The following is a 144,179-nucleotide window of genomic DNA, read 5'->3' as shown; positions in this document are numbered from 1 at the left end:
TTAAGACACAGGAAATCATAATTTAAAATTATATAATAAATTCAAAGGAATAATTCCTTTACCACTTTTTTGCAGAGAAATAATTTCTTCAGTCTGTTGGGGGTTGAGAGTGTAGAAGAATCACTGAGCCATATATTTCAAATAATTATTTAATGTTAGTTTTATTATATTATCATATTTGAGACAAATTCCTATGCCATCATGTGTTCTGAACACAATATAAAATGAACCACATATGTTCTTCAACACATGCTGGTTGTCATAACAGGAATATCATTACATCATTACAGTGCAAGTATATGCTGCTTCCATGAGCTTGCAGAGTGCATCTATGAGTTACTGGCAGGGTGCCTTTCTCCCCATGGAGGCCCTATGCTGTGAGTATGTCAGAGGCCAACAGGACACTGGAAGTTCAAGCTTGGACTGGTTGAAAAGTTTATTTGTGCTAATGATTGAAGTGCATCTTTTGCAGTAAACAAGAGAGCAGGGAGAGGGAAGGATTCATATTATATTTGAAACTAATCCTTGGAGCTTGACACATTATCTTACAATATCAACATCCATTTGGTTAAAAAATACTGGAAGTAAACCTCATCAATTTTCAGAATGTAAATAGAGTAATATAGTATGGTTGGTTGTATTTCAATGGTAGAAGCACTAGGAAATGCAGTAAGGAGGAGGTTTGATGTATTTGAAGGTTGTTGAGAGGAGTAACCATCAAAGTAGGATGATATAGGGAAATTTTGTTTATCACTTTCTATTTTCCCATTGTTTTTATCACCTAGACAAAGTTCTAGCAAAAAAAGCATAAGTAATAACAGAGAGGTGGGAACAGAGAAGGTTCTAGTGGTCTAATTCCTTAATTCTGATGGAGTTAGCTGCCAGAGACTTGTTCGGTTTTCAGCCACGCAGCAAAGCAGCTGTGTTGGGAAACCTGGCACTAAATGCATCATGTCATCAGATTTTAGGGCCTGCAGCATTAATCAGGCATTTCAGCCAATGGTAAAGTTTAGGGAGCAGCCAGTTAGGACCTTATCCACAAGTTATGGTCCCAACTGATAAAAATAAGACAACAAATTTTATTTCAACTGTTGTTTCAAGCATTCAAGAAAATATACAATAAAATTATTAAAAAGTATAAAATAGGCATGATTGAAATGTGAATTATAAACAATAAAGATGGTTGCTTATTTTTTGAATTTTTTTCAGTTTATGAGTTTACTCAATTGGGAGTGCATCACTTCTAGGTTATTATACAATTCTTGGTGATAGGTTTACTTATGTGGTGCCACTGCAAAGAAGGTAATAGTGAATGATTTCAGTCTGGAAAATGTCCTCTGACATTCTGTATTTTGACAGAGGGAACTTGAGTTGGTTGCTTGCATTTACTGTCTAATACACATACATACAATGAAATGCATGTTCTTTGGAAGTTTTCTGTAAGTCTTATGTGGGTAAGTACCAATGTATCTGAGATCATGAAAAATTCCACTTCACCTCCATTTCTATTTCTCCAGACTTATCCTCTAGGGGAAAATAACCAAGGAGTAGGAGTGAAGAGAGATGAAAAATTCAATGTCTGTGACTTGAAAAATAAACTACAGATGAATATTTTCTTTAGAAATTCATATGTAATACTTAAACACTATTTTAAAAATCAGGTTATTTTTCTGATAACAATTCCTTCAACAATTCACTTTGCAGACCTTTCATTAATTTATCTAGGAGAAAAAATACATATAAAGCATCCTATTATTATATAAGGCACCATATTTTGAACATAAAAGTTCACACACAGAAACATATGCATATAAAACACATATATACTATGAAATTCTGTATAAGCACATGACACCAAATTGAGTAGCTATCTAAATTGCTGTGTCATTGTTGCCTTGTAATTTAAAAAACTGTAAGATATTTTTATACAGTTTAATGTAATTTGTCTAAATACCATGACTCACAAAGGAACAATATTGGGCCGGCGCCGCGGCTCACTAGGCTAATCCTCCGCCTAGTGGCACCAGCACACCGGGTTCTAGTCCCAGTTGGGGTGCCGGATTCTGTCCCGGTTGCCCCTCTTCCAGGCCAGCCCTCTGCTGTGACCAGGGAGTGCAGTGGAGGATGGCCCAGGTGCTTGGGCCCTGCACCCCATGGGAGACCAGGAAAAGCACCTGGCTCCTGGCTCCAGCCATAGGATCAGCATGGTGTGCCGGCTGCAGCGCGCCGGCCGCAGCGGCCATTGGAGGGTGAACCAAAGGCAAAAGGAAGACCTTTCTCTCTGTCTCTCTCTCTCTCACTGTTCACTTTGCCTGTCAAAAAAAAAAAAAAACAACAAAGGAACAATATTGTATTTATATGGCTTAGTGTGACATAGACATTAATGTCCTATTCACAATTTTATCATAAGCTTTAGTAATATTATGCAAAGAATGTAGAAAAGCAAATCCATTGTATACACTACTCCATGACAACAATTTCATCACTTTAAAATATTTATTTATTTATTTTAAAGATTTCTTTATTTGAAAGGCAAAGTTATAGAGAGGTAAAGGCAGAGAGAGAGAGAGAGAAGGAGGGAGGGAGGTCTTTCATCCAATGGTTCACTCCCTAGATGGCCACGATGGCCAGGTCTGTGCCAATCCAAATCCAGGAATCAGGATTCTCTTCCAGATCTCTCAAATGGGTACAGGGGTACAAGGACTGGGGCCATCTCCCACTGCTTTCCCAGGCCATAGCAGAGAGCTGGTTCAGAAACAGAACAATCAGGACTTGAACTGGTGCCCATATGGGATACCAGCACTGCAGAAGGAGGCTTTACACTCCATGCCCCAGCGCTCTCCCCACAGCACTAAAATCTTATAGTGGAGTCTATCACTGAAAATATAACTGAGCAAATCACTTTGTTAATATTGTTAAGATATATTGGCCATGTTAGCATATTTTAGAAATTATGTTTAATTAAGATGTCACGGCCGGCGCCGCGGCTCACTAGGCTAATCCTCTGCCTAGCGGCGCCGGCACACCGGGTTCTAGTCCCGGTCGGGGTGCCGAATTCTGTCCCGGTTGCCCCTCTTCCAGGCCAGCCCTCTGCTGTGGCCCTGGAGTGCAGTGGAGGATGGCCCAAGTGCTTGGGCCCTGCACCCCATGGGAGACCAGGAAAAAGCACCTGGCTCCTGGCTCCTGCCATCGGATCAGCGCGGTGCGCCGGCTGCAGCGGCGGCCATTGGAGGGTGAACCAACGGCAAAGGAAGACCTTTCTCTCTGTCTCTCTCTCTCTCACTGTCCACTCTGCCTGTCAAAAAAAAAAAAAAGATGTCACAGTGATATGTTGCCAATAGAACAATGTATTTTTTGCTTTCAGATCATTTAGTTGTTCCATTAGCAAGGGCAATAGCAATGATGATACTTCTGGAATCTCAAGGAGAAATTTAAATGGGATTACGGAGGAGAGACATTGCTTGTTATTGTAATATTATCAATATAAAGAGCCTTTCAAATGAAAGGAAAAAAAGTCCATTGCTGGCAGGCTTTGTGGCTCATCAGATTTATCCCCACTAAACATAATTTGGAAAATAGATGTTGAAAGGGTAAGAACCGATTCCCACTGTGGTAAGGCTGCCTGGCATGGCCACAATGGCTGTTGCTCAGGAGAATGGCAGGAGTCAGGGCCAGCACCATGGTGTTAGCATCCCCTATGAATAATGGTTTGAGTTTCAGCTGCTCTACTTCTGATCCAGCTCTCTGAGAATGTACTTAGGAAAACAGCCAAATATGGCCCAATATTAGGGGCCCTTCATCAATGTTGGAGATATGGATGGATTTCCAGGCTTCTGGCTTCATTCTGGTGCAACCCAAGCCATTGCAGCAACTTGGCCAGTAAACCAGTAGATGGAAATGTGTGCTCACTTGTGCTCTCTCTTTCTCCTCTCTCCTGTCCTCTACATCTCCCTCTTCTTTCCACTTACTCTATTTCTCTGATTTTCAAACAAATGAGATATTTTTAAAAAACTTAAAAAATATGTTTCTGACTTCTCCAGTTTTGACTAAATGTAGTAAAAAAAAGAGTGGAGACAGGTTGTTCATATCCATGTTTGACAGAGAAGAGCACTGTCATGGAATTGTAGGGAGTTCACCAGTGTTTGGCAGTACATCATAAATACCTCTGGATGATCAACAACAAGCACCACAAAGAAGCACTTGAGGCTTGGGCTATAGGCTCTCTGACATGTCCCATGACATTCTCAGTTGAATGATTAACCAGACATTGGCAGGGTCAGATAGCATTGTGACTTCATCCAATGCTGCATTGTCCTGAGATGGTTGATGGATATATTCAGACACTGCTATATGGATCAGGATGGTAGGATTCAGGTGTATAATCAGCAGAACCTTCACATGGTCCTGATAATTGTATAACACCAGCCTTCTGTGATTAACCACATAAATATGCAAGAAACACTGAAATGCCAAATATCTTACCTTTAATGAAACAGAACACAATACTAGATTTTATATAGTTAATATCTGAGGACCTGTTAAATATGTGTATAGTTGATTCATGTTTCTGTAGTTCAGCAGTATTATTATAATGCAAATATTGCAGTTGTGATGGTATCATGATGAACACATTGGGTTCGGTAACTCTTTAATTGTGCCATTGTACATATTGCATTGTCAAACTGAAAGATGTGTCAGGAATTATGCTTGGGCAAAATGATCATGTGATTTTCTAAATCTCTCCAGTCCTACAGTAAAAAAATTTTTCAACCAATAGGGGCTTTAAAATTATACAGATGTTCCTGTGTCTTATTTTAAAAGAGGCATATTCATTGGAAAATACAGCAAAAGCAATAAAGCAATATTTACTTACTGAAAAAAATTACTTGAATTCTTCCTAAGACTTACATGGTCATCTAGATTCAAGCAGCTAAAAGACCCAATGTAGTCCACCCCACTGCAAAAAAAAAAAAAAAAAAAAAATCCAGAACACACTTTAATCAAACTATGAAACATAAAGGAAAATGAGAGAATTCCAAATACAGTAACAGACAGTGTCGTGTTTGTCATGTTTAATATAAAGGAAAAGAAGCAAGTTTTTCAATAGAAACCATAGAGGCCAGAAGAGATTGGGGTGATATATTCAATATTTGAAAAGAAACCAAAAACACTGAACCATGAATATTATATCCAGCAAAACTATCCTTTAGAAATGGATGCAAAACAAACTATTTCATAGACATACAATAACAGAGAATTCTACACCACTAGATGAGACTTATAAAAAATTCTGAAGGGAGGCCTATATGAGAAGTAAACGATAAAGACACATAACATTACCAAAATCACCAACAGTGCTGATACCATCAGCAACCAATCAGCTTAATGGCAGGTGGTAGTTCTTTTCAGAACATACTAAACTTGAATGTAAATGGATTCAATTCTCCAGTCAAATACATACTGGTTGGATGAATGGATTAAAATTAAAAAGACCCAACTCTACACTGACTACATGAAACTAACTTCACAAGTAAAGAAACAGATAAACTAAAAGTGAAAGCCTGGAATTTGATAGACCAAGCAAATGGAAACCAAAAGCGAGTGAGAATAGCAATACCCATGTTAAATCAAAATAGCATATTAAATAAAAATAACATATCAAACCAAAAACTTACATTGTCACAAACTATAGAAAGAGACTGAGAAGCACATTTTATACTGATAAAAAGGTTTAAGTCCCAAGAGGGTAACAGTGGGCAACTTCAATGCCACACTGTTATCAATGGAGAGATAAACCAGACAGAAATTCAATAAAGATATATCAGAATTTAACCATACTGAGCAAATGGATCAGTTACAGATGTAGTTACAGAAGTAACTGGGTGTAGTTTCAGCCACCAGCTGCAGCATGCACATTTTTTACATCACTACAGGGAGGATATTTTTGTTTTACTATCAGTTCATATTTTAAGAATCAAATCAAGTCTCACTAAAATTCAAAAGAGTGAAATAATTCCATGTAGCTTCTCAGACCACAAAGGAATAAAACTAGAAATCAATAAGAACAGTAGAATATTTACAAATTAAACAGCATGCTACTGAATGGCCAGAGTCCTTGAATGAATTTAAAAAGAGATAAAATGCTCTTGAAATAAATAGCAATGAAAACACATCATATCAAATCCTGTGGGATGCCGCCAAGACAAAACTAAGAGGAAAGTTTGTAACAATAAGTGCTTACATTAAAGAGTTAGAAATGACTGCAAATAAATGACTGCAGCATGCATCCCTGGAACTTAGTAAAACAAGAAAGAGCCAATAGAGAGGTGAGGTGAGATGTAATAAAAGTCAGAATAGAGATAAATAAGATTGAAACTAGAAAAACACTGTATAAAATATAAAATCAAAATCTGGTTTTTAAAGAAGATAAACTTAATACACAAGTTTTAGATAGATAACCATAATAGAGAAAAATCATAAAATTACAAGTATGGAAAGAGATATTATAGCTGATACCACAGAAGTAAAAGGAAGACATAGAAAACCTAAACAGATCCATAACTGAGACAGAAATTGAAACAGTAATAAAGGCCCTCCCAACAAAGAAAAGCCCAGGACCAGATGGATTCACTCCTGAATTCTACCAGACATTTAAAGAAGAACTGACTCCAATTCTTCTCAAACTATTCAGAACAATCAAAAAAGAGGGAATCCTCCCAAATTCTTTCTGTGCAGCCAGCATCACCTTAATTCCTAAGCCGGAAAAAGATGCAGCATTGAAAGAGAATTACAGACCAATATCCCTGATGAACATAGGTGTAAAAATCCTCAATAAAATTCTGGCCAATAGAATACAACAACACATCTGAAAGATCATCCACCAAACCAAGTGGGATTTATCCCTGATATGCAGGGATGGTTCAATGTTCACAAAATAATCAATGTGATACACCACATTAACAGACTGCAGAAGAAAAACCATATGCTTATCTCAATAGATGCTGAGAAAGCATTTGATAAAATACAACACCCTTTCATGATGAAAACTCTAAGCAAACTGGGTTTGGAAGGAACATTCCTCAATACAAGCAAAGCAATTTAAGAAAAACCCACGGCCAACATCCTATTGAATGGGGAAAAGTTGGAAGAATTTCCACTGAGATCTGGTACCAGAAAAGGATGCCCACTCTCACCACTGCTATTCAATATAGTTCTGGAAGTTCTAGTCAGAGCTATTAGGCAAGAAAAAGAAATTAAAGGTATACAAATTGGGAAGGAAGAGCTCAAACAATCCTTCTTTGCAGATGATATGATTATTTAGGGGATCCCAAGAACTCTACTAAGAGGCTATTGGAACTCATAGAAGAGTTTGGCAAAGTAGCAGGATATAAAATCAATGAACAAAAATCAATAGCCATTGTATACACAAGAAATGCCATGGCTGAGGAAGAACTTCTAAGATCAATCCCATTCACAATAGCTACAAAAACAATCAAATACCTTGGAATAAACTTAACCGAGGACATAAAGATCTCTACGATGATAATTACAAAACCTTAAAGAAAGAAATAGAAGAGGATACCAAGAAATGGAAAAATCTCCCATGCTCATGGATTGGAAGAATCAATATCAACAAAATGTCCATTCTCCCAAAAGCAATTTACAGATTCAATGCAATCCCAATCAAAATACCAAAGACATTCTTCTCAGATCTGGAAAAAATGATGCTGAAATTCACATGGAGACACAGGAGACCTCGAATAGCTAAATCAATTTTGTACAACAAAAACAAAGCCGGAGGCATCACAATACCAAATTTCAGGACATACTGCAGGACAGTTGTTATCAAAACAACATGGTACTGGTACAGAAACAGATGGATAGACCAATGGAACAGAATTGAAACACCAGAAATCAATCCAAACATCTACAGCCAACTTATATTTGATCAAGGTCCAAAACCTATCCCTGGAATAAGGACAGTCTATTCAATAAATGGTGCTGGGAAAATTGGATTTCCATGTACAGAAGCATGAAGCAAGACCCCTACTTTTCACCTTACACAAAAATTCACTCAACATAGATTAAAGAGTTAAATCTATGACCTGACACCATCAAATTATTAGAGAACATCAGAGCAACCCTGCAAGATATCGGCACAGGCAAAGACTTCTTGGAAAAGAACCCAGAAGCACAAGCAGTCAAAGCCTAAATTAACATTTGGATTGCATCAAATTGAGAAGTTTCTGTACTGCAAAAGAAACAGGAAAGTGAAAAGGCAACCGACAGAATGGGAAAAATATTTGCAAACTACCCAACAGATAAAGGGTTAATAACCAGAATCTACAAAGAAATCAAGAAACTCCACAACAACAAAACCAACAACCCACTTAAGAGATGGTCCAAGGACCTCAATAGATATTTTTCAAAAGAGGAAATCCAAATGGCCAACAGGCACATGAAAAAATGTTCAAGATCACTAGCCATCAAGGAAATGCAAATCAAAACCACATTGAGGTTTCACCTGACCCCAGTCAGAATGGCTCACATTCAGAAATCTACCAACAATAGATGTTGGCGAGGATATGGGGAAAAAGGGACACTAACCCACTGTTGGTGGGAATGCAAACTGGTTAAGCCACTATGGAAGTCAAACTGGAGATTCCTCAGAAACCTGAATATAACCCTACCATACAACCCAGCCATCCCACTGCTTAGAATTTACCCAAAGGAAATTAAATTAGCAAACAAACAAGCAGTCTGCATATTAATGTTTATTGCTGCTCAATTCACAATAGCTAAGACCTGGAACCAACCCAAATGCCCCTCAACAGTAGACTGGATAAAGAAATTATGGGACAGGTACTCTATAGAATACTATATATTCAGCAGTCAAAAACAATGAAATCTGGTCATTTGAAACAAAATGGATGAATCTGGAAAACATTATGCTGAGTGAATTAAGCCAATCCCAAAGGGACAAATTTCATATGTTCTTCCTGATCGGCGACAACTAACTGAGCACCAAAGGGGAAACTTGTTGAAGTGAAATGGACACTATGAGAAACAGTGACTTGATCAGCCCTTGTCCAGACTGTTGATGTACAATTTAATACTTTATACCTTTTGGTATTTTGTTGTTGTTCCAGTACTATATGTTGAACTCTGTAATTAACACACAATTATTCTTAGGTGTTTAAATTTTAACTGAAAAGTGATCCCTGTTAAATATAAGAGTGAGAATAACAGACGGGGGAGATGTACAATTTGGGACATGCTCAATAAGACTTGCCCCAAATGGTGGAGTTAGAAATGTGCCAGGGGATTCCAATACAATCTCATCAAGGTGGCATGTACCAATGCCATCTCACTAGTCCAAGTGATCAATTTCAGTTCACAATTGATCACATTGATAGGTCTAAGACTCAAAGCGATCACACAAACAAGACTACTGTCTGCTAATACTAGCTGATAGAATAAAAAAGGGAGAGAATGATCCATCATGGCAAGTGGGATACACAGCAGACTCATAGAATGTCAGATGTCTTAAACAGCACTCTGGCCTCAGAATCAGCACTTAAGGCATTCGGATCTGGCTGAAGAGCCCATGAGAGTATTTTAGGCATGGAAAGCCAAGACACCCTGGCAAAAAAAAAAAGAAGAAGAAGAAGAAGGAGAAGGAGGAGGAGGGGGAAGAGGAGGAGGAGGAGGAGGAGGAGGAGGAGGAGGAGGAGGAGGAGGAGGAGAAGGAGAAGGAGAAGAAGAAGAAGAAGAAGAAGAAGAAGAAGAAGAAGAAGAAGAGGAGGAGGAGGAGGAAGAAGAAGAAGACCACCTAAGTTAAAGATCTCTGTGAGTGAGATCCCAGTGGAAAGAATGGGGCCATCAAAGAAGGAGGTACCTTTCTCTTAAGGGAGGAGAGAACGTCCACTTTGACTATGACCCTGTCTAAATAAGATCGAAGTCGGTGAATGGAAAGGCTTCCATAGCCTTGGCATCATGACTAGAGCCTAGGGAGATTACTGACACCATTAACAAGAGTGTCAAATTGTTAAGTCAACAACAGCAGTCACTGTGTACTTACTCCTCATGTGGGATCTGTCCATAATGTGTTGTCCAATGTGAAGTAATGCTATAACTAGTATTGAAACAGTATTTTACACTTTGTGTTTCTGTGTGAGTGCAAACTGATGAAAACTTTACTTAATACATACTAAATTGATCTTCTGTATATAAAGATAATTGAAAAGGAATGTGAATGGAATGGAAGGAAGGAATGGAATGGAAGAGGGAGCAGGAGATGGGAGGGGTGTGAGTAGGAGTGAAACTATGGGGGGGAAGCAATTGTAATCCATAAACTGTGTTTTGGAAATTTATTTTCATTAAATAAAAGTTAAAAAATAGAGAAAAATCATAAAATTACAAGTATAGAAGCATATATTTTAGCTGATACCACAGAAATAAAAGAATCATAAAATTACTATGAATAAGTGCATGGTAACAAATTTTAAAATATGAAATAAAGTGATATATTCCTAGTTACATATATTATAGCAATGACAGGTTTTTTAAAGCTTTTTAATTTTATTTTTTGGAAGGTAGAATGACAAAGCGAGGTAGAGATAACAAAATGATCATCAGTCTGCTTGTTCATTCCCCAAAGAACCTCAATTGTCAGGGCTGAGATCGTCAAAAGCCATTAGCTTGGGGATCCATCTGAGTGTCCTGCATGGATGGCAGGGGCCCAACTACTTGGTCCATCATTCTCTGCCTTTTCAGGTACATAAGCAGGGAGCTGTGTTGGAAGCAGAATAATGGTGACCTAAACAGGCACTCTCGTATGAAGTGTCAACATCACAAGCAGTAGCTTAGTCTACTGAGCCACATGCTGGCCCTCATAGTTGGTTTCTAACCCAGGGGGTAACATCATTAGGTCTAAATTTTTGAAAATATAAAAGAATATCTGAAAGTCTGAACAAGGTTTTAGGAGGCAGGGTTGAAAGGAACACAGTTCAAAGATTACTGCAGTAATCCTCGGGTACATAGTAGTAACCCGAACTTAGGTAAAGACAAGGGAGAAGCAGAATCAACAAAGACTAGGAATGACACTCTCACTGAGGAAAGTACCCTGGGAATTATATTAACTCCTTGGCTGAGAGTTACCTTATACAACATTTTTATTCAATTTAAATATAAAGGATATTTCTGAGCTAGACAGCACTATGACATATCAGTGCTTGATGTGCAGTGCTAAGCAGTGTATGTGGATATTCTTAGAATTACAGCATATATAAAAATTTATTTTTTAAGTATTTTTTAAAAAATTCCTTTATTTATTTGACAGGTAGATTTACAGTGAGAGAGAGAGAGAGAGAGAGAGAGAGAGAGAGAGAGAGAAAGGTCTTCCTTCCATTGATTCACTCCCCAAATGGCTGCAATGGCCAGATTTGCACTGATCCTAAGCCAGGAGCCAGGTGCTTCCTCCCATTCCCCCATGCAGGTGCAGAGACCCAAGCATTTGGGCCATCCTCCACTGCTATCCCAGGCCACAGCAGGGAGCTGGACTGGAATTGGAGCAACTGGGACTAGAACCCAGTGCCCATATGGTATGCCAGCACCACAGGCAGAGGATTAAACTAGTGTGCCACAGTGCTGGCCCCATAAAAATTTCTTATATTCTTGCACTGGTCTTATGTTTACAATGAATTCCACATTGTTCAATTAGCAATATTGAAGTTTTAGAATAAGGCCACTCAAAATCCTCTCATGTTGTTTCAGGTGACTGAGTGATAGCCTGGCCATCTGTAAAGATTATATTAGTTGTAATTTTAAAAATACTTGTACCATATTCTTAAATGTATAGAAATACTAATTATTTTTATGGGGAAAGTCGTAAGTACTTGTTAATAGAACCTATTGATTGTCAAGTGATGTTTTAATCACACTTTCACACTAAATCCATTTGCAAGACAATTTTTTTCATCTTTCCTTTTATATTTTAAATATGTATTTTTGTTGTTTTGAAAACAAAATACTTGTTTTTTTTTTTTTCCATCTACTTGAAAAGCAGAGCAAGAAAGAGAAAAGAAATAGAAAAATCTTGCTGCTGTTATACTCTCTAAATTACCAGAACTGTCAGGGCTGGACAAACTACAGCCAGGAACAAGGACCCATGAGCTAGAAGCTCCATCTGGGACTCATGTGGGTAGGCAGAAACCCAAATGATCCATCACCTACTGCTTTTCAGGGTGTGCTGGCCGAAAGTTGGATTGGAAGAAAGGTTGCCAGGACACACGTCAGCACTCAATTACTATTGTGGGAATCACAAGTAGTGGCTTACTTCACTGTGCCACACTCACCCCTACCTTACTCTCTTGCAATATATCACTTTGACTTTATAATGTGTTTGTCTAGGGTAGTCAGTTGGCCATCCTTTATAAGGTACAAAATATGTTATGCAAGTCATAGAATTTTGTTATTGTAATTAAAGTGAATTTAACAAATTCATACTGCTTAATAATAATCATTTCATGGGATGTCCTGCAATGAAATTAAATATTTTAAATAGTTTTCAGTACCCATAAAAGCTTGTTTGAATTGAAAATATCTTTAAGGGTAGGCATTTGGCTTAGTGGCTAAGACACCATTTGGTATTCTTGTATCCCATATTGGAGCACCTGGGTTCAAGTCCTGGGTCCACTTGTGTTTTCTGTTTCCTGAATGACAGATTGTGGTCCAAGTACTTGAATCCCTGCCACTGCTGTGGGGGACTCAGATTGAGCTCTTGGGTTCTGACATTGGCCTAGTTCATAACCGGATGTTGCAGGCATTTGGGTAGTGCACAAGTGGGTGGATGATATATTTTGGTCTCTCTTTCTCTGCCTTATGAATAGAAAATGAATTTTAAAATATTAAACTTGGTTTATTTCTATCAAACACAATGAGTAACTTTCTTTTTCCTTTTGCTTTGACAGAAAGCTTAATGTAAATTTGATTATATATTGAGTTAGTATGAGTGGCGTGATTTTCTTTGTCCCTTAATATTATTCATTCGGTTTCCAGTTTAATCCCCATTGTATAATATTATTACCCTTTAAGTTACACAGAAACTATCACTAGGAAAAAATCAAATTACAATTTGCATTACAAACACAGATATTCTATATAAGAGAATATTTTACCCATTTTAATTTTTAACTTTACCCTACCCATTTTAAATTTTATTTTCACGTTTTTAATTTTTAATTTTATTTAAACATTTTAATTTTTGTCTGTTTGTCCCTGAATCTTTACTCAGAAACAAGTCCTGGAGCCTAAGTTGTGGACACTTTAGTCTGAAGCATAAGTTATTTCTCTCCACATGAATTCCCCATAATGCATCAGTGTATAAAATGAAAAGTGTACATTAAAAATAAACTACGGAAACAATCAATTTTGTTAAATCACTTATCACCTGCCAGTGAAGCGTACTATAGAGGGGATTATGATTAACTTGGACACAGACTGAGGTTTAGGCTTTGCTTCTGCTGCTCTGAAAGGTGGCCTGGGTGCTTCTCCCTCTCAGGGGAGGAAGGCCTGTGGGAGCTGGGCGCCCAGTGTTCCTGGTCACAGGAGGGCAGCCTCGGCCACTGTTCCTGAGCAGCGGAGCTGCTGCCCTCAGACTTCCTCACTCACGCTGGCAGCCTTATCCTTGTCGGGAAGAGGTACCTGGGCTGTTATTTTATCCCATTCGCCATCTCTCACCCAGCCGAGGAGCTCAAGAGAAACGCACCCTCTTCAATGGGGAGGTAAGACCTCCTTCACGGCTGATCCTTCTAGCAGCTTTTCCCAGCATGGGAATCCTGAGGCAAGCCCAGGAGAGGAGCAAGCCCTGGCCTCCACGTCACAGCACACAGGCTTCCTCTTCCCACAGTCTTAACTCACAGCGACTGTAGCCAAGCAATGAAGTTAAACGGAAGTGCATGCGCACCTGCAGAGGTCAGTCACTGCACATGCGCACGGAAGAACAGTGGCCACCAATAATCAGTGCCTATGTTGGGTCCTTGCTTCTGAGCGATGGCCCTCCTTGCTTTCAAAATGGGTGGGCCCTAGGTGCCAGCTGGCAACATTTCGAGAAAGATTCAGATCTGGAACTTCAGGAGGTTGAAAGCCTTGTACCTAGTAAATTTCCCTAAATTCTCTGCCTCTTTTTTTTTGTAGTTTTTTTAAATTTTTATTTAATGAATATAAATTTCCAAAGTACAGCTTATGGATTACAATAGCTTTTTCTACCCCCATAACTTCCCTCCCACCTGCAATCCTCCCCTCTCCAACTCCCTCTCCCCTTCCATTCACATTGGTTCATTTTCAATTATCTTTATATACAGAAGATCAATTCAGTATCTATTAAGTAAAGCTCTCAACAGTTTGCACCCACACAGAACATAAAGTGCAAAATACTGTTTGAGTACTAGTCATAGCATTAAAGCACAATGAACAACACATTAAAGACAGAGATCCTACATGAGGAGTAAGTGCACAGTGACTCCTGTTGTTGACCCAACAAATTGACACTCTTGTTTATGGTGTCAGCAATCACCCTAGGCTCTTGTCATGAGTTGCCAAGGCTATGGAAGCCCCCTGAGTTCACCGACTCTGATCATATTTAGACAAGGTCATAGTCAAAGTGGAAGTTCTCTCCTCCCCTCAGAGAAAGGCACCCCCTTCTTCGATGGCCCGTTCTTTCCACTGGGATCTCACAAGCAGAGATCCTTCATCTAGTTTTTGTTTGTACGTTTTGTTTTTGCCAGAGTGTCTTGGCTTCCCATGCCCAAAATACTCCCATGGGCTCCTCAGCCAGATCTGAATGCCTTAAAGGCTGATCACTGAAGTAGACATCCTAGACAGTTTCTTTGCGAACTTAATAGCTGCAGCAAAATTGTGTTTTCATGACTTTAGAAACCGGCCATATGCATTACCAGTTGCAAACTTAGCAACAGAAGTCAGTGCATGTTTGTACTATTTCAATTTATATAATTTTTGTTTATAGGAACAACCAAATAAAAACTACAGTTTTATGTTATAGATCATGTAAAACATAACAAACATAGATATTTAGGAATATAGAATAAATTTAAAAACTCTTCAAGGAAGCTTCAAAAACAGTATTTTAAAAATGACTTATTTGTATTCAGTCAATTTTTTCAAATATGTTGGTCTCTTTTTTGTATTTTAATGCTACTCTGATTAATAAATATTTGTTGATATTTCTGATTAGTTTTTGTGCTCTGAAATTGTACAGACTGTACTGAGAGAAGATCTGTCTTGTACAGTACCCTATGTAATAATGGGAATGGATTTTATTTAATTATCATTTTATTGAACACAACTATTGTGATTGCAGTGTTGATAATATATTATGTAGGAAAATAAAAGAAAAACCTCCTAGCATATATATGTATTTTATATGTGGAAAGGAAAATTTTATAGTACTTTCTGATTTTTTTTTTTTTTGACAGGCAGAGTGGACAGTGAGAGAGAGAGACAGAGAGAAAGGTCTTCCTTTTGCTGTTGGTTCACCCTCCAATGGTCACCGCGGCCGGCGCGCTGCGGCCGGCGCACCGCGCTGATCCGATGGCAGGAGCCAGGAGCCAGGTGCTTTTCCTGGTCTCCCATGGGGTGCAGGGCCCAAGCACTTGGGCCATCCTCCACTGCACTCCCTGGCCACAGCAGAGGGCTGGCCTGGAAGAGGGGCCACCGGGACAGAATCCGGCGCCCCGACCGGGACTAGAACCCGGTGTGCCGGCGCCGCTAGGCGGAGGATTAGCCTAGTGAGCCGCGGCGCCGGCCTACTTTCTGATTTTAAATCTATTTTTTTCTGATCTAGGAAACAAAGTGGATAATCTAATTACTGAATGAAAAAGAAAAGGAATTTTTACCAAAGTCTCAATGCAGAAATGAATAAGCTTAGGATGGTAACAGAGGGTATAAATTATAGTAAGAGTATGTTGGCTTCTCAAATGTTGTAATTTCAGTCTGTAAAAAAGTTTGATTCAAAGCCTGAAGTACATTATAGAGCTCGAAATAGAATGTTTTGGCAGCTGCTCCTTACAACTCTTTCAAAAGTCAGAAAAATAAGTTTAGTTTTCATCTGGAATCATTAAATTTAGAGAAAATTTCTAATATGGGACATCAAGATAAGAAAAATCATTTAGGGAAACTGTTTAAAAAACTGTCCAGTAAGAAAGGTAGGAGGTAGGAAAGAGACATTTCATTACAAAACTTGATATTGAAGACCTACAAATTAGATAAATGTTTCCTGTCAGCATTTAGAAAACAGCAAGCCTATTGAGAATAACACAATGACAGGAACTTTCTTTGAAAAACAGTGAAGATGAAATGAAGCAGATGAATTAAGATTTGTTTAAAATATTCTCTCAAGTGCTTTATAGGTCTCCGTGAAGAAATGGAGTTGAAATGTTTTTAGTGCAATTTTGAATGATGGCATTCTGGGTAAAAAGATACTACAATATTTTCTTGCCAAATATACATCTTTTTGAAAGACCAACCTGCTTTGATAATTAATTAGAAAATTCATTAGAGTTCTCTCAAAGAATAGAAAATACACTAACATTTCATAATGCAATATTTAATCATAATGGTAGAAATAATGTTATAACTAACTTCTATTCAGATAAATGACTATCAAAATGTATGCTAGAATATCATTTTATATACTTAAAATATAGACATATAAAGAGGTATTTACAAAAAATGCAATTCAAATATGAATTAAATAAATTAGTAATTTTATAAATTGTAATATAAATTCTTGTGTTTTGAGTTAAAGATTGATGTTTTATGACTATAAAGGCACACAGTATTTCTGCTTTATTTGTATTGAGACACTGTATAAGACACTGGGATTTCTTAAGTTTATTTGGTGTGAACATTAAATTCAGCTTGGATTTTCATTAAAATTTTAATAATTTTTTAAAAAATGAAGTCACATTTAGTAATGACATCAGATCTGTATATAAGTTTAACAAATGAATAATTACAAAGTAACAAAAGATGAGCTTATTTTGTTTCTCATTATAGTTCTCTGTATTTTCACCTTATCTGAACTGTAAATTCACTTCTTCAGCCCTTCTGCTCACTCCGCTGTGGCATGACATGACTCTGTCTTCATGAGACTGAGCTGGCTCATTCTCATTTCTAGCATAGCTCCTCCTGTCAGCTATGTCATCCCACTACAAGATGGAAACTAGCATGAGAGGGATGGTGGCCTAAACTAATATCTAAAGATAGCTCTGAACCCATGGCCTCCTGAGCCCATAACCTCTGTAAGTATGGACTCTGAAGGGAGGAGAGAACTTCCACTTTGACTATGACCCTGTCTAAATAAGATCGAAGTCGGTGAACTTGAAAGGCTTCCATAACCTTGGCAACTCATGACTAAAGCCTAGGGTGATTACTGATGCCATAAACAAGAGTGTCAAATTGTTAAGTCAACAACAGCAGTCACTGTGTACTTACTTCTCATGTGGGATCTGTCCTTACTGTGTTGTCCAATGTGAAGTAATGCTATAACTAGTACTGAAACAGTATTTTACACTTTGTGTTTCTGTGTGAGTGCAAACTGATGAAATCTTTACTTAATACATACTAAATCGATCTTCTGTATATAAAGATAATTGAAAATGAATCTTGATGTGAATGGAATGGGAGAGGGAGTGGGAGATGGGAGGGGTGTGAGTGGGAGGGAAAATAAAAAAATACACAATTACTCTTAAGTGTTTAATTAATGCTATAACTAGTACTCAAATAGTATTTTACACTTTGTGTTTCTGTGTGGGTGCAAACTGGAAATCTTAATATATGCTAAATTGATCTTCTGTATATAAAGATAATTGAAAATTAATCTTGATGTGAATGGAAGGGGAGAGGGAGTGGGAGAGGGGAATGTTGTGGGTGGGAGGGAAGTTATGGGGGGGGAAGCTACTGTAATCCATAATCTGTACTTTGGAAATTTATGTTCATTAAATAAAAAAATTGTCTGTGACCAAGTTAGCTGAATGGTGACTTTTCACTCTATCACTAAGGTAGTGATGTCACATTTACTTCCTTACCTGATCCCTCTCCTCCAATAGGAAAATTCCAAAATCATCCACTTATTTCCCAGAAAAATTAGCAGGGAGTTGGATTGGAAGTGGAGCAGCTAGGACTTGAATTGGTGCCCATAAGGGATGCCAGAACTGCAGGCTGGGACTGTAACCCACTGTGAAACAGCTCTGGCCCCTAATGATTACTTTTGACTTTTCTATTTTTCATGCTTGCATTAAAATGGTTTGTCGCTCCCCCTCTTCACGGAGGAACGACACAAGACCCTGCGTGTTCTTTTGTCTGCTCGGCCGTTCCCGGGTTTGCTGCTGGTTCTTCCCGGGTTGGCTACTGTCCCTTCCTCCTCCGTGGAAGGGCGGTTCCCCCTGCCACTTTCCCCACTTCCGCGGGGGAGCAGCACACCACCGGCAGGCTCTCTCAGGGGCTGCTCAGGTGTTCCTTCAGATAGATGTTCCTGGTGCATGTTGTCTCTTCTCCTTTATAGTCCTCTTCCACCAATCCCAACTCTGCTACCCACATGCCGAGTACGCTGCTCTCCTCCAATCAGGAGCAGCTCCTGCAGCTTGTCAAGTTGGTGAGAGGCAGCTGTGTAGAAGCTGTTTACTCCTCTCCCAGTGCCATATTGTGGGAGAGCAGATGCATAGAATAAGTCTTAATTCCAGTAACTTAGTCTAGTCCGAATTGCTCCCCACAATGGTTATATTAGTCTACACAAAAGCAGAATATTAAAACAATAACATTCTACCACTACCTGTATTATAGATAAACATGTAGTTAAAATTTCTTTTAAAATTATGTATAAAATGCAAAACCTAAACCACATCCCCATGAATCATTCATTCATTAATTAATTTAAAATTTTAAACTATAGTTTGAATACCTCTTTTCTTTCTCATGCTAATAGTTGCTAATTAATAATTGACTCATATAGACTCATTTCATTTACTCTACAGTTGGATTTATTTTAATTGCAGTATTGTGAGAATGTAGAAAGTTAATATGTAGGTAGCAAGTAGATAATCACTTTGGAAATCTTCAAAATGAACCCCAATAAGATGAAAACCCATTAACCATATGAACAAAATATAATTGGCTAAGCATCTGGACTTCAATATCAGATATACCTATATTCAAATTTTAGTTTTCTTCATAACATCTTGAGTGCTTCCAGGCAATATAATGACACTTTCTAATCTTTATCATCTTCATCAGAAATTCGGATAATGGAAACATATAGAGTGTTAGTGAAAATTCAATGAGATAAGTACCATTTGCCAGCCACAGTGCCTGACACAAATTCATGCCTTATTCATTGAAGATTTTCAGGTGTAATACATTTGAGATTACTTCTGAACTTAATACGGCAGAACAGGAGGTCCAAGATGGCTGAATAGGGATAAGATGTGCTGATTTTGACCACAGGAAGAAAAGATAAAGAAGGTGAAGTAACTGCATTTCCAGGACAGAGTTTAAGAGAAGTTTACAGTAGAAATTCTATAGAAAGTAGGAAGACTCTGGAGCAGCATGGACAGTACAAGTACATAGCAGTGAGTGGGGACACCACAGGGGACTCCCACAGCTGGATCTGGAAGAGAGATCATCTTCTTGGAGTTGGGTGAGCTCCATCTGTGACATCCTGTGTCACCTGTGATATTACCTGAGGGAGAACCATGTGGACAACTTTGATGTTGAGTCAAGCCTGGTGGGACAGTAAGGGACAGTTTTCCCACCTTACTCTGTGACTGAAGAGCACACTGATTTCTCTCTATTCCCCCACAAAGGTGACTGGTGACTAGCAGAAGAAAGTGCCATCTTAATAAGGCAAGTAAAAGCATCTACAGCTCACATGTGCATGACTAGGTTATTTAATTATTTATTTTTGTTTAAGGAATACAACTTTATGAATTTAATATATACGGATTTGGGAACATGATGCTTCTTCTCCCCCTACCTCCCTCCCATCCAAACTCCTGCCTTTCTTTCTCCTCCCTCTACTTTTCCCATAATTATTTTAATGATTTATTTATTTATTTGAAAGTCAGAGTTATATGGAGCGAGAAGGAAAGGTAGAGAGAAAGAGAGAGGTCTTCCATCCACAGGCTCAATCCTCAATTGGCCACAACAACCCGAGCTGAACCAATCACTTCATCCTTAGCCCCTGGAAATCCACAATATATTCTGTGCTTATTATTGACTTTCTTAGATTCCACAAATAAGTGACATTTATTTTCTCTGTGTTATGTTAAACAGCATAAGGTCCACATTCATACTTTGGGATTCATGTTGTGACAAAACATCAGAATTTCTTTTTTAAGGTTGAATTTGATTCCATCTTGTGTATGTGTCTTCTTCTCTCTTTTCATCTGCTGATAGATAATGTGGTTATTTCCATATCTTATACTTGTGAATAAAGTTTACATGAACATGGATGTGCAGGTGTATCCTAGATATAGTGATTTTATTTCTTTTGTATACACATCCATTAGAGGGATTGTTTTGTCATTCATTCCATTTTTAGAGGCACCTCCATAGTGTTTTCCATAGTGGATGTACTAAGTTACATTCCTCCAATTTATGTGTTCCCTTTTCTCTTGTCCAAAACTTATTTTTTTCTTTTTTTTTGATAATATCCATTTTTACATATGTGAGGTGATAACCAGTGTAGTCTTGATGAGCAATGCTGAGCCCCCTCCTTTTTAAAGATTTATCTATTTATTTGAAATACAGTGTTATACAGTGTGAGAAGGAGAGGCAGAGCAAGAGAGAGAGGCAGAGAGAGAGAGAGAGAGATTGAGAGATACTTTCCATCTACTGTTCACTCTCCAGATGGCTACAACAGCCAGAGCTGAGCATTTTTATGTCTACATTCATCAGGAATATTAGTCTATACTTCTCTTTCTCTGTCATATCTTTTTCTGGCTTAGGAATTAAGTTGATGCAGGCTTCATAGAAGGATTTTGGGAGGATTACCACCCTTTCAATTGTTTTGAATAGCTTGCTAAGAATGGGAGTTCGTTCTTTAAATGTCTGGTAGAATTCTGCCATGAAGCCTTCAGGACCTGGGCTTCTCTTTGTTGGAATGGTCTTTATTACTGATTCGATCTCTGTTTTGATAATTAGTCTGTTTAGATGATTTATGTCTTCATGGCTCAATTTAGGTAGGTTGTATATGCCATTTCTCCTAGGTGTCCTATTCTATTAGCATACAGCTCTTTGTAGTATTTCCTGGTGCTTCTTTTTATTTATGTGTTGTTATATATACTTTTTCATCTCTGATTTTGTTGATTTGCATCTTCTTCCTTTTTATTTTTTGTTAGTTGCACCATTGATGTGTTAATTTTATTTTTTCAAAAAAACCAGCTCTTCATTTCATTGATATTTTATATTGTATTTTGGTTTCAATTGTATTTCTTCCTTAATTTTAGTTGTTTCCTTTCTCCTACTAATTTGGGGTTTGGCTTGTTGTTTTTCTTTTTTCTAGGTCATTGAGATGCATTGACAGCTCATCTATTTTGTTACTTTCCAATTGCTTGATGTAGGCACATATCACTATAAATTTCCCTCTTAACACTATTTCTGTTGTATTTCATATATTTTGATATGAGGCATTGTCATCTTGAATCATTTCCAGAAATTTTTTAATTTCTCTTTTTATTTCTTTTATAATCCACTGTTCATTTAGGAGCATTTTAATCATTCTTCATGTGTTTGCATATGTTCTTGACATTCTTGAGTTTTTTTTTCAAGATTCAATCCATTGTGACCAGTGAAGGTGCATGGTATGATTTTGATTTATTTAAACTTGTTGAGACTTGTTTTATGGCCTAGTATATGGGTCTATCCTAAAGAAAGTTCTGTGCACTGCAGAGAAGACTATATATTCTGCAACTCTAGGGTGAAAAGCTCTATAGTTATCAGTTAGGTCCATTTGGTCTATGATGTCAATTAGCTCTGTTGTTTCTTTGTTAATTTTTGTTCTAGTTGATCTGCCTATTGATGAAAGTGGGATACTGAAGTGCCTGTTACTATTGTATTGCGGTCTATATCTTCCTTTAAATCCATTAATAGATTTTTTTAAATAGCCAGGCATCCTGTAATTGGGTACATATACATTAATTATAATCACATCTTGCTGTTGTATTGATGCCTTAATCATTGCATAGTATACTTCTTTGTCTCTTTTAATAGTTTTTTTGTTAAAGTCTATTTTGTCTGATATTAGAATAGCTACACCTGCCTTTTTTCTGTTCACATGAAATATCTTTTTTTTCATCTTTTCAATTGCAGTCTATGTGTATCTTTCTGAGTTGTGTTTCTTTTAATTAGCAAATATATGGGTCTGTTTTTAATCCATTTAGACAGTCAGTATCTTTTAACTGAAGAGTTGAGGTCATTTACATTCAAGGTAATTATTTTTAAAGGTTTATTTTATTTATTTGGAAGACAGAGTTAGAGAGAGAGGTAGATATATAGAGAAAGACAGAAAGGTTTTCCATCTGCTGGTTCTCCCCCTAATGACTGAAATTCCCAGAGATGAGGTTATCCAAAGCCAGGGGCCAGGAGTTTCTTCCAGGTTTCCCATGCAAGTGCAAGGGCCCAAGGACTCAGGCCATTTTCTACTGCTTTCCCAGGCTATTGCAGAGATCTGGATCACAAGTGGAGCAGCTGGGACATGGACTGGCTCCCATATGGAATGCTGGTGTTGCAGGCTGGGGCTTTAACCTGCTGTGCCACACCACAAGCCTCTCAAGGTAACTAAGTAACCACTTGACCATGCCATTTTTCACCAATATTTCTATCAAACACTTTGGGTTTCTTTTGTACTTTAGTGGGGGATTATCTGTCTTCACATTCTGTCATGATGGTGGATTTCATTCTGTATTTCCATATGTGGCAAGTCCCTCAGCATCTTTTGAAAAGCTGGATGTGTGGTGACAAATTCTTTTAATTTCCATTTATTATGGAAGGTCTTTATTTCACTCCTGTGAGTGACCTTGCTGATTGGGTGAGGGTGACTTCAATAATTGCTGGGTGTGCACACACAATCTGGGGCAGACACCATGTCCTGAAGTCCAAAAGTGGTGCTAGCCCTTCCACAACTGACTGCAGGTCACTGTTGCAGGAGGGAAGAGGTAGATACAGAGACACTCTACTTTTTTCCTTTCCTCTTGCATTCTGCGTGAGAAGTTGCCCTGCTGTTCTGAGGGATCCTTGCTAAACTCAAAAAGGCACATATCATGAAGCTTTCCCTCTCACAGTATCAACAATGGTACAGGCCCTGCAGTCTTGTCTCACCTGGTTTGCCAGGGTGGGTAGGTGGGGTGACTAGGGATTTTATCACAGCGATAAATCTACAGTCCCCAATGATTTTAAGTCTGGCCTGCAGGGTTGGCATGGGGTGGAGCTTCAACTTAGTCCCATAAGGCACTCCTCTCCCTTCATTACATCATGGACACTGAGACACAAACTGCAATAGTGAAGCGCTGACAGACAGCTGATTCTGGGAACACCTTAGCTTTCTGCATGGATGACCACACTCATGGAGGCTGAGTAGAATTCTTGTTCCCTGTGAGAGTGGGAGGCCTGTGTTCTATGACTGTGGAAATTCTGTGACTTCATGATAGGGCATGATGTGTAGCTACATCTATGAGCAATCATTGAATCTGGATTAAGAGACTCAGAGCTCCCTGTGTGCTTGGGGTGTGTCATTGAAGAGGGATCTGTGCTCACCGAGGACTGCACAGATCCTTTGTGTGGTTCATATATATGCATGGGAAAGGTATGTACCAACTGTGGGTTCATCTTGGTCATCAGTCACATAAGCAGAGTGAAGGTGAGGCTATCATACCAGCTGAGGGGATCACACCACCCCCTGCTGACAGCAGAGGAATTCTATCAAACCCAACTTGCATTCTCACCCCATGTTCAAGCACTGATCACTGATCGCCCAGCTCCCATGCAGCCCATGTATCTGTATATCCACTGCAGAAGCTGATACTCTACTAAGACACAGATGCATATTTCAATGACAGATGCCACCAGATGGAAAAAAGCGCTCCCACAATGCTTAAATATAAACATAGAAATACAAGATGTGTCAGCAAATAAAGAAATATGACTTCACAAAAGGAATAAAACACTTCAATATTAGAATGTAAAGATGAAGGGAATGTTAAAATGCATGAAAGGAAATTAAAAAAAATGATTGTAAGATTACTCAAAATCAAAGAAAAGCAAATATATGACTTAAAGACATCCATGCATGACATAGTGAACATTGACATAGTGAACATGACATAGTGAATTTCAGAAATGAATGATTCAATAGATGAAATAAAAATACATAGATATCATTAACAGCAGACTTGTTGAGGCAGAACAAAGAATACAGAATATCTGAGCTAGAAGACAAATATTTGGAAGTATCTCAGACCAAGGAAAAAAAGAAGAAAAATAGAAAAACTGAAAATAGTGTTCACAATTTAGGTGATACTATCAATTGACCAAATATATGTGCATTAGGAGTTTCTGAAGATGTGGAAATAGAATAGATTTCTAAGATGTATTTAATTAATAACAGAAATTTTCCATAATTTGCACAAAGCTAGGGACACACAAGTACAGAAAGCACATAAAACTCTGAATAGACAAGATCAGAAAAGATTTTAACCATGATACATCATAGTGAAATGTTTAAAAGTTAAACCTAGGGGCCAGCACCATGGTTCACTTGGTTAATCCTCTAACTGTGGCACTGGCATCTTATATGGGTGCCAGGTTCTAGTCCTGGTTGCTCCTCTTCCAGTCCAGCTCTCTGCTGTGGCTTGGGAAGCCAGTGGAGCATGGCCCAAGTGCTTGGGCCCCTGCACCCACATGGGAGACCTGGAAGAAGCACCTGGCTCCTGGCTTTGGTTTGGCGCAGCACCAGCCATGACAGCCATTTTGGGGGTGAACCCAAAGAAGGAAGACCTTTCTCTCTGTCTCTCTATCTCTCACTGTCTTACTCTGTCAAATGAATTTAAAAAAAAAAGAAAAAAGTAAAATCTAAAGATTCTAAAATATGCATGAGAGAAATGTCAGATTACCTTCAAAGATATCCAATTCCACTGAGGCTAATTTCTCATTAAAAACTCTACAAACTATGAGTGAATGGAAAGAAAAAAAAAACTGTCAGCCTAGCATAGTAGACTCAGAAAACCTTTAATTTATATATAAAGATGAAATAAATGTTCCAAAGGAAACCAAAATTGAAAGAATTTGTCACCATCATCCACTATTTTTTTTTTTATTTTTTTTTTTTGACAGGCAGAGTGGACAGTGAGAGAGAGAGACAGAGAGAAAGGTCTTCCTTTGCCGTTGGTTCACCCTCCAATGGCCGCCACGGCTGGCGCGCTGCGGCCGGCGCACCGCGCTGATCGATGGCAGGAGCCAGGAGCCAGGTGCTTTTCCTGGTCTCCCATGGGGTGCAGGGCCCAAGCACCTGGGCCATCCTCCACTGCACTCCCTGGGCCACAGCAGAGGGCTGGCCTGGAAGAGGGGCAACCGGGACAGAATCCGGCGCCCCAACCGGGACTAGAACCCGGTGTGCCGGCGCCGCTAGGCGGAAGATTAGCCTAGTGAGCCGCGGCGCCGGCCACCATCATCCACTATTACAAATGATACTTACAGGTGTACTACACACAGAGAAAGATAATCATCATTATGAAAGAACGTGAACTCAGAATTTTCTTAGAAAAAGTAAAAAAAGTAATTCCAAAGCAAACAATAAGAAAACTTATGGAAAATGCCAGGTCAGGTCATTATGTATAAATGAAAGCCTAAATTTAAATGGCCTAATTACTCCAATTAAAAGGTGCAGACTGGATGAATGGAAAAAAAAAAAGAAGACTCATCTATTTTCTGCATAAAAATCAAACTTCATCAACAAAGAAAGAAACAGAATGAAAGAATAAGGATGGAAATGATATTCCATTCAATGCGAAGCAAAAACAAGCAGGAATAGCGATCCTAATATCAGAGAAAATAGACATTCTATTATTATGTAATGATTAAGGAATTGACTCAGCAGAAAGATGTGATTTGAGTGAACGTATCAGCACCCAGTGGCAGGTGCCTGGTAATTTAAAATTAATATTAATGGATCTACAGGGAAACATAGACTCCAGTAATAATGGAGGACATTTTAAACAACATGAAAAAACAAAGCTAGGTATATCACAGATTTCTGGACATGCTGTAGGGCAGGCATAATCACAACTTTCTACTATTGGCACAAAAATAGAAAGGTAGGTCAAGGGAATTGAATTGGAGACCCAGAAATTATTTCATGCCATTACAACCAATCTTTGACAATTAACTAAGATGAATATCTGGATAAATGAGATTCTCTTCAATAAATAATATTGGAGAAATTGATTCTACATGTGCAAAATACGAAAAAAAAACTTACACTTTCTACAAAAATCAACTTACAGTGGATAAAGATCTAAATCTACAACCTGATGCCATCAAATTACCTGAGGAAAACAGACAAAGTCTGCAATACATTGGTTTAGGCAGACTTCTTGCACAGGCAAGTAAACCAGAAATAGATATGAAGGCAATAAGTGTCTCCACTATAAGGCAAACACTCATCAAAGTAAAGATGTAACTGACTGAATGGATGAAAACATTTGCAAACCATAAATCTTATAAAAAGATTAATATTCTAGATCCACAAAGAGCTCATGGAACTCAACAACAAAACAAACACTCCAATTAAGAAATGGGCAAGTGACACATACAGGCATTTTTCAAATGATGGAATACAAATGACCATCAGACATGAAAACATGTTCAGGATCTATAGCCATCAGGGAAATGCAAATAAAAACCAAAATCAGGTTTCACCTTGCCCCAGTTAGATTGGCTGTCATACCAAATTCAAAGAAATAATAAATACAGGTGAGGATGTGGAGTAAAAGTTACCCTAATCCATATTTGGTGATAATGTATACCAGTACAACCATTATGGAGACAGTGTGGAGAATCCTCAGAAATATGAAAACACATTTACCACATAACTAAGCCATGCCACTCCTAGGAATTTACCAAATGGAAATGAAACTGACTTATGAAATAATTTTCTGTATTCCCCTATGTTTATTGCAGCTCAACTCAAAATAGTTAGGCTATAAACCCAGATGTCCATCAAATGATGAATAGAACACACACACACACACACACACACACACACACACACACACACACACACAGATTTTGGAAAACTACTCAGCCTTGAAAAATGACGAACCAGATGAACCCTTGTCTTTGTAACAAAATGGATGCAACTGGAAACCATTGTTATTACTGAAATAAGCTAGTCCCCCCAAAAAATAAGCTAGTCCAACCCAAAATGCCATGGTTTCTCTGATTTGTAATAGTTAATGCAGAACACGAATATATATATATATATATATATATATATATATATATATATATATATATATACATAATTATGAATGAAGCTATTTTAGCCCCTGTTTATAATACTGTGGAACTATGGAATTTATATTCTCACATATTGAATATTATTGTTAGTGGCACATTAAACCTGTGATTATAGAGTAGAGTGAAATTATGTATTTGCAAAACTTAAAGAAAGCAAGAAAGGAAGGATAGAAGGGGACTGACGGAGGCAGATAGTGAGCAAGAGCTTTATGGTTATCTTCTTGGATTTGTACCTATGAAATACATGAGATATGTTCTATTATATTCATAAAAATTTGAAAAATAAATGTTTAAATTAAAGTATGTCATGTTTAGTGCTGAAATTTAAAGATGTTTCATTCTGATCCATACAACTGTTATAAGAGGGAGGAATAGTTTAATAGAAGGTCACAAATTAGATAAAATGACAATACATTTGTTGGGAAAAGGACAAGATCACTAACCTAAAACTCCATTTACTGAATTTCTATAGATTAAAATCATGGTTATCTTTGCAAAAATTGAAGATGGCACTGTTTAACACTTATACAGTTACATATAATTCATAATAAATATTTTTGTGCACTTTTTTATTATTGGTATTGAGATCAATTTTTAAAAAAAACTCTCAAAAATATATCAACACACAGTGTGTAGTTCCCCAAAAGGAGCAATGGTTAGGATCCACTGTTGCGGCATAGCAGGTTAAGCTGCAGCCTGCAGTGCCATTTTACTATATGGGTGCTATTTCAAGACCCAGCTGCTCCATTTCAAATCCAGCTCTCTGCTATGGCCTGGGAAAATAGAAGTTGGCCCAAGTGCTTGGGCCCCTGCAATTTCATGAGAGACCTGGAAGAAGCTGCTGGCTCCTGGAGTCAGATCAGCCAAGCTTTGACCATTGCTGTCATTTTGGGGAGTGAACCAGCAGATGGAATACCTCACTCTCTCTCTCTCCCTGCTGTTGCCTCTACTTCTCTGTAACTCTGCCTTTCAAATAAATAAATAAATTTATTTTTTAAGACCAATGGTTAAACACTTGTTACTATGGTTTATTTTTTATGAGTGAAACTATTTTATTATAGCTTTTATGAACAAATTAAATAAATAATAGATTCTATAATTTTAAAATAATAGCCTATTGGAATATTATGAGCTTTAGCTTGGAACATTACATTTTTCTGATTGATGGGAAAGTATCACCAGAGTGTCCCTTAAGATGATTGTTTTATGAATTTTGAAGTAGAGAAGGAGATGTAATGCTATTTGCATCATATATAAAATGCACCAGAAAAGCCTTGTTTTGTACATAATCCTGTTTAATACACCATAACCCAGCAAGGTAGACATTTTTGAATTTTGAAACATAGGTGAATGGTGAGATCAGTAGTTTGCCAAAACAAGGTCCAGATTCAGGCAACAATGAAATGATGCTTTACTTACTCTTTATCTGACCTTACCTAAAGAGGCACAGACGTGAGCATTGCCATATATATATACACACACACACACACACACATACACACACACATATATGTATGTATATATCAGGTATATACATATATATATCAGAATTTCTGTGAATTAAATTAAAATGAGAAATGTCTTTGCAGACTCGATGTTCATGAACACCTGATCTATCACCATAGGAACCCACTTAGTCCATCAGACAGGTGCTGGCAAGTTTGAAATTAGAGAAAAATTTGAGATGTTTTGATTTTAGTGTATAAGAGTTTTGTGCTCAAATAAGCTAATAGCCATTCCAACAGCAGGATGAATTTGGTCCTAGTGTATGATGTTCAGCTTATCTGGTGGAATTTTTAAGGTTTGATGATGATGAGGATGTTTCATCATGGCTTCCTTTGTGACTGTGTTGTGATAATTTACCTTTTCTTTACTTATAGCGATGCTTTCAATCTTGCTTCCTTGGTTACCCAAGAGTAAATGTGTTAAAATATATTTTTCTCTCAAAAAGCAATATGAGCACACTAATTTCAAATTTCTTTATGTTGGGAAGCATACTGTTTCTGCTATACACTAAAGGTACAAATTCTTCCTTTGCTCTGTATCCTCCTTAGAGACTTAGAAACTATATATTTATATATGTGTGTGTGTGTGTATATATATATATATATATATATATATATAACACGTATATAAAACAAAGGTATATATAGAAACAAAGGGGATATATGTATACTTATGTTTGTGGTGACTGTAGTGAACCATCAGTTGAAAGTAGCTGGAAGTATTGGACAAGAACTCGCACAGATTGCTTGTATATGAAGTGCTGGTGTCTTTGGCATTGTTTCTGTAATACGCATACTTTTTATTCACCCTTTTTCATAATTTACAGCTTTTAGGCTATTATTGATGAAGAAAATTAATAACTTGTTTCATATTACTATGCTCTTGGGAATTTTCTTAAAGTTTGGAGGTTGGCTTTTAGATATTCAAGTTGAAGTTACTATGATAGTTCTGGGAATTCCAAGAAGGTATCGATTAACTTGAAGACAGTGAATCTGATAATCATTAGGTGAAGAAAAGAGATGGTGAATGCTTTAAAAATTTTATTGCCTTTAAATTATGCATGTAACCCCTTCACATCAACTATTTAATTTCTTTTTTTTTTTTAGTTTAAAACTCATATTTAATTCAAAGCACCCAGAGTGAAAGAAAAAAAATGGAGATCTTATAGTTCCCAAGTTTCAAAATTAACAGCAAAGCTATAGCAATCAAGAAAGGGTATTACTTTGCAGGATATATATATTTATATTTATATATCATATGTATTTTATAATATATAATTTATATATCATTTACATATATATTATATATTTATATATAATTTATATTGTATATAATAAATAATATGATATATGATATATTGATTATATATTATATAAATGTATAATATGAATTATATAGTTTATATTATTTAAATATTATAAATATATAAATTTACATATACAGAAATACATATAAAATCAATGAGAATATATGTATTTTTCTGTATAAATTGAATAGAATTGAGAATCCTGAAATGAACTGTTTGACGTTACACACATGATCAATTGATTTGGAAAAGGCTGTCAAGACAATAAGATAGGAAGTGGATAGTCATTCCAGCAAATTATGCTGGAACAACTTATTATACATATGCAAAAGTATTCCTCATACCACACACAAATATTTACTCAAAAGGAACTATATATCTAAGTCTAAAGCTAAAATGCAAATGCCTTTTTTTTTACTTTTTTTTAATCTTTTATTTAATGAATATAAATTTCCAAAGTACGACTCATGGGTTACAATGGCTTCCCCCCCCCATACCGTCCCTCCCACCCACAACCCTCCCCTTTCCCACTCCCTCTCCCCTTCCATTCACATCAAGATTCATTTTCGATTATCTTAATATACAGAAGACCAGCTTAGTATACCTTAAGTAAGGATTTCAACAGTTTGCTCCCACACAGAAACATAAAGTGAAAAATAATAGATGATTTTTTTTAAATGATGATGAAATCAGATCAGACCTATTGTCATGTTTAATCCCAGTGAGAGTCAAGTTGGGAATTGATAATTTCTTTTTTTTTTTTTTTTTTTACAGAAGATCAGTTTAGTGTACATTAAGTAAAGATTTCAATTGTTTGCACCCCCATAGAAACACAAAGTGAAATATACTGTTTGAGTACTCGTTATAGCATTAAGCCTCAGTGTACAGCACATTAAGGACAGAGATCCTACATGAGGAGTAAGTGCACAGTGACTCCTGTTGTTGACTTTACAAATTGACACTCCTGTTTGTGGCATCAGTAATATCGCTATGCACCAGTCATGAGTTTCCAAGGCTATGGAAGCCCCTTGAGTTCTCTGACTCTTATCTTGTTTAGACAAGGTCATAGTCAAAGTGGAGGTTCTCTCCTCCCTTCAGAGAAAGGCACCTCCCTCTTTGAAGACCTGTTCTTTCCACTGGGATCTCACTCACAGAGATCTTTTTGCCAGAGTGTCTTGACTTTCCATGCCTGAAATACTCTCATGAGATTTTCAGCCAGATCTGAGTGCCTTTAGGGCTGATTCTGAGGCCAGAGTGCTATTTAGGACATCTGCCATTCTATGAGTCTGCTGAGTATCTCACTTCCCATGTTGGATCACTCTCCCCTTTATTCTATCGGTTAGTGTTAGCAGATACTAGACTTGTTTATGTGCTCCCTTTGACTCTTAGTCCTTTCATTATGATCAATTGTGAACTGAAATTGATCACTTGGACTAGTGAGATGGCATTGGCACATGCCACCTTGATGGGATTGAACTGGAATCCCCTGGTATGTTTCCAACTCTACCAATTGGGGCAAGTCAGCCCGAGCATGCCCCAAATTATACATCTCTTCCCTCTCTTATTCCCACTCTTATGTTTAACAGGGATCACATTTCAGTTAATTTTCAACACTTAAGAATAACTGTGTGATAATTACAGAATTAAACCAGTCATATTAAGTAGAACAGACAAAAAAATACTATGAGGGATAATGTATTAAGTTGTTCATTAACAGTCAGGGCTATGCTGATCAAGTCACCATTTCCCATAGTGTCCATTTCACTTCAATAGGTTTCCTTTTTTGTGTTCAGTCAGTTGTCACTGATCAGGGAGAACATATGGTATTTGTCCCTTTGGGACTGGCTTATTTCACTCAGCATGATGTGTTCCAGATTCCTCCATTTTGTTGCAAATGACTGCATTTCGTTGTTTCTTACTGCAGTATAGTATTCTAAAGAATACATATCCCATAATTTCTTTCTCCAGTCTACCGTTGATGGGCATTTAGGTTGGTTCAAGGTCTTGGCTATTGTGAATTGTGCTGCAATAAACATTAGGGTGCAGACCGCTTTTTTGTTTGTCAATTTAAACTCCTTTGGGTAAATTCCAAGGAGTGGGATGGCTGGGTCGAACGGTAGCGTTATATTCAGGTTTCTGAGGAATCTCCAGACTGATTTCCATAGTGGCTTGACCAGTTTGCATTCCCACCAACAGTGGGTCAGTGTCCCTTTTTCCCCACATCCTCGCCAGCATCTGTTGTTGGTGGATTTCTGAATGTGAGCCATTCTAACCGGGGTGAGGTGAAACCTCATTGTGGTTTTGATTTGCATTTCCCTGATTGCTAGTGATCTTGAACATTTTTTCATGTGCCTGTTGGCCATTTGGATTTCCTCTTTTAAAAAATATCTATTGAGGTCCTTGGCCCATCTCTTAAGTGGGTTGTTGGTTGTGATGTTGTGGAGTTTCTTGATCTCTTTGTAGATTCTGGTTATTAACCCTTTATCTGTTGCATAGTTTGCAAATATTTTTTCCCATTCTGTCGGTTGTCTCTTCACTCTCCTGACTGTTTCTTTTGCAGTACAGAAACTTCTCAATTTGATGCAATCCCAATAGTTGATTTTGGCTTTGACTGCCTGTGCCTCCGGGGTCTTTTCCAGAAATTCTTTGCCTGTGCCAATATCTTGAAGGGTTTCTCCAATGTTCTCTAATAACGTAATGGTGTCAGTACGTAGATTTAGGTCTTTAATCCACGTTGAGTGAATTTTTGTGTAAGGTGTAAAAAAGGGGTCTTGCTTCATGCTTCTGCACATGGAAATCCAGTTTTCCCAGCACCATTTATTGAATAGACTGTCCTTGCTCCAGGAATTAGTTTTAGATCCTTGATCAAATATAAGTTGGCTGTAGATGTTTGGGTTGATTTCTGGTGTTTCAATTCTGTTCCATTGGTCTATCCATCTGTTTCTGTACCAGTACCATGCTGTTTTGATTACAACTGCCCTGTAGTATGTCCTGAAATCTGGTATTGTGATGCCTCCGGCTTTGTTTTTGTTGTACAAGATTGCTTTAGCTATTCGAGGTCTCTTGTGCCTCCATATGAATTTCAGCATCATTTTTTCTAGATCTGAGAAGAAGGTCTTTGGTATCTTGATTGGGATTGCATTGAATCTGTAAATTGCTTTTGGGAGAATGGACATTTTGATGATGTTGATTCTTCCAATCCATGAGCATGGAAGATTTTTCCATTTCTCGGTTTCCTCTTGTATTTCTTTCTTTAAGATTTTGTAATTTTCATCGTAGAGATCTTTAGCGTCCTTGGTTAAGTTTATTCCAAGGTATTTGATTGTTTTTATAGCTATTGTGAATGGGATTGATCTTAGCAGTTCTTCCTCAGCCATGTCATTGTCTGTGTATACAAAGGCTGTTGATTTTTGTGCATTGATTTTATACCCTCTACTTTTCCAAACTCTTTTATGAGTTCCAACAGTCTCTTAGTAGAGTTCTTTGGATCCTCTAAGTACAGAATCATATCGTCTGCAAAGAGGGATAGTTTGACTTCTTCCTTCTTGATTTGTATTCCTTTGATTTCTTTTTTCTTTCTTTCTTTCTTTATTTATTTATTTATTTATTTATTTTTTGACAGGCAGAGTGGACAGTGAGAGAGAGAGACAGAGAGAAAGGTCTTCCTTTGCCGTTGGTTCACCCTCCAATGGCCGCCGCGGCCGGCGTGCTGCGGCCGGCGCACCATGCTGATCCTATGGCAGGAGCCAGGAGCCAGGTGCTTTTCCTGGTCTCCCATGGGGTGCAGGGCCCAAGCACCTGGGCCATCCTCCACTGCACTCCCTGGCCACAGCAGAGGGCTGGCCTGGAAGAGGGGCAACCGGGACAGAATCCGGCGCCCTGACCGGGACTAGAACCCGGTGTGCCGGTGCCGCTAGGCAGAGGATTAGCCTAGTGAGCCGCGGCGCCGGCCTGTATTCCTTTGATTTCTTTTCCTTGTCTGATGCCTCTAGCTAAAACTTCCAGAACTATGTTAAATAGCAGTGGTGAGAGTGGGCATCCCTGCCTGGTGCCAGATTTCAGTGGAAATGCTTCCAACTTTTCCCCATTCAATAGGATGCTGGCTGTGGGTTTTTTATAAATTGCTTTGATTATATTGAGGAATGTTCCTTCTATACCCAATTTGCTTAGAGTTTTCATCATGAAAGGATGTTGAATTTTATCAAATGCTTTCTCTGCATCAATTGAGATAACCATATGGTTTTTCTTCTGCAGTCTGTTAATGTGGTGAATCACATTGATTGATTTGCGAATGTTGAACCATCCCTGCATACCAGGGATGAATCCCACTTGGTCTGGGTGGATGATTTTCCTGATGTGTTGTACTCTATTGGCCAGAATTTTATTGAGGATTTTTGCGTCTATGTTCATCAGGGATATTGGTCTGTAATTTTCTTTCAGTGCTGCATCTTTCTCTCACTTAGGCATTAAGGTGATGCTGGCTTCATAGAAAGAATTTGGGAGGATTCCCTCTTCTTCGATTGTTCTGAATAGTTTGAGAAGAATAGGAGTTAGTTCTTCTTTAAATGTCTGGTAGAATTCAGCAGTGAATCCATCTGGTCCTGGGCTTTTCTTTGTTGGGAGGGCCTTTATTACTGTTTCAATTTCTGTCTCAGCTATGGGTCTATTTAGGTTTTCAATGTCTTCCTGGTTCAATTTAGGTAGATTGCATGTGTTCAGGAATCTATCCATTTCTGATAGGTTTTCCTGTTTGCTGTCATACAGGTCCTTGTAGTAATTTCTGATGATTCTTTTTATTTCTGTGGTGTCTGTTGTTACGTTTCCTTTTTCATCTCTGATTTTATTGATTTGGGTCTTTTCTCTTCTTTTTTTAGTTAGTTGGGCCAATGGGGTGTCAATTTTGTTTATTTTTTCAAAAAACCAGCTCCTCGTTTGGCTAATTTTTTAATTTTTTTTTTTGGATTCAATCCTGTTAATTTCTTCTCTGGTTTTAATTATTTCTCTTCTCCTACTAGATTTGGGTTTGGTTTGCTGCAGTTTTTCTAGGTCCTTGAGGTGCGCTGAAAGCTCATTTATTTGGTGCCTTTCCAATTTCTTGATATAGGCACCTATTGCTATAAATTTGCCTCTCAATACTGCTTTTGCTGTATCCCATAAGTTTTGATATGTTGTATTGTTGTCTTCATTTACTTCCAGAAATTTTTTGATTTCTCTTTTGATTTCTTTTATGACCCAGTGTTCATTCAGGAGCATGTTGTTCAGTCTCCATGTGTTTGCATACTTTCTGGGGTTTCCTGAGTTGCTAATTTCCAGCTTCATTCCTTTATGGTTTGAGAAGCTGCATGGTATGATTCTAATTCTTTTAAATTTGCTGAGACTTGCTTTATGGCCTAGTATGTGATCAATCCTAGAGAAGGTTCCATGCACTGCTGAGAAGAATGTGAAGTCTGTAGATGTAGGGTTGAAAGTTCTGTAGATATCTGTTAGATCCATTTGGGCAATAGTGTCAATTAAATCTGCTGTTTCCTTGTTGATCTTCTGTCCTATTGATCTGTCTATTTCTGAGAGTGGAGTATTGAAGTCCCCCAGTACTATTGTATTGGAATCTAAATCTCCCTTTAAGTGCCTTAACATATCTTTTAAATAGACCGGTGCCCTGTAATTAGGTGCATATACATTTATAATAGTTACATCTTCCTGTTGAATTGAACCCTTAATCATTATATAGTGTCCCTCTTTGTCTCTCTTAACAGTTTTTGTCTTAAAGTTTATTTTGTCTGATATTAATATGGCTACACCTGCTTTTTTTTGGTTTCTGTTGGCATGGAATATCTTTCTCCAACCTTTCACTTTCAGTCTGCATGCCTCTTTGTTAGAGAGATGTGTTTCTTGTGGGCAACAAATAGTTGGGTTGTGTTCTGTGAGCCAGTCAGCCAAACGGTGTCTTTTAACTGAAGAATTCAGACCATTAATGTTCAATGTGACAATTGATACATAGTGACTTTGCCCTGCCATTTTCCCGGAAATATTTTCTAGTATATGCTTTGAGCTTCCCATGCTCTTTTACTGGTAGGTGTTCTTCCTTTCCCTTCTTTCATATTGATGGCCGTGTTTCTGTGTTTCTGAGTGTAGCACATCTTTAAGTATCTTTTGCAGGGCCGGACGAGTGGCCACAAAGTCTTTCAATTTCTGTTTGCTATGAAAGGTCTTTATTTCACCTTCATTCACAAATGAGAGCTTGGCAGGATATAATATTCTGGGCTGGCAATTTTTCTCTCTTAGCACCTGGGCTATGTCTCGCCATTCCCTCCTAGCTTGTAGGGTTTCTGATGAGAAGTCTGCTGTGAGTCTGATTGGAGATCCTCTGAGAGTAATCTGACGTTTCTCTCTTGCACATTTTAGGATCTTTTCTTTATGTTTCACTGTGGAGAGTTTAATTACCACGTGTCGTGGTGAGGATCTCTTTTGGTCATGTTTATTGGGAGTTCTATGAGCTTCCTGTACTAGGATGTCTCTGTCCTTCTCCAAACCTGGAAAGTTCTCTGCTAGTATCTCACTAAAAAGGCCTTCCAATCCTTTCTCTTTGTCCATGCCTTCAGGAACTCCTAGAACTCGAATGTTGGTTTTTTTAATAGTATCCTGTAGATTCCCAACAATATTTTTTAGGTTTCTAATTTCCTCTTCTTTTCTTTGGTTTGACTGTATGTTTTCCTGTGCTCTATCTTCTAAGTCCGATATTCTCTCTTCTGCTTCACCCATTCTGTTTTTAAGGCTTTCTAATGTGTTTGTCATTTGATCTATTGAGCTCTTCATTTCATTTTGATTTCTCTTCACTATCACACTTTCCTGTTCTACTAGTTTATGAGTTTCATTTTGACTCTTCCTTAAAATTTCATTTTCAAGAGAGAGATTTTCAATCTTGTCCATTAAGGATTTCTGTAGTTCAAGGATTTGCTTTTGAAAACTTCTAGATGTTCTTATCATAAATTTTTTGAAATCCGTATCTTGCATTTCTTCTATCTCATCATCTTCATAATCTTGGCTCCTTGATCTTTGATTCCCCGATGTCTAATCTGAGGGCAGTAATGTCTCCCTCACAGGACTTTCGGAGCTCCAGTGGCTACTTAATGTCCAGGCAGGCAATGCGTACATGATGCTTCCTTTGTGGCTATTACTAGGACTGCTGTTTATTCCCAAGACAAGGTCCATACTGGACTCTCAGGCTGGTGGCTTTCTGCTGACATGTGTATGTGAAGAAGTTACTTCCACTCCTTAGGAATTGCAGTATGGCTGTCTGTATTTTGATTTCCCCCTTCCACTACATGTGCACTCTGATTTTTGGAATAATTGCTTACCTTCTTTGTGCCTCATTTACCGAATTTGTATTCTTTAAATTTACACATGAACATGATACATATTTATAAAGAACTATGTGATGTTTGATGTATATATATATATATATATATATATACACACACACACACATATATATAGTCATCTTCAAATCACAGAATGCATGTCCATCTCTTCAAACCATTATCATTTCTTTCTGATAGCTCTTTTTTTTAAAAAAAGTATTTATTTCTTTGAAAGGCAGAGCAAGAGAGAGAGAGAAAGAGAGAGAGAGGTTTTGCTATCTACTGGTTCACTCCCCAAATGGCCACAATGACTGGAGCTATGCAGATAAAGCCAGGAGCCAGAAGTTTCCTTTAAGTCTCCCATGAGGGTGCATGGGCCCGAGCACTTGGGCCATCTTCCACTGTTTTCTCAGGCTATAGCAGAGAGCTGGATCAGAAGGGGAGCAGCTGGGTCTCTGACTGGCACCCATATGGGATGCTGAAATTGCAGGCAGCGGCTTTTCCCATGTACGTCACAGTGCCAGACCCTCTGATAGTTCTTTTGAAATATATAGTCCATCATCCTTGCACCTTACTATACAGTAGGACATATGAATTTATTTCCCATAATTATAACTTTGTCCTAATTTGTAAAATGTGGCCAATAATAGTATGGTGGACACAATGGTTAAGCATAGCAGTTAAGATACCACTTAAGGGGCTGGTGCTGTGGTGTAGCAGGTAAAGCTGCTGCCTGCAGGGCTGGCATCCCATATAGGCACTGGTTCAACATGCTCCAAACTCATCTTGCACCTCCCTACCACAGCCCTGCCATTTCTCCAAAGAGCTCTGATCCCTTTCATGGGAGGAGAGTACTGACAAGCCCAGGGTACTAGATATGCCCTTGCTAGCAGGTGACATTGGTCCTGGACCTTCTAGTGGACAGACCTGTGAAATAATATGTGAGGACACACATATTCCAAAAAAAATTCATGGAAAAATACACACATAGTTTCTCCTTAATAGGAACTTTTCATGAACTTTTAAAAGATTATTTATCTATTTGGTAGGCAGAGATGACAAAGAGATAAGTTCTCACTCACAGATTCACTTCCTCAAAAGCCTGCAATGGCAGGGATGACAGACTGAAATCAAGATCTAGGATCTCAATCCAGGTCCCCCATGTGGGTGGCAGGGACTCAACAACTTGAGCCAGTACCTCTTGCACCACGGTTATGAATTAGCAGAAAGCTAGACTCGGGAGCAGAGTTGGGACTAGAACCCAGGCACTCTGATAAGGGATACAGGTGTCCCATATGGTATCTTTAAAATAAAAAGATTTTAAAGATCATAAAGTAAACAACTGCTTGAAAAATTATTTAAGTATGTCAAATCCTCATAAGAAGCCAACTTTGGGACAGTATGGGCAACATATTGAAAAATGGTAGTAACAGATTATTAACTCATAGGTGTCCATGAGCCCATGCATACATAAATGAATAATTGAACAAGTAAATAAATGAGGGGGTAGGAATATGTTTTCCTTATAGTAAAATTTCAATGAATAAATATAGAAGGAATTATGGAAATAGAAAATCACTAACTGGTTAATACCACAGGCCATAATATTTATGTGTAAGCAAGAATCATCTGTGGATTCTATAAATTAATGGATAAAATTATGATGAAAAGAAATAGATTTTTTGTCTATCAAAGTTTCTCACCACAAGATACTCACTAATTACAGTGGGGGGAAATAGTAACTTTAGGGAAACCTGGCAGACACCACCTGAACCAATTGCTCAGAGTCAACCAGTAATGTGAGATTTGGACACCTGGTCCCCTAACATTCTATACTGAGGATATACAAGTTCTGTGGTATTCTTGCCAAAAATATATCAGACAAGCCCCAACTGCTCGACATTCTACAAAAATCAATGAATTGTAATTATTTAGCATTGAGTAAATGTCCTACAAATGCCCAGGGGCTTAAAGGAAACATTGACAAGGAATTAAGGAAAACATAGGTAAGATATACAGCAAGGAATGTGAACAAAAAGATAATTCTGCAGTGAATGTGGGACTGCAGGGATCTCTTCTATATGTCATTGCATATAAACCCACAGGTGGGATGGCTGGGTTACAAAGAGAGAATCTGGAAGGCTCCAAACACAAAAAATTGATAAGAAAAGCTACCTAGTTAATACTGATGGATTTTATACTTTGCCCCACAAACCTGAACAATTGTTACTTCTTAATAAAAAGTTATAAAATAAATTGATAAAAATATTCTTAAAACATAAAATCATGAAGAAGGAGGCAAAAGGAAATTGAGGAGATTAAGAAATAGCTGAACCAAAAATTACAAAACAAGTTCAGTAACATGCTTGAAGAGGCAAATGAATCAGTGTCTTCTAAGAAAAATGAAGCTTTGTCTTCTGAGTAGAAGACACATAAATGAAAAAAGTAAATGGATCCCAAGACATTTGCAGCACATCATTGATTGTCCTAAAATTGCCGTCATGGGATGCCCACTAGGAGTGAGGATAGGGATACAGAATATTTGGAAAATTATTGCTGAAATATCCAAATATGACAAAATACATTGATTTACAGATGTGAGATCTAGAGTGAACTCAAGAGGATGGGCTGCAAAAGCACACTGAGATATATTCCTTTTCAAATTACTGACAAAATATGAGCAAATAATCTCAAAAGGAATAAGAGGCAAATGATTTTTGATACAAAAATGATCTTTAAAGTGACTAACAGCTGATTTCCTCTGACAAAAATGGCAGTCAGAGGTAAGTGGGAAGGCACATTTAAATCACTGGAAGGAAAATGACTACAACTGTCAGATATGAGTTCTATATCAGACAAAATTAAAACATGGTGAGATAAAATTGAAGTGGTTGTGTTAATAGAACAATCCTATAGTGAGCAAGTGAGTTTGTCAGGCTGAAATGAAGGACACAATGCAGTAACTAAAACTGATATGAATTAATAAAATCACAGATTTTGATAACAAAATAGACAACTATAACAGCCATTACTCATTCCTTTTGGAGGTTAATTATTTTTTATATGTGATTTAAAGGCAGATGCACAAAACAATATTTATAAAGCCATGTTGAAGAGAATACAATGTTAAGACTTTGTATTGTTACATCTCTATTAATAGACACATATTTAGCAATGGAGCCATGGGCTTTTGTACATGGGAGGATTTTTAAATAAATATTTTATTTTTACTTTTTAATGACTTCAGAGTTTACTTCTTGTTATACAAAAGTGATTGAAAAATTTGTGATATTGGAAATAAAAGAAAGTGTATTTTGATGAAAAACTAGGTTTTCATTTTTTATCATATGCATTTCCACAAATCTTTTCAAGATGATTTTGCAAGTCAAGTTACGTAATCAGTTTCATGAGTTTCCACTAATAGTATCTACCTCTTAATAAAATTTTTGTAGTAATCCATATAAGTAGGTTTTATGGGTACTTGGCATGGAAAACAATTGGAATTTTAATATGGGAGAAAATTTTAGCTCAAAGAATGAAGGACTCAAATTTTCTTCTCTTGTAGGATGTAAGATGCAAAATGAATATAACTTTAGTACTGCATAGTCACACTTAGTGTGTGATACAGATAGATTACTTAATCTAAAGGAAGCTGGTGATGCTCCCTTTTGTCTTTGAAATTTATAAAACAGGTCAGATTAACTATATGGCAGTTTTTTATCAATAATTAATTATGATGGACTGCATATATAAATATATGTTAAATAAGTATATTGAACTAATTGTTAAATATATATACATAGTAGTATATATATAATAAGAATGAATATAAAATAAAGTTTTGTTTGAAGTTGCTATGAACAAAAATAATTTGATGAATCTAAAGTGTTAATCACTATAGACAATGTTAGGAAATATTATAAACCATTAGGTATTTATGAGCTTAATAGTTAAAAGCTCCAAATTAGTAACACAAAAATCCTTTAAATAGGAAAAATATATACATTTTCCATTATATTAACAGAGAGAAATCAACAGAGGATTCTTCAGTTTTCATTGATTCATTAAAAGCAATCAATATCAATATGTAAACAACAAAGAATGAAGTATATGAACACATATATAGTTCAGTAATTTATGTAAAAGTTTTTTAATTAAGCATAGAAATAAATGGGAACATTTTGACCAGGAAACAAAGGATAATATTTCCAGTTCAGAAACCATAGTTAAGTGCTTAAGTAGGTATAAATTTTAGGTATAAAATTGTCATTGCATCCTTCACAGCAGAAATCAACCAGATTATATTTTGGGGGCATTGTAATGACAATAGAAATTATCAAGTGAAGTGTAATAATATCAAATGATAGATACCTACATGTTCATTTCATTAAGATCATTTAAGTTAGCCCACAATTTAGACAGAAATTTAAAAATGATTTTTTTAGATTCATGGGAGTGTTAATGAAGAGGAGTGAATAATCCTGAATCAGATAAATATTCCTACAAATAGTCATTTAATGCTATCATAAAACTGTAATTCTGAACTTGTATATAGGGACTATTAATGGCAAAGAAATGCAATGCTTCATAAGTTTGTGAAAAAACATGAAAATATTTGTATGATATTAAAATAATTGTTTTCTACATATTATCATGCTCTAGTACATTGATCAAGAAGAATATGAGGAATATGTTGCAAACAAAAATAAAAAAAATGATTTCTCATGAAATATGGTTGTTTAGTACAGGAAATCTATCTGAAATGTTACTTTGTATAATAGTGATAACTGTGATTTTTGGAAAATTTGTTATATATTCTAATAATTTATAATACAGAAAGTCAAAATCCTGAAATGTTATTAGATTCCCTTAAATTCCCAATAATGTGGAAGGAAAATTTGAAGGCTACAAACTTAAAATTAAACCAAGAAAATGGTTTAGAGAAGAAATTAAAGAAGCAAGTTCTCATTTCATATAAGAGCTATTTAAAAAAATGACTAATATATTTGGGTTGCTCAGTTTGGAGGGGGCAAAAGGACTGAAAAATAACTAACTGCAAACATTTCAAAGTGAATTATCACTTATATGAGAATCAATTTTTATATTATTTTTTACACAAGAACTAACCAACCAAAATAAAATTCCATATCATGTAAGCTTCAGACATAGGCATCGTATTGTTACACTGTAAGTGAATACAATGGCCATAGGAAAATGAAAATGAAAACAACAGGATACTATATGCATAAAAAGGTATATTTTGGAAACAGCAAGTACATAACTGAATAGGTAGTGAATCTACTTAATGTGAACCATGTTAAACATGAGCTGAGCTGAAGACTATTGAACTATATTATTAAGCACAGTGAGTACATTCAAACACAGTAAAGAGTAAATGAATGGAATTTAAAATATAAACCTACATATAAAAAGCTTAGACTGAGAAAGAATTAAACTACTAGCTGTTTCTCTGGACTAAGGAAAAGAAATAAAGGACAGTATTATTAGAATTTTTATGGCATAAATTTCCAAAATTGATCACAAATACAAACCTGTGATTCAGAAGTTTAGTGGGTCAAAAGTGAAAATTTAACAAAAAATGCTTCAGTAATATCTATACTTTGTGACATCATAGAGGAAAAAAAAGACAAGTGATAAAAGAAGGGTGATGATATACAAATACAAGAGCAAGGTCCACACTTTTAATATAGTGTCAGAACAGATATAAATATTAAGACATCATAGAGTAACTGCCTTCAACAAACAAAGGTAAACTTGGATTAATTTCTAAGTAGATCTAGGGATTCGGTACCAAACATAGTTTCATAGAGCACACCACAAGAAGAAATGCAAATGTTCTCTTGCATTAAATTAAGAAAGAACAAGATGAAGAAACTTCAATACATGCAGAACATTGAACTAACAGAGGCAGTGTCCAAGAGAAAAAACATTTAGAGGCTGGTGATGTGGCATAGCAGGTAAAGCTGTTACCTGCAGTACCAGCATTTCATATGTGTGTTAGTTCAATTCCTGACTGCTACACTTCTGATCCAGCTCTCTGGTATGATATAAGAAAGCAGTAGAAGATGACCCAAGTCCTTGGGCCCCTACACTCCTGTGGGAGACATTGAAAAAGCTCCTGGCTCCAGCTTTGGATTGCCCCAGCTCAGGCCTTTGCTGCCATCCGGGGATTGAACCAGCAGATGGAAGACCTCTCTCTATGTCTTTGTCTCTGTCTTTTGTAGCTCTGCCTTTCCAATAAATATATACATCTTTAAAATACTTAGATACAAGTTAAAAATACAAATTTTGCATATTTAAATTAGAATTAAAATTCTGGACTTTTAAATATTGTACTTGATAGAATTTATGTTTTCAGGTGTGTTTTATCAACATGTTAAAATTGATGTCATATCACTCATGTTTTGAAGAATTCCAACTATTCATTTATTAGCCCTAATAAGCACCAAGGACTGACAGTGGTATAGATATTTCCCACAAGTTTCTGGGCATGCAGAACAACTGGATCATATTTCCACAATATGGTTGAGAAGGATGACATTATGATATCCACACAGTATACATGATCACAAAGAAACTCACCAACAGCAGGACAGTGTGGGTGGCTCTTTTCGGGGGGAGGTCCTTGGGAAATCCCTCATGCTTTGAAGGTACTCAGACCAACTTAAATGGCTAGATAAGAAGATCACCATATAAGCACTGGAGAAAAGCATGATTTCTACAAAGCTTTTCTGGGACAATGCGAGTGTGAAATCTCTCTCTCCACTCACCTCTCAAAGGTGAGCAAGACAAAGAGCAGGCGCCATCTTGGACATACGTCATAAACAGAGCGACTTCAGGTCTGCACCGGCCCTGAGCCTAGCAGAAAAACCTGACTCTGGGTGGGGTGAATTAACAGGAGATTAGGATCTAGTAAATTTGCAGCACTACTCAACTGAGACTGTGAAAAAAGAGATGGTGGGGGAGAGAACTCATGGAATTCATGTGAGTACTCTACAGAGACACTACAATTCCGTAACTTTGGCAACCCAGTGGGAGACTGAAGGAGAATTTGAGCCCACTCTGAGGGCAGAACAGATTCCCTGTGTGGTCCTTGGGAAAGAGCTTCTGATCTCTGGCTCCTGTGGGTATATCATTTGCCTGATAACTACCTCCAACTTCATTCAGCTGTGTGGAATTACTTCCCTTTTGAATCAAAAAAAGAAAGAGAGAGAGAGAGAGATCTACCAAGCCTAACCTGGGAGTGTCACCTTTGGCACACCAAACAGAGCTCTCAGGCCACACCCATCTCAAGCCTCTAAGGCTCCATCAAAAACAGACAGTCCACTTAATCTAGAGTCATAGTATAACAAGAAAAAGCACCACAGTGAAGAAACCAAATATCTCCAATATGCCAAATAACAAACGCAAAAACCGAGGTAATAAAAAAAAAGGTAGTCACCATGATGCCCCCAAATGCAAAAAAACCCAAATTCAAGATTATGAAGATGATGAGATAGAAGATGCAAGAAGCAGATCTCAAAAAATTGATAAGAACATTAAGAAGTTCACAAAAACAAATTCTTGAACTACAGAAATCCTTAATGGACAAGGTAGAACATCTCTCTCGTGAAAATGAAATATTAAGGAGGAATCAAAATGAAATGAAACAACTAGTACAACAGGAAACTGTGATAGTAATGAGAAATCATAATGAAGTGAAGAATTCAATAGATCAAATGAAAAACACAATAGAGAGCCTTACAAACAGAATGGGTGAAGCAGAAGAGAGAATATCAGACTTAGAAGACAGAGAACAGGAAAGGATACAGTCAGACCAAAGAAAAGAAGAGGAAATTAGAAATCTAAAACATATTGTCGGGAATCTTCAGGATACTATTAAAAAACCCAACATTCGGGTTCTAGGAGTTCCTGAAGGCATGGAGAGGGAGAAAGGATTAGAAGGCCTTTTAGTGAGATATTAGCAGAAAATTTCCCAGGTTTGGAGGACAGAGAAATCCTAGTACAGGAAGCTCATAGAACCCCTAATAAACATGACCAAAAGAGATCCTCACCACGACACGTGGTAATTAAACTCTCCACAGTGAAACATAAAGAAAAGATCCTAAAATGTGCAAGAGAGAAACGTCAGATTACTCTCAGAGGATCTCCAATCAGACTCACAGCTGACTTCTCATCAGAAACCCTACAAGCTAGGAGGGAATGGCGAGACATAGCCCAGGTACTAAGAGAGAAAAACTGCCAGCCCAGAATATTATATCCTGCAAAGCTATCATTTGTGAATGAAGGTGAAATAAAGACTTTTCATAGCAAACAGAAATTGAAAGAATTTGTTGCACTCATCCAGCCCTGCAAATGATGCTTAAAGATGTGTTGCATACAGACACACAGAAACACAGAAACACGGTCATCAATATGAAAGAAGGTAAAGGAAGGAAACCTGGCAGCAAAAGATCACAGGGAATTCAAAGCATATATTAGAACTTATCTTTGGCAAATGGCAGGGCAAAGTTATGACTTATCAATAGTCACATTGAACGTTAATGGCCTGAACTGTCCAGTTAAAAGACACCGATTGGCTGATTGGGTTAAGGAACAAAACCCATCTATTTGCTGCTTACAAGAAATACATCTTTCCAACAAAGATCCATACAGACTGAAGTGAAAGGCTGAAAAAAGATATACCATGCCAACAGAAATGAAAAAATGGCGGGCGTAGCCATCTTAATATCAAACAACACAAACTTTACCACAAAAACTGTTAGGAGAGACAAAGAGGGACACTCTATAATGATTAAGGGATCAATTCCACAGGAAGATATAACAATTATCAATGTATATGCACCTAACTACAGGGCACCAGTTTATCTAAAAGATTTGTTAACGGACTTAAAGGGAGACTTAGACCCCAATACAATGGTACTGGGGGACTTCAATACTCCACTCTCAGAAATAGACAGATCAATAGGACAGAAGATCAACAAGGATACAGTAGATTTGAACGACACTATAGCACAAATGGATCTAACAGATATATACAGAACTTTCAATCCTACAGCTAAAGATTTTACATTCTTCTCAGCAGTACGTGGAACCTTCTCTAGGATTGATCACATACTAGGCCATAAAGCAAGTCTCAGCAAATTCAAAAGAACTAGAATCATACCATGCAGCTTCTCAGACCATAAAGGAATGAAGTTGGAAATCAGCAACTCAGGAATCCCTAGAGCATACGCAAACACATGGAGATTGAACAACATGCTCCTGAATGAACAATGGGTCATAGAAGAAATTAAAAGAGAAATCAAAAATTTTCTGGAAGTAAATGAGGATAACAGCACAACATACGAAAACTTATGGGACGCAGCAAAAGCAGTATTGAGAGGCAAATTTATAGCAATAGGTGCCTATATCAAGAAATTGGAAAGGCACCAAATAAATGAGCTTTCAGCGCACCTCAAGGACCTAGAAAAACTGAAGCAAACCAGACCCAAATCTAGTAGGAGAAGAGAAATAATTAAAATCAGAGAAGAAATCAACAGGATTGAATGAAGAAAAACATTCCAAAAAATCAGCCAAACGAGGAGCTGGTGTTTTGAAAAAATAAACAAAATTGACACCCCATTGGCCCAACTAACTAAAAAAAGAAGAGAAAAGACCCAAATCAATAAAATCAGAGATGAAAAAGGAAACGTAACAACAGACACCACAGAAATAAAAAGAATCATCAGAAATTACTACAAGGACTTGTATGCCAGCAAACAGGGAAACCTATCAGAAATGGATAGATTCCTGAACACATGCAATCTACCTAAATTGAACCAGGAAGACATCGGAAACCTAAACAGACCCATAACTGAGACAGAAATTGAAACAGTAATAAAGGCCCTCCCAACAAAGAAAAGCCCAAGACCAGATGGATTCACTGCTGAATTCTACCAGACATTTAAAGAAGAACTAACTCCAATTCTTCTCAAACTATTCAGAACAATCGAAAAAGAGGGAGCCCTCCCAAATTCTTTCTATGAAGCCAGCATCACCTTAATTCCTAAACCGGAAAAAGATGCAGCACTGAAAGAGAATTATAGACCAATATCCCTGATGAACATAGATGCAAAAATCCTCAATAAAATTCTGGCCAAGAGAATGCAACAACACATCAGAAAAATCATCCACTCAGACCAAGTGGGATTTATCCCTGGTATGCAGGGATGGTTTAATGTGCGTAAAACAATCAATGTGATACACTACATTAACAGACTGCAGAAGAAAAACCATATGCTTATCTCAATAGATGCCGAGAAAGCATTTGATAAAATACAACACCCATTCATGATGAAAACTCTAAGCAAACTGGGTATGGAAGGAACATTCCTCAATATAATCAAAGCAATCTATGAAAAACCCACAGCCAGCATCCTATTGAATGGGGAAAAGTTGGAAGCATTTCCACTGAGATCTGGGACCAGACAGGGATGCCCACTCTCACCACTGCTATTCAATATAGTTCTGGAGGTTCTAACCAGAGCTATTAGGCAAGAAAAAGAAATTAAAGGGATACAAATTGGGAAGGAAGAACTCAAACTATCCCTCTTTGCAGATGACATGATTCTTTATTTAGGGGACCCAAAGAACTCTACTAAGAGACTGTTGGAACTCATAAAAGAGTTTGGAAAAGTAGAGGGTATAAAATCAATGCACAAAAATCAACAGCCTTTGTATACACAGGCAATGCCATGGCTGAGGAAGAACTTCTAAGATCAATCCCATTCACAATAGCTACAAAAACAATCAAATACCTTGGAATAAACTTAACCAAGGACACTAAAGATCTCTACGATGAAAATTACAAAACCTTAAAGAAAGAAATAGAAGAGGATACCAAAAAATGGAAAAATCTTCCATGCTCATGGATTGGAAGAATCAATATCATAAAAATGTCCATTCTCCCAAAAGCAATTTATAAATTCAATGCAATACCAATCAAGATACCAAAGACCTTCTTCTCAGATCTGGAAAAAATGGTGCTGAAATTTATATGGAGGCACAAGAGACCTCGAATAGCTAAAGCAATCTTGTACAACAAAAACAAAGCCGGAGGCATCACAATACCAGATTTCAGGACATACTACAGGGCAGTTGTAATCAAAACAGCATGGTACTGGTACAGAAATAGAAGGATAGACCAATGGAACAGAATTGAAACACCAGAAATCAACCCAAACATCTACAGCCAACTTATATTTGATCAAGGATCTAAAATTAATTCCTGGAGCAAGGACAGTCTATTCAATAAATGGTGCTGGGAAAACTGGATTTCCACGTGCAGAATCATGAAGCAAGACCCCTACCTTACACCTTACACAAAAATCCACTCAACATGGATTAAAGACCTAAATCTATGACCTGACACCATCAAGTTACTAGAGTAACCCTTCAAGATATTGGCACAGGCAAAGAATTTCTGGAAAAGACCCGGGAGGCACAGACAGTCAAAGCCAAAATCAACTATTGGGATTGCATCAAATTGAGAAGTTTCTGTACTGCAAAAGAAACAGTCAGGAGAGTGAAGAGACAACCGACAGAATGGGAAAAAATATTTGCAAACTATGCAACAGATAAAGGGTTAATAACCAGAATCTACAAAGAGATCAAGAAACTCCACAAAAACAAAACCAACAACCCACTTAAAGAGATGGGCCAAGGACCTCAATAGACATTTTTCAAAAGAGGAAATCCAAATGGCCAATAGACACATGAAAAAATGTTCAAGGTCACTAGCAATCAGGGAAATGCAAATCAAAACCACAATGAGGTTTCACCTCATCCCGGTTAGAATGGCTCACATGCAGAAATCTACCAACAACAGATGCTGGTGAGGATGTGGGGAAAAACCCACTGTTGGTGGGAATGCAAACTGGTCAAGCCACTATGGAAGTCAGTCTGGAGATTCCTCTGAATCCTGAATATAACCCTACCATTCAACCCAGCCATCCCACTCCTTGGAATTTACCCAAAGGAATCTAAATTGGCAAACAAAAAGGCGGTCTGCACCCTAATGTTTATTGCAGCTCAATTCACAATAGCTAAGACCTGGAACCGACCTAAATGCCCATCAACGGTAGACTGGAGAAAGAAATTATGGGATGTGTACTCTTTAAAATACTATACCACAGTAAGAAACAACGAAATCCAGTCAGTTGCAACAAAATGGAGGAATCTGGAACACATCATGCTGAGTGAAATAAGCCAGTCCCAAAGGGACAAATACCATATGTTCTCCCTGATCGGTGACAACTGACTGAACACCTAAAAGGAAACCTATTGAAGTGAAATGGACACTATGGGAAATGGTGACTCGATCAGCATAGCCCTGACTGTTAATGAACAAATTAATACATTATCCCTCTTAGTATTTTTTTTGTCTGTTCTACTTAATATGACTGGTTTAATTCTGTAATTAATACACAGTTATTCTTAAGTGTTGAAAATTAACTGAAATGTGATCCCTGTTAAACATAAGAGTGGGAATAAGAGAGGGAAGAGATGTATAATTTGGGACATGCTCAAGCTGACTTGCCCTAAATGGTAGAGTTAGAAACATACCAGGGGATTCCAATTCAATCCCATCAAGGTGGCATGTACCAATGCCATCTCACTAGTCCAAGAGATCAATTTCAGTTCACAATTGAGCATAATGAAAGGACTAAGAGTCAATTGGAGCACATAAAGAAGTCTAGTACCTGCTAACACTAACCAATAGAATAAATAAAGGGGAGAGTGATCCAACATGGGAAGTGAGATACTCAGCAGACTCATAGAATGGCAGATGTCCTAAATAGCACTCTGGCCTCAGAATTAGCCCTATAGGAATTCGGATCTGGCTGAAAATCCCATGAGAGTATTTCAGGCATGGAAAGCCAAGACACTCTGGCAAAAGATCTCTCTGAGTGAGATCCCAGTGGAAAGAACAGGTCTTCAAAGAAGGAGGTACCTTTCTCTGAAGGGAGGAGAGAACTGCACTAAATGGTTTCCTCAAGAAAAATAATTTTGATAAAGCCTCTTTTGTCACCTCTTTTGTAGTATCAACTGTTAGTGAATTGGTATATTAGTGCTAAAATAGAGTATTGTTTTATGAATGAATGCACAATGATGTTTGCATTTTATGTAGATTTAGGAAAATGAGAATATATGACAGAATATACTATGTTGTTATTATGTTAATCTCCCATGTTATTTCCATTATAATTTTACCATACTTATTGATCAGCATTTAAAGAACTATGCCATCATTTACAACATTAAAATGATTATGAGAATTTTAGATGAATTGATATGTGGAAGTAGATTGATAGATTCAATGATGGAAATAAGTCAGTTGGTAGATTCAGGTGGATAAACATCTTTTCCACCATGATTAGCTCAATAAAAGGAATTTTTATAAAATCCCCCAATCCCAGAAGAATAAATAGGGAAAGCATCCAATTTCAATGAGTGACTGCAATGTGTCACCCATTCTTTGGAAACTGAATTTAAAGCAAATTCATGTGAAAGCACAGTGTTGATGAGAAGCACAGTCATAATCTGACACATGGAACTCCCAGGACCCTGAGAAAAAGCATGGGTTTTATAGTGTCACCACAGAAGTAGAAGACAGAAACTTTATCAGGAAAATATAATAAGAATCTTATGCTGTGGATTTGGATACACCTAAAATTGCTCCCTAAAATTGTGTTTATTAAAGTATCAGAGTCAAATAGACACCAGGAAGGGATAAATCTATGGTTTTTAGAGCTAATAACATGCTTCTCAGTGCATCATTTTTCTAAGGAGGTGATAGCCATTGCAACCCTGTCAAAAGGCGAATTTAGAAAAAAAATGACAAATACATCCTGGGCTCCCAGTTCCCTGATCAGGGCCAGGTGGTGCCAGGACACCTGAATATTATCCCCCATAAGGCATGAATGCAAAGTTTTAAAATAAAGACTTTAAGACCTAACACTGCAATTTTTGAACATATCAACAGTGGCATTTTGTCAGTCAGATTTCTTGAAGGGTCAATACCTGTACAGCCACAAGTGGAGAATCCCTGTCATTTTATTCCACTATATTCACAACAATATCATGATTACATCCTCCCTTTCTTCCAAGAGTACTAGATATTAGTACTAGAATATAGTACACTATATTCAAGGTACTAGATCAAGTGCCTTACTAGATCAAATTTAATTGAGATAAAAATCACAAGTTAAATTGAGAAATATAATGAGGAAATCAAGTACAAATCCAATTCAAGTGCATCATAAATCACAAATATAATTTTGCAAACCTATTTTGTATGGCCTTACACAATTCACAAAGTTTATCATTTCATGTCTAGAAATATTTGTTGCATTAATTGTGGAGTAATATCTAAGAGTGATATCATGAGCAGAGAATTCTGCTAATATATCATAGGAAAGAATTCTTTTTTACCTCAGAACCCAGTTGCTCTTGGAGATCACTCTGTACATGAAACAGAAAGACACTCACCCAGCTGAGTCCCTGATATGAATCCATTATTAGATGAATCCCTAAGGTGTTTTTATAGGGAAAGTATGGCATCAGCTCATCTCCCTTCAGGCCCATAACTGTCATTTCATTTGTGGAAGCAAGACAGCCTGAGACTTGGCATCATGAAAAATAGGAGCCACCTCAGGGATAAATGAACTTTCCTGGTTTCTGGAGAGAGCAGAGGAGAGCAGCTGGGTTTCACTCTTCTCACCTGTGGACTCATTTCTCCAAGGCAGGCCTGCCTGGGCACGTTGTATGCTCTCAGTCATTGTCAACCAATAAAAGTAAAACAGTAGTCTTTACTTCAGAACAAGTACAAGCAACCTCTGATTTGTCAAGCTATCCCCATTGCTCCAGAAGCCACCTGGTGGCATCCCCATAAGTTCTCCTGTGGTTTCAGGTTCTCGGCAAAATAGTAAAGCACCTGTAAATCAGGAAATTGTGCCTGATAAATTCTGAGGAATAGTGATTTTTTTCCCCAGGGAACACATGTGGGAGTCAGGGAATCTGCATTGGTAGCAGAATTCAGGCTAAATTTCCTCTATTTAACTCTACTCCAGGCTAAGTGCATTTCTGGAGGACAGAAAGGATACCTGCATTTCACATACACAGAAGGTCATGGTCTGCACTATCCCCCGGATAACTTATACACATGTGGACCTCCAGTGCCCTGTCACTTAACCACCAGTCTCCTCTGTCAACTTTACTCACAGGGCTTTACACACTCTGAAGTAGAGGAACTAGATTTTATCAACTAATAAACTTTCTGTTTCTCTGAAACCTAACAGCTATCCCTTTGCTATGACTTATCCATATGTGAACCTTTAAGCTAAGCAGAACTGTTACATCTGTGGTCCCATTTATGAATCCAGTACCATCTGATTTTGATGTTGTGACATTTTTCTTCTCAACAAGTAGATATGCATGTGGATAAAACTCTGAGTCTTGTGTACATTCTGGTGGGCCTTTATGTATCCTCTTCTATCTACTCTGGAACAGTTATCCATCTGCTCTGTGTAAGGCCCACCCATCATCCCAGAGATGAAGAATACTGAGGAACCAGATCAGTGAGGTCTTCACCATCAGGTTCACTGAATAGAGCTGTTGGCTCTCCTCCTTCCTTTATACTTGTTCTCACTTGTCCTGGTGCAGTTGTCCTTGATCACAGGAAAACTAAGACTGATATAGTGGGAAACAAGTGGGGAATGTTACCTTGATTGAAATCCAACACTAATCTCGTCTTTATAGTCATTATTTTTACATTTACTGAGAAAAACTTTTCCTATTCAATGTCATGAAATTAATGTATGTTCTAAATGTCCATTTTAAGAATATTCCATTTAATGTTATATACTTTCTGGACTTCAAGGATGATAGGGTATGTATCTCATGATTTACCTTAATATGTAAGGCTATCCAGGGGCTTTTCACTATTAACATTTTATTTTTTAATTTCATTTTAATTGACAAATAATAATTGTGTATTTATGGAGTATGATGTGATGTTTTGACTCATAGGTGCATTATATAAAAATGCAGTCAAGATGATTACCACATCCCTCACTATCCAATTTACTAATTTTACATAAAATGTGTTTCTCTAAAAATGTATGTCTGCATGCATGTGTGTATGTATGAATGCATGTATGTATCTGAGAGACAGAGAAAGTTACAGAGGTTTTACTTCCTTCTTCACTCCCCAAATATACACAATGGCTGGGGCTGAAGCTGGATGAAGCTGTGATCCAGGAACTCATTACAGGTGTCAGGCATACTCTAACCCAGGCACTTTGATATGAGATGCAGTTATCTCAACCAGGATCTTAACTACCATACCAAATGCCTTACCTTAAATATCAATCATTTTAGCAAATGAGAAATACATTGTACATTATTTTCACATTTATTTTTCTTTATTTGAGAAAGCATTACAGAGAAAGGGACTGAGGGAGGGAGGGAAAGAGGGAGAAAAGAAAGGAGGGAGGGAGGAGAGACAGAGAATCTTCCATCCATTTGTTCACTCCCCAAATGGAAACAGTTGTGGCTGGGCCAGTCTGAAGCCTGGAGCCTGGAGCTTCTTTTGGGTCACCCACCTGTGTACAGGGCCCCAAACACTTGTGGCATCTTCCACTATTTTCCCAGGGCATTAGCAAAGATCTGGGTTGGAAGTGGAGTAGCTGGGACTTGAACTGGCACCCATATAGGATGTCAGTGTTTCCAGTAGAGGCTTAACCTGCCAGGCTATAAAACTGACTATAAAAATATACAATATATTACCAATGGTGGTCAACTTGCAGTGGAATAACTCATTAAAATGTTTTCTTTTATACTCAGTTGAACTTTGCATCCTTCAATAAACATCTTTCCTTTCCTCATCCCAACCTCATTCCCCTTGACAACCTGTGGTAGTCTCTATCCTTTTTTATTAATATCTCCAATGTGTATGTGACACATTTTTCAGGCTGCATGGGGGTATCTACACAGTTTTGCCATTTCATAGAATCATTGCAAGCAAAAACTTTACTTTGTGAATTTGTTTTCAGTAGCTCAAGAAGCCCAAATAGACTTGCTTCTCAGATCTTATCATCCCTGAGATTATAGTTGGGGATAAAATCACCTCAAGTATTAAAATTATTTAGACATTATTTATTTTTTAATATTTTATTTTTAACTTTTATTTAGTAAATACAAATTTCCAAAGTACAGTTTATGGATTACAATGGCTTCCCCCCTATAACTTCCCTCCCACCTGCAACCCTTCCATCTCCCACTCCCTCTCCCATTCTATTTGCATCAAGATTCATTTTCAATTATCTTTATATACAGAAGATCAATTTAGTATATATTAAGTAAAGATTTAATCAGTTTGCACCCACACAGAGCATAAAGTGTAAAATATCATTTGAGTACTAGTTATAGCATTAATTCACATTGAACAACACATTAAGGACAGAGAACCCACATGAGGAGTAAGTGCACAGTGACTCCTTTTGTTGACTTAATGAATTGACACTCTTGTTTATGGCATCAGTAATCTCCCTAGGCTCTAGTCATGAGTTGCCAAGGCTATGGAAGCCTTTTGAGTTCACTGTCTTTGATCTTATTTAGACAAGGTCGTAGTCAGAGTGGAAGTTTTCTCCTCCCTTCAGAGAAAGGTACATTATTAGTCACATTGGAAGAGGACATGAAGATGGTGAGAAAGTTTGAGAAGGGGTAACAGAGGAAATAAGACTGCTCAAGCAGCAGTGATTTACTAAAACCTATTAAGTCTGTTTATATTTTCTGTAGCAGATGTTATTATCAAGTATACCATATATTTTTGTATTTATTTATAAACTGTTTGTCTTCCTCACTCATAAACTAAAGTGAGAACTCCCTGAATGCATAGATATGTGTCTATTTGCTTCATTGCTAATTCTCTACCACCTACCATTCACAGATTAGGAAAGCTGTCATATATGCCAAGCCATTGAATGAAAGTACTATGTTAATCAGTAATGACAGCAGTTACTGTGTAGCAACATGCACTAATCTCTGCCTAAGAAAGTTACATGCATTCTATTCTCTGAAAGCAATTTGCATGCATTTTTCTTTCTTAGTTTCAAAGCATCACCAAGTTACCCCATTATGAGAGCTCCCATAACTATATTGCAGGTTGGCAGAAAAAAGGGAAAGGAAGTGGTCATGTGGAGAAGAGGCTATGCCTGTGGGTCACTTTACTTTATAATGGTATCGTCTTGTGAGAATTAACTCATTCTAGGACACAGGCATGAATCTTTGCAATAGTAGTGCTCCCCAATATGCTAATACCAGAATCCATCTGAAAAATATTCAACATGGCACTATTGCCCCCTTGGACAAAACATCCACCTCATGAACCCTCAGGGGCATTCTCAGACCAAATTCAAACCATAGTGTCACATGATCCAGTAATCCAATTTTGGGGTATATATACTAGGTATTGAAATAAATATTTTATGTTTATTGTAGAATTATTAACAACATCCAAAAGATGAACTCATGTGTCCATTAATAATAGAGTGAATAAAAATATTGTATATCGATAAAAGTTAATGCCACATGGCCTTTAGATAAAGAAGCTCTGTTGTTCATTACATTAATAGAACTATGAAATGTTATAGAAGTTGAAATAAGTCAAATACAGAAAGAAATACAATTTGGATTCTACTATATGTAGAAATGAATCAAGTTAATAATCAAGACAAAATAATTTTTAATTTATATTCTAAAGTCAAAATAAAAGGATGGAATTAATGAGAAAAAATATCAAAATGTTGTGTGAAAGTAGAACCAGTAAAAAAATGGGGTGGGGGCTTATACAGGTGTATGAGGTTTCAAATGTATAGAATATAAACAAATGTTTGTTTAAAATATAAATATGCAAGTATAAAATTAAATAAAACAAAGAATACTAATTTGAAAAACAAACACACATAACAAGTACAAATTTTAAAATGTTGACATTTACCACAAAGATAGAAATACAACAAAATTAATTTTGAATTATTTCTCAAGACTCCCTTATAATGTATTTTACATGGAAACTTTATATTAAGGTTTGTAAAACACTAAATTTTCCTTTTGTAACAACTATAAAAGAGATGTTGTCTGAGGTTTGTGGCTACTCACATAGTATTCATATTTTACTTTTATATGTTCTTTTTAAAAATTTATATAAAGGGAAATAATTTCATGTATTTTATACATACAGTTTTTTTTTATTTGAAAGACAGAGTTACAGAGAGAGTTAGAGAAAGAAAGAGAGGTCTTCCATCTACTGGTTCACTCTCCAGATGGCTGCAATGGCTGGAGCTGTGCATATCTGGAGCCAGGAGCCAGGAGATTCCTCCAAGTCTCCCATGTGGGTGCAGGGGCACAAAGATTGGTCAATCTTCTATTGCTTTGCCATGACATACCAGAGAGCTGGATCTGAAGTGGAGCAGCTGGGACACAAACCAGCACCCATATGGGATGCCAGCACTGCAGGCAATGGCTTTACCCACTAAGCCACAGTGCCAGCCCCACCATAATCCACTTCTTCCACTCACAAATTCCTTTCATGCCCATTTGCAGTTCATCCCATTCCCAACTTCAACACTAGGAAACTACAAATATGCTTTCTGCATTTATAGAATATTTTTTTTAAAAAAAGATATGTAGATTCTGTGTCTAGCTTCTTTCACCTAGCATAATGTTCCAAAAATCCATTTATGTTGTACATTTTGGTTGAGTAATAATTTCACTGAACAGAAGCACCATAGTTTATCTATTTGCTCATTGAAAACATTTAGGTTTTTCAGTTTTATTTGAGTGTTAATAAAGCTGTTATGTATATTCAGATTCAGATTCTTTGTGTGAATGTTAAGTTTTTATTCCCCTAAGATAAATAGCTGGGAACGCAACTTTTAAATTATACTCATATGGTGATGTGTGTTTATAAAACACAGCCATGATTTTTTTTTACAGACAGAGTGGACAGAGAGAGAGAGAGAGACAGAGAGAAAGGTCTTCCTTTTGCCATTGGTTCACCCTCCAATGGCCGCCGTGGCCAGTGCGCTGCAGCGGGCAAACCACACTGATCCAATGGCAGGAGCCAGGTACTTATCCTGGTCTCCCATGTGGGTGCAGGGCCCAAGGACTTGGGCCATCCTCCACTGCACTCCCTGGCCACAGCAGAGACCTGGCCTGGAAAAGGGGCAACCAGGACAGAATCTGGCACCCTGACCAGGACTAGAACCCCGTGTGCTGGCGCCACAAGGTGGAGGATTAGCCTAGTGAGCCGCAGATGATTTTTTTCAAGAGCTGATATTCCAGATTACATTCCAACCTGTAATTTGAGAGAGGTCTTGTCACTCCAAATCCTTGGTACCACTTTATATCATCAGCATAAACTTTAGTCAGTACAATAGATTGTGGCAATATCTCATTCTGTCCTTAATTTGTATTTGTTTATTTTTCATGTACTTACTTCCTATATGTATATACCTACCCCTTTATGAAATGTATGTCTTTATCATGTCTTTATCCATTTCTAATTGGACTTCCTATTTTCCTACAAATGAGTTGAGTATGTATATATACTCATATATATATATATATATATATATATATATATATATATATATGGTGTATATAGTGTGTATATGTATATCTAGTATCTATATACACACACATACATACTAGATACATGTACTTTTTGAGACACGTGATTTGCAAATGTTTTCACCCAGTTAGTAGGTAGTATTTCTTTTTTTATAACACTGTAAATGCAAACTGAAGCATTCAGCTATCATTTTTGTACACAATTTTTTCTTACCTCAGTCAGCCGTTTTTATATGTACAAATTTTGAATCTCTGTCATTTTGTAGATATATAATTATATATTCCTTGTCAATTAGTCTTTTTGTCATTATGAAATGTTATTTTTTATCCCTAGCAATAATCTATGTCCTGAAATCTATGTTGCTTCTTATCAATATAGTCAGTCTAGCTTACTAAGATTAGTGTTTGCAAGGTATTCTTTTTTTAATTTGTCTGTGTACTGATATTTAACTTAATTTTCATTTATTTTAGAAATTTAACTTCTTTAGCATATAGTTGGAGTGGCTTTTTTTCTTCAGTATGAAAACTGAGTTAATTGGAATGTTTACAGCCTTTATAGTTAACGTAATCACCAGTAAGACTTTCAGTGTTTTATTGTACTGTATGTTTGTTGTTTTTGTTCTTGCTTACTATGTTTTCTTTCTTGATTCAGCTAATTGAGTTTATTTATTCACTGAGGATATGTTTTGTCCTAGCTATTTGTTTATGTGCTTTAGCCCTTTATTCTTTCTAAAATATGATTTTCTATGCATTAATATAACCACATTTACCTTATCTCAGTCTATTTGTTAAGCATTTTTATTTATTTATGGGCATGCAGGAATGGGGATGAGGGTGAGAGCTAGAGTGAGAGCAAGAAAATCAGAAAGAGTGTGTGTGTGAGGGAGAGAGAGGGAGAGAGAGAGACATCTCCCATCAGCAGGCTTCTCCCTCAAATACCAAAATTGCTCATGATTGGGCTAATTCCAAAGTGGTAACTGGACTGAAATCCAGATCTCCCACGTTGGTGGCAAGGACCCATCAATTTGAGTCATCAGTTGTTGTTACCCAAATGTGAACACCAGGTGGAAACTGGAATCAGAAATCAAAGTAGGATTCAAGCCATTATGTTAAAGGGAGGGAGAGACAGAGAGAGAGAAGGAAAGGGGAAGGGAGGGGAAGGGAGAGGAAGGGAGGGGAAGGGAGGGGAGGGAAGGGAGGGGAGGGAAAGGAGGGGAGAGAAGGGGAGGGAAAGGAGGGGAGGGAAGGGGAGGAGAGTGGATTGGAGCAGAGGGAGAGGAGGGAAGGGAAGGGGAGGGGAGGGGAGGGGAGGGGAGGGGAAGGAAGGGGAGGGATACAAGGAGACAGACATTCTATAGGCTAGGTCACTCCACAGATGCTGGATGATGACAATACCCAGAGCTGGCCCAGGCCAGAAGATGGCAAATCAATCCAAGCCACCTCTATAGGTGACAGAGATTCAACTATTTGAGCCATCACCTGCTGCCTCCCAGAGTTTGCACCAGCAGGAAACTGCAATCAGGAGTGGAGCTGGGACTCCAATCCAGGCCCTCCCATAAGGGATGCAGCTGTCTCAAGTGGTATCTTAATCGCTATGACAAAGGCCTGCCCCATATGTATTTTATTAATTCCAAAACTCATTGTTACTATTGTTACATTAAATGGATAAATGTGTATTGAAAGAATTTTAAAAATAAGAGGAAAAAATTTTATATTTATCTATGTATTTACCATTTCTGGGCTCTTTATTTCTTTTTTGTGGATCTGGATTTCCATTTGGCACAAATTTCCTTCAATTTACAATAAATATTTGTACAATAAAATTTTGTTCAAATTATTGTGTAATTTGTAGCAGATAATTTTTTCCTATTTGTATACCTGAAAAAGCATTTCATCATATATATGAAAGAAACATATATATGTGTGTACACAAATATATTTATCTATAAAATACATATATATGTTTCATACATATGTTTCTACTTTTAAACTAAGTATAGTTTTCATTGTTGGAAACTTGGAAACCTCCCAGTTTGGGGAATGGTTTTATCTTGGGCTTCCTAGTTTCACCTGACTCACACACACCTTAATATCCACTAATGCAGAGACCCTTATGCAGATTTATGTAGATCTTTCTCTGGATAGCTTCCTTCTTCCTGATCCACGTCTCCCAAATCACACCTGCTTCAGCCTCTGACAACACAAGGTCTACTCAGCCCAGAAGAACCACCTTAGTTTCCATCCTCCTGAGCTGCCTTCTTCTAACAGAAATGGGTCCTCTTTTATAGGGGTCTCTTGTTTTCTTGCTCAAGGATTATGGCCCAACACTGCTGTTGCCCAGTATCTGTATGCCTTGGTCTCATTTTTCTGTGCTCTTACTGTTTATGGTGGGCAGAAAAATCTGGTACCAATTACTTCAACAAGAGTCAAAATGAAAAAATGCAGGCTGGCACCATGGCTCACTTGGCTAATCCTCTGCCTGTGATGCCGGCACCCCAGGTTCTAGTTCTGTTTGGGGCACCAGATTCTGTCCCGGTTGCTCCTCTTCCAGTCCAGCTCTCTACTGTGGCCGAGGAAGCCAATGGAGGATAGCCCAAATGCTTGGGCCCTGTGCCTGCATGAGAGACCGGGAGGGGACACCTAGCTCCTTGCTTTGGACCGGCGCTGTTCGCTGGCCACACAGCCAATTGGGGGGGGGTGAAGCAATGGAAAAGGAAGACCTTTCTCTCTGTCTCTTTCTCTAACTCTTCCTGCCAAAAAATGAAAAAATAAAAAACAGAACGTAATGTCACTTTCCATTTTCATTTCCCTTCCCTCTATCCTTACTCACTGCCACTTTCCCTTGTGTTTCCTTTATTAGTTGTCTTTTGATTTTTATAATGACATACTTTCAATTTACTTTATAAACACAAGTTCAGCCCTCTACTAAGCAAACAAATTGAGAAGAAGTAGAGGTCGTTAGGTTGAGAAAGTTCTAGCACCCTGGGCACCTCTATAGACAATCTAAAGTCTAACATTAACAGTGAAACAAAACCTAAGCTCAAAATTGGGACTTTCCACTGGATCACATACACATAAGCCAAAGCCTTATTGCCTCTTATCAAGTAATATCTTTTTTTAAAGATTTTTATTTATTTGACAGGTAGAGTTACAGACAATGAGAGAGACAGAGAGAAAGGTCTTCCTTCCATTGGTTCACGCCCCAAATGGTTGCAATGGTAGGAGCTACTCTGATCTGAAGCCAGGAGCCAGGTGCTTCCCCCCTGTCTCCCGTGTGGGTGCAGAGGCCCAAGCACTTGGGCCATCCTCCACTGCTTTCCTAGGCCACAGCAGAGAGCTGGATGGGAAGAGGAGCAACCTGGGACTAGAACCTGGCACCCATATGGGATGCCGGCTTGACAGAGGATTAACCTAGTGCACCACCACACTGGACCCTCAAGTAATATCTTTTTTTTTATCTTTTATTTAATGAATATAAATTTCCAAAGTACGACTCATGGGTTACAATGGCTTTCCCCCGCATGCCTCCCTCCCACCCACAACCCTCCCCTTTCCCACTCCCTCTCCCCTTCCATTCACATCAAGATTCATTTTCGATTATCTTAATATACAGAAGATCAGCTTAGTATACCGTAAGTAAGGATTTCAACAGTTGGTTCCCACACAGAAACATAAAGTGAAAAATAATAGATGATTTTTTTTAAATGATGATGAAATCAGATCAGACCTATTGTCATGTTTAATCCCAGTGAGAGTCAAGTTGGGAATTGATAATTTCTTTTTTTTTTTTTTTTACAGAAGATCAGTTTAGTGTACATTAAGTAAAGATTTCAATCGTTTGCACCCTCATAGAAACACAAAGTGAAATATACTGTTTGAGTACTCGTTATAGCATTAAGCCTCAGTGTACAGCACATTAAGGACAGAGATCCTACATGAGGAGTAAGTGCACAGTGACTCCTGTTGTTGACTTTACCAATTGACACTCCTGTTTATGGCATCAGTAATCTCCCTATGCACCAGTCATGAGTTTCCAAGGCTATGGAAGCCCCTTGAGTTCTACGACTCTTATCTTGTTTAGACAAGGTCATAGTCAAAGTGGAGGTTCTCTCCTCCCTTCAGAGAAAGGCACCTCCCTCTTTGAAGACCTGTTCTTTCCACTGGGATCTCACTCACAGAGATCTTTTTGCCAGAGTGTCTTGGCTTTCCATGCCTGAAATACTCTCATGAGATTTTCAGCCAGATCTGAGTGCCTTTAGGGCTGATTCTGAGGCCAGAGTGCTATTTAGGACATCCGCCATTCTATGAGTCTGCTGAGTATCTCACTTCCCATGTTGGATCACTCTCCCCTTTATTTATTCTATCGGTTAGTGTTAGCAGATACTAGACTTGTTTATGTGCTCCCTTTGACTCTTAGTCCTTTCATTATGATCAATTGTGAACTGAAATTGATCACTTGGACTAGTGAGATGGCATTGGCACATGCCACCTTGATGGGATTGAATTGGAATCCCCTGGTATGTTTCCAACTCTACCAATTGGGGCAAGTCAGCTTGAGCATGCCCCAAATTATACATCTCTTCCCTCTCTTATTCCCACTTTTATGTTTAACAGGGATCACATTTCAGTTAATTTTCAACACTTAAGAATAACTGTGTGATAATTACAGAATTAAACCAGTCATATTAAGTAGAACAGACAAAAAAAAAATACTATGAGGGATAATGTATTAAGTTGTCCATTAGCAGTCAGGGCTATGCTGATCAAGTCACCATTTCTCATAGTGTCCATTTCACTTCAGGAGGTTTCCTTTTTGGTGTTCAGTCAGTTGTCACTGATCAGGGAGAACATATGGTATTTGTCCCTTTGGGACTGGCTTACTTCACTCAGCATGATGTGTTCCAGATTCCTCCATTTTGTTGCAAATGACTGGATTTCGTTGTTTCTTACTGCAGTATAGTATTCTAAAGAATACATATCCCATAATTTCTTTATCCAGTCTACCACTGATGGGCATTTAGGTTGGTTCCAGGTCTTGGCTATTGTGAATTGTGCTGCAATAAACATTAGGGTGCAGACCGCTTTTTTGTTTATCAATTTAAACTCCTTTGGGTAAATTCCAAGGAGTGGAATGGCTGGGTCGAATGGTAGGGTTATCTTCAGGTTTCTGAAAATCTCCAGACTGATTTCCATAGTGGCTTGACCAGTTTGCATTCCCACCAACAGTGGGTCAGTGTCCCTTTTTCCCCACATCCTCGCCAGCATCTGTTGTTGGTAGATTTCTGTATGTGAGCCATTCTAACCGGGGTGAGGTGAAACCTCATTGTGCTTTTGATTTGCATTTCCCTGATTGCTAATGACCTTGAACATTTTTTCATGTGCCTGTTGGCCATTTGGATTTCCTCTTTTAAAAAATGTCTATTGAAGTCCTTGGCCCATCTCTTAAGTGGGTTGTTGGTTTTGTTTTTGTGGAGTTTCTTGATCTCTTTGTAGATTCTGGTTATTAACCCTTTATCTGTTGGGTAGTTTGCAAATATTTTTTCCCATTCTGTCGGTTGTCTCTTCACTCTCCTGACTGTTTCTTTTGCAGTACAGAAACTTCTCAATTTGATGCAATCCCAATAGTTGATTTTGGCTTTGACTGCCTGTGCCTCCCGGGTCTTTTCCAGAAATTCTTTGCCTGTGCCAATATCTTGAAGGGTTTCTCCAATGTTCTCTAATAACTTAATGGTGTCAGGACGTAGATTTAGGTCTTTAATCCACGTTGAGTGGATTTTTGTGTAAGGTGTAAGGTAGGGGTCTTGCTTCATGCTTCTGCACGTGGAAATCCAGTTTTCCCAGCACCATTTATTGAATAGACTGTCCTTGCTCCAGTTATTAGTTTTAGATCCTTGATCAAATATAAGTTGGCTGTAGATGTTTGGGTTGATTTCTGGTGTTTCAATTCTGTTCCATTGGTCTATCCATCTATTTTTGTACCAGTACCATGCTGTTTTGATTACAACTGCCCTGTAGTATGTCCTGAAGTCTGGTATGGTGATGCCTCCAGCTTTGTTTTTGTTGTACAAGATTGCTTTAGCTATTCGAGGTCTCTTGTGCCTCCATATGAATTTCAGCATCATTTTTTCTAGATCTGCGAAGAATGTCTTTGGTATCTTCATTGGTATTGCATTGAATCTATAAATTGCTTTTGGGAGAATGGACATTTTGATGATGTTGATTCTTCCAATCCATGAGCATGGAAGATTTTTCCATTTTTTGGTATCCTCTTCTATTTCTTTCTTTAAGGTTTTGTAATTTTCATCGTAGAGATCTTTAACATCCTTGGTTAAGTTTATTCCAAGGTATTTGATTGTTTTTGTAGCTATTGTGAATGGGATTGATCTTAGCAGTTCTTCCTCAGCCATGGCATTGTCTGTGTATACAAAGGCTGTTGATTTTTGTGCATTGATTTTATATCCTGCCACTTTGCCAAACTCCTCTATGAGTTCCAATAGTCTCTTAGTAGAGTTCTTTGGATCCTCTAAGTACAGAATCATATCGTCTGCAAAGAGGGATAGTTTGACTTCTTCCTTCTTGATTTGTATTCCTTTGATTTCTTTTTCTTGTCTGATGGCTCTGGCTAAAACTTCCAGAACTATGTTAAATAGCAGTGGTGAGAGTGGGCATCCCTGCCTGGTCCCAGATCTCAGTGGAAATGCTTCCAACTTTTCCCCATTCAATAGGATGCTGGCTGTGGGTTTTTTATAAATTGCTTTGATTATATTGAGGAATGTTCCTTCTATACCCAATTTGCTTAGAGTTTTCATCATGAAAGGATGTTGAATTTTATCAAATGCTTTCTCTGCATCAATTGAGATAACCATATGGTTTTTCTTCTGCAGTCTGTTAATGTGGTGAATCGCATTGATTGATTTGCGAATGTTGAACCATCCCTGCATACCAGCGATGAATCCCACTTGGTCTGGGTGGATGATTATCCTGATGTGTTGTTGTATTCTATTGGCCAGAATTTTATTGAGGATTTTTGCATCTATGTTCATCAGGGATATTGGTCTGCAATTTTCCTTCAGTGCTGCATCTTTCTCTGGCTTAGGGATTAAGGTTATGCTGGCTTCATAGAAAGAATTTGGGAGGATTCCCTCTTCTTCGATTGTTCTGAATAGTTTGAGAAGAATTGGAGTCAGTTCTTCTTTAAATGTCTGGTAGAATTCAGCAGTGAATCCATCTGGTCCTGGGCTTTTCTTTGTTGGGAGGGCCTTTATTACTGTTTCAATTTCTGTTTCAGTTATGGGTCTATTTAGGTTTTCGATGTCTTCATGGTTCAATTTTGGTAGATTGCATGTGTCCAGGAATCTATCCATTTCTGATAGGTTTTCCTGTTTGCTGGCATACAGGTCCTTGTAGTAATTTCTGATGATTCTTTTTATTTCTGTGGTGTCTGTTGTTACGTTTCCTTTTTCATCTCTGATTTTATTGATTTGGGTCTTTTCTCTTCTTTTTTTAGTTAGTTGGGCCAATGGGGTGTCAATTTTGTTTATTTTTTCAAAAAACCAGCTTCTCGCTTGGCTGATTTTTTGTAATTTTTTTTTTGATTCAATCCTGTTGATTTCTTCTCTGATTTTAATTATTTCTCTTCTCCTACTAGATTTGGGTCTGGTTTGCTTCAGTTTTTCTAGGTCCTTGAGGTGCGCTGAAAGCTCATTTATTTGGTGCCTTTCCAATTTCTTGATATAGGCACCTATTGCTATAAATTTGCCTCTCAATACTGCTTTTGCTGTATCCCATAAGTTTTGATATGTTGTGTTGTTGTCTTCATTTACTTCCAGAAAGTTTTTAATTTCTCTTTTGATTTCTTGAATGACCCAGTGTTCATTCAGGAGCATGTTGTTCAGTCTCCATGTGTTTGCATACTTTCTGGGGTTTCCTGAGTTGCTAATTTCCAGCTTCATTCCTTTATGGTTTGAGAAGCTGCATGGTATGATTCTAATTCTTTTAAATTTGCTGAGACTTGCTTTATGGCCTAGTATGTGATCAATCCTAGAGAAGGTTCCATGCACTGCTGAGAAGAATGTGAAGTCTGTAGATGTAGGGTTGAAAGTTCTGTAGATATCTGTTAGATCCATTTGGGCAATAGTGTCAATTAAATCTGCTGTTTCCTTGTTGATCTTCTGTCCTATTGATCTGTCTATTTCTGAGAGTGGAGTATTGAAGTCCCCCAGTACTATTGTATTGGAATCTAAATCTCCCTTTAAGTGCCTTAACATATCTTTTAAATAGACCGGTGCCCTGTAATTAGGTGCATATACATTTATAATAGTTACATCTTCCTGTTGAATTGAACCCTTAATCATTATATAGTGTCCCTCTTTGTCTCTCTTAACAGTTTTTGTCTTAAAGTTTATTTTGTCTGATATTAATATGGCTACACCTGCTTTTTTTTGGTTTCTGTTGGCATGGAATATCTTTTTCCAACCTTTCACTTTCAGTCTGCATGCCTCTTTGTTAGAGAGATGTGTTTCTTGTAGGCAACAAATAGTTGGGTTGTGTTCTGTGAGCCAGTCAGCCAAACGGTGTCTTTTAACTGAAGAATTCAGACCATTAATGTTCAATGTGACAATTGATACGTAGTGACTTTGCCCTGCCATTTTCCCGGAAATATTTTCTAGTATATGCTTTGAGCTTCCCATGCTCTTTTACTGGTAGGTGTTCTTCCTTTCCCTTCATTCATATTGATGGCCGTGTTTCTGTGTTTCTGAGTGTAGCACATCTTTAAGTATCTTTTGCAGGGCCGGACGAGTGGCCACAAAGTCTTTCAATTTCTGTTTGCTATGAAAGGTCTTTATTTCACCTTCATTCACAAATGAGAGCTTGGCAGGATATAATATTCTGGGCTGGCAATTTTTCTCTCTTAGCACCTGGGCTATGTCTCGCCATTCCCTCCTAGCTTGTAGGGTTTCTGATGAGAAGTCTGCTGTGAGTCTGATTGGAGATCCTCTGAGAGTAATCTGACGTTTCTCTCTTGCACATTTTAGGATCTTTTCTTTATGTTTCACTGTGGTAAGTTTAATTACCACGTGTCGTGGTGAGGATCTCTTTTGGTCATGTTTATTGGGGGTTCTATGAGCTTCCTGTACTAGGATATCTCTGTCCTTCTCCAAACCTGGAAAGTTCTCTGCTAGTATTCACTAAAAAGGCTTTCCAATCCTTTCTCTCTCTCCATGCCTTCAGGAACTCCTAGAACTCGAATGTTGGTTTTTTTTAATAGTATCCTGTAGATTCCCAACAATATTTTTTAGGTTTCTAATTTCCTCTTCTTTTCTTTGGTTTGACTGTATGTTTTCCTGTGCTCTATCTTCTAAGTCCGATATTCTCTCTTCTGCTTCACCCATTCTGTTTTTTAAGGCTTTCTAATGTGTTTGTCATTTGATCTATTGAGCTCTTCATTTCATTTTGATTTCTCTTCACTATCACACTTTCCTGTTCTACTAGTTTCTGCATTTCATTTTGACTCTTCCTTAAAATTTCATTTTCAAGAGAGAGATTTTCAATCTTGTCCATTAAGGATTTCTGTAGTTCAAGGATTTGCTTTTGAAAACTTCTAAGTGTTCTTATCATAAATTTTTTGAAATCTGTATCTTGCATTTCTTCTATCTCATCATCTTCATACTCTTGGCTTGGGGTGTTTTGCTTATTTGGAGGCATCATAGTGTCATCGTTGATCTTGCTCCCTCTATTTCTGTTTTTGTTACTCGGCATAGTTAATTCTTCTTGCGTCACTGTGCATTTTTTTTCTTTTTCTTTTTTTTATACTGTGTCCGTGTTAAGTGGACTGCCTGCTGTTGGAGGAGCCTTGGAGGCTTGAGATGGGTGTGGCCTGAGAGCTCTGCCTGGTTCTTCCTGGTTAAGGGTGTGCAAAGGTGACACCCTCAGGTTATGCGTGGTAAATCTCTCTCTTTTTGTTTATTTATTTATTTTATTTATTCAGGGAGTAAGTAACACCACAGGGCAGGGCTGTGCAGAATTGATGGTATTTAGCTTCCAGTCTTTGGCTCCTCTGGACTCCCACTGGGTTGCCTAGGCTACTGAATTGTAGTGACTCAGTTCCTTAACTCTCCCCCATTGATATGTAAATCCAAAGAGGAGGCTTGCTCTTTGTCTCTTGGTCATTCTTCAAGCCTTGCAGCCTTGTAACCTTTGCAAGGTTAGGGGGAAGAGAAACCCCGAAGCTTTTTTTTTTCCTTCTTTCCGGTAGTGAGTTTGCTGCACTTTCCGGCCCCCCTCTAGATTCTGACCCCCGTTTCCCCACCAATGTCTCGGGTTATTGAGCTCACCTCCCCTTCCAGCGCCGATGTGTGGACTCGGAGCCCTGAGCATCCCAAGTCTCCCCACTGTTGTCTGTGTGGCATGCACTCCCCTTGGAGCACTGTTGCGCAGACCCTGGGGCTTCTGCGGCTGGGTCCCGCGACTTGGCTTCCGCGCGGTGGGCGACCTTGTTCTCCCAGTAGGTCCTCCGATTCACGGCTGCTCCATCCAGAAGGGGTTCCCCTGCAATTTTTTTTTTTTTGGTTCTATTTTCTGCGGCTACCGTAACTCCCCTTTTATTAAACTAAATTTTCCCGGACTATCGGTACGCGCCCTCACTATTCCGCCATCTTGGCTCCGCCCCCCTCAAGTAATATCTTTATTTTGCATCCATATTCAACCTGCTAAATGGAGTTCTCTGAATGTCTTCTGGTTTTAAGTTTTGTCTGATTCATGAATCTCATAAATGCTTAAATAAATAAACTCTATTAAATTTATTTTCCTGAATAAGTTTATTTTCACAACAAGATTTGAGAAATTTTATTTCTCATGACCACCCCAGCACTATTCTGCAGAAGGAAGCCCCTGCTCAACTCAGAGGATTTTACACAGAGTGTGTAAATCAGGAGACCACGTCCTTTGAAGACCTGTCAGAGTTTCTTGCCATGGTGCGATAGAACCAATTTCACATGGCACTGTGCATGCTGGTCTTTCATCCTCCTCATGTTGTTGGTTGGGTAGACATAGTCGGTCATGCGAGCATCCTGGATGTCATTCCAGAACAACCAGAAAACATACTAGATCCTGAGAAACACATACCAAGTGACTGGAGACTACCCACACAAACACTACTAAATTCATAGAAGACACACCCCCACTTTTTTCCCAGTGTCTGGATTGTGAATATTCCACTGAACACTCCAACACCACATCACACAAGTGACCTTAACTGAATGCTCTTTATACTATTACAAAATTATTACTATGTGGGCATATCAGAACAAGTCAAAGATATATTATATTTCAAGCAAATTTTCTGTAAACTTCTGAGCAGGAGTCATTATTTTTGACCAAGAAGAGGAAAATGCCACAAAGGATGTAAAATTTAGAAACTAACTTGAAGACTAGTTTTTCCTACAATGATTATAGGCCATGAAAAATCACTGTGCCTTAAACTTCAGAAAGCTATAGAAGAGTCTAGGGCATGTTTTCAAAGATGTTTTAGCTCTTAGTATTTAGAAACATCATATAGAGTGTCATGTTATGCTTTATCTCAGATTCCTTGCCGGCTCATTTACCATAAAACAAATGTAATTGTATTCAGGCACTAATATCATCATTAGAAAAAATTATGCCTTAATTTTGAAGCACAGTCCCAAATAAGTTTTCTGCAGCTCAAAACTGCATTTGGTGGAAAGTTTGATCAACTCTATTATCCTTCTCAGGCCTTAGCATCAACATCTGACAAACAGCACATTTTAAGTCCTTTCTAACTTCAAGATGCATGCATAGGGAAGTGTCAAACAGTCCCCCAAAGCCCTGCTCAGCTTTCACATGAACAAATAATGATAGTTATTCTGAGAGAGTGGTTAAAATTTTTGTGCAAATATGTAATGCGTAAATTGCTTATTGATGTATAAACTACCTAATGAAACACACTATTTACATAAAGTTCCAGGAATTATTACAAAATAAATATGCTAAGGCAACCAAGAAATAGAACCAATGTTGCTCATGATTCCAAAAGTCATTTTATTCTTCTGTCATTCTCAAGGCAAATCAGGATATGTAGCTAATGTTATAGATCACTTTTTTCTATTTATAACAGGAAAATATTTAAAGAAAAAATTAAACACATAAAATAAAAACATATATCCAAAATTTATCAAAAATCTAAGTTACTTCTAATCGTGCCCTTTTTGTTCTAAATACATTTAAATGCACTGTCTGTTATTTAAATATTTTTAGGTTTTCTTTTTCTTTAATTTATTTCTTAACATTTTATTTATATAAGGTGAACAAATTTCATGTATTTCATATATACAGATTTGGAAGCCCAGTGATATTTCCCAAACTATCCGCCCTCATGCCCATACTCATACTTTCCCTTTATTATTCTTTTTGTGTTTATAATGACATACTTTCAGTTTATTTATAATAAATGAGCCATCCTCTAAGCAAAGAACTCAAGAAAAAGCAAGAGAAAAACACAGTTTCACAACAGTAGAGAGAAGTGCTATGAACAATAACCAATTCTCAAAATGCCACTTTTGCTAACACTCATTGCATTTTTTGTACTCTATTAGTTACTACAGAACATACAAAACAAGATATTTGTTTTTGGTACTTGCCTACTTCACTAAATGTAATTGTTTCTAGTTGCATTCATTTTGTTGTGAAAAACAAGACTTCATTCTTTTATATGGCTGAGTAATATTCCATAGTGTATCTATACCATATTTTCTTTATCCATTCATCAGACAATAGGCATCCGGGTTGATTCATTATCATTTTTCCACTCAGTTACTGTTTATAGCTTTTGTATATATTCTTACTACACGAGGGTCTTATTGATTTTTACTTCTTAAACTTCTTCCTGGGCGAAGTATTAACCCTTTTTACTGTAATTTATTTTAAATATGTTGTCTCAAATAGTAAAACTAAAAAAGACAAAAAAGGAGGATAAAAGAGGGTGAGAGAGAAGTGGAGGGATGGAGGAAGGGGTAGCATCACATCTTAAAATTGTATCTACAAATTATATTGAATCTGTTAAAAAACTATCAATAATTAAAATTAAAATTATTCAAAACACTTCAAAATTTAAAAATGCTTTGAACTTGCTTTATAATCTGAAAAATCTCCATACTGCCTTCCATAAAGTTGTACTAGTTTACATTCCCCTAATAGTGTATTAGGGTAATTGTTTTACATATCTTCACCAGAAATTGTTTTTTGGATGATATTCATTTTGATGTGAGGTGATACACTGTGGTTTTTATTTGCTTGCCTCATGTCTAGGCATCCTGAGCATCTTTTTTGTTGTTGTTCATGTGATTGATGACAGTATTTCATTCTTTGAAAAACACCTCTTTGTTTCCACAAAAAAAGTGAAGATGCAACTGGCAGAATGAAAGAAAAGATTTTCAAACTACTCAATGGTAAAGAATTAATATCCAGGGGCTGGTGCTGTGGTGTAGCAGGTTAATGCCCTGCCCTGAAGCGCCGCATCCCATATGGGCACCGGTTCTAGTCCTGGTTGCTCCTCTCCTGATCCAGCTCTCTGCTAAGGCCTGGGAGAGCAATGGAGGATGGGCCAAGTCCTTGGGCACCTGCACCCATGTGGAAGACCCGGGGGAAGCTCCTGGCTCCTGGCTTCAGATCAGTGCAGCTCCAGCCATTGCAGCCATCTGGGGAGTGAACCAGTGGATGGAAGACTTCTCTTTCTCTACCTCTCCTCTCTCTGTGTAACTCTGATTTTCAAATAAATAAATCTTAAAAAAAAGAATTAATATCCAGAATTTATAAAGACCTAAGGAAATTCAATAAAACAAAATTAACAATCCAGTTAAGAAATGGGCAAATGCCATGAATAGCCCTGACTCAATTTTTTTTTGTATTTTTTATCTTTCTCCTTCATTTGTGTTGTGGTTAATTTATACATTTATCAATTAAAATTTGTGTTCAAAAGAGATGTGAATTTATTGTTCTTAATAAAGAGATACAGCCGGTGAATATGTAAATGAAATGTGACATTGGAGCTTTATTTTTAATTTTAGATTTTACTTTTATTAATAAAAAATAAAACATGTAAAGTATTTCATAGATACATTTCTTTTTTATGCATGAATTTTATTTATTTATTTATTGTTAAAATATTTTTAAATTTTATTTAGTAAATATAAATTTCCAAAGTACAGTTTACGGATTACAATGGCTTTCCCCCCCCTATAACTTCCTTCCCACCCACAACCCTCCCAACTCCCACTCCCTCTCCCATTCCATTTGCATCAAGATTCATTTTCATTTCTCTTTATATACAGAAAATCAATTTAGTATATATTAAGTAAAGATTTCATCAGTTTGCACCCACAGAGAACATAAAGTGTAAAATACTGTTTGAGTACTAGTTATAGCATTAATTCACATTGAACAACACATTAAGGACAGAGAGCTTACATGAGGAGTAAGTGCACAGTGACTCCTATTGTTGACTTAACAAATTGACATTCTTATTTATGGCATCAGTTTATGGCATGGAAAGCCAAGACACTCTGGAAAAAAAAAAAAAAACTTAAATGAAAGATCTCTGCGAGTGAGATCCCAGTAGAAAGAATGGGCCATCAAATAAGGAGTTATCTTTCTCTGAAGGAAGAACTTCCACTTTGACTATGATCTTGTCTAAATAAGATCAAAGTCAGTGAACTCAAAAGGCTTCCATAGCCTTGGCAACTCATGACAAGAACCTAGGGTGACTACTGATGCCACACACACATTTCTAAGAATATAGCCATATTCGCTTTCCCCCTTCCCTCAGTCTCCCCTCCTTCCTTCCTTTCTATTTTCCTCTAATTTGTGAAAAATTGTCTTTATGATCACAGGCTTAATGTACCACTAACCACGATCTTCAACAAGTTACTCAGTAGAAATATCAGTGTTCCTTAGGAATATACACAAGTTCTGTAAGCAATGTTCACATCAAAATACATCAGTTTCATTCTTATGTTTTTTTTGTATTCTGTGTTAACTAGTGTATTTCAGAGAAAGCATATATATTATTCGTCATTTGGGGATTGGATTATTTCACTAAGCATTACAGTCTCCAGTTGTATCCATTTGTTGCAAAATACATGATTTATTTCTCTTTCATGGCTGAATAGTATTCCACTGTGTATAAATACTACCTTTTCTTTATCCGGTCATCCATGGACATCTACAATGTATCAATATCTTAGTTACTGTGAAATGAGCTGCTATAAACATGGGGATACAAATAACTCTTTCATATGATGACTTCATTTCCTTTGGGCAAATTCCCAGGAATGTGATGGTTGTTCTACCATTGGGTTGGTTTCCAGATTTCTGAGGAATCTACATTTTTGTCTTCCATAATGGTTGCACTAGTTTATATTCCCACCAAAAGTGTACTATGGTACTCTTTTCTACACATCTGTGCAGGCATTTGTGATTTTTATTGTTAGGTGATAGTCATTATAATTGGGTGAGCTGATCTCTCATTGTGGTTTTATTTGTATTGCACTAATGATTCATGATTCAGAACATTTTTCATTTGTCTGTCAACCATTTGTATTTCATCCTTTGAAAAATACTTGTTCATGTCCCTTGCCCATTTATTTTTTATTAAAAGTATATTTAATTTAAGTTACAAGTTTCATATGTTTCATAAATTTCTTTATACCATTAAAGAAACATAGTGGACATACCACACCTTCCCTCCCACTCATGCTCTAATCCTTTCTCTCCTTCCCTCTTGAATTCCCACTCTTAATTTTTACAATGATCTTTTTTAGTACACTTAATACTCATATAGTTAAAGCTACCCTCAGTAAAAGAGCTCAACAAGTAGTATGAAGAGAAAACAAAGTAAAACAAAATACCGTTCCTCAATGAAAGAGCCTAGGACTATAAATCAGTACTGATTCTCAAAATGTCTATTACATTTCAATAAACACAGCTTTCAAAAAAAAATGAAATCCTATCTTTTGCAACAAGATGGTTGCAACTGGAAACCATTATGCTTACTGAATTAAGCCAGTCCAAAAAGGCAGATTTCATGTTTTCCCTGATCAAAGGTAATGAATAGAGTACCATGTCCATTTCTTAACTTGATTGTTGTTGAGTTTCTTGAAGTCTTTATATTTTTTAGATATGAATACTTCATCAGATGTATTGTTTATCATTTTTGTATTCTGCCAGTTGCCTCTTTTATATTTAGCCTCACTCTCCACAATAAAGTTTCTTCTGTTTCTCACAAAAAATGGTTTCTTAGATGTTTTATCACTATTTTTCATAACTTTCTCTTTTTTATCCCTTTCTATGTAAGTAGCCTGCATTGGATATTTTCATATATTTAACTGGTTCAATATCCACAAAAATTAAATGAAAAAAATGCTAAATGCCACTAGCCATCAGGGAAATTCAAATCAAACCTGTAGTGAGTTTTCATTTTACTCCTGTCAGAATGGCTGTTATTCAAGAGAGAGTGTAACACGCCTGTGAGGATGTGGAGAAAGGGATACATTTACACACTGTTTGTGAACATGTAAATTAGTGCAGTCCCTGTAAAAAATAGTATGGAGATTCCTTTAAAAATCTAAAAATAGATTTGCCATATGATCCAATAATTTCACTCCTGGATATATGCAGAATAGACACAAAAATATTGGCTTAAATATACCTGCTCTACCATGTGAATAGCATCACTGTTCATAATGCAAAAATGTAGAATCAACTAATCAAATGAAGGGCTAAAGATATTTGTATACACACATCACACACACAAAGCACACACAAATAAAATGTTAATGTAAGACAAAAGGATGAAAATCCAACAAATGCAGGAAAATGATTGGAATTGGAGGACAAATGTTTAGTGTAATAAATCAGACACAGAATGAGTGATACCATATATTATCTGTTAGGTGGGATATAAATTTAAAAAAATTATGCCTGAATCTGTCAGTTGTGCTGCACATACTGTATTTTTAAACCATTTTAAAGCACGCATCTAACAAATTGATAGAAATTATTTAATAGTAGTTTTAATTACTTTATGACTACTTTAAATTTGCTTCATATCAGTTAAGTTGAACATTTATTTTTCCTTCATGATTATGTGATTTTTTTAACTCATTTTTGTCTTGTTTTTCCTTGGTAGTGTCAATTTGTATTTCTCATTTTTGTATATTTTGAATATATTTTACATTTTATATACTTAGGTTTTTTTACATTTACTTTAGTAATTTTAATATTCAAGATGATTTGTAGTTACAAACCTAAGAAGATAAGTATATTCTCTAGTTCCCACCCCCCCCACTCTCTCCAACATTCCTTCCTTCTACCTTTCATTTTCTTCTTACTAGTTTTTGAGATAACATATTTTAAATTTACATTACAGAAAATATGTCACACAATAAGTAGTTTAATGAATAAAAAAAGCCCCTACTTTAGTGGGAATATAGGCAGCAGATATCAATAGTTGAATGTACAATTGACCATCTCACCCATACACAGTTTTTTTTCCAATTAGTCATTCAGAATTTCAATGAAATAGAACAAATGTCAATATAACAATTACATATTTCCACTGTATTTAAAAATAATAATTAAGTTCATTTAGATGTTAAAGTGTTATCTTTCAGCAGTTTATGCACAAAATAATTTTGTGGAATTTGAAATGCAAATAATTATGCATTGCATATTTTTGTACTCTCTTAGTTACCACAGATTAGAATAAAACCTATGGTATTTGTCTATTAAGGACTGGGTTATTTAACTATGCATACTGTTTTCTAGTAGCATTCATTTTGTTAAGATAGGGTTACATTCTTTTTAAGACTGAATAATAGTCCATAGTGTATACGCACCACATTTTCTCTCTCTAGTCATGAATTGATGAGCATCTGGGTTGACTCCATATCTTAGCTATTGTGAATTAAGCTGCAATAAACTTAGAGGTAGAGATAATTCTTTCATGTGCTGTTTTCATTTTTGGGGGGTAAATGCTCAGGAGTAGGCAGGCCAGATCATTTAGTAGATCTACTTTCAGTTTTCTGCAGAATTTTCACAGCATTTTCCACAATGGCTGTTCTAGTCCACATTCCCTTGAACAGTGGTTTACAGATTCTTTTCCTCACATCCTTACCACCATTTTTTTTTTCATTGTTGTATGAGAGACATTCTAACTGGGGTGAAGTTAAGCCTCATTGGGGTTTTTCTTTGTATTTCCCTGTTGGTTACTGATCTTGAACATTGTTTTCTGTATCTTTTGACCAATGGAATTTTCTTTGTAAAGAAATGCTTGTTCAAATCCCTTGAATACGTACGTGATTGTTTTTTGTTGAGTTTCTTGAACTCTTTATAGATTCTGGGCATTAATCCTTAGCAATTTCATAGTTTCCAAATATGTTATCCCATACTATCAATTGACTCTTCAATTTGTTAAATGTTTCCTTTGCAGTGAGCCTTAGCTTGATGTAATCCCATTTGTCTGTTTTTGCTTTGATTTCTCTGTGCTTCTGATGTCTTTTACAATAATTAATTTTATATTCCAATGCTTTGCAAAGTTTCCCCAGAATTCTCCTCTAGTTATTTGATGGTATCAGGTCATAGATTTATATTCTTGATCCATTTTGAGTTGATTTTTGCTTAAGGTCTAGGTACAAGTCATTTTTCATATTTCTGAAGGTGGAGGTTAAATTTCCTCAACAGCATTGGTTCTAGACTGTCCTTTCTTCAGGGATTGATTTTAGCCCTTATCAAAGAGTAGTTGTCTACAGATTTGTGAATTGATTTCTGGGAGTTATATTCAGTTCCATTGGTCTGCAAATATATTTTATTGCCAGCAGCAGGCTCTTTTGAATATAACTGCCCTGTAGGGTGTCTTAAAATCTGGTGTTATGATGCCTCTGTCTTTATTTTCTTTTTGGATAAGATTGTGTTATCTATTCTGGATCTCTTTTGTTTATATTTGAAATTTAGCACCATTTTTTTTTCTAGGATCACATTGAATCTATAAACTGCTGTCAGTAGTATTTTCATTATGATGGTATTAATTCAACCAATCCACAGACAAGGAAATTGTGTTTCATTTTTTGTTTCCTGTTATTTATTTAGACAAGTTTGGAAATTTTTATTTTAGGGCTCTTTCACCTGCTGCTTCCCAAGGTGTCAGAAAGCTGAACTCAAGACCAGAGCTTAAACTTGAAAGAAGGCACCCTGATATGAGATGCAGAAATTCAAAAAGGAATCTTAACAACTATGGCAAATGCTTATGCTCCAATGACTTATCTCTTTTTTTAAATGTTTTAAAATTATTTTTCTTTCTTTGAAAAGTATACTTACAGAGAGGGAAAGACAGAGAGAGAGAAAAAATGAGAAAGAGAGAATGAGCAAGAGAGAGGTCCTCCATTTTCTGGTTCACTCCCCAAATGGTTGCAATGGCCAGGACTGGGCTCAAATAAAGCCCAGTAGCTTTTACTGGGCCTTCCACATGTGTTCAGTGGCCCAAGTACTTGGCTCATCTTTAGCTGTTTTCCCAGGCTCATTACCATGTAGCTAAATGAAAGTGCACAGTCAAGACTCAAACTAGTGCCCACAAAAATTCCAGCATCACAGGCAGCAGCCTTACCCACTAAACCACATTAGTTCAAGTGTCATTACTTTTATACCAATTGTTTTCATGTTGTTTAGAAATATTTTGCAGCATAGTATTGATTTAATTAAATATTATTTCCATTAATTGCCCATAGTGTTTATTTAGTAATGTGAATATATGACATTCTTGTTAATCCTATCAATGTGGATAAATGCAGTAGCATATTTTCTACTTTGATTCCTGGTGTAAAGTATAAAAACATCATTCATTTCAAATTTAGAACCAGTAATCTTCTTACCCCCTAAACAGATCAATAAGCTAAATGGAGAGTGAATCAATAATAAAAACCCTCCCAATAAAGAAAGTCCAGAAAGGACAGCCTCACTTCTGAATTGTATCTAACAATTAAAGAATGAATTCAAATTCTTCTCAAGCTATTCAAAATAACTGAAATAGAGGGATTCCTCCCTAACTTCTTCACTGAAGCCAATTTCACCTTAGTTCCTAAACAAGAAAAAAAGTTGCAATAGAGAAAAATAATTATAGGGGCTGGTACCATGGTGTATTGGGTAAACTGCCATCTGCAGTGCCGGCTTCCCACTTTGGCGCTGGTTTGAGTTCAGTCTGCTCCACTTCTGACCTAGCTCTCTTCTGTGGCCTGGGAAAGGAGTAGAAGATGGTCCAAGTCCTTGGGCCTCTGCAACTGCATGGGAGAACCAGAAGAATATCCTGTCCCCTGGCTTCGGATCAGTGCAGCTGTGGCCATTACAGCCAATGTGGGGAGTGAATCAGGGAATGCAAGACCTCACTTTCTTTCTTTCTTTCTGTAACACCAACTTTCAAGTAAACAAATAAAAGCTTTTCATTTATACAGAAAGGGAATTATAGACCAATTTCCCTGATGAACATAGACACAAATATCCTCAACAAAATACTAGTGAATCAAATCTAACAACACATTAGAAAGATCATTCATCCCTGGTATTCAGGGATGGTTCAACATTCCTAAGTCAATAAATGTGATGCATCACATTAACAAATTGAACTACATAAACCATATGATTATCTCAATAGATACAGAGAAAGCTTTTGATAAAATACACATCCTTCACCCTAAGGAAATTGGGTATAAAATGAATCACATCATTTTACCTTGGAAAGTGTGGAAAAGGTAAAGTTTCTGAAAAATTTGATACAGAGAGGTGAACAAGCACCTCTATTGAGCATGTCTAGGCACAGGCATGGTCAGTGACAAGTGGACACCAATAAAGTCCTTAAGTCTATATTATCACAAAGGTTGTTTAGTAAACAATTAAGGCCTGACTACAGAGACACACTGTGGAACTGAGATAGCTAGAATCTTCAGGATTTCAGGTCAGCTGATGAGTCAAGTAAAGCTCACAAAGTCCAATAACTAGAAAAATGAGACATTGGATTTCCTATAGCAGCTCACAGCTGTGGCTAGGAGCTTCCTGTGGGTCTCCTACTTGGGTTCAGGGGCCCAAGATTTTGGGTCATCTTGTGCTTCTTTCCCATGGAAAATTAACAGGGAGCTGAATTGGAAGTGGAGCAAAAACTACTCAAACTGGTGCTCTTATGGAATTACAGAACTGCAGACTATGACTACTAGGCCACAGTGCCAGCCACAGATATTGTCTTGACTTCTCTGATTCTCCATTATTTTGATGGAGGTGTCTGAGACACTGCAGAGAAACAATCCCACAGGTGACTGTGACAAGAGATTGTTGCACCAGCATGAAGATGTGAGCCTGATTCACATAGAAGTCTTTGCTCATAGTCTTTACCCTAGGCTTTGGGCCCACCTATAAATGTTTTCCAGAACACTTGACCCCAGCTAGTACACACCTCTGGATTTGTTGGAAGATACAGGCATCCCACCATACCTAGGGGCAGGTTCCTAAGTACAGAGACTTTAGAGGAGATATCAACAAGTGTTTTCTACATACACATGAAAATAAGTATAAAAATACAAGGAACATGAGGGGGAGACAATATGACTGCAAAAGGAACACAATAATATTTCAGTGTTAGACTGTGCAGATGAGATTGATGAAATGCCTGAAGAGGAAGTTTAAAAATGTAAGGCTCCTCAGAAACACACAGAAGGAATCACAAAAGTTAAAGAAACCTGTGAATGATATGGGTAAGAAATAAGGCTAAGAAAAAAATTAAAGAAAAATCAAACTGAAATATTATGAATAAAAAATTTAATAAGTAAAAAGAAACAGTGGAAAACTTGAAAAACAGACTCAGTAAGGTAGAATAAACAATGTCTGAGCTGGAAGAAAAAGGTTTTGAAATTGATAAAAAGAAAGGACATTTTAAAATTTAGAAAAAATAAAAAAAATGCCCCAGGATCTACAGGATACCATTAAAGACAAAATATACTGGTCCTATGCATTCCTGTAGGAGTGGAATAGCAGAATGACTTTTAGAACTTATTTGGTGATAGAATAACAGGAAATTTTCCTAATTTTGTTAAATATATGGATATCCAAGTACAAGAACACATGGAACTGCAAAGAGTCACATTCAGAGAAGATCTTTACCATGACACATTATATTAAAATTTTCAAATGTAAAAACACAAAGAAAACATCCTAAAATGTACAAGGGAAGTATCAGCTATCTTGTAACAGATCTCCAATTAGATTGATAATAAGACTCTCATCAGAAAACCAACAGGTTAGGAGAGATGGAGAGATATAGTCTACATCTTACCCAAATTAAAACCTCACAAGCCCAAAACACTGCATTGAGTTCTTATTTATACAAGAAGATAAAATAAGCATCTTATTAAAAAAACTAGAAATTTGCCACCATTTGTCCAGCCTCACAAGTGATACTTAAGTATTTATTACACAGGAAAAACAAAGAAAGATGATCAGCTTCCTGAAAGAATGGAAAGGCAAAATTTAATAGTCCAAAGGTGATCCAAAAGAAACAATAGGAATATTTATGGAAAAATGTCAAGACTAAGACATTACTTAGTAACAATGACAAAGCATGTAAGTAGACTAAACACTCCAATTTAATGTTACAGAGTGGCTGAATGGATTAAAAAGCAAGTCCAATTTATATGCTGTCTACAAGAAAAACATCTCACAAAAGAGAAAAATAGATCAAAAGTGAAAGGATTGAAAAAGTTAGTACATGCAAATGGGAATCAAAATGAGGCATACCTATGTTTTAGGAGTTATTTTATTAATTTGAAAGGTGGAGTTACAGAGAGAGGTAGAGAGAGAGATAGAGGGATCTTCCATCCAATGGTTCACTCCCCAAATGGCCACAATGACCAGAGTTGGGCCAGGAAAAGCCAGGATCCAAGAGCTTCTTCCAGATCTCCCATATGGGTGTAGGGTCCCAAGGACTTGGGTCATATTCTGCTTCTTTCCCAGACACAGTATCAGGGAGCTGGATCAGAAATGGAGGAGCCAGTGCTCCAAATGGTACCTAAATGAGATACCAGCCCTGCAGGCCAGGCCTTTAACTCTCAGTGCCACAGTGCTGGCCCCATACCTATCTGAATATTAGACATAATATACTTTAAGACAAATCTGTTAAAATAGACAAAGAAGATTATTATGTAATGATTAAGGGATCAATTCAACTGGAAGATTTGACTATAGTAAATGTATATGAACAAAATATTAGACCCCCCAGTTAGTTAAAATAAAAATTAATGGATCTAAAGGGAGACATATATTCCAAAGCAATCATAATTAGTGATTTCAATACCCCACTTTCGTCAATAGACACATCACCAGACAATATAACCAAGAAAGCAATCAGGTTAATCTACACATTGCTCCAAATGGATCTAATTCATATCTACAGAAGAATCCATTTCACAGAAGAAGAATACACAATCAGGGCATGGGACATTATCTGGAATAGACCACATGTTTGGGAAAAATTTTCAACAGATTAAAAAATCATTTTATATATATTTTCTGACCACAGTTGAAATAAGCTGGTAATTAATTGTGATAGAATGAGGTGAAAAGGTCATGCCAAGATGGCCACTGACAACAGAAACTGCCTGGCAACAGGCCATGATTGGATGGCTTTGGAAACCACATGACAACAGAGGAAACCACATGACAACAGGGCCTGACTGATGGCAGGCCATGATTGGATGGTTTCAGAAACTACCTGGTGACAAGAGCCTGACTGGCAACAGGCTGTGATTGGATGGCTTTGGAAACTGCCTGGCAACAGGCTGTGATTGGTTGGGGCATAGACTGCCCCTTGACTAGATTGGCTGGTCTTTGCTATATAAGCTGTTGTACTAACTCAAATAAACTAGTTTGCAGGCTGCTTGCCTCAGGCCTGCTTTCACCTGACTCCTGGAGTCTGTGTGGTGACTCCACACCTCTTGCCCCCACCACACTCCTCTCAGAAACGAATCCACTGCAACATTGTTGAGAAATCAACTGCAACAATTAATAACACAAAAATTCTAGAAAATATACAAAAACATGGAGTCTGAACAACATGGTTCTAACTGAACATTGTATCATAGAACTCAAAAGGAAATAAAAAAATTCCATGAACTAAACAAAGATGTCAGCACATCATATCAACGTTTATGGGATATGGCAAAAACCATGTTATGAAGAAAGATTAAATAGCAACTAGTGCCTACATCATGAAATTGGCAATACATCTCCAAGACCTAGATGAACAAGAATAAACCAAACCCATATTAAGAAATAATAAAAATTAGAGAAGAAATATATAAAATTGAAGTCAAAAAAGATACAAAAGAGCAGTGAAATGAAGAGCTGACTTTTTAAAACAACAGTAAAGTTGATTAACAGTTAGCCTAAATCACCAAAAAAGAGAAGACCCAAATTAATAAAATCAGAGATGGAAAGGCAGATGTTACAACTAATGCCACTGAAGTGAAAAGAATCATTAGAAATTATTTTATTTAGATTTATGCCAACAAATCAGAAAATATATAAGAAATGGATAGATTTATGGACACATAAGCTATCCCAAAATTGAGTATGATGACATTGAAATTCTAAATAGACCAATAGCCAAGATGGAAATTGAACCACTAATAAAGACATTCCCCCCAAAAAAGTGAAAGATTTAATGGCTTCGTAGCTGAATTCTAATAAACTTTTAATTAAACAATTTCAATGTTTCTAGAACTATTCAAAATAGTTGAAAGCGTGTGATTTATGTTTAACCCCTTTTACGAAGCCAGTATCACCTTTATACTAAATCCCTAAAAAAGATAAAACAAAGAGAACTACAAACTGATATTCCCGAAGAACATTGATGCAAGGATCCTAAACAAGGTACTAGCTAAAGAAATCCAATAACACACCAAAAAGATTACACCAAGACCCGGTGGGATTTATCTCAGGAATGCAGAGATGGTGCACCATATGCAACTAATAAACGTTATACATAACATTAACAAATTGATGAGTGAAATCCAAAAGATTATCTCAATAAATACAGAGAAAACATTCTGTCATGATAAAAACATTAAGCAAAATCAGTATAGAAAGACATAATCAAGTCAATATGTGAAAAACTCACAGGCAGCATCATATTGAATAAGGAAAAATTGGGAAGCGTTTACACTAAGATGTTGAAGTAGAAATAAGCACACTTTCATCATTGCTATTCAATACAGTTCTCAAAGATTTATCAAGAGTCATTCGGCAAGAAAAAGAAATTTAAAATGGTACAAATTAGAAAGAAGAAACTCAAATTATCTGTTTGCAGATGACATCATCTTATATTTATGGGAACCAAAAGACTTCATTAAGAAAGTCTTGGAACTCACAAGAGAGTTTGTCAAAGTTGCAACTTATAAAAATCAACACAAACAAATAGTATTTGTATATACAAACAATGCCGTGGCTTAGAAATAACACTAACTGAAACTCTTCAATGTCTTAAAATAAGTTGACGAAGGATGTGAATGATATTTAAAATAAAATTTACAAAACATTAAGTAAATAAATTGAGTAAAACACACAAAAAGTAGTACATTTTTGTGGTTTGGAAAAATCAATATAATCACAATGTCCATACTATGAAAAGCGATCAAAGTTATTCCAATCAAAATACCATCCTCCTCAGATCTAGATAAAAGCAATGTTAAAATTGATATGGAAACATGAATGATCCCAAATAGCAAAGAAAGACCTTGTTTCATTATCGGTGTGAAAATATCCAATTTTCCCAACCTTTTTTGTTGAGAAGGATGTCCTTTCTACAGACAGTGATTTTAGCTCATTCATCAAAAATTCATTATGGATGCATGTACTAATTTTTGGGATTTCTATTCTGTTTAATTGGTCTTCATGTATATTTTTGTGCTGTGCTAGTAGTAGGCTGTTTTGATTATAACAGCCATGTGGTGTTCTTGAAATCTGATGTGGTGATGCCTCCAGCTTTGTTTTGCTGTTTAAGAATCCCTTAAAATCAAGACTTTTCTTTTACATCTTATACAAAAATTAATTCACTATAAATCAAGGATGTAAATCTGTAACCTGATACCATCATATTACAGTATACTTAAATTATTTATGGTAAATTTTCATATCTGATATATGATATATCATGGTTTCTTGTATATTAGAATTTTTGTTTAATATTCCCTACATTGCCTATTTTGATATTTGTTTTTATAAGTAATGACAATAAATACAGCCAATCAATCAAGTTAATTCAAATATTTCAATTTGTAGTTATTTATACCATTGATAAAGTACAGACTTTATTAAAACTAATACTGACAAAAATTATACACATATAGTTAAAGGGTGCTCATTCCCTCTACATAATAAGGTAAAAATATAGGAGAAAAACAGAATGATTGGTCTATATTGGGGCAGATTTTGTCTTAGCAGTTAAGATGCCCTGTGGGGAGCAACTGGGAGCAACTCGGACTAGACTGTTACTGGAATTAAGACTTATTCTATGCATCTGCTCTCCCACAATATGGCGCTGGGAGAGGAGGAAACAGCTTCTACGCAGCTGCCTCCAGTTCAACCAATAAGCAGCAGGAGCTGATTCTGATTGGAGGAGAGCAGCGTACTCGGTGTGTGGGTAGCAGAGTTGGGATTGGTGGAAGAGGACTATAAAGGAGGAGAGAGACAACATGCACCAGGAACATCTATCTGAAGGAACACCTGTGCAGCCCCCAAGAGAGCCAGCCGGTGGTGTGCCACTCCCCTGCGGAAGTGGGGAAAGTGGCAGGGGGCCCGCCCCTCCACGGAGGTGGAGGGACGGCAGCCAACCCGGGAAGAACCAGCAGCAAACCTGGGGAGGGCCAAGCAGACAAAAGAACAGTGCAGGGTCCTGTGTCATTCCTCCATGAAGGCATGAAGGGGGGAGCGACATAATGGTGCCATGACTCAGATATGAAGCCTAGGCAGGGTTTAGTGTCATTCCTCCATGAAGAGGGGGAGCAACAATGCCCACATCCCATGTCAGAGTATCTGAGTTTCAGACTGGATTCAGCCTGTGAGTCCAGCTTCCTTGTCATGCAACCCTGCGAGAAAGTCTTGGAGATTCATATGGTTTGGTTCATGCCACCTTGATTCAGCATTTCAGTTGGCCCTAGCCTGAAGCTGTTATAGAAATCTGGGGAGAGACCTAAGGGATGTGAGGACTCTCTCTGTCTCATGGGATCTCATCAATTAATTAAATCATTATTTAAAATGAACAGCCTTACTATGAATAAAAGTTTATAAATACAATGTAAAATTAAAATTCACTGGGCAAGAGGCGGATTACTCTGTAGATTCAGTTGAGAAAATTGGATGGGCATTTGACAATCATTCAATTCTGGTTCACATATAATATTATATTTGAATTTTGATGTGAACAGTCATAATTGTTCCCAAGTGGCAGCTGCTAAGGATTATCAAATTGCCATATTAATTGAGGATGGGCTTGCTTATACCTTTGGCCTGAATGTTTTTTATCAATTGAGAATTATTCTTCCACTTTTCAAGATTTATGTACCGAAATACATAAATTTCCCTTTTAAAACAATAAGATGACTATTTTATATAAAACCTATATGAACAAAAAGTTGCAGTGTTGACAAGGCAACTTATTTTAGCCATTTAACCTTACCTTCAATGTTGTGTGTGTGTGTGCATGTGTGTGCATGTGTGTGTTATTTTTCACAGGATAAATTAAGCATAATGCAAATTACCAATAGTTAGGAGTAAAATGGAAGGCACATATGAAATTAGGCAGTTGAGAAATTAGCCACCAAACCACTCAACATCTAATCAATTATAAAGGAGAGAGAGAGCCAGATTCGGGAATTTTGAAATTGAAAGTTTTAAGGTAATCTTTAAGAAGAATAAAATGTATCAATACAAAATGGGCAATGCAAGGGAAGAGCCAGAAATGGGGATGAGAAAAACTTTACACTACGGTGATAAATGGTGGGCAACTGAGAAAGAAATCATTCATTACTATGTGTAAAAGGTAAATTAGGTTCTTGAAAGAGATATTTATTTTTGTGTGTTGAAAACTAATTTCTAGATCCTAATGGAGAAAAGTGTGTAACTGCTCTTTATCTGGTCTTTGCTCTTTATCCAATGGACATTACTCTGTCTTTGGTTGCTGCAAGTTGATGCAAGGGGCCAATTAGCTGCGCTACCATAGTAAGATTACTTGTGGTCTATCAGTGGAAAAGCTGGCCACTAGTATGCATTTTTTTATGAAAAATATGATTTTAATAATGTTTCTCTTGTTCAGAAAATACCTGAATGTCACTTTTCTGCTCTGCACTCTGTACCTGTCAAGTGGAAAAAGCTGAATGGGTGCAAATTCAGGAGTTTTGTCCTTTGGTGTTCATCTGTAAGTAAAGATTCGCTAAATGAAGATTTACTCTATTTTTCATGTGGTTAAGTATGATCTATGTTTTTTGTTCATTTTATATTTTATTCTTTCAATTCAAAGAATTAAACAAATCATAATTATTGGCTATAGCATAATAATCATTGATTTACATGTAGTTTTCTACATTATACACTTATATACTTTAAAAATAATTTTAGGGTTTCAGGAATGTTCTCTAATAATTTGATGGTGTTGGGTTGTAGATTTAGATCTTTAATCTACATTCAGTGGATTTTTGTGCAAGATATTGGCACTGACAAAGACTTCCTGGAAAATACCCTGGAAGTGCAGGCAGTCAAAGCCAAAATTAACATTTGGGATTGCATCAAATTGAGAAGTTTCTGTACTTCAAAAGAAACAGTCAGGAGAGTGAAGAGAAAACTGACAGAATGGGAAAATATTTGCAAGCTATGCTACAGAAAAAAGATTAATAACCAGAATCTACAAAGAGATCAAGAAACTCCACAACAACACAACAAACAACCCACTTAAGAGATGGGCCAAGGACCTCAATGGACATTTTTCAAAAGAGGAAATCCAAATGGCCAACAGACACATGAAAAAATGTTCAAGGTCACTAGCAATCAGGAAAATACAACTCAAAACTACAATGAGTTTCCACCACACCCCGGTTAGAAGGGCTTACATTCAGAAATCTACCAACAACAGATGGGACACTAACCCACTGTTGGTGGGAATGCAAACTGGTCAAGCCACTATGGAAGTCAGTCTGGAGATTCCTCAGAAACCTGAAGATAACCCTACCATTCAACCCAGCCATCCCACTCCTTGGAATTTACCCAAAGGAAATTAAATTGGCAAACAAAAAAGCTGTCTGCACCTTAATGTTTATTGCTGCTCAATTCACAATAGCTAAGACTTGGAATCAACCTAAAGTAGACTGGATAAAAAATTATGGGATATGTACTCTATAGAATGCTATACAGCAGTCAAAAACAATGAAATCTGGTCATTTGCAACAAAATGGAGGAATGTGGAAAACATTATGCTGAGTGAAATAAGCCAGTCCTAAAGGGACAAATATCATATGTTCTCCCTGATCAGTGACAACTAACCGAGCACAAAAAGGAAACCTGTTAAAATGAAATGAACACTATGAGAAATGGTGACTTGATCAACCCTTGCCCTGACTGTTGATGAACAACTTAATAGGTTATCCCTCTTAGAATCAGCCCTTGAGGCATGTGGATCTGGCTGAAAAGCCCATGAGAGTATTTCAGGCATGAAAAGCCAAGACACTCTGTCAAAAAAAAAAAAATGACCTAAATGAAAGATCTCTGTGAGTGAGATCCCAGTGGAAAGAACAGGTCATCAAAGAAGGAGGTACCTTTCTCTGAAGGGAGGAGAAAACTTCCACTCTGACTACGACCTTGTTGAAATCTGATCAGAGTCGGTGAACTCAAAAGGCTTCCATAGCCTTGGCAACTCATGACAAGAGCCTAGGGTGATTACTGATGCCATAAACAAGAGTGTCAATTTGTTCAGTCAACAACAGGAGTCACTGTGCACTTACTCCTCATGTAAGATCTCTGTCCTTAATATGCTGTACATTGTGAATTAATGTTATAACTAGTACTCAAACAGTATTTTTTCACTTTGTGTTGCTATGTGGGTGCAAACTGTTGAAATCTTTACTTAATATATGCTAAACTGATCTTCTGTATATAAAGAGAATTGAAAATGAATCTTGATGTGAATGGAAGGGGAGAGGGAGCAGGAAAGGGGAGGGTTGTGGGTGGGAGGGAAGTTAAGGGGGAGGGAAGCCATTGTACTCCATAAGCTGTACTTTGGAAATTTATGTTCATTAAATAAAAGTTAAAAATATAATTTTAGACATGAACTCTCTATACAGGCTTACTGTTTATATATAACTGGCATATTTAAGCTTGCATTTGTGTAGTCTCTTATCTGAAAGCAAGTTATAGTACCATGCAGTAAACTAAACTAGAATTTGGTTGACTCAACAAAATTTCAAATCAGATATGATATGGTTTCATTTTGAAATATTTAAATAGAAAATACTTGAAAGTGATTAATGAGTAATTTGCATATATTCTACATTTTATACTTTTTCAAAATATTTTATTTGAATATTACATATCTGGTTTGACAGTTTTGACACTCATATTCACAGTTGTTCCCAAATGTTCAACTTTTAGAGAAAACATTTTCTTTACAGACTAACATTTTATTAGTATAGATAATAGACTGTTTATTAGTATAGATAGTAGTTTAATATTTAATGATCAAAATATATTCAGATACAGATATATGTCTTCACATAAATAAAACTGATACCTGGATGAATATAGCTCTTATTATATGTGGTCATGGACATTAATTCTATAGAGTACATATCCCATAATTTTTTATCCAGTCTACTTTAGGTTGATTCCAAGTCTTAGCTATTGTGAATTGAGCAGCAATAAACATTAAGGTGCAGACAGCATTTTTGTTTGCCAATTTCATTTCCTTTGGGTAAATTCCAAGGAGTGGGATGGCTGGGTTGAATGGTAGGGTTATCTTCAGGTTTCTGAGGAATCTCCAGACTGACTTCCATAGTGGCTTAGCCAGTTTGCATTCCCACCAACAGTGGGTTAGTGTCCCAGCTGTTGAGGATTCAAAATTAACTGCAACAAAAAGTGCTTTTGCCAATGTAAAAGAGATGATAACCTCTTGAGTATATCCATCCTTAAAGTAGTTGACAATGTCAAACATCAATTTGTCTCATCCTATCTTCCATGTATAACAATTAGCAAGTTATTTTTTACATCACTTGTAGGTCATATTTCAGTATCCCTGAAATTGTAAACATATATGTTATCTTAGAATTGATTTTTTTTCCTGAGCATGAGGTGATTTGTAACACAGTAGGTTGTAATTTTAGTTAACATTTAGTTTATTTGCCATTATAATACTAAATCATATAAATGTGCTATATTTAAGATTTTGCTAACAATATTTGAAGTTATATAATGTTATAAATCTATCTGAAAGGGAGGTCAATCATTGCAGAAGCAGCAGGCCACTTTCTCACAATGCTATGCATATTAGATAAACACATGTAATGAAATGGAAGGCTAATGGATTAGTTACTAAATATTAGAATACTTAATTTCAATTGAAATTAAATAAAAAATAAAGTAAGCTATTTCTTTCTCTTGGGCTACAAGATTATTGAGGAACTATTATAGGAGATAATTTATGATAAGAAATACACTTATTTGTTGAATTTTTGATTTTTTTTGACTTTTATTTAGTAAATACAAATTTCTAAAGTACAGTTTATGGATTACAATGGCTTTCCCCCAACCATAACTTCCCTCCCACTTGCACCTCTTGCATCTTCCGCTCTCTCTCCCATTCCATGCACATCAAAATTCATTTTCAATTATCTTTATATACAGAAGATCAGTTTAGCATATATTAAGTAAAGATTTCATCAGTTTGCACCCACACAGAACCTAAAGTGTAAAATACTATTTCAGTACTAGTTATAGCATTACTTCACATTGGACAACACATTAAGGACAGATCCCACATGAGGAGTAAGTACACAGTGACTCCTGTTGTTGACTTAACAATTTGACACTCTTGTTTATGGCGTCAGTAATCTCCCTAGGCTCTAGTCATGAGTTGCCAAGGCTATGGAAGCCTTTTGGGATTGCTAACTTTGATCTTATTCTGACAGGGTCATAACCAAAGTGAAAGTTCTCTCCTTCCTTCTGAGAAAGGTACCTCCTTATTTGATGGCCCCGTTCTTTCCACTGGGATCTCACTCACGGAGATCTTTCATTTAGGTGTTCTTTTTTTTTCCCCAGAGTGTCTTGGCTTTCCATGCCTAAAATACTCTTATGGGCTCTTTGGCCAGATCAGAATGCCTTAAAGGGCTGATTCTGAGGCCAGAGTGCTGTTTAGGACATCCACCATTCTATGAGTCTGCTGTGTAAATCGCTTCCCATGTTGGATCGTTCTCTCCCTTTTGATTCTATCAGTTAGTACTAGCAGACACTAGTCTTATTTGTGTGATCTCTTTGATTCTTAGACCTACCTATCAGTGTGATCAATTGTGAACTGAAATTGATCACTTGGACTAGTGAGATGGCATTGGTACATGCCACTGATGGGACTGTATCGGAATCCCCTGGCACGTTTCTAACTCCACCATTTGGGGCAAGTCAGCTTGAGCATGTCCCAAATTGTACATCTCCTCCCTCTCTTATTCACACTCTTATATTTAACGGAGATTAGTTTTCAGTTAAATTTAAACACCTAAGAATAATTGTGTGTTAATTACAGAGTTCAACCAATAGTACTAGAACAAAAGATACTAATAGGGATAAAGAATTACATTGTACAACAACAGTCAGGACAAGGGCTGATCAAGTCACTGTTTCTCATATTGTCCATTTCAACAGGTTTCCCCTTTGGTGCTAATTTCCCTGCAGGTGCCGTCTTTGAATTGCCTCCTGGAACTAATTTCTCCACAGATTCCCTTTTTTGTTTTATATAAAAGAGAGAAAAAGAGGAACTGAGCAGAGAGTGTGCCTGTCTTAGGTTGTCCCCTCTGACTGGGATCAGCCCTTTAGGGAGCATGTCTGTCTTAGGTTGTCCCCCTCTGGGGACCTTACCTGCCTTTGACTATACTCCAGCTGTTAAGGGCTGTCCCGAGGATCTTACCTGTCATTGGCTACCACCTCAGCAACTCAGTGTATGATGTATTATATCTCTACATCTTGGCAGTGGCCGTGGGCAGATGTATAGAGTTCCCAATCTGGCACTTAAAGAGCAGCATATTGTTGTCTGACCACCATTAACTGGACCACAGCAATGCAATCTTAGACAAATTTACAAGGACAATGGAGACAAAGGGTCCACAAGGGGGAGGAGATAAGGAAGCCATCCCCAAAGGCCAGATCACAGGTAACTAGAGCTTCAAGTTCTTCTTGGAGGGTCTTGATCTTTTCCCTGATGATGCTGGAACAATTAGCATAAAAGCAGCACTCCTGATGTACCATGATGATCCAGTCTGTGGGGAGTAACTCGGACTAGACTAAGTTACTGGAATTAAGACTTATTCTATGCATCTGCTCTCCCACAATATGGTGCTGAGAAGGGAGTAGCAGCTTCTACGCAGCTGCCTCTCGCCAATTTGATTGACTGAGCTGCAGGAGCTGATCTTGCTCCTGATTGGAGGAGAGCAGCGTACTCGGCATGTGGGTAGGAGAGTTGGGATTGGTGGAAGAGGACTATAAAGGAGGAGAGAGACAACATGCACCAGGAACATCTAAGAGGAACATCTATCTGAAGGAACACCTGTGCAGCCCCCGAGAGAGCCGGCCGGTGGTGTGCCGCTCCCCCGCGGAAGTGGGGAAAGTGGCTAAGGGGAACTGCCCTTCCACGGAGGTGGAAGGGATGGTAGCCAACCCGGGAAGAACCAGCAGCAAACCCGGGGAGGGCCGAGCAGACGAAAGAACAGCGCAGGGTCCTGTGTTGTTCCTCCACGAAGACGGGGAGCGACACAGTCACAATAAGGCAGGGAGTTCAATATGGTCTTTTTATCCCTATAAAAGAAAAATCACTCCTCAGGAGGGTGTCCTCCTGGGTGACATTCTTTGGCAAAGGGGGGGTATTTAAGTTTTCTCACACGTACCCATAAGGGATTGGAATTCCCCTGAGGGAAGACACAACCAAATCCACTACCAGCCCTTATCAGTGGGTCTGGTCCTTGCCAGCATCCCTTTAGTGGGTTTTTCCATTTTCTCATTTACATAAGACCACTTTATCTGGAAAGCAAAAACATGAGTACAACATAGGTCTGACATCATTTACAGCATTTTAATACACTTTGCATAATCTGAATTGACTCAAACAGTTGTACTTTAACACATTTAGAGTCTCATCCTTTGAGTATTCCAGGGATCCTATGGGAAGCCCCAAAGTTGGAAGACTCATTTTAGAATTTAAAACTGTTAGACAGTCAAACCGCTTAGCCAAAAATTTAACCAAGGCTGTGGGCTAGATCTGATTAGATTTAAGGTAATCACTTAAATGTTAAAAACAGGCAAATAGACATAATATAGACCAAGCTTGATCATTGTTACAAGGTGATTATTTAAATGTTTGGAAATAAGCACATATTTAAATAAGCCATAGCTCTTAATAAAAACTCAGCTGTTTTCAAACAATTAGAATTTAACAGGCATTAAGACAACATAATATATTACTTTAACTCATTGCTTTAACAGAGAATCAAATTTTAATTCTATGTCAAAGAGGAATGGAGAGAACATAATAGATTAACATTACTTTAACAGAGGATCAGATTTTAAGTTTATGTCAAAGAGAAATAGATTAGTATACTTGTGATGTTTTCCATCTGCCAATATCCTTGATTTACATTTTGAAATAACTTGCTAAGAATCTCCAAATTAACATAACATTTTTAAATAAGGTAACACAAATTTTGACCTGAGTTATTTTAAAGAGTGTTGAACTATTTTCATAACATGCTGAGTATATAAAAGTTTACATTTGGATGCATTTATCTCATCTGCCTTTATGCAATTTAAATTAGCAGTTACACCTAAATGACTTAGCGTGCTGATATAATATCATCTGTCAAAATTAAAATTGCATTTATCTAACACAAGTACTAATTACCCATTGTTGTTTCATTGAGCATTGATTACCCAGAAACCTGTTAAAATAAATTGCAAAATAAGTTCAGCAAGTCACAAAGCAATATTTTTAAGGCTAGTGAACATCCTAGATTCAAAGAAAAATTAGTTGCCCTCCCTCTTTTTTTTTTTTTAAAGAATATCTCAGGCCCCATGACATCATAGTCTATCAGCCATGTGGGGCTGCTTTTGAAACAAAGGTTTAGGCAGCTGTCACAGTTCCCACTCTTGATTTTCCTGTCTGCCTTGCTCAAGATAAAACAAAAGAGCCATCAGAAAGTTGGGATACCTAATTTGTTTCTCAATAAGCAGGGAGCCCAAGGATGGGATTACCACACCCTTGCTATTCTTATGGTAAAACTGAACAAGAGAGGGACAAAAGACCAATTGGAAATCATGGAGACAGCCATTAAGACAAGGAGAGTAGACTTTGGACCAGGCCTGGTTCTAAGATAAAGTCTGAATTCCTAGGCAGGAGGGGGATGTATAGTGAGCTGAGATAGTGAAGTTGGGGCCACACATGTGGAAGGCAGAGGTTTAGGTAAGGCCAGTAGTAGCCAGAGGCACTTTCCCTCCCAGTGAGGAGAGATTAGGGTTGTCAATGGAGAGAAAAAAAACAGCCCTAGGGAGTACTCTCCCTAGAGATATCTGGCCATGCCTGCATGGGTGCGTCAGGCCATGTTGACTGGAAGAGAGTGCAGAGAAAGGCCATGGTCACCCATTTACAGGGAAGACTGTGCACACCAGGGCCTAGCAGGACTGGCCACGGGGTTGGGTAAGCACACTGTTTACAAGATGGTGACAGGGAATCTAAGAGAGGGGAATAACCATAAAGGGGTGGCCACTTGGGCAGAATTGGAGGCTCGGTGGGTTGAGGCAGTGCTAGGCCTTTAGGGGTTGCCTCCACACCTGAAGACTCAACCTTCATTTTAACTGCCTCTGGGGATTTATGAGCCCCCCTCAGGCCAGCACAGGCTGTCTTATGATCAACATTCATTTCTTCCCAAACAAGCATCTTAACAAACTGATCCAGAAGGTGCCCAGCTGGGAACTTTTTTTTTAACTTTTATTTAATGAATATAAATTTCCAAAGTACAGCTTATGGAGTACAATGGCTTCCCTCCCCCTTAACTTCCCTCCCACCCACAACCCTCCCCTTTCCTGCTCCCTCTCCACAAGATTCATTTTCAATTCTCTTTATATACAGATCAGTTTACCATATATTAAGATTTCAACAGTTTGCACCCACATAGCAACACAAAGTGAAAAATACTGTTTGAGTACTAGTTATAGCATTAATTCACAATGTACAGCACATTAAGGACAGAGATCCTACATGAGGAGTAAGTGCACAGTGTCTCCTGTTGTTGACTTAACAAGTTGACACTCTTGTGTATGGCACCAGTAATCTCCCTAGGCTCTTGTCATGAGTTGCCAAGGCTATGGAAGCCTTTTGAGTTCACCGACTCTGATCAGATTTCAACAAGGTCGTAGTCAGAGTGGAAGTTTTCTCCTCCCTTCAGAGAAAGGTACCTCCTTCTTTGATGACCTGTTCTTTCCACTGGGATCTCACTCACGGAGATCTTTCATTTAGGTCATTTTTTTTTTTTTGACAGAGTGTCTTGGCTTTTCATGCCTGAAATACTCTTATGGTCTTTTCAGTCAGATCCACATGCCTTAAGGGCTGATTCTGAGGCCAGAGTGCTGTTTAGGACATCTGCCATTCTATGAGTCAGCTGTGTATCTCACTTCCCATGTTGAAGATTCCTCCATCTTGTTGCAAATGACCGGGTTTCATTGTTTTTGACTGCTGTATAGTATTCCATAGAGTACATGTCCCATAATTTCTTTATCCAGTCTACTGTTGAGGGGCATTTGGGTTGGTTCCAGGTCTTAGCTATTGTGAATTGAGCAGCAATAAACATTGAGGTGCAGACAGCTTTTTTGTTTGCCAATTTCATTTCCTTTGGGTAAATTCCAAGGAGTGGGATGGCTGGGTTGAATGGTAGGGTTATATTCAGGTTTCTGAGGAATATCCTGATTTACTTCCATAGTGGCTTAACAAGTTTGCATTCTCACCAACAGTGGGTTAGTGTCCCTTTTTCCCCACATCCTCGCCAGCATCTATTGTTGGTAGATTTCTGAATGTGAGCCATTCTGACTGGGGTGAGGTGAAACCTCATTGTGGTTTTGATTTGCATTTCCCTGATGGCTAGTGATCTTAATAAAAGCTAAAATATATACAGTATATAGTCACATATTACATACAATGAGTATTTCAAAATATTTGAGGAGGATGAAATTCAAAGACAAGTGTACTTTTGTGCAAGAAAATTTGTAATCCATTCATATAAAGGATCTTAAAAAACACATTGAAAATTTGCATTATACCTATCTATAAATCTATTTTATTTTTCTTAATATAAATCATTTAATTCCACTTTATGTGAAATTTTACAGTATCATTATACATATTGTTTTGAAATATGTATGTATTGTGTAATGGCTTAATAAAGAGAATTATCATACATATAAACTTGCACATTTTTCAGAGGTAGAACATTTTCAATCTATTTTCTCAGTAATTTTGAAGATTAAATTACTTTGCATTGACTATAATCACAGGAATTCACTTTTGTCTTTAGCTTCCAGGTCAATACTTCCATATTTTTCTTTCCCTCATAAAGATCATTAAATATGTTTTTGCTTCAACTTAAAGGCAATCTTTCTACCTTTCGTACTGAAAGTTACTCTCTGTCATTATGTTTTATAAAATATTTATTTATTTGTTTGAAAGTCAGGGTTACACAAAGAGAGAAGGAGAGGCAGAAATAGAGAAAGAGGTCTTCCATCTGCTGCCTCACTCCCCAGATAGCCACAATGGCCATTGCTGCACAGATCAAAGCCAGGTCCAGGAGCTTCTTCCAGGTCTCCCATGTAGGTGCAGGGGCCCCAAGACTTGGGCCATCTTCTACAGATTTTTCAGGCCATAGAAGAGAGCTGGATCAGAAGTGGAACAGCTGGGACTCGAACTGATGCCCTTATGAGATGCCAGCACAGCAGGAAGTGGCTGTACCTGTTATGTCATAGTGCCAGCCCCTGTCATTATGTGTTAAACTCAAATAATTGCCCATAGTTGAGTTTTTCAAAGTGTTAGTGCTGAAGTAATCTTTGTCCTCTACAGTAGGACCTATCAATTATTTTTTTTCTCCAGAGCACTTTAAAAACTTAACTATTTTTACATATATAATTTGTAAAACAATCTTCATATATGCTCTGTGAGGGTGGAGTTTTGCCATTCAGGACACTCCAGTAAATAGAAAAATCAGTTATATGAATCTCATTAGCATCAATAAAATTTGGCAATTAAATAACATCCCCATAAAGAAAAAAATAAAAACTGATGATGAGTACAGATCAGATGATTCAGATGTTGTCAGTAGTAAATAAGGGAATGTCTACCTTAGATGTCTGGGAAATTTTAGTTGTTTCTCTAAAAGAAATCAGGAGAGACATGGCTCTATGAGGATGTGATAGGTTTTGAGGGCTCATAGTTCTTTTCCAGACATGGAAATGGTAGTTGATGTGCTGAGATTACTAGGCATACAACAGTAAAGAAAAGGAGTGCAATGAATCTGTTACCAATCAGAACATATGGTTGCAGACATTGAGACACATTTAGCCTGTGATGGCTGCAGGCCCATGGGGGTCGAAACACTGATAGACAGACAGGGCCTGCATATACTGGGTTTGGAAACACAAGAGAGAATAAAGAGAATGCAGATAAATCAGTGCCTGGAGATAATGTACAGCTTTAAATTATGATGTTAAAATAAAACACTGAAAATCAAAGATTACATCTTCTTTGTCAAGAATCAAAAATATTGAGAGAATATTTAATAAAAGCAAGAGAAAAAGATAATGACAGATATCTATGAAATACCATATAAAGTAGCACAAAAAACAAGGATATAATTTTTTTAATAAAAATGTTAACAATGTTAACAAACCATTAAAAAAGCATTTAAGGAAACAAATGGAACAGTAACACAAACAACTGTCTCCATAAGTTAAACAAGATCATTATTTTCTAGAGATTATAAGCCTTTTCCAAGATATAAGGAGAAAGCAGTTAAAGCTTTAGGGGTAAAAATATGACTACAGAGTTCAAAATTCATTGTATTTTGAAAATCAGTTTCCAAAACAAAAATACAAATTAGAAAAAACTCATATAAACCAAGTAAGTTGAATCACATTTTAAAAATTCCAACAAATCAATAATGAAAAAAGTCTCACAAATCTAGATTTAAGATACAGATTTAAAGAATACCTCAGAGTTTGAAAGAGGAAAATGCAAATCTACATTTCCCATACATACTCAAAGTGGAAATAAGAAGAGAAAAATTTTTTAAATTTCTTTTGGAAAACCAACATTACATTAAAGATGATGCAAATGGACCAGAACTTACTTTTTTTAAAGTACCCCTTCAATAAACACAGCTACAAGTATCTTAAACAACATATCAATATAATAAATGAACTCACTTCATAAAAACATAACATATCCATAGCAAACAAGTAGTAATGAAAAATGCAATAGTGGTTACGATTTTCAGACCAGGCATCCAGGAAGTAAACAGTAAAGGGAAATCACACGATCATGTAGATTATGTGTTGAAAAGCATTGGATAAAGTTCAGCATCTAGTACAAAATAAAACTGCTAGGAGAACAAGAGAAAAGTCAGTGATCTCCTTATATGATCAAGAGCACAAGGAACCTATAAAAAACTACACAGCTAATACAGGATCATTGAAAGTATTTTCCCTGGAAGTAAACTTAGACAATGCCTGCACTTTCTCTCTCCAACTTTCTACTGCAAGAGTGGTCAGGGAAATAAGCAGCAAAAAACAAACAAGTTGTAAAGCTCAATTCCTATGTAATACAATGTGAATGCGTCGGATTATGCTTATATACAGATAATTGATGAAAATCTTTAAAAAAACTGATAAATGAGATTACTAGAAAGATCATAAAATCCAGTCATTACTAAGAATCAGTATGAAACAAATAAAAATAATACTAAAGGACAATAGGCAGACTAGAAAAAATCTGCAAGAGAAATGGAAATAAAAGGATTAAATTACCTGTCTCTAAACGTTCTTTAAAGCAATATAAAAACAACTGTAAAGTGCGTCACACATACGATGAAAAATGCTCAGGAGCTAATAAACAGCCTTTAAATTGTTTTTTTTTTTTCTTCTTCTTCTTCTTCTTCTTTCTTTTTGACAGGCAGAGTGGACAGTGAGAGAGACAGAGAGAAAGGTCTTCCTTTGCCGTTGGTTCACTCCGCAATGGTCGCTGTGGCCCGTGCGCTGCGCTGATCCGAAGCCAGGAGCCAGGTGCTTCTCCTGGTCTCCCATGTGGGTGCAGGGCCCAAGCACTTGGGCCACCCTCCACTGCACTCCCGGGCCTCAGCAGAGAGCAGGCCTGGAAGAGGGGCCACCGGGACAGAACCCGGTGTGCCAGCGCCGCAAGGTGGAGGATTAGCCTAGTGAGCCAAGGCGCTGGCCTAACAGCCTTTAAATTGTTACTAATCTGAAGCAGGTTGCTGTGAGCCCAGGTAGGATCCTCGCAGGAAAGACCCTGGAGGCAGGAGTGGGCCAGCAGGTGGTGGACCAGGGAGGTGAAAACCCCCCTGGCGGCAGGACACAATTTCAGAATGGAACACAGGACTCACCTCTTATTATTCCTTCCTGCAACATCTGAAGTTGTTTGTCAGCACTGTGGAGGATGCTGATTGATGCGACTTTGGTAACGTTGTGCACGCTCACGGATATCCACGCTGTCCAATCAGGCGTGGGGCGTGAATGCTACGTAATCACGTGAGATCTTGACTCCATAATAGTCTTCCAGCGTCACAGCAGAGAGAGGTCCAGGGCGGGGCCTCTGGTGTTTACTGAATTCCGGTGTAACTCAGCGTCAGGACAGCGCTCCCCTCGGAAGCTGTCATGGTGAGTGTGAGAGTCCTGGCATGCAGATGTGGGGAAGGAGGAGTTGGGGAAAGTTGTGGAGAAGGCTGGTCTGAGGTGGGCCTCCCCAGGGTCCTCTCTGGGAATCTGTGGGCCGCATCTCCCTGCTGGCACGGCCCTTCCCTCGGCCCACTCTGGTCTGCGGTGTCGGGGCTGGGCTGGCAGCTGGGACTCCTGGAGTCCTGTCTCCTCACAGCCAGTTGTTGGCTGGACCAGTTTCTGAGAACCAGTGTTGGTGGCGTCCCCCGGCCTCCCAGATTGTGTGGTGAGCACGCGATGGACACCAGGGAGAACCCAGACCCTGTGTGTGGGGTTCATGCAGGGGAGGTGTTGTTCTTCATGGAGTCCTCGCTTACTTTTTTCAGGGCTGACCTCGTTCCCCTTGTTTTCTGATTATGTCAGAAGCAGGGTCTCAGCACAGCTCTTTCGGAATCTTGCCCCTGCTTTCTGTTGACAATAACAGTGTCCTAGACTAGGTAAATTAAAAACAAAGTTTTATTTGACTCAGGATTTTGTACAGGTTATAGGAGGGCAGGAGGACACTGTATATTGATATATGGATGTTATCTGAGCCATCTTATATTGGCAGGCTGTCATCTGTCTCTGAACTTTCAAAATACAAATTTTAGCTGGTCATGTTTCTGACTGTTTTAAAAACTGTTTATGTTCCTTGATTATCTTTCCACCTCGAAGATATAAACCCGGATTCCTAAGTTAATTTTTTTTAATTTTTAGTTTGATAGCGTAATTTTTTAAAGATTATTTAAGTATAATTGACAGACAAAATTAGTATACATTCAAGGCCTGCAACATGTTTTGCAATGTGGGGGACTTTTACAAACTTATGGAATAATCACATTATATTTTAAGCCCTTTATCAGAAACCTTTTAGTGTCCCCTTATACATATATATTGTGAAGTGATTAGGATAATTAACTAGCATATCTATCACCTTACATAGTTTTTAAAAGATATTTCAGATGTTAACCTGTTGTATCTAATACTGTATTCATATCATTACTGTGCTCTATTATACAACTCAATGTTAATTTATCTCCTAACTGCAAATGTGTCATTCAACTAGCATCTTCCAGTTTCTTTCACCCTTAGCCCTTCGCAACCCTCGTTATATTCTGTGCTTATGATTGACTCTCTTAGATTCCACAAATGAGTAGCATTTATTTTTTTTGTGAGTATCATGCTCTATCTTTTGATCTGCTGACAATGTGGTTATTTCAATATTTTATTCTTGTAAATAATGCTTCCATGAACATGGATGTGCAGGTGTACCTTTGAGATAGTGATTTTATTTCTTATGGATGCACATAAATTAATGAGATTGTTTTGTCATTTGTTCCATTTTTTAGAGGCATCTCCATAGTGTTTTTCATGGTGGATGTACCAATTTACATTCCTACAACCAATTTATATGTTCCCATTTCTCCACACCTGGTTCAATACTTGTTACCTTTTTTTGTACTTTTTGATAATATCCATTTTTACGTATATGAGATGATAACCATTTTAGTCTTGATGATCCATACTGAGCCCTATTAGCTGTTTGTGTGTCTTCACTGGAAAAACAGATCAGATCATTTGTGCAAACTGATTAGGTCATTTATCAGTTTTTATTATATTTTCTATTGATTTCTGTATGTCTTATGTATTCTTTCTTTAATCATACTGTTTGCTAATATTTTCTCCCCTTCTTTGCTTTCTGTTTTTATCTTTTCCTTTAGCATATAGTTTTTTGTTGTTGTTCTTTACAGTCCTATTTCCTTATTTTCATTTTTGTCACCTGTGTTTGGTGTTATATCTAAATCATTGTTGAATTTTTAAGCATTTGTGAAGTGACAAGTTGAAGAAAGTATTTTTTCTGTCTTTGTTTTTGAGTGTCTCTTTTTTAAGACTAATTAATTTCACCCCCCTCAATGAAACCTTTTATTTGAGGAATGCAAACTTTATGCATTTCATAAGTACAAGTTAAGTAACATAGCTATTCTTCCACCATACCTGCCCTAACACCCACTCTCTCACTCCTCCTCCTCCCTTTCCCATCCCCAGTTCCATTCACCATGAAGACCTATTATTGACTAACGTTATACACAGAAAACCAACTCTATAGTAATCAAAGAGTTCAACAATTTGGACATCAATAAAAAAACTGTTCCTCAACAGTCAAGACAAAGGCTGTTCAAAATCATTGCATCTACAAGTTAATTTCACTTTTTTGTTAGAACCTTAATTTTTAAGAAGCACCCAAGAATGATATGCCTTTTGGGAGCACTTTGACATGTTTATAATAGAACTCTTTTCCTCTACAGCCTAGTCAGCTTTTACTATTCATTAAAATTTTTTTTTCTTTTCTTTTTTTTTAACTTTTATTTAATGAATATAAATTTCCAAAGTACGATTTATGGATTACAATGGCTTCCCCCCGATACCGTCCCTCCCACCCACAACCCTCCCCTTTCCCACTCCCTCTCCCCTTCCATTCACATCAAGATTCATTTTCGATTATCTTAATATACAGAAGATCAGCTTAGTATACATTAAGTAAGGATTTCAACAGTTTGCTCCCACACAGATACATAAAGTGAAAAATAATAGATGATTTTTTTTAAATGATGATGAAATCAGATCAGACCTATTGTCATGTTTAATCCCAGTGAGAGTCAAGTTGGGAGTTGATAATTTCTTCTTTTTTTTTTTTTTACAGAGGATCAGTTTAGTATGCATTAAGTAAAGATTTCAACAGTTTGCACCCACATAGCAACACAAAGTGAAATATATTGTTTGAGTACTCGTTATAGCATTAAATCTCAATGCACAGCACATTAAGGACAGAGATCCTACATGAGGAGTAAGTGCACAGTGACTCCTGTTGTTGACTTTACCAATTGACACTCCTGCCTATGGCATCAGTAATCTCCCTATGCTCCAGTCATGAGTTTCCAAGGCTATGGAAGCCCTCTGAGTTCTCCAACTCTTATCTTGTTTAGACAAGGTCATAGTCAAAGTGGAGGTTCTCTCCTCCCTTCAGAGAAAGGTCTGGAGATTCTTCAGAAATCTGCAAATAGACCTACCATATGAAACAGCTATTCTACTCCTGGTAATTTACCCAATGGAAATGAAATTATCATATGAAATAGTAATCTTTCCTATGTTATAGTAGTTTAATTCAGAATAGCAAACCTATGAAAACACCCCAGATGTCCATCAATTGATGAAGAAAATGTGCTCAGCCATAAAAAAGAAAGAAATCCTGCCTTTCTCAACAAAATAGATGCAACTGGAGACCAATATGCTTAGTGAAATAAACCAGTTCCAAAAACACAAGTATCACGTTTTTTCTGATATTTGATAGTTAATATAAAATACAAAAATGTATAAGAATGAAACCGATATCTAATGATTTGATTATTGCTTATAGTCTTTGTATTCCTGTGGAACAGTGGTCTTTCTACTTTTTAACTGTTGAACATTATGGTTAGTGATACTTCAAGTTTGTGATTATGAAGAAAATTATGTTATTGCAAAAAGTAAAGGGAAAAAGTAAGCAAAGGAAGGAAGGGGATTGAGGAAGGGAGAGAGGAAAAGTGTTCTTAGAATTGTATCTTGAAATACATGAAATCTGTTCTCATTATAATTATACAAAATTATATATTTTATATATAATACATATTTAACATATATTGACATTATATAAAAATGAGAAAGAAGAAATGTGAAAAGTTAACACAACAAAGAAAAAAGAATTATATTTTTATTATTAAAAAAAGGATTCTGTGAATAACCAAAAGATAAAAATATGTTTTCTAATATATTCTTTGAAGTTCTAGAATTTCATGTTTCATTTCTAGTATTATGAATAATCAATTATTTTATGTATGTACAGGCATAGATTCCATGTTTCTTTTTGTTTAACATGGACAATGACTTTTTCCAACAGAAAATTGTTGAAAATTCTTCAGTACATTATCTATGATTATAAAACAATCAACTTAGTGCATGTGCATTGCATCCATTGATCAATGTGCTGATATTTATATATATTTTATAAGTCATCCTGTCTTGAATATTGAAACTTTATTTCCAGGCATAAAGATATAAGTGAAGAGGTATAAATATGCCATCTTTTCCCCCTGAAGTTTCTTTGTCTGTACCTGGTTCTTAGAACCAACTAAAACATTTCTACAAAAGAAAGTGGATTGTGGTTTTGATTGGACTTAAACCAACAGAGCAATTTTGAAAAATAAATGATCTTGAGAATACTAAAAAAAAAAAAAAAATAGAACTCTTTGAGGACAGAGTTCCTGCATGGTAAGTTAATGCACAATGAATCTTTTGGTTAATTTAACAATTAACACTCTTATGTATGACATCAGTGATCACCCAAAGTTCTTGGCGTGAGCTGCCTAGGCTATGGAAGCATTTTGAACCCACAAACTCCATCAGTATTTAGACAAAGCCATAAACAAAGTGGAAGTTCTCTCCTCCCTCATTCTTTGATGACCACTTCTTTCCTCTGAGGTTTCACCCACCGAGTTCCTTCATGTAAGACATTTATTGCCACAATATCTTGGCTGTCCATTCCTGAAATGCTCTCATGAGTATTTCAGCCAGACTAGAATACCTTAAGGGCTGATTCTGAGGTCATAGTGCTATTTAAAGTGATTGTTATTTTGTGAGTCTGCTGTGTGGAATGCTTCCCATGTTGGAGCATTCACTTCTTTTAATTTCTATTATTATTACCAGAACCTCAATCCTATTCATATGATAACTTTAGCACTTAAGATGGTATTTTTACCCCCAGCTTAAGGGATATGGGACCTCATGGAAAGTTTTTAACCTGTACCCTTAGAAGTAAGACTGTAGGAATGTATGCGGAGCTATAAAGCTTTACAGCCAGAAACTTCATACACTTCATAATTACAACTTTAAGTATATGGTGATCCTTCCCATCATACCCATCCTCTCACCCATACTTCCAAACTACTCTTCCTTCTCCCTCTCTTATTTCCACTCTTTTTACTGAGATCTATTTTCAATTGACTTTATATACAAGAGTTCAAAAAATAGTATAAAAAATGCTCTTCCACTATCAAGACAAGAGCTGTTCAAGTCACTGCTTCTCGAAGTGTCAATTTCACTTCTACAGATCAGCTTTTAGGTGCTCTACTAGTTATCACAGGTTGGGGAGAATATGTGATATTTGTCTTTTGGGGACTGGCTCATTACACTAAGTATAATGTTTTCCAGATTCTTCAATTTTGTTGGAAATGACTAGGTTTCATTTTTAGCACTATGTAGTATTCCATAGTGTACATATCCCATAATTTATTTTCCCAGTCTTCAGTTGATGGGCATTTGGGATGATTCAATGTATCAGTTATTGTGAATTGAGCTGCAATGAACATGGGTGTGCAGATAATTCTTTCATATGATGGTTTCATTTTCCTTGGGTACCTTCCAAGAAGTAGAATAACTGGGTCATGTGGTAGACCTATATTTAGATTTCTGAGGTATCTTCATTCTGTTTTTCATAGTGGCTGTGCCAGTTTACATTCCCAGCAACAGCAGATTAGGGTACCTTTTTTCCCACATCCTTGCCAGCATTTGTTGTTTGTTGATTTCTGTATGAAAGGCGTTCTAACAGGGGTGAGGTGAAACCTCCTGGTGGTTTTGATTTGCATTTCTCTAATGATTAGTGATTGAGCATTTTTTTTCCTGTGTCTGTTGGCCATTTGCATTTCCTCTTTAGAAAATGTCTGGGTAAGTCTTTTGCTCATTTCTTCACTGGATTGTTTGTTTTGTTGTTGTTAAGTTTCTTGATCTCTTTATATAGTCTAGTTATTAATCCTTTTTCCATTGCATAGCTTGCAAATAATCTCTCCCATTCTGTTAGTTGTCTCATCAGTTTCCTGATGTTTCTTTTGCAGTACAGGAACTTTTCAACTTGATGAAATCCCACTTATGAATTTTTGCTTTGATTGCTTGTGCCTCTGTTTTTTTTTTTTTTTCAAGAAGTCTTTGTTTATGCCAATGTCTTGCAGAGTTTCCCCAATATTCTCTAATAAGTTGATGTTATCAGGTCATAGATTTAGGTTTTAATCCATTTTAAGTGGATTTTTGTATAAGGTGCAAGATGAGGGTCCTGCTTCATACTTTTGCATGTGGAAATCCAGTTTTCTAAGCAGCATTTGTTGAAGAGACTGTATTTGATCCAGGGATTGATTTTAGTTCCTTTGTCAAATTTAAGTTGGTTATAGATGTTTGGATTGACTTCTGGCATGCCTATTGTGTTCCCTTAGTCTATACATCTGTTTTTGTATAAGTACCAGAATATTTTGATTATAACCACCGTGTAGTGTGTCTTGAAATGTGGTATGTAAAAGCTATTTAGATAATTGACACCAAATCTGAGTTAGATTATGGCTGTTAATTTCTAGTCTTACATAGAATGCTGGGGTGACTGTAGTACACTGTAAAGTATTCTATACTTTATAAGCAAACAGAACAACAGTGTTCCAAGGCTTGATCATGAAGTGCGATTCCAGAGAAGGGAGAATGTTGCTTACTCTGATTTGATCAGTAGCCACTGTTTTCAGTGATTAAAATTTCACATTGTAGCCTATATATATGTATAACTATAGACAAAAAAAAATCAAAAAGCATCTCACTCAGTGTTTAAAATTAAGGAGTGTTAAAATATTTAAATTAGTATCACAGCTAAAATTATGATGTTTGCAAGCAGTTTATTAAGAGAGACAATCTGGAAATAACTGAATTGATATTTTGTCATGGTACATGGTTTGGTTAGGAATCAAAAATTTCCTTAAATTGGTGATTAATGCATCTTTTACATTGTTTCACATAAGAAAAATGAGATATTTCTCAAGCATAAGTGGAATTAATTTGAATTAGAGCAATTGAACAATCTCAAGCAATAAATGAGGAATTAAAAGGTGTAAGAATTTCTAGAATCATATGCGTAGTTCTTTCACACAAAAACATTGTCCATGAATTGTAAGTTCCCTCATATTATAGTTTTATATATTTTTAACCAAATTGAGGGTGTTTTAATTTCACGTTCTACAGAGCATGTGAAACTCTTTCATATTTGTTTTTTTTAAGATTTATTTTATTTATTTGAAAGAGAGCTACATAGAGAGGCAGAGAGAGAGAGAGAGAGAGAGGCCTTCCATCTGCTGGTTCATTCCCCAGATGGCTGCAACAGCTGGGGCTGTGCCAATTCAAACCAGGAGCAAGGAGCTTCTTCCAGGTCTCCCACTCAGGTGCAGAGGCACAGGATTTGAGCCATCTTCTACTGCTATCCCAGGCCACAGCAGAGAGCTGGATAGGAAGTAGAGCAGCTGGGACTAGAACCAGCGCCCATAGGGGATGCTGCCACTTCAGGCCAGGGCTTTAACCTGCTGTGCCACAGTGCCAGCTCCAACTCCCTCATATTTGTTCATTTTCACTTTATTCTGTGAAGACCAAACTCAGGATGCTATCTGCCTAGACCTAACTGCCCCATGTTTTAAGTGAATATTCCATGCTTTCTAAAATTTTGGGAATTACATAATGATTACCACAGTCTAATATAAGCACATTTTGTTAATTCCAAATAATCAGTATTATTCACAATAAATCCTCATTCACCATCAGCAACAGAGAGGCACTAATTTAAAGTCTCTTTTCAGAGAATGAACTTTTTTGGATGTGTCCTAAAATTGGAATCATAGAGTCTTACAGTATTTGGGGTTTTACTTTTGATTTCTTTTTTCTTGTGCATTTCACTAGATCTGTAGTCATTTCATAATTAATTTTGATTGCCAAATAGCATACCATTATGAAAGATGTACTTCATAACATATTTTCTTATACTTCAGTATTTGTGTTGCTTTTGCATTTGGCTTTCATGAATATTGCTGCTGTGAGCCATTGTGTGCATGTGGATTTTGAATATTTTAGTGGCATAGCTGGGAGAGAAACTGCTGAGGCAATAAATTGTCCCTTGTAGTTTTTCTTTTTTCTTTATGTGATTTCTTTGGCAGAATCCTCTACTCAACTGATGAATAGAAGTGTTAACAGTATCTGTGCCTTATTCCCATTTATTGAAGTCTGCTATAGATTTCCTATATGTGCCTTTCTTGTGGAAATGCTCTTCAATTCATAGTTTGTTTATGGTTTTAATGATAAGGTGAATTCAGTCAATTTTTTCTTGATTAATGAGATTAATTAACCTTTACTTTCATTTATTAACATAGCTTATTATATATTAATGCTTATCATTATTAGTAGTAGTATGTTAATTTGAGTGGCAGAGATGGACACAGCTCCTAACTGCTGGTTCACTTGCCAGATGTCTGTAATGTCCAGATCTGCACACTGTAACTGGAACCAGAACCAGAAGCCATACTTATAATCCTAGCCTCCTAGGTAAGTAGCAGAGACCCAATTATTTGTCACATCATGACTTGTCATATTTAACATTGACAGGAAACGTGAGTCAGGAGCCAGAATTGAATCCAAATACTGTAGTATGAGATGTGGACATCTTTTTTTTATTTTTTTTTAAAAGTTTTTTGACAGGCAGAGTGGACAGTGAGAGAGAGACAGAGAGAAAGGTCTTCCTTTTTCCGTTGGTTCACCCCGCAATGGCTGCTGTGACTGGCACGCTGCTGCAGCCAGCGCACCACACTGATCCAAAGCCAGGAGCCAGGTGCTTCCTCCTGGTCTCCCATGAGGGTGCAGGGCCCAAGGACTTGGGCCATCCTCCACTGCATTCTCGGGTCATAGCAGAGAGCTGGACTGGAAGAGGAGCAATCAGGACAGAATCTGGCGATCTAACTGGGACTAGAACCCTGTATGCTGGCGTCGCAGGCAGAGGATTAGCCTATTGAGCCACAGCACTGGCAGGGATGCAGGCATCTTAAACAGCATTTTTACTGAGAGACCAAATGCCCACCCTTAGCTTCTCTATTCCATTACTTTGATCTTTTCATCTGTGTTCATGCTACTTCCACAATTTTTGATTACTTTTCCTTTTGAATTAAGGGATTGTGAGACTTCCATCATTAATATTATTTTTGAGAATATGTTGGGCATTTGGATCCTTTGTCATTCCATATGGATTTTCTGGTTTTTTTTTTAATTTTATTTTTAAATATAACTATTAGAGTATTATAAGGAATCATTTGAATCTATAAATCAATGAGATCATTTTTATTATTTTTATTTTCAATTATTTACATAAGGTGAACAAATTTGATGTTTCTTATATACAGATTTAGGAGAATTGTGATACATCCTGCCCTAGCCTCTCTCCTACCCATGCTACCAACCTCTCTACAGCCTTCTTTTCTTATTTTTTCTTTTCATAGTTACATTGACATACTTTCAGTTTATGTTACTTAGCCTTCCACTGAGCAAACAATTCAACAAGTAGTAAGTACAAAAAAAAAAAAAACACACTATTCCTCAATAGTATAGACAAGGGTTATAAACAATAGTTAAATCTCAAAATGTCAATTTCATTCATATAATGTACAGTTTTGTACTCTGTATCATAGTTACTACAAATCAGGGAAATATAGGATATTTGTCATTTTGGGGGACTGACTTATTTTATTAATCATAATGGCTTCCAGGTCCGTTTGTTTTATTACAAAAGGCAGGAATTCATTATTTTCAGGCTGAGTACTATTCCATAGTGTGTGTGTGTATCACATTTTCTTTATCAAGTCATCAGTTGATTGCCATCTGGGATGATTTCACATCTTAGCTATTGTGAATTGTGTTGCAATAAACATGGGGGTACAGATCACTCTTTCATATGCCAATTTTATATCTTGTGGGTACATCCCAGGGGTGGGTTGTCTGGGTCATATGGTGACTATATTGTCAGATTACAGAGAAATTATGGTACTGTCACCAAAAATGGTTGTACTACTTTATGTCATAGCAAAAGTGTACTAGGGTGCCTTTTATCCCTCATCCTCACCAATATCTATTTATTTATTTATCTATCTATTTACTTATTTATTTTTGGATGATAGGTATTCTAACTGGAATGTGGTGAAACCTCACTGTAATTTTTTAAGCTTTATTTATTTATTTGAAAGAATTACAGAGAAAGAGAGGCACAGGCAGAGAGAGAATGTTCCATCTACTAGTTCACTTCCCAAGCAGCTGTAATGATCAGTTCTGGGCCAGATCAAAAGCATGAGCTAGGGGCTTCATTTGGATCTCCCACATGGTATAGGGGCCCAAGGACATGGGCCATCTTCCACAACTTTCTAAGGTGAATTAGCAAGAAGCTGGATCAGAAGTGGAACAACTGGGACTCAAATTGCTGCTCACAACGATGCTGCAGGAGATATGTTCACATGGTACAAGGACAGTCTGGCCTCTCATTGTGTTATATATTTGCATTTCCCTGGTGGCTAGTGATTCTGAGAACTTTTTTATTGTTGTCCATTTGAATTTCATCCTTTGAAAAATGTTTGTTCATGTCCTTTGCCTATTTATTAACTGGATTGTTTGTTTTGTTTATGTTCAGCTTCTTGAACTCTTAATACATTCTGGATATTAATCCTTTATTTCATAATTTGGAAATAATTTAACCAATTCCATTAATTACCTCTTCACTTTGCTGAGTGTTTCCTATGCAGTCTAGCGTCCTTTTAGCTTAAGTTAATTCCATTTGTGTATTTGCTTCTATTACCTGTAAATCTGTGGTCTTTTCCAAAAACACATTTCCAATGCCAATGCCTTGCAATTTCCTTAATGTCTTCTTCTAGTAATTTGATTGTATCAGGACATAGATTTAGATAGACATAGATTTAGATTAGGACATAGATTTTTAGTTGATTGTTGTATGAGATGTAATGTAGGGGTCTTTCTTCTGTATGCGTAGATATAATTTTCATGCTTCTGTATGCGTAGATATAATTTTCTGACATAATTTGTTCAAAAGACTCTTTTTTTACAAGAGATTAATTTTAGCTCATTTTTGAAAGATTAGTTGTAGATGGGTATTTCAATATATTAATTCTTCCAATCCAATCCACAGACATGCAAGAGTCTTCCATTTTTTTGTGTGTTGTCTTCTATTTCTTTTTTTAATGTTTTTAATTTTTATTATAGAGATTTTTCACATCCTGGGTTAAATTTATTCAAGGTATTAAAATTTTTAGTAAATATTGGGAATGATACTGATCTTACAAGTTCATTTTCAGCCATGGAATTTTCTTTGTATAAAAATGTTATTAATTTTTGTGTGTTGATTTTATTTTCTGCAACTTTACCAAACACTGTTATGAGTTCCAATAGTCTCTTGGTGGAGTCTTTTGGTTTCACTATATATAGGGACATGCCATCTGCAAATAAGGATAATTATTCTACTTTCTCCTTTCCTTTAATTTCTTTTTCTTACCTAATGGATCTGAATAAATCTTTGAAAACTATATTGAATACTAATGATGAGAGTGGACATCCATGGCTGGTTCTGGATCTTAGTGGAAAAGCTGCAAACTTCTCCACATTCAGTATAAGGCTTGCTATGAGTTTGTAATATATTGTCTTGATGGTGTTGAAGAATAAAGACTTTTATCATTAGATGATATATTTTATCAAATGATTTCTCAGCATCTATTAAGATAATCTTATGAATTTTATTGTTCCATTTGTTAATGTTATGTGTAATATTTATTTATTTCCGTATGTTGAACCATTCTTGCATACCAGAGATAAATTCAACTTGTCCAGTGAAGGATCTTTCTGGAGTGTCATTGGATTCAGTTAACTGTTATTTTGTTGGGGTCTTTATATCTGTTCATCAGGAATATTCATCTATGAGTATCTTTCTTATATCTTTTTCTGCTTTAGGAATTTAGGTGATGCTGGCCTCATAGATGTAGTTAGGGAGGATTACTTCCTTTTCAAATATTTTGAATAGTTTGAGAATTGGAATTAGTTCCTCTTTACAAATTTGCTAGAATTCAGCAGTGAAGCCACCTGGTGCTGGGCTTTCCTTTATCTGGAGGTTGTTTATTTCTGAGTTAAACTCCCTGTTGGTTAGGTTATTGGTCTGTTTAAGAGTTCTATACCTTCAGGAACCAATTATGCCAATTAAAACAGAGTGACTATTCTCAGGCAATAAGTAAATGCTTGTGAGGATGCATAGAAACAGGAGCACTTACAATTTGTTAATGAGAATGAACTTCACTACAGCCACTGTGGAGACCAGTATAGATGTTCCCCACAAAATTTTAAAAAAAAGATCTGATTTATAATGCAGCTATCCCACATCTAGTCATATGTTTGAATGAAATGAAATTAACACATAAAAGAGAACCTGTGCTCTCATGCCTGGCTTTATACACAGTAATGAGGTATGGAATCAATGTAGATGTCAATTGATTCATGAATAGGAGAAGAAAATTCAATACATAGAGACAACAGAATATTTTTGAGCCATGGATAGAATGAAATTCTAACATTACCCAAATATGGATCCAACTGGAAATTATTATATTAAGTGAAATCAGCCAATATTTCCCAAAAGAAAGTTGAAAACAATATGTTATCACACTTATATGAAAGTTTAATAAAAAAAGATCTGAAATTGTAATAATAACTACTGAAGACTAGGCATTATGGGGTCAGGGTAAAGAAAGGTTGGATAAGGAGTGTCAAAACACAGAATTAATAAATTTTAATATTCCATAGTACAGTAGGATAACTATAGCTTATAATAATAAAGTTGATGTTTACTTTTTTGAAAACAAATCCATTAATATCACAAAATGGATTTATTGCAATAATCATAGCATGGGAATAATGGTATATTCTCATATACATGGCATAATTCAATAAAGAATTATATCTATATAAAAATAATATATCCATGCAATTTTTATATTTTTCTATATTAATGTCCACAAATAACAGAAGCATAATAATCTCCAGTTGCATCTATTTTGATGTAAATGCCAGGATTTCATTGTTTTGTGGCTGTCATATTCCGTCACATATGTGTGTGTGTGTGTGTGTGTGTGTGTATATATATATATATATATATATATATATATATATATATATATATATATATATATATATATAGTCTATATCCAACCTGCAGTTTATGGACAACTAATCTCATTCCATATCATTTCTATTGTGCATTTGGCTGCCATAAACAGGTTTTATACGTTGATTTTATTTCTTTGAATATATCCCACTGTGTCAAATAATTGGATCATAAAGTAAATCCACCTTGAGTTTTTATGTCCCTCTATACTGTTTTTTTTTCTTCTTTCTCTTATTTTTTAACTTTTATTTAATAAATATAAATTTCCAAAGTACAACTTTTGGATTATAGCAACGTTCCCCCCCTTAACCTCCCTCCACCCACAACCATCGCATCTCCCACTCCCTCACCCATCCCATTCTTCATCAAGATTAATTTTCACCAGCACTGTGGCTCAACAGGCTAATCCTCCACCTCTGGCACTGGCACCCTGGGTTTTAGTCCTGGTTGCCCCTCTTCCAGTCCAGCTCTCTGCTATGACCCGGGAGTGCAGTGGAGGATGGCCCAAGTGCTTTGGCCCTGCACCTGCATGGGAGACCAGGAGAAGCACCTGGCTCCTGGCTTCAGATCAGCATGGTGCACCTGCCGCAGCGGCCATTGTGGGGTGAACCAGTGTCAAAAAGGAAGATCTTTCTCTCTATCTCTCACTGTCCACTCTGCCTGTCAAAAAAAAATGATTCATTTTGATTATCTTTATATACAGAAGATCACCTTAGCATATACTAAGTAAAGATTTCAACAGTTTGCACCCACACAGATACAAAATCTATACTGTTTTCTATAACAGTTACAGTAATTCTTTTTCCCACCAATAGTATATTAGTGCATTCTTTCCTCTACAATGTTTTCAGTATTTTTAACATTTTGATCTTGGCATTGTAGCCATTCTAACTGGGGTAGATTGATATACAACTGAGGTTTTTATTTGCATTTTCCTGAAGGTTCGTGATATTAAATATTTTTGCATGTGTCTGTTGGTCATTTGTGTTTCTTTTGAAAAATATACATTGATATCCTTTGTCCACTTTTTAACCATATTGTCTTGTTGATTTCTTGAGCTACTTTATATGTTCTGGATATTAATCATTTATCAGATACATAGTTTGCTGATTCTTTCACTCTCATTTTTCTTTTCATGTTTTTTTCTTTGCAGCGCAGAAGCATCTTAAGCTTGATATAATCCCATTTTTCTATTTTTTTCTTTATTGCCTGTGCTTCTGGAATGTTATATATAAAAAAATCTTTATTTAGACCAATGTACTGCAACATTTCCCCTATGCTTTGTTCTAATAATTTGATAGTTTTATATCCTAATATTAGATTCTTGATTCATTTAAAGGCATTTTTTGCATAGAGTATAATGTAGTGGTCACATTTCAAACTTCTGCTTGTATAAATCCAATTTTCACAATATTTGAATCTTTTTAGCACATTTATCACATATTAATTGATTGTAGATGTACAGCTATTTCTGCTTTTTATATTCTGTTCCTTTGGGTTACATGTCTATTTTTATGCAGTGCCATGCTTTTTAAATATTAATCATCCTGCAGTGTGTATTGTAATCTATTTGATGCCTATAGCATTATTTTTATTGTTTAAGACAGATTTGGCCATTTAATGACATTTACATTTCTGTATAAATTTTAAGATTTTTTTCTGTAACAAATGTCCTTGAAATTTTGATGGGGATTGTACTGAATCTGTAAATTTAGGAGATAATGACATTTGGAATAATTATTGTAATTCTTACAATATTTGAAGCATTGATTCTTTTTTCATTGTTTGTACCTTCTGTTTCTTTCATTAATGTTTTTTAATTTTCATGGTAGAAATCTTTTACATACTTTGTTAAAATATTCCATTATTTAATTTTTGGTAGCTTTTGTGAATGGAAGAGTTCTTATAAGTCCTTCTTCAGCAAGATAATTGTTGATAAGTATGAGTTATATGGATCTTTGTGTGTTCACGTTGCATCCTGAAACTGCTGAATTCTCATATAAGTCCTAATAGTCTGTTGGTGGTGTCTTTTTGTTTCCCAATATAAAGAATCATATAAACTATAGTGTTACTTTAATTTCCACCTTTCCAACTTTATCCTTTTTGTTTCTTTTTTCTTGCATTATAGCTCTAAATAAAACTTTCAGAACCATATTGAATAAAAGTGGTGATAGTGGAGATCCTTGTCTAGTTGCAGATCTTAGTCCAAATTCTTCCAGTTTTTCCCCATTCTATATGATATTTGCTGTGGGCTTGACATATATTTCCTTTATTTTGTTGAGGTACATTCCTTCTATACCCAATTTTTATGACTTTTATCATAAAAAGGATATTGTATTTTATCAAATGCGTTTTCTGCATCTACTGAAGAACTTGTATGGATTTAATCCTTATTTTATTGATGTTATGTATCATATTTATTGATCTGGGTATGCTATAACAGCCCTGAATCCCTGGTATAAATTAATTTGGTCAGTGTGGATGTGTCATTGAATTCAGTTTGCTTTTATTTTCTCAAATGTTTTTGCAGCTACATTCATCAAGGATAATGGTTCCTAGTTCTCTTTTGTATTGTACCCTTGTTTGGTTTTATCTTTAAGTTAATTTCAGCCTCATAGAGTAAGTTTTGAGTGGTTCCCTCCCTATCCATTGTTTTGAATATTTTAAGAAGAATTAATGTTAGTTTATCCTTGAAAGTTTGGTAGAATGCATCAACGAAGCCACCAATTTCTGAGCTTAGTTTTGTAGGAAGGCTTTACATTTCAATTTCAACCTTGCTTATTGGTCTATCCAAATTTTCTATGTCTTCATGCATAAATTTTGGTGTATGTTTCATAAGGAAATGAAGGAGAGGACTAAGTTACTAAATAAATGTGGTGGAGAGGTAGAGAGGTTGATTGCTTTCTTCAATCAGTTCTCACTGTGTTTATGCATTGAAATATTTAATTGTGACCTATAAAAGTGTATAATTTGGCTGGTGCTGTGGCTCAACAGGCTAATCCTCCACCTGCGGTGCTGGCACACCGGGTTCTAGTCCCAGTCGGGGCTCTGGATTCTGTCCCAGTTGCCCCTCTTCCAGGGCAGCTCTCTGCTACGGCCCAGGAGTACAGTGGAGGATGGCCCAAGTGCTTGGGCCCTGCACCCGCATGGGAGACCAGGAGAAGCACCTGGCTCCTGCCTTCAGATCAGCATGATGCGCTGGCTGGGGAAGCCATTGGAGGGTGAAGCAATGGCAGAAGGAAGACCTTTCTCTCTGATTCTCTCTCCCTCACTATCAGCTCTGCCTGTCAAAAAAAAAAAAAGTGTACAATTCAATAAAATTTTAAAATGAATAGTTTTTATTGTGCTTTTAATGAGAATCAATGAGAATGCCCAGGTTAAATAGGGTAAAGAGGCTTGGGATTAGCTTCTTTGGAAGTCTAGAGTGTAGTAGCTGGGTATCTCTGATTTTCTGTCACTTGGCTTTGGAGTGATTTAGCAGAAGAATGCCAGATTAAAATGTGAAAACCTTATACAAAAAAAGGCAGTTGGTGCTGTGTGATGAATTGTGGAGTTTGCCTAGAAATCTGCATTCACAAGCCAGTCCTTTACCATCTCAAAGAATCAACTAACCCTGAGAACAGTTTGTCCCTGGGCAGCCTTCAGTTTATCTATCTCATGTAAATTCTCATTTTTGCAGAAATGTGTTATCATATTACTTTATATTATTCATCTAACCATTTTATTGATGCTATCTCTTTCACTTCCTGTTATTGTTAAATTGTCAATTGTCTATTCTCAAGTGTGCTGTACTGTATTGATCATCTTTAAAGTATATTTTCATATCATTCATTTTTCTATGCCATGCTTCTGTTTTCTGTTTCATTGGTTTATATGAATCGTATTTTTTCCTTCTATTTACATTGTGCTTCACTTGTTTTATTCTGTATAGTTTAAGATTTAAGGACACAATTCCATTTTTAAAAACATTTATTTCTTTGAAAGGCAGAGTTATAGAAATGCAAAGGCAGAGAGAGAGTGAAGGAAGAAGAGAGAGAGAGAGAGAGAAATAGAAAGAGAGAGACAGAGAGAGGGAGAGGTGTTTTCCACTTTTAGGTTCACATTCAAAATGGCCACAGTGGTTGGAGCTGGGCCAATCTGAAACAAGAGCCTGGAGCTTCTTCCAGGTTTCCCACATGGCTGCAGTGGTCCAAATACTTGGGCTATCTGCTGCTGGTTTCCCAGGCACACCATCAGTGAGCCAGGAAGTAGCACAGCGGAGATTCAAATTGGTACCCACATGGGATGCCAGCACCACAGACCATGGCTTTAACTGCTGTGCCACAGAGCCAGCACCATATTTTCAATTTTAAAACATTCATTTTTTACAGATGATTGAATTGAAAATTTGATCTTCAATAAAAATCCTTTCACTGATAGTAAAGTATCACATGCTCAGAGATTTAATTTTACAATACGGAATTCCTCAGAATTAAGTTTAGTTTTTTTTTTTTTTTTTTGATAGCATTCTTGTTGTTAGTGGCAAAGATCCAATGATGCCAGTCTGGTAATTTAATTATGGCAGTGTTTTTCTTGTTCTCTTTCAGATTTTTAAGGAATCTTTTTATCACAGCCACCAAATGGTCAAGTTTTACTTAAGGAAGTAAATACAATATTTTTGAAAACATCATTCTCTTCTTTGCATATTAAAAGTTGCATCAATTTTTTATTATGGAAATGTTCTTATGCTTTAGGAAATATAATGTGCCTTATAGTAAGGTCATTTCAATACATTTGGTTTTGGTTCTGAAGACTACATGTCATTTTAGGTGAGTATATATGTCTCTAATTTCTGTTGGTATTGTGCTTTCATTCCCTTCATTCCCAGTACCATTTTGTGAGGTACTCTCTGCATTTTTCAGCATGGCACCTGACCTCAATCAAAGGAATCAACTTGTGATACTTTAGATACAAGCATGAACAGCAACTATTTGGAGGAGGATTTACATTCATATTTAAAAAATGTGATTAGTATTCTTCTTAACTCTTTTCAGTGGAATGTTTTATCTTCAACCTGTGCCTCTGTGGCTGAGTGGAGTGATTGCTCCCTCACTGAATACAGAGTTGCTTCATAAGGCAAGTCAGCTCTGGTCAGGGCTCAAGTGTGGGACAAGAATCTGGGGTGACACCCACATTGGGCCTGGTGAATATGTATAGTCAGATGGTTGAGGGTAGGATCATACCTGTTGCTATAATCACAACCTCACTCCTCTCTTCCATGTTGATCAATGCTCAGGATCAGCCCATGATGGGTATAAACCTCACCCATGCTGAAGCATGAACTGCAAAACAGGATCTGTGCAGTCCTCAGGGTGAGCATAGGACCCTCTGTAGTGACCTATCTCAGGCAGTTAGGGTGATCTGAGCTTCTGATGACAGACACAGTGATTGCCCAGAAACCCAGTTAGGCCCCATGCCCTATCTTGCAGTCACAGATTTCCAACAGTCATGGGGTGAAGAGGATACCCTCTGCCCCATGAGCCTGCCTCATCCATGTAGAAAGCATAGTTGTTTTCAGAGCCAGCTGCTTAGGGGTGATCTGCCTTGGCAGTTTGAGCCCCAGAGCCTGTGATATGTTGAGAGGTTGGGGGTGCCTCTAAATCCTAAATAGGAGCACAGCTCCCTCTCAACCCTTCCAACCAGACTCAAAGTCAGTGGAGAACACAGCATTTTTCTTCTAGGAATCTCCCCCAGTCACGCACAGGAGAGCCACCGCAGCTTCTGCTGGTGTCAAGATGATACCTTCTCCCTGTTGTGAGCACCCTTGTTTGTGGATGAGGAGAAAGAAATGTGCTTTTCCTTCACTGGATGAGGTGCTTATCCTCCCTCTCCCTTGGGCTCCAGATGGATTCAAACTCAGTGTAGTCTGAGAGGTTCTCCCTCATGCCATATCATCAGTGGTACAGGCTGCCACTGTGTGCCCTCACCTTGATATTAGAATCCTTTGTCTCCTTGAGGATTGTGAGATTCAGGTGTAGTGTGACACTTGCTGCTGTGTATCTGCACTCTCCATGCTGCTCCACAGCATTCCTATTCTTTCTGTAGAATTTCCCTGCAAGCTTCTCTCCAACTCTCCCCTGAGAATTTACTTTCTATTTTTTTCTAGTACTTCCTCTTGTCAGAATCAGCACCTCTCTTCCCTATTCAACCATCTTTGAATCCCCTCCAACTTGTACTTTTATAAATAATTTTTGTCAAGAAAAATTCTGCATAAAGGAATTTTAGGTGGCCTTGTCCATTCACAACTTGCATTCTTACATGTGTTGAAGAAACTTTATATGACAGAATGATCAGAGATATTTAAAATATATGTTAAGGAATGTATAATACAATAGTGAGAAATACAATTGTGAAGTATATGGAAATAACCAAAATAAATACAGTGAGTAGTTGTAAGAAATGCCTTGGAAAATTTATGAAAGTAAGAAAAAAATTGGGGCAAATACAGAACCCACTATGTCACAATAATATTTATCTCTATAGCAGAGCAAACTACAAAAGATATAGCTCAGTTTTTCTCTCCATAATTTTGATTGAAAAACATACAACTTATTTTCTGAACAAAAAGTACAATTTCTACAAGTTTAAGCTACTAATATAGCCCTTGTAGAAATTATGTAGTTCATTTTTATTTCCTTAAGAATACCTACGCCACTAAATCATCAATCTAGAATGTACATTATAAGCACAAATCTGGTGATTTAGCCAAAATCAAAAGAAAAAAAAAGGAAAGCATCTTATCTCGGTAGGGCTTTAAAGAAGAGAACTCTGTAGATTATGTCTATATTGGTATGGAATCCAAACCCAGACAGTGAGTAGCCCCTGCTGATGCTTCTGTCAGTATAAAATCTGATGCAGGAAGTTAGACCCACATCAGAACAGAATTTGGTGTCATCTGGTTTACCAAGGATATATACCATATTTTCTAAGACACTTAATCATCCCCATTCCATCCATGTGCACATCTTTATATGGATACTTCCTCTTCTTTTTTAAGATTTATTTATTTATTTGAGAGTCAGAATTACAGAGAGTGAGAGAGGCAGAGAGAATTGTTTTCTATCTACTTGTTCACTCTTGAAATGCCTGCAACAGCCAGAGCTGGGCCAATCATAATCCAGGAGCATGGACTTTCTTCTAGGTCTCTGACATGGGTGCAGGTGGTACTTGGGCCATCTTACACTGGTTTCCCAGGCCATTAGCAGAGAGCTGGATAGGAAATGGGGCAGGCAGGCCTCAAACTGGAACCCATAGGTGATGCCCACACCACAGGTAGAGACTTAGCATACTAAACCACAATTCCAGCCCATGCACCTCCTTTTCTTGAGTTTGATCCTTTAGGTCCAATTAACTTCATGATGGAAGAATTCCTAAATCAACAATTCAGATATCAGATCTTAGAGACTGACCATTCCTCCCATTATGGGGCCAATCAGCCCAATGTTGGTAAGCAGAGAAACTCCACCTGATGGTGACATGGACCATAATCTTAATCATTCCTTCCATAAATTGTATCCTCAGTATCTGATGGGTCCCTGCAGCCCATTAAGAGGGTCTCAAGGCATGCAGATCCTTGAGCACCATCTCCCAGATATGGCCCTACTTGGAGAGCAAGTCCAGGGATTGGTCTCACACATCTAACTTTGAAGACTGCCCATGAAGATTCAGATTTCTTCCATGCCACCAAACCCCTGTACCCAGAACAATGTCCACACTCCCAGGTGATGTGTCTCTTCACAGCCCATGAGGATATCACCACTACCTATGCCCAGGTCTGCCTATACCATCCACATAGGCTCCAAAGCACTCTGCACACTCCAATGCACATGTTAATCACTTCTAACTTTCAGCTTGTATAGTAATTGGATGATTATTGAAGAATTTCAAGTTATCTGTGTTATAATTCAGATTAATAAACAGGAATGCTTCTCTATACAAATGTATGTGCTCATGCATATATACATAAAGATATCTTCCTTCTCAGTTTGAATGTGTTTTCATTCTTGCCTAATTAGTCTCATTAAGTCTCCTAGGGCTATGTAGATTACAAATGGTGAAAGTTTTCTTTCATTGTTTATTATGTTGAGATAGTTATCTAGTACTAATTTTTTGAGTCTATCATGATAAGGAGTTGTGACTTTTTTTTTCTGTATCAGTTTAAATGGTCATATTTTCCCCTTCATTATGATAATGTGGCATTATGACAATGATTCATTTTCATAAGTTCAACTAACCTTGCTTTCTAAGAATAAATCTATTGTGTAAAATCTTTTAAACAAGCAGTTGCATTTATTTTGGAATTGTTTTGTACAGATTTATTGTATCAAAATGCATAATAGGTATGAATTTTTGGGATACCTCTTTTTCTTTTTCTTTTTTTTTTTGACAGGCAGAATGTACAGTGAGAGAGAGAGAGACACAGAGAAAGGTCTTCTTTTTCTGTTGGTTCACCCCCCAATGGCCGCTGCAGCCGGCACACTGCGGCTGGTACACCATGCTGATGCAAAGCCAGGAGCCAGGTGCTTCTCCTGGTCTCTCATGCGGGTGCAGGGCCCAAGGACTTGGGCCATCCTCCACTGCACTCCCAGGCCACAGAGGAGAGCTGAACTGGAAGAGGAACAACTGGGGCAGAATTTGGCACCCAGACCAGGACTAGAACCTGGGGTGCCAGCGCCACAGGCAGAGGATTAGCCTATTGAGCCGCAGCACCAGCTTGGGCTCCCTCTTTTTGTAGCAGCTTTGCCTGCCATTCTTATTAGGGTATTGTTTTCCTCTTAAAATAAAATAGAAATCTTTCCTTCCTTAATTTTCTGTTTGGAAAGAATTGTTATTAATTATTTTGTATTTTTTTTAATTCATCCATGAATGCATTCGTACTCAGCTTTATCACCATTCTGGGGTTTCATTATTAATTCATGTCTATCTCTTCTTAGTTTTCTCATTAATTATAATTCGATTTAAAATTTTTATAACTTTTTAAAATCTCAAGATATCTATTTCACTCCATTACATTATATTTTAGATACTATGTTAGTTATCCCAGATCCAGGAACACATACGGTATCTATCATCTCAGTATTGTCTTATCTCACTCAGTATAATGGCTTTCAGTTGTGACCATATCATTACAAAAGACAGGATTTCATCTTTTTCTCAGCTGAGTAGTATTGCATAGTGTAACTATAACAAAATTTCTTTAGCCAGTCATCAGTTGATGGGCATCAGCATTGATTCTGTCTTAGCTATTGTCAATTGTGTTGTAATAAACATGGAGGTTCAGGTAACTCATCTACTGTTTTCTTTTGTTTTGTGTAAATTCCCAGGAGAGTGATGGTGTGATGGCTACACTGTATGGTAGGTCTATATTCAGATCTCTGAGATCTCTGTCTTCCATGGTGGTTGCACCAGTTTACATTTCCACCAACAGTGTACCAGGGTACTATTTTACCTACATGCTCTTCAGCATTTGTTGATTTCTGTATGTGGGCTGTTCTAACTGGCATGAGATGAAACCTCATTGTTGTTTTTATTTGCATTTCCCTAATGGTTAGTGACCCTGAACATTTTCTAAGTGTCTGTTCGCCACTTGAATTTCCTTTCTTAAAAAATGTCTGTTCAACTACTTTTCCCATTTCTTAACTTGGTTTGCTGTTATTGTTGCTGTTGTTGTTGAGTTTCTTGAACTCTTTATAGATTCTGGATGTTAACCCTGTATCAGTTTTGTAGTTTGCAAATAATTTCTTCCATTCTGTCCATTACCTCTTACTTATGCTGACTGGTTCTTTTACAGTGAAGAAGATTCTCAGCTCTATGTAATCCCATTTGTCTTATTTTGATTTGATTGCCTGTGCTTCTGGAGTTTTCTCGAAGAACTCTTTTCCTATGCCAAAATCTTGCCTAGTTTCCCCATTGTTCTTTAAAGATTTCATGGTATCAGGCCATAGATTTTTGTCTTTGATACATTTTTGAGTGGATTTTTGTGTGAAGTGTGAGTAGGAGTCTAATCTCATACTTCTGCACATGGAGATCTAGTTTCCCCAGAGCCATTTGTTAAAGAGACTCATTTCTCCAGTGGTAGATTTTAGCTTCTTGAACAAAGATAAATCAGTTGTATGCATGGATTCACTCCTGGAATTTCTATTCTGTTTCATTGGTCTACCAGTCTATTTTTTGTCCAGTACCAGGCTGTTTTGATTATAACTTCCTTGTAGTATGTCTTGAAATCAGGTATTGTGATGCATCTGCCTTTGTTCTTATTACATAAGATTGTTTTAGGTATTCAGGGTCTCTTTTGTTTCCATATGAATTTTAGCATCATTTTGTTCTGGACAGGTGAAGAATGTCTTTAATATTTTCATTAGAAATACATTGAATCTTCAAATTCCTTTTACTAATATGGGCATTTTGATTATATTGATTCTTTCAATCCATGAACATGGATAATTTTTCAATTTATTATGTCTTTTTCTATTTCTTTGGCATTTTGTAATTTTTACCTTAGATATCTTTGACATCCTTGGTTAAATTTACTCCAAGATATTTGATTATTTTGGAACTATTGTGAATGGAACTGATCTTTCTCAACCATTACCTTGTCTGTGTATACAAAGACTATTCATTTTTCTGTGTTGGTTTTATGAAACTCAGAGTCAGTGCTGAATGCTAATTTTCCCCATGGTAAAAATCCATATATCACAAGAGTTCACATTACCCACCAGCCACAGCCCTACTCTTCACAATTGTACTGGGCAGGTACAAGAGTTCCTATGGGTGGCACTTTCCTTCTGTGGTGCTGGCTCCCATTCCACACCCATTGCAGGATGAGCACAGTGGATGGTTGTTGTCCCAGTGTCTGTATGGGGGCAGATCCCAGCAGTGCTCTCAAACTGTTCTATTTGCCCCTGCTGACAGTTCCTTCTAGCTTCTGTGTGTGCACAGAAGAGCTGGAACAGCTGCTACTGTTTATGTGTGGAATGGCACAACCTTTTTTTTTTATTTTTTAACTTTTATTTAATTAATATAAATTTCCAAGGTACAGAATATGGATTACAATGGCTTCCCCCCCATAACGTCCCTCCTACCTGAAACCCTCCCCTTTCCCACTCCTTCTCCCCTTCCATTCACATCAAGATTCATTTTCGATTCTCTTTATATACAGAAGATCAGTTTAGCATACATTAAGTAAAGATTTCAACAGTTCAACAGTTTGCTCCCACACAGAAACATAAAGTGAAAAATACTGTTTGAGTACTAGTTATAGCATTAAATCTCAATGTACATACAGCACACTAAGGACAAAGATCCTACATGAGGAGTAAGTGCACAATGACTCCTGTTGTTGACTTAACAAATTGACACTCTTGTTTATGGCATCAGTAATCACCCTAGGCTCTTGTCATGAGCTGCCAAGGCTATGGAAGCCCGCTGAATTCACTGACTCTGATCATATTTAGACAAGGCCATGGTCAAAGTGGAAGTTCTCTTCTCCCTTCAGAGAAAGGTACCTCCTTCTTTGATGACCCATTCTTTCCACTGGGATCTCACTCGTGGAGATCTTTCATTTAGGTTCCCCCGCCCCAGAGTGTCTTGGCTTTCCATGCCTGAAATACTCTCATGGGCATTTCAGCCAGATCCACATGCCTTAAGGGCTGATTCTGAGGTGAGAGTGCTGTTTAGAACATTTGCCATTCTATGGGTCTGCTGTGTATCTCACTTCCCATGTTGGATCGTTCTCTCCCTTTTTGATTCTATCAGCTAGTATTTGCAGACACTATTCTTGTTAATGTGATCCCTTTGGTTCTTAGTCTTATCATCATGTTCAATTGTGAACAGAAATTGATCACTGGGACTAGTGAGATGGCATTGGTACATGCCACCTCGATGGGATTGAATTCGAATCCCCTGGTATGTTTCTAACTCTACCGTTTGAGGTAAGTCAGCTTGAGCATGTCCCGAATTGCACATCTCTTCCCTCTCTTATTTCCACTCTTATATTTAACAGCAATCACTTTTCAGTTAAGTTTCAGCACTTAAGAAAAATTGTGTATTGATTACAGTATTCAACCAAAAGTATTAAGTAGAACAAACAAACAAAAATACTAAGAGGAATAACATATTAAGCTGTTCATCAACAGTCAGGGTGAGGGCTGATCAAGGCACCGTTTCTCATACTGTTCATTTCACTTTAACATGTTTCCTTTTTGGTGCTCAGTTAGTTGTCACCTATCAAGGAGAACAAGTGGTATTTGTCCCTTTGGGATTGGCTTATTTCACTCAACATAATGTTTTCCAAATTCCTAATGGGGATCACTTTTCAGTTAAAATTTAAACACCTAAGAATAATTGTGTGTTAATTACAGAGTTCAACCAATATTACTAGAATAAAAAAAATACTAAAATGGATAAAGTATTACATTGTACATCAACCGTCAGGACAAGAGCTGATCAAGTCACTGTTTCTCATAGTGTCCATTTCACTTCAACAAGTTTCCCCTTTGGTGCTCAGTTAGTTGTCACTGATCAGGGAGAACATATGACATTTGTCCCTTTGGGACTGGCTTAATTCACTCAGCATAATGTTTTCCAAATTCCTCCATCTTGTTGCAAATGACCGGGTTTCATTGCTTTTGACTGCTGTATAGTATTCTATAGAGTACATGTCCCATAATTTCTTTATCCAGTCTAACATTCATGGGCATTTAGGTTGGTTCCAGGTCTTAGCTATTGTGAATTGAGCTGCAATAAACATTAATGTACAGACAGCTTGTTTGTTTGCCAATTTAATTTCCTTTGGGTAAATTCCAAGGAGTGGGATGGCTGGGTTGAATGGTAGGGTTATATTCAGGTTTCTGAGGAATCTCCAAACTGACTTCCATAGTGGCTTAACCAATTTGCATTCCCACCAACAGTGGGTTAGTGTCCCTTTTTCCCCACATCCTCACCAGCATCTGTTGTTGGTAGATTTCTCCATGTGAGCCATTCTAACTGGGGTGAGGTGAAACCTCATTGTGGTTTTGATTTGCATTTCCCTGATTGCTAGTGATCTTGAACATTTTTTCATGTGCCTGTTGGCCATTTGGATTTCCTCTTTTGTAAAATGTCTATTGAGGTCCTTGGCCCATCTCTTACATGGGTTGTTTGTTTTGTTGTTGTGGAGTTTCTTGATTTCTTTGTAGATTCTGGTTATCAGCCCTTTATCAGTTGCGTAGTTTGCAAATATATTTTCCCATTCTGTCGGTTGTCTCTTTACTTTCTTGACTGTTTCTTTTGAAGTACAGAAACTTCTCAATTTGATGCAATCCCAAATGTTAATTTTGGCTTTGACTGCCTGTGCTTCTGGGGTGTTTTCCAAAAAGTCGTTGCCGGCACCTATATGTTGCAGGGTTTTTCCAATGCTCTCTAATAATTTGATGGTGTCAGGTCGAAGATTTAAGTCTTGAATCTATGTTGAGTGAATTTTTGTGTAAGGTGAAAGGTAGGGGTCTTACTTCATGAATCTGCACGTGGAAATCCAATTTTCCCAGCACCATTTATTGAATAGACTGTCCTTACCCCAGGGATTGGTGTTGGATCCTTGATCAAATGTGAGTTGTCTGTTGATGTTTGAATTGATTTCTGGTGTTTCAATTCTGTTCCATTGGTCTATCCATATGTTTCTGTACCAGTACCATGCTGTTTTGATTACAACTGCCCTGTAGTATGTCCTGAAATCTGGTATTGTGATGCCTCCGGCTTTGTTTTTGTTGTACAAGATTGCTTTAGCTATTCGAAGTCTTCTGTGTCTCCATATAAATTTCAGCATCATTTTTTCCAGATCTGAGAAGAAGGTCTTCAGTATCTTCATTGGAATAGCATTGAATGTATAAATTGCTTTTGGGAGAATGGACATTTTGATGATATTGATTCTTCCAATCCATGAGCATGGAAGATTTTTCCATTTCTTGGTATCCTTTCTATTTCTTTCTTTAAGGTTTTGTAATTTTCATCGTAGAGATCTTTAGCGTCCTTTGTTAAGTTTATTCCAAGGTATTTGATGGTTTTTGTAGCTATTGTGAATGGGATTGATCTTAGAAGTTCTTCCTCAGCTGTGGCATTGCCTGTGTATACAAAGGCTGTTGATTTTTGTGCATTGATTTTATACCCTGCCACTTTGCCAAACTCTTCTATGAGTTCCAATAGTCTCTTAGTAGAGTTCTTTGGGTCCCCTAAATAAAGAATCATATCATCTGCAAAGAGGGATAGCTTGAGTTCTTCCTTCCCAATTTGTATCCCTTTAATTTCTTTTTCTTGCCTAATAGCTCTGGCTAGAACTTCCAGAACTATATTGAATAGCAGTGGTGAGAGTGGGCATCCCTGTCTGGTCCCAGATCTCAGTGGAAATGCTTCCAACTTTAACCCATTCAATAGGATGTTGGCTGTGGGTTTTTCATAGATTGCTTTGATTATATTGAGGAATGTTCCTTCCAAACCCAGTTTCCTTAGAGTTTTCATCATGAAAGGGTGTTGTATTTTATCAAATGCTTTCTCGGCATCTATTGAGATAATCATATGGTTTTTCTTCTGCAGTCTGTTAATGTGGTGAATCACATTGATTGTTTTGCGCACATTAAACCATCCCTGCATACCAGAGATAAATCCCACTTGGTCTGGGTGGATGATCTTTCTGATGTGTTGTTGCATTCTCTTGGCCAGAATTTTATTGAGGATTTTTGCATCTATGTTCATCAGGGATATTGGTGTGTAATTTTCTTTGAATGCTGCATCTTTTTCCGGCTTAGGAATTAAGGTGATGCTGGCTTCATAGAAAGAATTTGGGAGGACTCCCTCTTTTTCGATTGTTCTGAATAGTTTGAGAAGAATTGGAGTCAGTTCTTCTTTAAATGTCTGGTAGAATTCAGCAGTGAATCCATCTGGTCCTGGGCTTTTCTTTGTTGGGAGGGCCTTTATTACTGTTTCAATTTCTGTCTCAGTTATGGGTCTGTTTAGGTTTTCGATGTCTTCCTGGTTCAATTTAGGTAGGTTGCATGTGTCCAGGAATCTATCCATTTCTGATAGGTTTCCCTGTTTGCTGGCATACAAGTCCTAGTAGTAATTTCTGATGATTCTTTTTATTTCTGCGGTGTCTGTTGTTACATTTCCTTTTTCATCTCTGATTTTATTGATTTGGGTCTTTTCTCTTCTTTTTTTGGTTAGTTGGGCCAATGGGGTGTCAATTTTGTTTATTTTTTCAAAACACCAGCTCCTCATTTGGCTGATTTTTTGGAACGTTTTTTTGATTCAATCCTGTTGATTTCTTCTCTGATTTTAATTATTTCTCTTCTCCTACTAGATTTGGGTCTGGTTTGCTGTAGGTTTTCTAGATCCTTGAGGTGAATTGAAAGCTCATCTATTTGGTGCCTTTCCAATTTCTTGATGTAGGCACCTATTGATATAAACTTTCCTCTTAACACTGCTTTTGTTGTGTCCCATAAGTTTTGGTATGTTGTGCTGTTATCCTCATTTACTTCCAGAAAATTTTTGATTTCTCTTTTAATTTCTTCTATGACCCATTGTTCATTCAGGAGCATGTTGTTCAATCTCCATGTGTTTGCGTATGCTCTAGGGATTCCTGAGTTGCTAATTTCCAACTTCATTCCTTTTGGTCTGAGAAGCTGCATGGTATGATTCTAATTCTTTTGAATTTGCTGAGATTTGCTTTATGTTCCTAGTATGTGGTCAATCCTAGAGAAGGTTCCATGTACTGCTGAGAAGAATGTAAAATCTTTAGCTGTAGGATTGAAAGTTCTGTATATATCTGTTAGATACATTGGGGCTATAGTGTCATTTAAATCTACTGTATCCTTGTTGATCTTCTGTCCTATTGATCTATTTCTGAGAGTGGAGTATTGAAGTCCCCCGTACTATGGTATTGGGGTCTAAGTCTCCCTTTAAGTCCCTTAACAAACATTTTAGATAAACCAGTGCCCTGTAGTTAGGTGTATATACATTGATAATTGTTATGTCTTCCTGTTGAATTGATCCCTTAATCATTATAGAGTGTCCCTCTTTGTCTCTCTTAACAGTTTTTGTGGTAAAGTTTATGTTGTCCGATATTAAGATGGCTATGCCCGCTCTTTTTTCTTTTCTGTTGGCATGGTATATCTTTTTCCAGCCTTTCACTTTCAGTCTGTATGGATCTTTGTGGAAAGATGTGTTTCTTGTAAGCAGCAAATAGATGGGTTTTGTTCCTTAACACAATCAGCCAATCGGTGTCTTTTAACTGGACAGTTCAGGCAATTAACATTCAATGTGACTAATGATAAGTGGTAACTTTGCCCTACCATTTGCCAAAGATAAGTTCTAATATATGCTTTGAATTCCCTGTGATCTTTTGCTGTGAGGTTTCCTTCCTTGGTTTCCTTCCTTTATCTTCTATCATATTGATGACCTTGTTTCTGTGTTTCTGTGTGTAACACATCTTTAAGCATCTTTTGCAGGGCTGCATGAGTTGCAACAAATTCTTTCAATTTCTGTTTGCTATGAAAAGTCTTTATTTCACCTTCATTCACAAATGATAGCTTTGCAGGATATAATATTCTGGGCTGGCAGTTTTTCTCTCTTAGTACCTGGGCTATATCTCGCCATTCCTTTCTAGCTTGTAGGGTTTCTGATGAGAAGTCAGCTGTGAGTCTGATTGGAGATCCTCTGAGAGTAATCTGACATTTCTCTCTTGCACATTTTAGGATCTTTTCTTTATGTTTCACTGTGGAGAGTTTAATTACAATGTGTTGTGGTGAGGATCTCTTTTGGTCGTGTTTATTAGGGGTTCTGTGAGCTTCCTGTACTAGGATTTCTCTGTCCTCCAAACCTGGGAAATTTTCTGCTAATATCTCACTAAAAGGCCTTCTAATCCTTTCTCCCTCTCCATGCCTTCAGGAACTCCTAGAACCCGAATGTTGGGTTTTTTAATAGTATCCTGAAGATTCCCGACAATATGTTTTAGATTTCTAATTTCCTCTTCTTTTCTTTGGTCTGACTGTATCCTTTCCTGTTCTCTGTCTTCTAAGTCTGATATTCTCTCTTCTGCTTCACCCATTCTGTTTGTAAGGCTCTCTATTCTGTTTTTCATTTGATCTATTGAATTCTTCACTTCGTTATGATTTCTCATCACTATCACAGTTTCCTGTTGTACTAGTTGTTTCATTTCATTTTGATTCCTCCTTAATATTTCATTTTCACGAGAGAGATTTTCTATCTTGTCCATTAAGAATTTCTGTAGTTTAAGAATTTGTTTTTGTGAACTTCTTAATGTTCTTATCAATTTTTTGAGATCTGCTTCTAGCATTTCTTCTATCTCATCATCTTCATAATCTTGAATTGGGGTGTTTTTTTTTCATTTGGGGTCATCATAGTGACTTCCTTGTTTTTATTACCTCGGTTTTTGCATTTGTTATTTGGCATATTGGAGATATTTGGTTTCTTCACTGTGGTGCTTTTTCTTGTTATACTATGACTCTAGATTAAGTGGACTGTCTGTTTTTGATGGAGCCTTAGAGGCTTGAGATGGGTGTGGCCTGAGAGCTCTGTTTGGTGTGCCAAAGGTGACACTCCCAGGTTAGGCTTGGTAGATCTCTCTCTCTCTCTCTTTCTTTTTTTGATTCAAAAGGGAAGTAATTCCACACAGCTGAATGAAGTTGGAGGTAGTTATCAGGCAAATGATATACCCACAGGAGCCAGAGATCAGAAGCTCTTTCCCAAGGACCACACAGGGAATCTGTTCTGCCCTCAGAGTGGGCTCAAATTCTCCTTCAGTCTCCCACTGGGTTGCCAAAGTTACGGAATTGTAGCATCTCTGGAGAATACTCACGTGAATTCCGTGAGTTCTCTCCCCCACCATCTCTTTTTTCACGGTCTCTGTTCAGTAGCACCACAAATTTACTTGTCCTAATCTGTTAATTTGCCCCTGCCACAGTCAGGTTTTTCTGCTAGGCTCAGGGCCAGTGCAGACCTGAGGTCGCTCTGCTTATGACGTATGTCCAAGATGGCACCTGCTCTTTGTCTTGCTCGCCTTTGAGAGGTGAGCGGAGAGAGAGAAACCCGTGTCTGTATCAGTGACTTTCTCTCTCTCTCTCTCTCTTCTAGTTAGCCTGGTGAACTTTTCCCCCCGGGGTCATTCCCTCTAGTCTCCTCTCTCCACTTGCCTGACGGTGTCTCGGTCTATTGAGGTTCGGCTCACCTCGCATTCCAGTGCTGGTGTGTTGAGTCTGCCGCTGGTGTCCCGAACTGTGGGCTCCCATGCACTCCACGCAGGTCCACTGTGAATCACTCGTTCCAGTAGAGTTTCTTCTGCTGTTTCTTCCCCTACTCTTCCTTGAACCTGCAGTATCTCCACTTTTATTAAACTGTCTCTCCCCGGACTATCAGTGTGCTCCTTCCTATTCTGCCATCTTGCCTCCTCCCCCTTCCATGGTTCTATATTGATAATATCATGGAAAGGTATGGCTACATTTTCCACAGGATTTTTCAACCCTCCATTAGGAAACAAGAAGGGTTAACCATATATTCTTTGTATAGATAGATTCTTTGAGAAGAGAGGGTATACATGAGAACTCATCTCTATACATATGACACCCCTGTGAAATTCTGATTTCTTATTAAATTCTTAATTTGACAAATTCACATTCTATTAATTGAGAAATTCAAATGTGAGAAGTGTTTGGTAATGGTCACTAATTTTGTCATCTTCTTTGGTTCCAGTAATTGTATGGTGGTTATAGAACCCATGTCTTCTCATTACAGATATTTAAGTAGGAAAAATATCACATTCTATTTTAATTATTTTCATAGGTTTATTTTATTTATTTTAAAGGCAGAGAGAGAAAAAGGGGGACTTAGGGGGAGGGGAGAGAGAGAGAGAGAACAAAATCTTCCATCCAGTGGTTCATAGTGGAAATGGCTGCAATTGCCAGGGTGGTTCAGCTTGGGCCACCATCCATTGCTTTCCCAGGCACATTATCCAGGAACTGGATTGGAAGAGTAACCAAGACTCAAATATGCCCAGATGGGATGCCAACATTGCAGGCCACAGCTTAACCCACTGTACCTCACACCAGGGATTCTATTGTAATTTAAAACACTTAAAGAAGAAATGTCATTATTTTGGGAGCTCTTTTCTCAATTTTTAAAATGATGATTGATCTCATCTTCTGAAATAATTTGTGAATTATCAATGGGTAATTTCCCACAGTTGAGACATTAGTCTAGTCCATTCATTTCCATAATATGCCTGGGAAATGAGGCAAATGCATTCAACAATTATTGTGCAAATTCAAAAGCTGACTCTGATATTGGCTTATCCAGAAGTGTCTGAAATCCAGCTGACCATCTGTCCACATGCTTTCGTCTCCACATATCTAACAAAACTAATATTTTTAAAGAACTTGACCAAAACATTGTTATCTATCTGCTGGATTTTGCCACAACAAGGCAAAGAGGTGAATATAAGAGTTTCATGGAGCTCATTCTGCTACTTCTGCTCCTGTCCTATTGGAGAATGGGCATGGATGCTGTGATACAGTTGAAAAGAACTTCAGTGGTAATGTAATGGAGATGATAATCCTTGGTTCACAGCCATTACTTATTTTCTCTATGGGTAGGGGTATGAAATGTACTCTTCAGATTCTTGTATCATTTTAGATGCTGCAACTTCCTATCAGTTACTTCATTCTGCAAATTAAGAGACTTAAGCTTTGAGATTTCCACCTTAAGTACCTCCACCTCAGACAAAAGAATCAAATTTTGGATACCCTAAATGCTTAGGTCTTAGGGTCACACTTATTTAAATAGAAAATGGATTGCAGAGATAAAAAAAAAATAGAATGCCATCATGGAGTAATATGTCCTAATATTTGCTCACAGAATTATTGTTCCTGTAATAGTGATCACTTGTCATTGTCAGCAGGACATCCTACAACTTGAGATGTGGATTCCAATCTGCATTGAACAGAGAAAGTGGAAAGGCCACACTCAACTATTGACTGATCATTTTGCAATTCACTTCCTCTCTCTGTATCATAGTCACACCTTCCACGTAATGACTGGAGTTCTTGATTTTGAGTACCTAGTCAGTAAGAGGAGTACTAAAAATTAATTTGTACTGAATGCAGAAGAATGAATGATATAGTCCCTATAGCAAAAAATAAAGGGCACAATGACAAGAGATAGAATTCACTAACTAAGGATTCCCTTAGGATGAAGGGATTACTAATTACTAATGAAGAGACATAGTTATGCACCTCAGGTGTCTGAACTTTTTTTTTTTTTGACAGGCAGAGTGGACAGTGAGAGAGAGAGACAGAGAGAAAGGTCTTCCCTTGCCGTTGGTTCACCCTCCAATGGCCGCCGCGGCCAGCGCGCTGCGGCCGGCGCACCGTGCTGATCTGAAGGCAGGAGCCAGGTACTTCTCCTGGTCTCCCATGGGGTGCAGGGCCCAAGCACCTGGGCCATCCTCCACTGCACTCCCTGGCCACAGCAGAGAGCTGGCCTGGAAGAGGGGCAACCGGGACAGAATCCGGCACCCCGACCGGGACTAGAACCCGGTGTGCCGGCGCCGCTAGGCGGAGGATTAGCCTAGTGAGCCGCGGCGCCGGCCTAAACTTGTTGAGCTCTCTATTACTTAAATACATTCTTTAGAAACATATGGGATTAACATCACCTTCATCAACAATCTATTGAAGACCTGCCCCTGCATTAATCATCATTATTAATTGTTTACATGATGCAGATATTTTTCATGCATTTATAGCCATATACATCTATCTATATCTATCTATCTATAATGTATTATACATAAAGGAAGTCATATTTTATGTAGCGTGGGATCTGAAATATTAGTGTTAGTATCACACACAAAAAATGAAATAATTAAATATGCCTGCTTACAAATTATTAGGTCATAAATGTCCTAAAATGTATATTATATATGAGTATAATTAGCTTGCCATATTATTCATCATTGAAAGTGTAAAGTTCAGGAGATTTAAGAAATGTGCAATCATAATGAATGCCAGGTTTAGAACATTTTTACTATCTCAAAAATAAATTAGTGCCCAAACTCACGGCAGTGGCAAGGAGATGGGAACAGTTGGCAAGTGGCTCGTCTGTACACATGTGATCCAGAGATTCTAGCAGAAGAAAAATTCCAAGGTCCCCACCTTCTTTGAGCCTGGCTGTAACAATTGACAGGGAGCTGGACACCCACTTGAGACTGTGATTAACTCCAAGCCTCCTAACATACCACAAGCTCTGGAGCTCAAGCCACTTATCCTGAACTCCAACAGACAGTGGATTCAGGGAAAAGTCTGCCTCTCTGTGGACAAGACAGGTTGGGGGGGTGGAACAGACTCACTGCAACTACAGGTTCCTTGTGTGCTGAGGCTGTGAAGACACTGGCTGCAAATGAGAGGGTACAGCATGTATCTGGGCCTCTGAGAAATCACTGTGTGGGGCTCCACACACTCAGACCTACGTGGTGACCTGGGCCAGGTCACTGCAGTGGGACCCGTGCTTGGAGTAAGGGCTGTGCAGATCATTTCTGTGGTTCATATGTGAGTTCAGACCAGTGTTGTGCCCACTGGGGGCTAACACCTGAGCATTGATCAACTTGGAGGAGAGTAGATGAGGCTGTGAGCACACCAACAGAGGTGATCATTCACTCCCTTCTGTTAACAAGAGATCTACCTCACCCAAGATGGGACTTACCCTGGGTACTTGCACCATGCTAGGACATTGACCACAGCTCCCTGGTCACCCCCAGCACACACCCCTGGGCATTCACTGAAAGTGCAAGCATTGCACTAAGCCACAAAGCATACTTCAAAGATAAAACCCATCAGAGGAAAAAACCAACAAGTATAGCCACAAATGCCTGAAAATATATGCAGAAATTCAATTCAAGAAACAAGAATAAGGAACACAGCTTGACACTCCCCATAAAAGAAATGCAACAACACATCAATATTTTTTTGAGGTCACATTGATTTTTATTTTCTTCCTCAATGCAAATAATTTTTATGAATGAAGGTGAAGTAAAGACCTTCCCCGTTAAACAGAAATTGAAAAAATTTGACACCACTTGTCCAGCTTTATAAAGGATGCTTAAGGATGTGCTGCACACAGATACAGGGTCATCAATATGACAAGAAAGTGAAGACATAAAAATTAGTAAAAGTACAAAGGAAATCCAAAATAAACAATAAGAATATTTATGGAAAATGGCAGGGCTAATTTGTTGCTTATCAATAGTCACCTTGAATGTAAATGGCCTCAACTCTCCAGTTACAAGATACAGACTGGCCAGATGGATTGAAAAACAAGACCTATCTATTTGCTGCCTATAAGAAACACATCTTACCACAAAGATACATGTAGACTGAAATAGAAAGGATGGATGGAAAAAGTTATTCCGTGCTAATGGAAACCAAAAAAGGGCTGGTGTAGCTCTGCAGGTATCAGACAAAATAAACTTTTCAACAAAAACTATAAAAAGAGACAAAGAAGGGCATGTGTAATAATTAAAGCATCAATTCAACAAGGAGATGTCATTATCATAAGTTTATATGCACCAAATTATAGGGCATCTGGATATTTAAAGGAAATGTTAAGGGATCTAAATAGAGATATAGATTCCAATTCAATAGTAATGGGGGACATCAATACTCCACTTTTAGCAATGGACAGATCACCAGACAAAAAATCAGCAAGGATACAACAAAGTTAATCAACATTGTAGACCAAATGGACCTAAAAGATAGCTACAGAGCTTTTCATCTCACAGTAGCAGAACACACATTCTTCTCACCAGTGCATGGAACTTTCTCTAGCATAGACCATATGCTACATCATACTGAAATCCTACCCTGCATCTTCTCTGGCCACAGTGGAATAAACCTGGAAATCAACAATTCAAGAATTTCTAGGACATATGTAGACAAATGGAGACTGAACAACATGCTCCTGAATGAACAGTAGGTCATAGAAGAAATCTAAATATTTCTGGAAAGAAACAGTACAATACATCATATCAAAACTTATGGGATACAATAAAGGAAGTGCTGAGAGGGACATTTATAGCAATGGGTACCTACATAAGAAATTGAAAGACACCAAATAAGTGAGCTGTCAATGCATCTCAAGGTCCTAGAAAAAAATGAACCAAACCCCAAATTAGTAGAAGGAAAAATACTTAGTATTAGAGAAGAAATACACAAAATTGAAACAAAAATACAAAATATCAGTGAAATGAGGAACTGATTTTTTGAAAAAAAAATACATAAAATTGATACGCCATTGACCCAACTAAGAATAATGAAGGGAAATATCCACATGAATAAAACAGAAATGAAAAAGGAAATGTAACAATAGATACCATAGAAATAAAAAGAATCATCGGGAAATACTACAAAGAGCTACATGCCAATAAATTGTGAAACCCTGAAGAAATGCATAGACTTCTGTACACATGCAATCTAACATAATTGAGTATGAAGACAGAAAATCTAAGAGGCCAATAACCAAGACAGAAACTGAATCAGTAATTAAACTCTCCCAATAAAGAAAATCCCAGGACTGGATGGTTTCACTACTCAATTCTACAAGATATTTAAAGAAGAATTAATTCCATTCTTTTCAAGCTATTCAAAACAACTGAAAGAAACAAAAACCTCCCAAATGACTATGAAGACAGCAAATCTTAATTCCTAAACCAGAAAAAGAAACAACAGAGAAAGAAAACTATAGACTAATATCGCTGCTGAACATAGATGCAAAAATCACCAACAAAATATTAGCTAATTGAGCAACACATCATAAAGATCATTCACCCAGACCAACTGGGGTTTATCTTTTATATGTAGAGATGTTTCAACATTCTCAAATGAATAAATGTGATACATCATATTAACAAACTGAAAAACAAAAACCATATGGTTATCTCAATGGATGAAGAGAAAGCATTTGATAAAATACAACATCCTTTTGTGATTAAAACTTTAAACAAATTGGGTATAGAAGCAACATTCTTCAACACAATCAAGTCAATTTATGACAAACCCACAGCCAGCATCCTACTGAATGGGGAAATGCTATAAGCATTCCCCCTAAGATCCAGAACCATACAAAGATCCCCACTCTCACCATTGTTACTTAATATAGAAGTTTCAGCAGTCTATCAAATTTGGGTTCAATGTCAGCAAACTGGGCTTGCTTTCTGGAAAAATTCTAAGTACACCTCCACTTACCTTGGCACCCCAGTCTTTATTAATATATACAAGTCACACATCTCCCATTTCCATTTGGATTATCAACATACCACACATAACCTGTTCCATTGCCTGGATAATAACCATGGCTTTTGTCTGGCCAATCATTTTGTAGTTGCCCAGCTTCTTGTTACAGTGGTGGATCAGGTCGTCCATGCTGCTCATCAGCAGCCCAGCGGTTTCACAGCTGGCTGTCCGTGAACTTGCCTGTGCAGTGCAGGGCGCGCATCTTGTCGCCTATCTTGTCATCCACTACCCAGATGCCATGCTTGTTCATGCAAGGCAGCACGGAACTGGCTTTCTCTGCCCTTTGGGCTGCAGACCGAAGCTATGGCTCAGTGCCTCGCAGGGTGTGTTGCTAGGGGGGTACAGGTTCTCCTTCTCCTGATACAGTGATGGGTGGGTCAGCAGTTCCTCCTTCCCTGGCTCTGCCTCTGCCACCACTGGGCCCTGGAGGCAGGGTTCCTGGCTATGGCAGGGTGGGCCATGGACTTGGCCTTTGCCTTTGCAGCATCTCTGGCTGCCGGCCTGAATCCCTGACGGTGGTGGAGATGCTGTACAGACGCGCAGCTCCTTTCCTGGATTCCTGGGCTCTGGCACCACCGGCCCTGTGCCCGGTGTGGTGGGAAAGGCCAGGCTGCTGGTGCAGGCCTGCCCCGTGGCCAGGGGTCCCCTCGCTACCCTGGCACAGAAACTCCTGCTTCTTCCAGTCCTGGCGCTGGTGTGGCCTCAGTAGAGCAGGTTCTCCATCTTCCCACAGGGCTCACAGTACTGCTGGTCCCGCTTGCTCTGTCCCCACCAGCCCAAGTCAGCGGCAAAGCAGTGGGTGGTGCAGGCCTGCCTGGGCAGCCAGAGTCACCCCCACTGCCCTGGCACACAAGCTCGTGCTTCCTCCAGTCCTGGCGCTGGTGAGGCTGCAGCACAGCAGGCTCTCCATCTTCCTGCAGGGCCCATTGTTCTGCCTGTCCTGCTTGCTCCGGCCCCTCCCCCAGGCCCGCTGCTGTCATTGCCCAGGGTGGAGGCAGCGGTGGTCGAGTAGGAGAGTTGGGGGCTGGACTGCCTAGCCCAAGACCAGGGAGCAGAGAGAGCGGCAGAGAATGTTTCTGCACCATGCACCTGCCGCCCCTCTAATCAAGCATGCCGGCACCAACGCATTCATCCAGGTTGCTTTCTCATCCTTGGGGATGGCCCCGCAGCGCCAGCGGCTGCTTCAGTGCCTCATCGCACACATGCTGAGGGTGTACGGCCTGCGTGGGGACGAGGATCTCCACTCTGGTTGCGCTAGATCAGCAGCCTTCCAGGGTGCCGCCTCACCATCCTGGGCAGCCGGGCCCAGCTTGTGGATCAGTGCAGTGCATGCGGGCACCACTTCCTTTGCGTGCTCTGCACAGACACCACTGCCCTGTGGTGACCAGGGTGGGGGTCGGGCACGTGAGGGTCGAGGAGGGGGAGTGAGGGCCCAGGGCAGCACCGAGGGGGCAGTGGCCACGCACATGTTTGGCCTGCTCCTTGGATCTCCTGCACTCTGCGGGACCCAGCCTCGGCCGAGCCCTCGGTGACGGGTCCCTTCGGTCTCTCCTCCCCCTGGGCCGGTTCTGTGTCGAAATATGCAAGGGACACCAAGAGGCCATCCCACTGCCACCACCCTCTGTGGTCTGTGAGAGGACACCCAGCGGGCAGACTCATGAGCCCAGAGAAGAGGGGGCAGCGCAGGCTGTGCACACACCTGCTGAGAGAGGGCACTGGCCTCGAGAGGGTCATGGAGTGGCTGACTCCTAATCATGGCTGCTTGTCCTTTAAGCCGACTCGGGTTGTGTTAGGTGCACTCCTAGACACTGGGTTGCAAGGTGTCCATTGAGAAGGAAATTCATAGAAGGAAAGCAACTTGCCCAAGGTCACACAGAAGTGGGATCCAGGAATCAGCTTTGTTAGATTCCAAGGCTGTTTTTCCCATTACACCATGTGGCTTCTGCTTGAAGAAAGTTAAATAAAGAGCCTCAGAGCAGGCATTTGGTCTAATAGTTAAGACACCTCTGTCCCACACCTGAGCGCCTAGGTTTGAAGCCCAGCTCCAGCGCCAGACTCTAGCTTGCAGCTAATGCAGACCCTGGGAGGCAGTGGTCATAGCCCAGGTAATTGGGTTCCTGCCATGCACGTAGGAGACTTGGATTGTGTTGCTGGCTGTTGGTCTTTCACTTTTAGAAGTTACATATTCTGCCTCCAGGAGTGTGCATCCATGACATGCGTAGACTTGCTTCTGTTTTCAGGCATAGCATGAGGCAGGCATGACACCTCTCGGACATGAAGGCCCCCAATTCATTTTTTTAAGATTTATTTACTTATTTGAAAAAGTTACACAGAAAGAGAAGGAGAGGGAGAGAGAGAGAGAGAGAGAGAGAGAGAGAGAGAGAGAGGTCTTCCATCTGCTGGCCCACTCCCCAAGTGGCCACAATGGCTGGAGCTGAGCCAATCCGAAGCCAGGAGCCAGGAGCTTCCTCTGGATCTCCCATGTGGGTGCATGGGCCCAAGGATTTGGACCATCCTCCACTGCCTGCCCCCAGGCCATAGCAGAGAGCTGGGTCAAAGGGGAGCAGCCGAGTCTCAAACCAGCACCCATATGGGATGCTGGCATAGCAGGTGGTGGCATCATCTGCCATGCAACAGCACTGCTCCCCATTCAATTTTAATACATGAGTGCTCATTACTTTTGAATTATGTTTGTAATTACCACACAGTAATTATCCATTAGCCACTAAAAATTAACTCAATAAGTTGTCAATATTCTGTGAATTTAGCACATTATTACTGATGCACTTTGTTGGCTTTGAACAAACTAATGTGACAAATATGCCAATTTAACATTTTCTCACAGGTTTAGTAATAATCATATCTACTTCACCAAATTTGTAAAATAAGTACAAGAATTAAAAGCACATGCCTGCAGTGCCAGCCTCCCATATGGGCACCGGTTTGAGTACTGGCTGCTCCACTTCCAATCCAGCTTTCTGCTAATGCACCTGGAAAAGCAATAGAAGACAGTCAAAGTGCATGGGTCCTTGTACCCACATGGGAGATCCAGAAGAAGGTCTAGGCTCCTGGTTTTGGATTGGCTCAGCATAGCAATGGTGACCATTTGGGGAGTGAAACAGTGGAAGGATGATCTCTCTCTCTTTTTCTCTCTCTGCCTTTGCTTCTCTGGAACTCTATCTTAAAAGTAAATAAATAAATCTTTAAAAAAATCTATCCATGATTTTTAAAATGTTATTATGTAAAACTGGCAAGGGGGTTGGCACTGTGGTGCAATGGGTTAAAGCCCTAGCCTGAAGCATGGGCATCCCATATGAACGTCAGTTATAGTCCTGTCTGCTCCTCTTCCAATCCAGCTCTCTGCTGTGGCCTACTGTCGGGGACCACGCAGCATGTGACCTCTTAGTGGAGAGACAGGGCTAGACAGGCCAGACCAGATAGTACTGATAATGCAACCTTGTGTGACCTTGTGCCTTAAGGCCTTGTAACCTTTCCCCTACTTGCACTAGCATTGCAGCTACAAGATAAGCCCCCCCTCCTTCCCCCGCCCGATACCCTGCCTCGATGATATATAAGTGTGTGGTTGAAAAATAAAGTCGCAGCTTGATCGGCACCTGTCTTGCTGCCATCTTTGTGTCTCCTGTCCCTTTCATTTCTCCTTCTAGGTGCTCGGCCCCAGTTGCTGTCCCGCGGGACGGGACAACTGGCACCCAACGTGGGGCTCGAGTGCGGCCCTTGGGGTTTGAGTGCCTGTAAGATTGGAGGAACGCCGCCTTCCAGGAGGAAAACTTGGATCCAAGTGATTGTGCAACCGGCTCGGAACTGCCCACCCGAGATCATTAGCATCGGTCGATGCTGCGGAGTGAAGATGGCGCAAGGTAAGTGACAGCCATGGGACAGGCATTATCATCATGGGAAATATTCATTTCGGGTCTCAGGGAGGCCCTCAAGACACGAGGAGTTCGGGTTAAAAATAAGGATCTAAAGGCATTTTTTGAGTATGTAGAAAGATTGTGTCCCTGGTTCCCCAAGGAAGGAACAATTGACGAGATCAAGTGGGAAAGAGTTGGAAGTTGTTTAAAGGATTTTCATGAGACCTTTGGCCCTGCAAAAGTGCCTATTACGATTTTTTCATATTGGAACCTGATTAATGACATTCTAAAAACCCGTCACCTAGATAAGACTATTGATGCCCTAGTAAGGGATGGTGAGGAGACGTTACAGCAATCCTCCCGACCTGCATCTAAATGCCCATCTGTCATTCTAGATATACCCTCCACTGATGATGACCCCAACAATAAAATTAAAGAGCCCACTTTAGCCCCTACCAACGAAGCGAGCCGACTATATCCTGCCATCCGAGACAAATTAGAATCAGATGAGGAACATGTCCCAGAGGAAGAGGTCGTGCACTATCATAATTCCAATTGGCCCCAAAATGTTAAAAATCCCCCGCCATACAATACTCACCCGCACCTTCCCATTTGTGCCCCGGCTCTCTATGACTTTAACCCTCCTGTGCCTGACTTGTCGGCCTTGCGACAGTCACTTCAACAGAGACGAGAGCACATCCAGCTCCTTAAGGAAATAAAATACCTTGACGAGGAGCTCTGCAACCTTGCCTTAGAGCAGCCCCTTACAAAACCTAAACAAGGTAAAGTCAGGTCCAAAACCCAACCCCTTCTAGCTTTCCCTGTAACCAGGAGGCAAGCTGGAGGTCATTCTGAGCCTGCCGCTGATGGGGAAAATGAGGCTGAAGAGAATTCGCCCCACCATTCTGAGGAAGATAGTGAGGAACCTGGGTCGGAGGAGGAAGATCAGGTTCCCAATCAAGGACCTGGTAATGGACAGCCGCCACCCTATAAAAAAAACTTAGTCTCAGATTTATTGAAAAACTTAAAACTGCTTGCACCCAGTATGGTCCCACTGCCCCGTATACTCAGGCCTTATTGGAAAGCCAGAGTGCCCGGTGGCTTACACCTAATGATTGGGACTTCCTCGCCAGAGCTGCTCTCAGCGGAGGTGACTATGTCCTGTGGAGGGCTGATTATGTTCAAATTTGTAAAGAAATAGCCCAACAAAATTTTGCTAAAGCTTCATCTAAAAATTGGACCCTCAAAAAACTTTTGGGAGATGTCCCGTATAATTCCAACAATTCACAAGCCCAGTTCCCTGATGGACTTCTGGGGCAAATTAAAACTGCCGGACTAGGGGCTTGGAGAAAGCTTCCTCAAAGGGGAGCAGTCACTACCTCTTTGGCTAAGATTCAGCAGGGGCCCAACGAGCCTTATAGTGATTTTGTCTCGCGCCTTAATGTTGCAGCTGAGAGACTAGTTGGCCCAGGAGAAAATGGAAGTGCATTTGTTACACACCTCGCCTTTGAAAATGCCAACCCAGCTTGTAAAGATATTCTTCGGCCTCATAAACATAAGGGTGATCTTTCAGACTATGTGAGGCTCTGCGCTGGTGTGGGATCGGCCCATGCCATGGGCTTGGCAATTGGGGCCGCACTCAAACTGACCCAAAATCCCTCCAAGGGGACCTCCACTTGCTACGCCTGTAAACAGCCTGGACATTTTGCCCGCGAATGTCCAACTGCCTTATCAAACAGGCCCATGGCCCAAGGCGCGGCTCCATCTCCTTCAGGTAGGCCGCTCCCCTCCACCCCATGCCCCCGATGTCATAGGGGTTATCACTGGGCAAATGAATGCAGGTCAAAGACTAATCCTTCAGGCCAACCCCTCCCTCCTAGTGTGCCAGGAAACTCCCAGAGGGGCCAGCCCCTGGCCCCAGTTTCTCAAAGGACAAACCCTGGGGCAGTACGGTTTGTCCCTTCCCAGCCTCAGGCTCAGCAAATACCTCAACAATTGCTTCTCTCCAACAAGCAACCCCAGGTAGTGCAGGACTTGACCTCTGTGCCACCTCCGATACAATATTAGATTCCACCCAGGGCCCACAAATTATCCCTACAGGGGTGTGGGGCCCCTTGCCTTCGGGTACCTGTGCTTTTATTCTTGGCCGAGCATCAGCCACCCTTAAAGGCATTCAAGTTTTTCCCAGTATTATTGATGATGACTTCACCGGGGAAATAAAAATCCTAGCAGCCACTATCAGTGGAGTAGCTGCCGTTCCACAGGGCACCCATCTAGCACAACTGGTTCTTCTTCCTTTAATTACTGGAAGTACATCCTCAATTTCTTCCAGGCCCCGAGGCATTACCCCTTTGGGCTCCTCGGATGCTTATTGGGTCCAGCCAATTACAAAAAATAGGCCTGTGTTAACCCTTACTATTGAAGGAAAGGATTTCAAGGGCATTTTGGATACAGGGGCAGATGCCACGGTCATATCTCAAGATCATTGGCCTGCCCATTGGCCGCTGACCGCATCTCTCACCGATTTGTGAGGTATAGGCCAGTCCAATAACCCCCAAGTCAGCTCAAGGGTATTACGCTGGAAAGATAAGGAAGGCAATCAGGGCACTGTGACTCCTTTTGTATTACCAGGCCTTCCTATTAACCTGTGGGGACGTGACATTCTCTCCCAAATGGAAGTTATCCTGTGCAGCCCTAATGCTGTGGTCACACAACAAATGCTGCGCATGGATTATGTGCCTGGCACAGGACTTGGAAAAATGAGACAGGGCATAACTCAACCTATTACAGCCCCCTCTAAAACAGATAGACATGGGCTCGGATATTCGGATTTTTAGTAACGGCCACTGGCCTTCCTGTACCCCATGCAGATAAAATCACATGGAATACTCAAACTCCTGTTTGGGTGGATCAGTGGCCGCTTACTCAAGAAAAGCTAAATGCCGCTACAGCGCTTGTACAGGAGCAGCTCGTGGCTGGACACCTAGAGCCTTCCAATTCTCCCTGGAATACGCCCATTTTTGTCATAAAGAAAAAATCTGGTAAATGGCGCCTTTTACAGGATTTGCGTGCCGTTAATAAGGTCATGGCACCCATGGGTGC

This window comes from Oryctolagus cuniculus, chromosome Y, assembly GCF_051225735.1.
Source record: "Oryctolagus cuniculus isolate XC-2025 breed Fujian yellow rabbit chromosome Y, ASM5122573v1, whole genome shotgun sequence".
In the NCBI taxonomy this organism is placed as follows: Eukaryota; Metazoa; Chordata; class Mammalia; order Lagomorpha; family Leporidae; genus Oryctolagus; species Oryctolagus cuniculus.
This window is presented reverse-complemented; position numbering follows the sequence as displayed.